Source organism: Protomyctophum parallelum (genome assembly GCF_964188405.1).
Source record: "Protomyctophum parallelum genome assembly, chromosome: 16".
In the NCBI taxonomy this organism is placed as follows: Eukaryota; Metazoa; Chordata; class Actinopteri; order Myctophiformes; family Myctophidae; genus Protomyctophum; species Protomyctophum parallelum.
Genome location: NC_139711.1, coordinates 37196794 through 37306793, shown reverse-complemented (window position 1 = coordinate 37306793; position 110000 = coordinate 37196794). Strand labels below are relative to the sequence as shown.

The window sequence follows — 110000 nt, the reverse complement described above, 5'->3', positions numbered from 1 at the left end:
ACTACGACCACAAATGTCCAAAGAAACTAGCTAGCCTAGCCACCGAGTTTGCTAGCGCTCTGGGAGAACAGAGCAGCTGAATTCTTTGTTTTGATTAGGTGGTGGTGTGTGCTGGTTAAACCACCGGCTAGAAGGCTGTTTCAACCAATCAGATTGCTTCCTCTTAACGACCTGTTGTAGAATTGAAGTTAATAGAGAGAAAAATAAAATCGAGAGGAAGTCTACAATAAGCATGAGTGGGTTGTCTTGTCATTTATGAGCAGAGCTCTTCACAGAGTATTTCATCACACTGTGTCCTTTATGAAGACACTTCCATTTTCCAAGATATGCTATCCAATTTACTCTAGCTAGCTAACCAAACAGACCAAACAAGGACGTGTGTGTTTTCATTCAATCTATAGCATGGTTAAAATGGAGTTTGAAGTTACAGCATGCAGGTTTACATAAGCGTGTTTGATAGAATGGATTTGTTTTTACGCCCGGATACCCCGTCCAGGACAGGCTTCAGACGCGCCTCCTCAGGAGACTTGGCTCAGACCTGAACCCATTAGATTTGGCGTTATAGGAACCCGTTGCGACCGCATGCCCTCGCTGACGTCGACCCCAGGCGGGGTTTGAACCCACAACTTTCCACATGAAAGGCATATATGCTCTAACCACTGCCAAATATCTAAATACTGAATCAAGCAACTTGAAAACTGTCTGGGGTGCTCACAAAAGCTAGAGTAGACGTTAGAATTACCCCAAACACGTTTGAAAGTGAAACGTAGAGAATTGAACTGAACTGAACAAGCCAAGCCAAACAGATTAGCCTAAATGAGCAACAAGGAAAAAAACGTTGAGCTACATTTAACAGAAACTCCTTTTGGTCCCACAGGGAAGATGTTCAAATCCTTGGACCTGTCCCTCATTGTGGAATTTATGCTTATGTTCTACAAAGACAAGCCCATTGATTGGCTGCTGGACCACATCATGTGGGTCAAGGTGTGCAATCCGGAGAAGGATGCGGTGAGTATAGCCATTTGATTGATTGATTGATCAATATGAATATATATGACCCTATCCCTAAACCTAACCGCCCCTCTAGACCAGAAATTGTTAACTAAATGTTTATATTTGGGTGTGTTGGCTGAGGTCCAGTGCTGCATGTGCTCATGTCATTAGGAATCACTGTCTCTGTTTCTGCTATAATTGTCGTCTCCACTCTACATTTGCTGACATTTACCCATTTTACTTTCTCTCTCCTTCCTTTGGTCTGTCTGTCTGTCTGTCTGTCTGTCTGTCTGTCTGTCTGTCTGTCTGTCTGTCTGTCTGTCTGTCTGTCTGTCTGTCTGTCTGTCTGTCTGTCTGTCTGTCTGTCTGTCTGTCTGTCTGTCTGTCTGTCTGTCTGTCTGTCTGTCTGTCTGTCTGTCTGTCTGTCTGTCTGTCTGTCTGTCTGTCTGTCTGTCTGTCTGTCTGTCTGTCTGTCTGTCTGTCTGTCTGTCTGTCTGTCTGTCTGTCTGTCTGTCTGTCTGTCTGTCTGTCACTCACTCACTGTCCGTCTGCCCATCTCCCTCTGCCACTATTTTCTCTCCTGTCTCTTGCTGTGTCTATTCCTCTGTGTATTAATATTGGTGTCGCCAACTCTCTCCGTCATTGTCTGCCTGTCTCTGTCTCCTAACAGAAACACTGCGACAGGCAGAAGGCCAACCTGAGGATCCGCTTCAAGCCGTCTCTGTTCCAGCATGTGGGCACCCACTCTTCTCTGGCCGGAAAGATCCAGAAACTCAAGGTAACGGGCCAAGAAAAAGAAACTGTGCGAGCGTGCGTCCGTGCGTGCGTGCCTGCGTGTGTGCGTGGAACATTTTAGATTAGGTTTTCTTCAGATATGTAGGACACTTACTTACTACAACACTATGGCATGCCGGTATTAGGAGTCCAACTAGTAGTGGTTTTTGCAAGGACCCCTGTCCAGTGACCATTAGAACATGAGTGTAAGTTGTACTGGGCATCTTTCAGGATTGACTATATGAACTGCAGTGCTAAAAAAAACAAAAACAAGAAAACATTTGTAGTCAGCAGAAGCCTTCTCTGAATAAATAAAAACACTGAAGTTGCCAGGCCAGGGCCACCCACCTACCTCACTACCTCCAGTCTTTTAAGCCATGCTGTGATCCAATGGATACAAATGGTGTGCTGCGGCAGTGCAGCATTTTTAACCACTTTGAATCTGGCATCCGTATTTTGGGCATGTTGTCATAGTAGGCAAACAAGGTGACACACAATGTGACACAGGCTATATCTGAAAATGCGTGAATGTTTAAATAGGGCTAAGTGGTTAAACTTTTTATTTGACATTAGTATGGTAAATACAAATACATGTTTACAGAGTAATAAGAGTGATAACTGTTCTCTTGACTTGCTCTTTGGTGTGACTTTGGGCACAAAAAGTGTTTAAAGCACTGCTGTGATGTAGTGGTACAGCACCACACAAGGCCATGGCAGCACACATTCCCATCTGGGACCCTCTGAACTGAAAAGGCATTGCTTAATTCCTCTGATTGCTGTGTTAAAAGCAATGGATATTAGCCCGGCTGACTGGTGCTGCAATCTAGCCCAATCAATTCAGCATTGATCCCACCGTCCTGCCCCAGTGCTTTCTCAATATAGAGCTTCCAGCAATAGACACTGGCTTCGTGGAGCGCTTATTTTGGTGTGGGCTAAATCCTGCCTCAACACCTCCCCCACACGCACGCTCTCCCAAACACTCAAACCAAGGTTTAATGAGGGAAGAAATTGGCAAATAAGCCATGAATTAGATATAGAATATATCGTGGGAGTGAAATTAAAAGAACCGCAGTGGCCATTAGAAAGGGTTGTTAAATGTTATGTGGCAGTGGATTTGAGAATTTGACAATAAATGCACATAACATGCATGGGCCTAAATTGGATTGGAAAAAGTCATAACTTTTGTTTTCCCTATACGTTTATTTAACCCGACATCTGTACATCTTTGTCCTTGTCTTTACCTTTAGCTGTAATCTTAACAGAAGCATATTGTGGCCACCAATGAATCACATTTGTAAAATAAGAATATATATATATATATATACAAACTAAAGTATGTTTATTGATTTTAAAATAAGAATCATTTGTGATTACTGTATGTGTACACTGTAAATGATGTGCCTTTGATTTAATGTTCTGAACTAGGAGCTACAAGCAATTTGTAATACATTTTTCAGCGTAGGTTTCTTTTAAATGTATTGTGTTGTTTACTATGATTACGCTTACACTGTGTCTGTTCTAAATTAAATTTCCATTGATTTTGAAACTATACACACAAATTATGTGCAGACTGATGACGCCTACCCAGAGACTACAGATGTAAATTAGTTAATAGCTATCTCTGGTGCAATACATTTACTGTGTTCATTGTCTCCGTTAAATAAACACAGAATACAGATATAGATATGTATTCATCCAAGACAGCTAATGAGGCTGGCAGCGCTTTACTCCAAAGAAAGGAAGGCTAAGGAATACACTGCAATAGGATGTAACCTTGATCTAAATATACAGTGAACTGTATATTACAGTGCTCATAACTGAGCTCACCCCACCATAGAGTTGTGTACACTGTACTGTACTGTATTTGAGCGTAACGGGTCACAGAACAACCCTACCGTTTGTTCCAGGACAAGGACTTTGGGAAGCAGACGTTGCACAAGGGCCACGCCAACCCGCTGGCTGAGGTGACCACCAGCCTGAAGACATACCAGCACTTCACGCTGGACAAAGCCTACCTGGGAGAGGACTTCTTCTGGGCTTTCACCCCCGTGGCCGGGGACTTTATACGGATCCGTTTTTTTACTCCGGTTCGAATCGAAAGGTAGGTATTCGAGGCAAATATAAAGTCTTGTACAGGCACTTGGAAACGGTTTGCACAGCTGTTTAGTTGTAGGTGAAGTAGCTTGTCGGCGTGGCAGGTCCAAAGTGGTCATGTCTGTCTGTGGATTTTATAAAAAATAAATAACCAATGAAGATTATTTAAAAAAAATGTGAAGTAGCCTACATTGAATCCATTGGAACTATTTTCCATTTCCTGAAAAGTAAAGTTTTGGAAATATATGTTTTCTGACCCGAAAGTGACAATATTCTGTAAGTGTGTGCTCACTCTGCTGAGCAATTGTGGGTCCTCATTAAGGCTGTAGTTTTGTTAACAGATGGCCAGTGTTGCTTCTTTGTCCAAGAGCATAGCTCACTAGATTCATTTAAAGAGTTCTCTGTAAGCGAGACTGAGTGGCACTGGCCCAGTTTTGGATGACGGCCCGCTGATTAGTGGTAGAGCATGGCTGAGGCTCCATATGGCAGATGGCCGGGACACATGTGAACGGAGCCCAACACTTTATCCGTCCATCCACCACGTCGGAGGACCAAAAACATTTGGCATGATCCAGTTTGGGTCCATCTCCGTTTTAGTTGAGGCTAATTGGATACCAGGCGGTATGAGTAAACTTCAGTTACAGGCTGTAACCTGTAACTGCTATAAAGTGACCACTCATTTGTTAATTAGGGTTTCTACATAGAGATTTATTTCACTACAGGTATTACTTTGTTGAAGTATTTTAAGCTGAAAAACATAATCTTACATTTGTAAAATATGGGATGTTTTGTGAGGTAATTGACATTTAAATTCTCTCTCTCTCTCTCTCTCTCTCTCTCTCTTTCTGTCTCTCTGCACACACACACACACACACACACACACACACACACACACACACACACACACACACACACACACACACACACACACACACCTGCTTCTCCATTTTGCTCTGCCTCTCTCTCCCTCTCTCCATCAGGTATTTCTTTCGGAGCGGGAACATTGAGCACCCCGGGGATAAGCTCTTTAATACCTCCATAGAGGTGCTGCCTTTTGACGTGAGTCTGCTTGCTGTTTTTACTTAGCCCAGTAATCATTAACATAATTGCCCTTTCACTCAGACATGCCTTCAAGCCAAGGTGGTAATTTTCTTGTGATTTTGAGGCACAAAATTATGCACACGACATCCTTTCACATCGTCCTCACTGTTTATTCAGAAATGAGCCAAATGGACATGTCATGCACATCAATGGCTGTGCAAGACTCTTGAGACAATAGGGCATAGCAGTGGCTGCCATTTTGTGGTTCCACAGATAAGAAGGTCAGTAGACCGAAAGCTTGCAAAATAAATACATTGATTGTGCACAGATCTGAGTGTGCTGAGCTTCCCTTTATTCTTTTCATTATCCCAGTGTGACTCCAGCACCTCACTTAAGTTTTTTCGGCAGATGAGCGGTGGTTTCTTTTACATTTTTGTGGTTCCACAGATAGAAAGCCAATTCATTTTTCCCATAGATATTTCAGACAAATATGTATACGGGTATACATTATTTTAAGCCGAGAACCAAGCCATCCACGCGTACCCTCGGTGATAGGGCCTTCTATGTGGCAGCCCCTGCCCTCTGGAACTCTCTCCCCTTAGAAATCCGCCAGACTCCTACATTGAACTCTTTCAAGTCTGCACTGAAGAGACATTTGTTCACAATGGCTTTTGGCAACTAGTTTGTTTTTTTGTTTTTTGTCTTGTAAAGCGTCCTTGGGTTTCTTGAAAGGCGCTATATAAATCCAAGTTATTATTATTATTATCCACACTGCTGGTGAATCATGACCATAAAACATTGTGTCAAAAAATATTTTAATATTAATGTATATATTATATGTAACCATGAGGAAGCTGCACAGCACGGAACAAGTTTGTAAGTTGTTTGCTAGCAGCACTGGACATAATACTTGTGGGAAAAGGTTGTGGCTATTAAACATCCATTTGAAATGTGGAGCTCATTCATGAAAATGGAATGTCTTCAATAATACACTTATTAGTGTTGTATTCAAGATCACGTAAAGTGGTCCAGACCAAGACAGGACAGAGTTTGAACATTATTTTATCAATTATGAATTTATATTATTATTATTATTATTAGTAGTAGTAGTAGTAGTATTAGTATTAGTATTATTATAATTTTTTGGTTATTCAATAATCGAAGAATGAACCTAACATAAATTGCACCCTTATTATATTGACATTAAGGCCTAGATTTTGAAGGTGCGTTTTACCTATGGTAATACATAAATTGCCCTCGCTCTGCGCACATTCGTATTATGAAAGGCATATCGGCCCGTGTTGAACGCACTCGGCCCGTGTTGAACGCACACACATTATGGCATACGGCGTTCCTGAATATTTTAGCATTGTGGGAGTGTCCATATGTTAATTATTTTCGCTTTGCGCAATTTGCTATTAACAGTTTCCGTGCCGCGAATGGATTACTCCAGGTTAATGTCGCTGCCGTATCGGACATACCCGCCTTTTGTTTTATGTGTTTAATCCGCCGTAATGTAATGAATCAAAAGAAAATCCGTCTTCGTCGCGGAGTATGAGACTGGATGGCTTCGCTTTGATGACGAAACCGGAAATCGTCACATGCTGTGGGCTGCTAGGGCTTCTGGGAAATTGAGGCCAATGGAAATGCATTGGTTGCAACGCCTCATTGAAACCAATCTTGTGTGCGTCTTCCGGGTGCACCAAGATGGTGGATGCTACACACAGATCATAACAAACCACGGGAGCTTTTTTTGATGGATTTTCGCGGATTAAAAGCCCAAATAATTCAGCGTATGCTCTAAAGGTAATACAACAATCTCGGCAGTGAAGGGGGGTTGATTAAAATGCGGGTTAATCGTAAAAAACAGTCAAACTGTTAAGCCCCTTGACCTAAAGACACTCAGCGCATAACGATTAGACGTGGGTCTGACCACCTCATAAACGCAACAAGCACTGTTTGATTTTACACTTGAGCGGCTCTGGGAGGCTGGTAGAGTGTTGCCATGTCTGTTTATTATAAGCGGCTTCTTTTTCTGTAAAGTTGCTTGTAAATATTGGTAGTTGTACTATTTTGTGGTTGCTTTTCTTGTTTCTAAAGTGGTTATTTGGGCTTTTCTCCTAATGTTGTTTAAACCAGTGATCCTCACACAGCACATTCCCATGTCAAGGATCCCCAGATGAATGCATTTGCCCAACTAAGGACGGCTAATCCAAAAATTAAATAAAAGAATTCCAAGATTACTTTTGAAAATAGCAGATCTATACCAGCTCACAATGCATCACATTCATTCATTAAAACTATTAACTCTGACTGCAGGGGGATATATATAATGATCATTATAACAATGTGCAAGAACATATTTAACATTATTTTAATGTGGTGTCATTAAAATTTTATCTGGATATGGCAGACTCACTATCATGGCACTTCATTTAAAATAGGTTTAGACCCCTGTTATATGCGCTTATTTTTATAGACCTATTTACTTGTTTCTATGAGACATGGCAACAGCCTCGTCTTTTTTTTTTATGTTGATATTAGAAACGGCCATAATTCTTTCATTTCTCAACCTTAAAAATAAATAAAAACATCTCCATAATCCGTGGGAAGTTTGCTTTCATATGCTGTATCACACCCGATTCAAGTCTTCTTCAATAAAATGCTACGAGCAAACTCAGCGAAGACCATACCATCGGGGCCACAGCATTACGCAGCACGCATTCAACTCATTCCTTCGTCGTGACTTGAATGAAATAAAATATAATAAACGTTATTTTACTGGTGTTTTTCAATAGAAACAAATAAAGAGCGTGTGTAGGCTACTGTGTGCAAGTGCAACAGTGCATGCATGCACTAGGCTATATTTCTTCCGTGTCGGGATGGTGATTGAACTCTTCAAGTTCACAGCCCGTTTGTCTTTCATAAAAAAACGTTGATATTAGCCTATAAACACTCATGGTTCTCTCATTTCTCAACCGTTTTATTAAATGTAAAAATCTCCATATTCCTTAGGAATCTTGCTTTCATTCGCTGTATGGTACATGGTTCTATCGTTATCGAATTAAACAATATCAAACGAACTTGCATGTTCGGGGGTTAGACGATTCTGGGAACATTACGCATGGATTGCCAATTTGCCAATATGCTGCTATCTACTCGCAGTTCCATTCCGATCTGAAAGGTATAGGTGGGTCTGTTCTTTTGAGGCATAAAGGTGATAGCATGCAGTGCAATAGGAATAATTAACCCAAATGTGACAAAGTCATGTCATGTCTTCTATGGTGCCAGCCTGAAGAAATGTAATACCACGATCCCCAAAGTGCGCATTCCGTATGTGACATCAGCTGACTGGTAAAGAGAATAGTACGGACATGTTGATTGGGTACGTCTCAAACACGCCTAATTCAAGGCCGTTTTGCGCACTCCACGGGGTGTCGAAAGCGCTTTTTTTTTTTTTTTTTTATATATATTTTTGCGGCTTACGCCTTTTATTGATTTTTGAAGGGACAGACAGTAGGCTGACAGGAAACGGGAGAGAGATGGGGGGGATGACATGCAGTAAAGGCCGTGTCGGGTCCGGGAGTCGAACCCGCGGCACACTGCGACTGGATTACCAGTCCGGTGCCCAGACCGTTACGCTACGGCCTGGGCCTCGAAAGCGCTTCTTAACATGCTTAAAATTGCTATATGACTTTCCACACGCCCCCAGCTCTAAAAACTGTAATATGATTAGTAATATAGAAGTAAGTAAAATAGAAGTCCTAAATGGCACCCTATGGGCTGTATTTTGCGTGTCTTAAGTACCAGGTCTTATTACTTAACTTAAGACCTGGAGGCGTGATCAATGCCATTTGGCTATTCTGAGTGGCCAAAAAGCATTGACCACGCCTCCAGGTCTTAAGTTAAGTAATAAGACTGGTACTTAAGACACGCAAAAATACAGCCCGATATCTCTTAAATCTGGCCAATTTCTAGAACGTCTCAGTCCAAGTAGGCTGTGGATGTCCCAGAGGCCTTTTGGTCCTAGACCTAGACCAAGGCAAGGCCAAGCTAAACTGCAGGTGAGACCATGAAAATATGGTCTTGAGACCCGACTGTAGTACTGCAGCCCAACCACTCGTCCCTCTGTATGCTAAAATGCTGCACACTCAGCAAAGTATAGAGAACATACAGTGCATCCTTTCAATTTAAAATAATGAGCAAAGAAAGCCAGTGCTGTCAAGAGAGATTCCCCATGGACACATACGGTCATATAGCCTGATCCCTACCCAGCCAGGAAATATGGATCCATGTTTGGTCGAAGGCGGATTCATTCAGCCTCCCCTCCAGAACTCTGTCTAGTGGAATAAGCAGCCTCTCTGTGCAGCAACTACAGGACATAATAAGCCTGGCCGAATGAGAAAAAGGCATGTGTTAAGCCTCACAACGGATCAACAGGGGGACATATTGTCGCTGTCAGGCAGAAACCTCTTGTCTCCACATTTGATTTGAAGTTTATACAGTATGTTTTGTCATACGTTAATGCCCTACTTGATGCTACAGTGTCATACAAAAGTAGCAAACATAGACAATCTACGTACAAGCTCAAAATGAATAGCATTGTGACTTTTGAGCTTGTGCAATTTAATGTTTTTCAAATTGAATCCTGAAAGTAACCGTCTTGGACACATGAGGTTTCCATTGGCAGCGACATGGAAAAGACATGGGAAGAAGGGATGAGGAGCAGAGGGGAGAAAGAGGATCAAAGAGGAATGGGGGAAAAACATTCAGGGATGACGGACAGCCGAAGAAAGGGATAACTGACAGCCCGAAAGAGACATTAAGAATAAGTGAGAATAGAGAGGATGGAAGCAGCTGCTGGGAGGTAATCGGATATGTCCTCTACTGCCAAAATCATCTGAATGGCCCTTTGGCCCTGTGGGGGGGTACTAGAGCGTAGACACAGAGTTTCATTTTTTACTGAAGTAAAAGTAGGGTAGAAATACTGTTATGAGCAAAGTTCCTGTATTCATAATTTTACTTGAGTAAAAGTACAAAGGTATTGGCATCAAAATAAGCCTAAAGTAACAAAAGTAAAAAGTACTCATTGTGCAGAATTTTCAGAATTGTTATTTCTTTCTTCTTTTTTTGGAGGGGGGGGGGGGTCTGCATGCAAAAAGAAAACAAGATATACGTTGTCCACCACTAAGAATAGATTGAACTACTCCTATTCACACAGTTCAACATTCAGAACAACATCCCTGCGAGCAAATCCACCACTCTTGAGGCACCGTGGTGGCGCAGGGTTTAGGTTCCCCTCCATCACCCCTCCACGGTAATTCAGCTCCAGCAAACATAATTGGCCATGTTCGCCAAGCAGGCAGTGTTCTCTGTCGCTGGTGAAATAGGCTTTCTCACCCCCTCACTCTCTTCTCGCTCTCCTCCCTCAGTACTGATGCCATAGCCAATATATGGGTGCATATTGCCCGAACACACAGACCTGACAGACAGACAGACAGACACCTTGAACTTATTGGCACAGGGAAACAAGGAAAGGGAGATTGGGAGTGACACGGTGAAAAGGCTGTCAGGATCGCTAGGTCAGCGGAGACCGCGCTGACAACGTGTTTGATCCGATCATCGGTACCCGTTCTCAAATGACTTGGTGGCGTACTAGTCTATTACCGGTATATGAAGTCTATGATGTCAGTACTATGATGTCACACCTGTGTGTGTCTGTCTATACCAAGCTTTGTATAGCATGATAGTTGGATGCCTCATGCCAGTCTATGTAAGTCAACTATATGACATCAGTACTGTGACATCACATGAGGCATGACCTCAGCACTGTGTGTGTCTGTCTTTATCGGTACCCGTTTTCCCCCAGGCGAGGCAAAATAGGCACAAAGTACTCGGAGGCCAGTCTATAGTATATATACATCAATACTATGATATTAATGTTTGTCATCTACTAGTACTGTGAGGCCACATGGGAATATTTGTCCAGACAGACGGACGGACGTTAAACTTTATAGAGTAGAAGATAGAAGTTGTAAGTTCTGAAGCAGGACATATCGGCCAGGGACAGGACAGGTGGGTGAGCCGGGTCCACTGCTAAATCCTGAGTTTAACTCTGAGTTAAATTGACACTCAGGAGTTGCATAAGGCTGCTTGTTTGTGTTGCCTTTTACACTGAGTATAGTGTAATGAACAGCCACCGCATGTATTATTCATCTGTGATGTGCACGTACACACACTGGATATTTGGCTTGGAAAGGGAAACTCGCATAATGGTGAGAGGGAGAGACATAAAGGACACATAATGGAAACATGAGAGGCAGAAAGAGAAGCGATATATAGATGAAAGTGTCTTTTGAGACAACAGAGGGCTTCAGTTCAGTTGAAAAGGAGAGGAGGAGATTGAGACATGGGAACAGGGATTGCTATTTCAAGGGCCCCCAGTTTGATGTGCAAAATAGGCCCATTTTACATGATTCCTCTGGGACCTCCTTTGGTGTTAATTTAACTGTACATAACCGTAAGAGTCCATTTGGTTCCTAACTGTCAATAATTTAGCAGGAGACCCCCTGGAACCACCTCATTGAGATCCAATGATTTTAAGCAAATGAAACAATAAATCAGTGCAATAAACATATGCCTGTATCAATACAAAATAGTAGTATTATGAAATGAACACTGTAGACTATACTATAGAAGCTGTTATTAGAAGTTTAGGTACATAAGTAAATATGAATTGATTTGTTATTACACACGATAACCCCTATTGCCCCACACACACACACACATTTGAATTATTTTATTTGGATCTGCACAAGAGGCGTAATACAATAGACCCAAACACTGATCAGAATTAGGTTATACATTATATGGTCCAACCAGATATAGCTGCTGCACATGCTTAACACACAGAGGGAAAAGCCACCTAGGGATAAATGAAACAACGCCTTCTCCAGACAGACAGACTGCCCATAGTAGCTGAGACAGAACACACACACACACACACACACACACACACACACACACACACACACACACACACACACACACTGTATACACATACACATGGTCCTATGAAGCCAATACGTTTGTACTTTTTACTCAAATACATTTTTAATTCCAGACTTTTATACTTTTAGTATTGATACACTGATACTTTTACTTAAGTATAACATGTGAGCACTTTTTTTTCCACCACTGCACACACACCACTCCTAACTCGGTCAGAAGTGAATTATACCCTAAGAGAGGAAATGTCATGTTGTGACCGCAGAGCAATCACTTGCATGAAGACTTGGACATCGATTTGGGGTTTTCAGAGAACAACAAAAGAGCTGAATTTACCCTTTGTAAGGTTAGAGACGGTGCTGCTTCCATCCTGGCATCCTTGACAGTCTTTTTTCTTAAGCGAGCCAGAGACACCGGACTGTTCTGCCCTCGCACACACAGATAGTGGCTGCTTGTGAACTTGTGACAATGCAACAACAACCAAACACTTGTCGCACACGCGCACGCACACACGCACGCACGCACGCACGCACACACACACACACACACACACACACACACACACACACACACACACACACACACACACACACACACACAATACTGTTTCAGTGTTTCTCAGCTACGATTTGTTCTGTTCAATGAGGTTGAAAGGTGTGTTGGTTAAACCTAGTGTCTAGTGGTGTTCAGTAGTTTAGTAGTATACTGTGATACTATAGTATACACTAGTATGTCGAATTTGTCTTGCTGCATACAGTCTTTTGGGACATGTTCTTACTAGGGATAAGATGCTAAGTATTTGGACCTTTTTTGGAGCGGTGCCTAACCGTTCCAATGACGGGCCGTGTGTACTGTATATGTCTGTATGTATGAACAGCTGCGATACCTCTGGCAACGCAAGCGGGTGAAATCACCCCTCAACGGCTTCTGACAGACATACTAGGGGGTGGAACATGCATCCAGCAAGCCCAACCCAGTAGTTTTCAGTGGCACCACACAGAGCCACAAACGGACCCCTCACCAACCTTCATCCAGTCATTTAAACATACATTAGGTCTATATCTCATTCTGTAAGGTTGCTTTGTTCTCTTCAAATGTTTTTGCCTTTATTAGGTATTGTAAAATATTGTATGAGGAACAATAATTATATTTACATGATTTGTTCCATTAATATTGTATTTATGTTATGTGACTTCATTTCAGTTATTATTATTATTATTACGTCCTAAACGGTTAGTGACACACATTCCGGTTAAACCGTTAACCTGTCCCTAGTTCTTTCGTTCACATAGCGTGCGTACGTGCATGCGTGTGTGTGTGTTCACGCAGGTATTTCTGTTCCTTTCAGAATATCCAGTCAGAGAAAGAGGCCTTGAAGGAGGGAAGGGAGAAGACTCCAAAATACCACCGTACAGAAGATGGTTTCATCAGAATAGGTGAGTCAGACTTATTGAATCTGTGGGTGAAAATAATTGATTGGCTTTACTAGCTTTAAAGATACACTTCCTCCGCAATAGTGGCCGCAGGTTTGTTCCCTTAATCAGCGAACCTTTGTCACCGCAAACTGCTCCCTCATTCTGATGCACCAAAATGCAGTCTGAAGTCATATTATTTCAAAGACAGGTCATCAGAATGATTGTATTTACCGGGTCTAACATACAGGGATTTGTTCAGGTGACCTGCAGAGGCATGTTGACATGACATCCTACAGAAACACAGCAAGCTGACCTTCATGGTACAGGAACCACAGGGCTTTGAGGGTTGTGCACATGAGACGGTAGTCCATGCACCTGACTACCAGGGGCAGTGCGAGGTCGTCTATTTTCAAATCAATTGCTTATTTCTTATATAATTTGTCAATTTGGCCAATGTTTGACCAGGTTTTATACCATAGTTTGTTGATGACTTTTGATGCAGCAATGGTCTTTTTTCTTCTTTTTGTTTAGGCATTAAAAAGGTCTCACAAGTCCTTAAATTGTCCCTTCACTGTCATCTGGGGACCCCCCCAAAATCATATGAGGACCCCCCCCTGGGGGTCCCGACCCACAGGTTGAGAACCACTGGTATAGACAGTACAAAGTAGCCTACATAAATGAAATGGACTACACATATCTCTCCATTGACACAGTAGTCCTTATACTTGCTCATATATGCTCTACATATAGACTGTATTGCATATTACTCTAATATACATTACACTGACTGTACTGTATGTATTTAATATCCAAATACATTCATATCAAGCACAGCCTCAAGCATGGCTATTTTGTACGATCTGCGCCTGTCCACTCCAGACAAGCAGCACCCAATGAGCTGACAGCCTCGACTAGTAATAGAAATGATGTCATGTGTTTTTAGCAGGGTGAATCATCCATGCCAGAATGTGCAGCCAACATTCTTTTCTTTTGTTTTCATCCACCCATTATTTAATCTTTAAGCGAGCCCACTGCCAGTTACAACTTAATGAGGACACAGTACTCCGACACGCACATACAAGGGAACAGACACAGGAGGACACACACATTCAAATGAACAGACACACAACCACAGACGTGCGTCGTGCGTGCTCTCGCATTGCGCAGGCACACGCTCAACAGTCATGCAGATGTGTGTACACGCACATAAACGTAATAGGATTAACTTAAGATATATTTTAACACCCAAACCTTTACCACTTCGGGAGGTAAAGGCTAAACACGATTAGACACATCGTGACCTTGTAGTTCTTTTGCTGTTCTGTTTTTTTCAGAATGGGGGATAATTATTTGAGTGCTTAACACACACACACACACACACACACACACGCACGCACGCACGCACGCACACACACACACACACACACACACACACACACACACACACACACACACACACACACACACACACACACACACACACACACACACACACACACACACACACACCTTTCAACAGAACACAGTAAACAACTGTGTAAGCAGTAGGCACTCAAAACAAGTATTGTTCATGGTGAAAACTGGGATAATTTGGTAGTGGACTCGGGACACCCAGCTTGAAATGGGGACGATTCCAGCCAAACCGGGACGTCTGGTCACTGTAACATAATATGCACCTCCACCTCCAGTGGTAATGGCCACTTAGGCAACGAATTAATGGATGGCCAGAGTAATTGGCTGTGGCATTGGCAGTCTGCAGTCTGGCATTTTAACATGTGATGTAGGTTTTAAGGGAGGAATAGTGAAGAATGGGAAGTTGTTTTCAAAATGTGAGCAGAGAAATGTAATGTGTCATTGATGTCTCCTTGCTGTAGCGGGAAGAATCTCTCTCCTTCGCTCTCCCACTTATCCCCTTGAAAAAGAAACTGACATCATAAATTCTGACAAGCGTTTTATCCCGTTCATAAATTCTTCAGGACGACCCATTGGAATCAATAGCAATCTGGCACAGCTTCAGATTGGGAAGCAATCTATTAATTTTACTGTATCACATTCGCTATCAAATGTTGGCCCGTGCATTGTTCTCTGTGCTGCGTCGTTGCATATTAGTTTTCAGTAACGTAAACACGGAACTCTCTCCATGTCTCCAAACATTGCAAAAGGAGATTAAAACCAGCTACAATTGTGTTGTCCTGGTGTGTTTCTGAACAGAAACACACACAGAGGGATTGGGAAAACGCTCTACCATGACAGCCCAATGAGTAGTCTGAAGTCTAATATTGATTCTTAATTTCATGTGCTAAACCCAAAGAACTGTTGAGTCTTAATTACGGTACAAATAAGCATTTGCATAGCTGAATGAAGACCTCTATACTGGTAGCTTTTCATGCGGTGCACAGCGACAGGTATCCATTTGACTTGATCATGTTTGCCTATTGTTTACTGAGCATGTCGATAGATTACAACAGGCTATTGATCCTATTGATCTGACGTCGGCATTCTTCTCTCTTCCAGGAACATTCCAGAATGGGATCGCGGAGGGGGAGGTGGACACCACCTTTGGCCCCTTGGAAGCCCTTCGTCTCTCTGTCATAACTGACTCCCCCGTCTGGGTTATCCTTAGTGAGGTGAGACCCCCGAGATGGTTAACCAGTGGCTTCTAACAAACAGCAGCGCTGGTTTAACGGGACCACAGATTTGTCTTTCATGCCATCTGAAGGAGACCATGGCACCAGTTATGCTTCTCTGGCTTCAGCCGCACTTATAAAATAAGATAACATAATATTGATCCTCGGACGGAAATGCAGGTGTCTCCTTAACAGTGAGAACGAATCAGGGTTGGGTGGTCAAACTCGTTTGGGGGGGGGGGGAAGAAACAGGTTCAACTCGTTTGCACGTTGTCATGTTTTAACGTGATTGGGTGATTGGGCTGGAAACTGTCCATCTGATGTGGCAACACTGCCAGCCGCCTACCCTCCAGTCCAGGCTGTCTTTGTAAGTGTCCTTGGCCGACCATAACTCCTTCTTCAGTTCCTATTATACAGCCTGCCAGGGCCCCCTCAATGTCCCTGCCTCCAAAGGCCTCTTCATCTGCTTCACTTTAGGACACAAGTCACACAACATTTTAGATTTTTCTCAATTCCATGTTGTTCATGTGTCTGCAACTACTTACTACTTGGATAAAGTAGCATCTATGCATAGATTCTAACGGAACTTCTGTTCACCGATAAGATTTGTTTTCTTCTATATCACGTCTTTCCCCATATGTTCCAAAAATGTTTTTTTATTTTTCAACTAATCTCACCTCAAGTTCCAATCCCATTCTTCTGATCATCTTTAAGCTGTCCCTTTCATCCTTTTTACTCATAGATATTCATCAAGAAAGCGGAGTGAACGTGACCCCCACCCCCGCCTCATCCCTAGTAGCAATACCTCAGACACCAACCGACCGTTCAGCAGAGCAGAACGGAGCCTTGGCAGCAGCCCTCCAGACCCTCCCTGGCATAGTGGCTTCCTGCTAATGAGTTTTCCCCCCCAGTGTGGCTCAAGGGCGCCACTCATGGGCTAGATCTTGCTACTGCAGGGTTGAACAGAAACAGAAACTGAGATGGAGGAGACAAGCCTGCTCATGGATGATTGAATGGCCGAGGACTTCTTCACAGGAGGGCCTGCAATGCACGACATGACACGCGAAAATGGATTCACAGTTGACGCTGTGTCTAGTGAAAAAGAAATCTGTATTTATATGTACATAAGGCGTTATGTTGAAAACACTGGTAATTGTCATTCAAACAGCTATGGCGAAATTGCCTTGCTCCCTTTGATGAGGTTCTGACAATGAAATCGCTGCTTTCAAATCAAAGACTTTGCCTTTTTTCTTTCTATTTTTTTCTGTTTTTAAAATTTTCAGTCAGACACAGATTTCTCCCCGGGCTGGTATTCATACTGGAACTGTCTGGATCATTTTACTCAAAACTGTCCCGCACATATACTAGAAATAACCCTGTATGTGGATATATGCATATAAATGTACACACAATCATATGAATGATCTCTCTAAGTGTGTTGATATGTATATACATGCAGTTTTTGTACCAAACAGACAGTCAGGAAGCCGCAGTAGGCTTTTAGTCTTGGGAAATGGACCGTAATAGCCAAGAATGTGCACAAAACATGTTGTGTGTTTCCACTATAAGTCTTACAGACAGGAGAAAAGTGGAGTCTATATAGTAAGAATACTGTTTTGGCTTGAGATTCGATGGATCATCTTTGCTAACATTGCCCCACCCGTCATTTGTTGGTTATCAATTTGCCTTAATGTGACATCATGAGCGAGCCAATTTTGCGAGATAAATCAATGTGTGCAAAGAGCAGACGCCACGGCTGTGATTGCATTAAGGAGACGGACCGAAAGATGGGCATCTTGATAGAGGAACAGGAAACATCAATCTTACAAATGTCTCGATCTGTTTTCTGTCTGGGCACAGCAAATGTAAACCTGCTGCCCCACTGAATGGACAGTAACTACCCTGAATCAGATGTAATCAAACAGAAAGATGCAGCAGCAACCAAAACGCAGAATCATATTCCCATACCCAGACCTCTGACCTTCTCAAAGAGTTACTCATCAATCTCCGTGGCTTGAAACTACTGATAACTGGTGTTTTGTTTTATTATTATTATTAATATTATTATTATTTAAATTCTTTGTTTTTGTTGGACAAATCAGTTAAAGTAATTTGTTGTCCCCTGGTGGCCACCTATACCACACACCCACTGTTGCTACAAGAGCAGGAGCCACACTCTACACTGACTGGTTGCAGTGGAGTGTTCCACTCGAGCACGGGACAGACACAGAACTCAATTCTCTGTGTTTCATTACATTTCTCTTCAATGACTCTTCCACACACTTGGTTAAATATATGATTTCAAATGCCATTGTTTTCAGACAGACACTGTGCACCACCTCCACCTAATTGCTGACCCCAATTCCAACGTAGTTTGGCTTAAGGCCTATTCATACTCCAGTTTCCGTTTCAGTGCATCAAGAAATTGAATTCATCACACTGTAAAATCCTGGGTGTTCATTTAACTCGCTGAGAGTGTACAAATTCAAAAAGAATATTTGTAAACTCTTGGGTTACAAATGGATAAATGAACACTTAGGATTTTTTCTGTACAATGTGGCAAACGATAGCTTCTGTTGAGTTGTGAGCACAGTCGGCACACATTGGTTAAGTACAGTAGAGTTTTACTTATGCTAGCGTTTTACTTTTGCTAGCCAAAACTGGGGGCTGTGCCAAACATACTTTGTCTCCAGATACTCATTTGAGGTGGTCAGTTTGTACAACATAGGTACATGGACATGTATGGGCAATAGTGCAACAATTGGGTGATCAAATGAACTGTGGGTGTACCCCATGATTCTCTAACCTGCCTATACCAAGATAAATACAGAGGTTTTTCTTGTAAGATGCACTGGAATGCATTGCTATTATCTTGTGTTGTATTTTGTATCATTTAGATAAACTATATTTAATGATGTTACCTTCTATCCAATCTGTGAATTGTAATAAAGACAGAATTTGAAATGGCCATTTGATAATGGAGTATTGTTTATTAAAGTACTCAGCATTTGGTTGCCCAATCTGCTATAACTACCTATCTTAATAGATAATTTAATAAAATGTATGATGTTATCTGTAAAGACCTGTAGGGAAACTTTGCTATTTCTCTGAAAATGGTTTTAGATCAGAGAACAAAATACAGCTATCATTCGAGAAATTGGTAGACTATAGAAACATTACAATACAGTAAATTGCTCTTTGATATGTATGTTTAATTTATATGTAAATAATAGCTTTATTGTGCATTCCCCTCCTCTAAATCAAAACATACTGTAGCCTGCCTGTAGAAAGTACTAATGAAGTACAAATAATTACTTCCACATCCTTTATGCTCACATTTTGCTCATCCAGTAGGCCTATGCAACTGTACTGTACATGAAGTGCTGATGCTGTATTACTATATAGTAGTCTAGTGTACTTTCCCCAGAGATTACTAAATCAGAATACAGCTTTTGTACTAAGTGTTGTTTAATGAAGCTTTTGTAAAATCCTAATGGGCAGATTAAGCCACATATAAGCGACAAATGTGTCAGCCACTTCATCTGGTGGCTCCTCTCTGTCACATGTCTGGGTCACATGGGGGTTCGCATTCCTCCAGGGTACAAAGTGGTTGTGTGATTACGGCTTTGCACTGACTTTACTGACTGGTGACTGCATGGCACACTCTGTGGCATCATGCAGTGATGGAAGAAGTGCTCACATGTTGTACTTAACGCATTCTGACCTGAGATCAGATTCATACGAGGTTTTCGCTGAACACACACTGGTCTGATTAAAACCCATTCTGACCTGAGATCAGATTCTAAAAATGTCAGTAGTTTTTTTAGATTTTTCAAAAATAGCAGACCTACAAGCTCGTATCGCGCCACTCGGTGGCGCGATATGAGCTTGTAGATCTGCTATTTTTAAATAGCTAAAGCACGACATGATGCTATAACACCAAAATGGGTGCCCGTTCAGAATGGGTTAAAGTAATAGTATCAATACCCTATTGTAGAAATCTGTTACGCAAATACAAGTTCGATATTCAAAGTGTACTTGAGTAAAAAAAGTACAAAAGTATTGGCATCACAATGTACTTAAAGTATACCCAAAGTAAAAGTACTCATTGTACATCGCCGATCTACAAAGCTCACAATTGCAGCACGATGCGGCACATTGTGAACCTGTAGATCTGCTATTTTCAAATGGCCGAATATATTTAGGGCTGAAGTGGTAAGTGTGTTTTGTAATAATAATCCAAATCCAACAAAATAACTAGTAACTAAAGTTTTCGTATAATGGATTAAAAGTGAGATGTAGTGCGGTAGAAGTATTTTGAAATACTCCAGTGGGCCTACCTCAAATGTGTACATTGGTACAGGGCGTTCTGTCCTGTCCTGTCCTGTACAGCTGCGTTCTGATCAGAGTGCAAAGAAAAGCCTACAGTTTTACCTGCTGAACTACAAATCCAGTTTCCCACGTCAACAAATTATTAGGACATTTGGGAGAACACCACGCATTGCCCTATAGAGCCTGGTGTCATGTTCACAGAGACTCTGTTTACCACTGAGAAATGAGATGTATTTGGGGAGCTAAATATGATACTCATAACTGTGCAATTTATGATATGGTTGGTTGGTCCTCTGACTTTACAGTGAATGTACTTAGTTACTTACAGTAACTTACTTTCCAACTCTGAAACCTTCATACTAGTACTGTAATAGAATTGAATGTTTTCATATTTCATGCTGTTGTCAGAATCAGGTACAGCAGTGGGCAGCTAACAGGAGGGCCAGTAAATTATTTACAGATATTTAAATATATAGGCAATATTTGTCCAAATAGAAATGTACCCCCACCTGAAGAATATGCTTATTATTAGGCTATACTTTTATTTTATTTGTTTTTAATTTTAAGACAAAAATCACAATAAGACACGTTAACAACATGAAAGACTCAAAGCAACAAAACACACATAAAACAACACACAACAGCAAAAGCAAGGAACACAAAAACAAAAACAAACAATCCCACCCACCCCCCCCCCCCCCCCGAGACCAAAGATGCCACATAATGTCATCACTCCTACCACTGTGCAATGGAAACAAAAAACAAATAAATAATGATAATAACAATAATAATGATCAAACCATGCCCCCAACCAAATCTGCAATACCAGACCAAATCTCAATGTTTTCCTCTTTTGCACCATGCAATCTTGCTGTAGACATCTCTAGATAAATGATATCCAGAAAGGTCAAAGCCCATTGGCGAAATGACAATGTATGAGGCGGTTTCCAGTGCGAAGCAACCATCTTCTTTGCGGCCGTTACGCCAGCAAAGAAGACACGAATACGGGTGTTATTTAATGGCAACTGGGATACATCATTTAATAAGAATAGAGATGGGGAGGGTGTGATGTTAACTTGTAGAATAGTCGAAAGGTTAGTAGCAACCAAATTCCAAAATGTGAGGACACTCGGACACTCCCACACCATATGAAAGAATGTACCTATGGTGTTTGAAGTGCAGAAAGTGCAGTTGTGATTATTTAAAATCCGCATAGCACACAATCTACGGGGGGTTAAGTATGTCCTATGAACAAAATGTAGATGAATTTGTTGATGATCAGGATTCCTAGAAGACAGGACAACATTAGACCACACTGTATCCCAGCTCCAGTCTGGATCTAGATTTGGTATGTCATTCCTCCATACAGTATCGACAAGCAAGGTCCCATAACTAGATTCTAATAAATAATCATACAATACGGAAACAAAACCTCTTGACCTAATATCACAGATAAGTCGATATGCAAAGGGTGCAGGCTATACTTTTATTGATGGTGAGTCTGACAGTGCATGGCAGGCAGGTGTCACAATGGGTTTGTATTGGAAGGGGGCGGGACAGCTAAAACGAATAGGCCTATCAAATATCTAAATACTGACTCAAGCACCTTAAAACTGTCCGGGACTCCGGGGTGTTCACATAAGCCTGAGTAGCCGATAAAATCACCCAAAATTAGTTTGAAATTGAAATATCCCTTTAAACTATAAAACAAAACACCAATTTGTTTGACCAAAAAAGATCACTTATAGGGCCTGCACATGATTACAAATCTGCACCCATAACATTTAGTCAGATCACACACAGTTCTGTCAGTGTGCATTTATATACCACACAAATCTTGTATAGTGGTTTGTCGGAGAGCGCTGCTCATAATTCCGACCTCCGATCATTCAGTTCCAATTCTTGAATTAGCCATTGACTGGCCCATCATCTTTATGGCTTTAGACAATAAATGGAATGGGCTAGGCTTAAATTATCATTCAATACATTAATGTCCCTGGGGTGATCTCTGGGGTATCTCGTATAACTAAACTGAACTTGCATAATATTTATGACATAGCAAATAAAGTATGTGGTGAGTGTTGTGATCTCTAAAAGGACCCTCTGTCTGGCTCTGACAGGCTGGCAGTGTGTGTAGGCTGGGTGGTGTGTGTGTGGAGAACTGGCGATCCAGTAGTACTTCTGTCGGTATGGCGACGGGCCCGGGAGAACCAATAATGAGATATGGCGGAGGCAGTATCACACCATAGGTTCACAAAGTTTATTAGAGAGACAGGGAATATTTATAGTGCTGGATCGTAGTGATGAGACAGCAAGATATGAAGATATGCGACATAGGAACGTGGCACGATGATGTGCAAGGCTGACCTCAAGATTTACATGGCTGACCTTACTGTCGGCATACCAGGCTGAATTTGAATATATATGGGCGCCATTTAAGTTTTAACAGATGCCTCACATCTCAAGAATACAATGGAGGCAGTGAAACATAATTGCTATAAAGTCAAATGCAAGCTGTAGGTCTACTGTCACATATCAAGTAGGCCTACACTGTATCTCAAGTTCAGTACACTACACAGACTACTTAGATGTACATGGACAATATCATAACAGTGAGTGAGTGGCAGTACATGCTCAAAAATAATAGTGGAATAAATTGGGTGGATTTCAATTTAAGATCTTAGTTCAGATCACAGTGGATTGTGGATGAGATGATTACGCCGAGCAATGTTATTGACTGGTTCGTTCATTTCTTGATGGGTTTTTAATTAACCTGATTAATCATGAATCTCAATCTAAGCCAAAAAAGGGAGATTTCAAGTTATCATCTTCTCCTCTGTCATTTTCAGTCTCTTACTACCGCCAGCCAATGAGCAGCCGCTTCCTCTTCCAGCTGGACAAATCATCGCCGTCCACGAGGTTCAGATTAGTGGGCGGAGACTTTTCATTTTGACGGACACGCCACGGAGCCAATGAACTCCTGCCAGTCGAGCAAAAACGTCACATTTCTGGCTTCATCGGCCAATCAACGACGCGGGGAGGCGGGCTCTTAGATCCGGAGTTGCTTCCCCACAGTTCCCACACGTGATCCCCCTCTGTCTGTGTAGTTTCAGGTGGTCTGGTCACAGTCACGTCGCCAAGCAGGAGGTAAGTAAATGACGGACAAAATGTCACTTCTAAATGATCGTTTTTGATCTCGTGTGGTTGAAATGCTACCCAGGCACAATAATAAGTCATTCGGTTTGACTATCTTGATCCTTTGCGTGTCCAGTAAAAAGCTCTTGAATGGTGTTGGCACTGAATGTCATGCTAGCGCTATTTAAGCATAGGCCAAGTAAGCTAGCTAGATTGCTATATGTGGCTAATTTATCCAATGTAATCCTAGTTAGCCCGTCACTATGGCCAATACTCGGCTAACGTGTTTTAGAATCGAATTAAGAGTCGACTCTCGGCCTAAAGGCAGATCAAATGCATTATAAATGGCGATCTCGCGAAAACAAGACTTTAGATCAAGCAATTAGATTTAAAATTGGATAGGCGTATTAAATTGCAGGAGCGTTATCTTATCTACGCTGGTTAATGTCTGCCCAATTAGTTCATATTTTGATGCTATACTTACTGTTGCTTGAGGGGGGGGGGGAGTGGTGAGGGAAAAAAACTGGAAGTCCATCACATTACGCACATCACAAGTCTATGACACATGTCATGCTGCTAATTTCAATGTTAAAGAAGGATATAAATGGACTCGGGCGATTAATCTGCTAAAACAACAATTACCACACAAGTATCCTTGTGTTTCTCGCTGCCTGGGTGTTTATGATTCTCTACCCGGGTGACATGATTAAACACAGCTTATTTGGCTCCTCATGAGACTCACAGGGGTAGTGTAATAATGCACATAGCTGATCTACAGGCTCACACGACGACACCATTTCAATATCACGTCCCCATATCAATATAGCTATTTGGACAAGAATATTGTGATATTTGATTTTATCATATTACCCAGCCCTAGTGTGAGCTTTATCTGGAACCTTCTATCTATGCTAACACAATCACTACTTGCCATGCTCTTCTAATTTAGGGATTACGTATAACAGGTATGTATGTAGTAGTCTGACCAGTTTCGCCTGCAGCTGCAGTGTCACCTAACTCAACCATAGCACCACTGTGTACTACTGACCTTTGAATGAGGTGTATTATGGATTTAAATGTCTTGACTTTTATTGCGTTAAAATAACCTCAGTCACAAGTGACACATTTATAGTGAAGATTATACAAGAACAACAGGATGTGGTAAACTAGTGTTTTATTTTTCAGTGAAGCGAGGTAATGATTGTTTACCAACTTTTAAATAGTAACCTGTCTACCTTTCCTGTTGGGTAACTTGAATTGCGGGCCTCCAGCACAGGACAGGACCACACTTGTGTCATTGGAAATCCCTATCCCCCCCCCCCCCTATGACTGCTAGCACATCATTGGAAGCTGTTTATCATGTCCTGTAGCCCAGAGTTTGCAACAGGCCAGAATAGATCCAATGTGTAGACATGTTGTCCTCCTCGAGTTGTTCCCAAGGCACATTGTGAGACAGCCGAGGTCAGTGTTTTAGCCTTTGCTTATAGAGTCACCCAAGGCCTATTATATTGTAGTTTTCTTGAAAGAAAGATGTAATTGAAGGACCAAGAAAACATGGGTTGAGGTTCTGACCTGTGGGGGAGGGCACATGCTGTTCCGCTTCTTTCTTCAACGGAGATGAATGTGCTATATGATTCTGTGCCCCCCGCGGTGCACTGGCTGAAATGTAGTTCTGTTGTTGTTGAAGCAGTACAATTGTATGGTTTCGCAGCTGTCTTGCATTACTCTTGTTTGTTGACTGGATATTGACTGTTTTGTGCACCACCCTGGCTTCTTCCATCCCCCGTTTGTGACCCATCTGTCACTTAAATATATTGACCCACTGAGGCAAATAATTGGGGGAGGTGGGTGTGTGTGCATGCATGGGTGTAAGACAAGTAAACACACATGAAGCACATATGTGAGATCCCCAGACCACTCCCTTCCTTCTCTTCAGACCACCACCACCACATACACAGAGACAAGAGGGCTGCTGCTGACCACAACCCTCAGGCAGCCTGCATCCACTCCCAAGAACACAGGCAAAGCCAGTTTGTGGATTCACTGACCCCCTCCCCCCACCCCCTAAAGCCCCCACCCATATGTCTCTGCAGCCCCCTCAGGCTTGCTGTGGTCAGTTGGTCCCTACTTATGATCATCATCATAGGTGACTTCCTTTATCAACTCCCTGTACTGGATATTTATTGTCTCATGTCTTGGTGCTGGCAGGGCCTACATTTAGGAAAGGAAGAATACTGTGGAAAAGCAACAGATGTCTAACAAAGGCTCAGTCTGTAGACTTATGCATGCTATCTGCTTCACTTGGTTAACTGAAGCAAAACTTCAACAACGAATGGGGATTTATTGCCAAGACGGCAGAGATAAGATTGAGCAACCTTATTTCCTTCAGGCATTTGTTGTGGTGTTGGTTAAGATAAGATGAACTGCGGTCATTGATCCCCAGAGGGGAATTCAGGTGTCAAAACAGCTTGGCTGAACGCTGATACACACCTTAAGAACTTAAACGACAGGTGCGTGGGAAAATGGGAAAATCCTATCCAAGCGTTAAATGGTGATCCCACACACTGTCTGGAATGTGCACATTTCGTTTTATTAATAAACAACATTTTGGTCCTTGAACCCTCATCAGGGGTTATCCTGTTGGACAAACCATAAGATTGAAACACAGGAGTCAAGAATAACTGAGAAGGAACGCGTCTGGCATGGCATGGCTTCCCTGTGAATCACTGATGTGATATTGATTGATTGATAATGGTTTTGCCCAAAGATGGAATTATTAGATACTAAAAATCCATAATCAATCATGTTACATTGTGTTTGTTCTCAATACACAATGTACTTAAAAGTAGATTGAAAACAGGGATACACAATGGAACTAATGGAAGTAATTATGGATTTGAACTGTGCAATGGCAATAAAGTGGATCTGATTAATGAGCGTAACATGTGTGAAGGGTATTCCAGGCGTTAAGGGTGGCGGAGGGGGCATTAAAAGAGTATTTGCCAAACTCTGTGTACGCCCTACGTATTTCAAGTAAAACAGTCATTAGATCTGGTACAGCTCTCATTTTTACGAGACAACATCTCTGACGGATACAATGGAGTTTTCCCAATGAGGCCTTTAAAAAATGTTTTTACCTCTGCAAGAGAGGAGTCAGAGGATCATATTTAGCTCTCGTAATTAATCTGATTGCTCTTATGTTGCGTTCAGTCACACAGGCAGATGAAACGATGCAGTCTACCATTCATTGTCAATGGAAGCCCGCAACGTGAAGCTGCCGCAAATTAGGCTGTGATGCGTTTTTGCATGGTCGTCTGAACGCACCTTTAGGGCCAAGTGTGGTGTTCTGAAATGTCCCAATATGTTCATGTGGGAACTCGGATTTGTAGTTCAGCAGGTAAACCTAGGCTTTTTTATTTCCGCACTCTGATCAGTACACACGCACAGCTGTATAGAACAGAACGCCCTGTACCGAATTATGAATGCATGCATTGTACCTTTAGTTTACAGCCCTAATTGACCCCCCTGAACATTATGTAGTTTTCAAGCAGCAGTATCTTCCACACGATACAGCAGCATCCTGTAACTTAATATTTGTTTTGTTTCATTTAGCCTTTAGATCTATAATTCACTACCAGTCTGTGACGTTGCCAAATGAAGACCTGTTGGTTGGCTATTTGAAGTTAGGCTGAGAGTAGAGTCGACAAGCTTATACTGGCTACAGCCAAAACGTAGCATGTTTCTGGTTGTAATTTTCTATGCCTAGTACCATTTGAAATGCAGTATGCATGAAATACAGTATATATAAATTGTGTATGTGTGTCCGACACAGCCGTTGTCCGGAAACAAGAATACGTGTGTGAGGGGTGCTCCGTGGATTGGTGTAATTTATCCAGATGTTCTGTCCTAGGTCCTGCTTTGATCTTGGCCTGTAGGTAGGACTAAATAATTTAAATGCGGACATTAGTTGTTGCTGGTCAAGCTGATTAATGTGGCTAAAGCTGACAGTTATTGCTGCTCCTCACTGTTGCTCTGCAGTGCAATAGTAGCCCTTTGGTCTAGCCTGCATTGCTAATCCTATTTTGGTTAATCTTATTAGGTGAACAGCGTGCATTTTTAGGGGGTATGATATCTGCACCAAGTTAATATAGGTGGTGTGGTTGCATCATGTTAAACTGTTGTTCAGTGGTGCATCTGCAAATTACTAAATTAGCTGTCTGTTTGGCCTAACAGCCAGCTAATTTCCCAGAAGGATGGATGAATTGCTTAGAGGAATGTCATGATATTCTAGGCTAGATTGTATGTCTGAACTATAGCCACTGCTGTCTCTAGTGTCATAACACTTTAAACCAATGTCAAGACCTGGGAAGGCTTCCAAAAACAAACTGTTGATAAACATTTCATTCAAAGGCAGGCCTGGCCATGTTTTTTCTGTGGAAATTTGTATTGGGTGTCTATAATGGGTAGTTTTGTTGTAACTGGTTAGACGACAGCATTATTTATTTAATAAAAATTTACTGTTACTAGCCTTAGGCTGAAATACAGGTATAATCCATAATACCCAACCCTGAAACGAATCTTTAAAAGCATGTGTGTAGAGAGAATGACGTGGGGAAACCTTAACTGGCCCATTTTCCTCTGACGTAATGCTGCGTAGCCACATCGCGCGTTCCACATTGACTGTGTAGTGGTGGAAGACCAGACCTGCTACCAGTCCAGAAAACTACTCTACTACTGCGCCTCCCTGAGTATCTTTAAAACCGGCTAACCACTGCTGTTAACCACCCCTAGTTGTTTGAATAATTATAATACATAATTTGTGTTTGTTACTTTGTTGGTGAGGTGTCATGATTAGGCACTAATCTTCACAGACAAATTAAGGGTGATGAGTAAATTGTCTGTGAATGGTGTGTTCTCCAGCCTTGCAGCAGTGTAATCTCTTTGGACCTAATCTCATTAAGGATAAAGGGGCTGAGGGTGCATGTCCCATGGGTGGTCATTCGTTGCCATGGCAATTGGTGCCAGGGAAACCCTGGGTAGGGGGCGACTGTGTGCCTGGCAGTGGCAATGGTTCACATACTGCACATCAATAGATTGCTGCTTTCACCAGTAACTTGTGTAAACCAGCAAAAAGTGTTTTTAGTTAAAGTATCGCCTATCTTGTATTGCCTATTTGCCTTGAAAGGTAAATTAAACAAATGAGTAAATCAGTGGTGTTACTACTGTATTGATCTGTAGCTCACTCCCACCCTCACCTCCCCCAGACACCAATAAAAGTCAATAGTCTCCATGGCACATAATTGTCTGGAAACTACTTTATTTTGTGGTATCCTAAGAGGCAGTGTTTTTTTTAAAACGTTCAATGGTTATCTGTGTACTTTTGTGATACTGATTAGGGAGACTGACTGAAGAGAGATGGCTCACTCCTCTGGCTTAGTTAAAGTAACACTGGAAAAACTATGGTTAAGTGGAAAAACGGCCACAATTAATTGCAAAATAAATTCGATTACATAATTAGTTGGCAACTAATTTAATCGATTAGATTGTGATTAATCGTTGCAACGTTAATACTGACTATTTTATGTCTTCAGTCTAATGAGAGCTTACTGTGCCATCTTCTTTTGGTCAATGGAAATACCGTGGAGCAATTTTCTTATCTATAGGCTTGAGTTGACTATTCCACCACCACCATGCAATAATTTAGCAACACACAGGATGTAATAATCCCTTCTTGTGCCTGTGTTATCTGGTACAATGTCACATCCCAATAGATCAGATAAGGGTTAGGTGACAGGTCTGTGGCAAAATAGCCAATACCAGATGGTGCTATCATACAACCAGGCCAGATGAAGAGCAGCTGAATACTGGGCTACATGCACACAGAATAACTCTTTGTAATTCCTACTTTCGTGGGCGCTTCCCTACTTCCTTCACAGGTGTTACCGATGATACTAATTAAGGCTTTGTTAGTCTGTTCCATTTAGTGTGCAGTGGTTCTCAAACAATTACATTTCAAGGACCCCGATAACTGAGTGTACAAATTTGACCAGAATGGAACAGTGCCTTTATTAGTATCAGCCCTAACACCTGTGAAGGAAGTGGCCCACGATCTTTCCAAAATGGTGTGCATAGAGCCCATTTGACCTTCTTCGTCACATCCCAATAGATCATAATGCTTATGTCCGTGGTGAAATAGCCTTTATACTAGTAACTAGAACCTAGTACCAGAAGGTGATGCCATACAACCAGGCCAGATGAAGGGAGCAGCTGACTAATTGCTCCTCTGTCCTCATCTTCTTCCACAGACTATGGAGCAGAAGGTGAGGTTATGTGTTGCCCTTCTCCTCGTCACGGCCCTGTGCTGTCTGAGCCTGGCTCCCGTGGCCCTGGCCCAACCCGATGAGGAAGTTGACATGGTCGAAGACCTCGGCGACGACATGGACATCGAAGACGAGCGGTATCTGGACGTCGGTGAGGAGGAAGAGGGGGAGTTGCCGGAGGGGGAGGTGGATGAGGAGCCCCCCGCCGCTCCTAAAACGCCAGCGGTACCCAAAGTAAGTCTGAGGGGCACTTCAAGACCACGGTTAAAAGTTTTATTTTATTTATTGTTGCATCTTGTGCACAAGTACATAAAAGTACAATTTGTTTTCCTGGTTCCTCAGACATTGTAATATCTATAATGGTAAACGTATATAAAACGACAAGAATGGCAAAATAGAAAAAGTTTGATTTGGTTTCAGGTGGTGTGAACGCCTCAATCAAATCACTATTGTGACGTTTTTAATCTCCAAATGGATACAGTTGCATCGTTTTGAGTGTCTGTGAGAACTAACTCATTAACTAACAGCTTGTGCATTATCCATTAACTAGTTATAACCAGATGGTTATTCTAAAGTGTTACCTGTCACCCCCCTGCTATATGTCCACATTTCCTTTCTCTACTGTCTATTTCAAAGGATAAAACTATCTTAACGAATACATTTTATTTGTTTCAATGAAATATATATTTTTTTTTTATTTGTCCATGTGTCTAATATCCTGACAAAGACGGGGTTAAGGGTGTTTTGGCTACATCTAGCTACATCCAAGATGGCCCTGGTGCACCTTGAAATGCGCTCAGTAGCTGCAAATTGCTGTGCGCCCTGATTTAATGGTCCTAAATTCCCCCGGGCGTTCGGGGTGTTAATAATATAACATATATTAAAACTATTCTCTAATATGTATAATATGGCATTAGGCTCTATAAATGCCCTTTCCAATAAACTCGACAATAGCCGATGCCAGCCCAGCATACTGCTCCTTTGTTCCGTAACTTTGTTATTCTATCGTGCTTCGCGATAAGAGACGGGTCATAGTATGTTTGAAGAGTGGCAAGTGAGTGAGAGAGACGCCCACTTGCTGGAATAATGCCAACAAAATCATTAGTTCTTGCGCTAGATTAATCAATTCCATTTTTAAACTTTGCCTTCTCTCTCTCCCACTATCTAGGTAACGTACAAAGCACCAGAGCCTATGGGAGAACATTTCTTTGCAGAGTCGTTTGACCGGGGGACATTGGACAGGTGAGCCACTATTTTAGTAGGTGGCCCTATATAAACTGTAAACTTAAATAATGAAATAAATAAACATAAATTGTTCAACCCACCTAAGACACGGGTGATAACACAAGATGCACTACTTGTGGATTAAAGTTCTGTCGCCACAACTCATTTCAGTCATGTGGATCCCATAGATTGCAGCATGTCTTTCTTGGCTTAACAGACTCTTCATTATACCTCAGTATTTGTTTTCTTTTCCATTGTTTTGTTTTTTGTGCCGTGTAGCTGGGTGATCTCCAGTGCAAAGAAGGACGGTGCTGATGAGGACATCGCCAAGTACGATGGTACGGACCCATCATTCAGATCCACATACTGTACATATAGAAAGATGCTCATTTAACCACTTTCAAATTTTGTCAGTGTCATTTGCAAAAATGTTCAAGAATAGTGAAAATCTAAATCTACAAGCGCACAGTGTGTCATGATACAACACATGTAGCCTGTAGAGCTGTTATTTATATTATGCCGCAACACCATCATATGATATACATAATAGGCATAGTGTATTTACCTTCGATGGTCATCTGTGTACTTTTTTGTAATGTCAATATTTCTTCAGTGTAATAAGAGCTTACTGCCATCTTCTTTTGGTCAAATGGCCAATGGAAATGCTGTGGAGCAATGTTCTTATCTACAGGCTTAAGTGGACAACGTCACACAGACCCCCTAATTTTGCAACACACAGGATGTGATGTAATGGTCCCTTGTGTCTGTGTTATCCGTTAAAACGCTCTACAAATCCGTTAACATTTTGCAGTGTTTGTGACCAAACAAAAGAGACAGTTGCTAGTAATACAAGGGGAGCGTCAATGGGTTTGTTTTACCTGGTTGGCTGTTGCAAGTAAAACCTCTGTCTTTCTTTTCTAGGTAAATGGGAAGTTGAGGAGATGAAGGACAGTAAGCTTCCAGGAGACAAAGGCCTGGTCCTCAAGTCTCGGGCCAAACACCACGCCATCTCTGCCCAGCTCCTTAGACCCTTCATCTTTGACACCACGCCCCTCATTGTCCAGTGAGTGTATTCACCGCAATCTAGATTCAGACACTGTCCTATGTGAGCTCATTTCTAAATTTGATTAAGAATCATCTAGCACTAGTTGGCTGTCCAATTAATTTTAGTTACTCTTGTGTTTTTGCTACAAGAGACAGAGAGGTTAAAGTTAAACACTTTGATGTCTGTTTAAAGCCACAGTAGTTGGCTCCAGGTGCCACATTTTGAATGTAGTAAATGTTCAGCAACTACAGAAATATTTTGGAAAACATGATAATTGTGATCTCAATTCTTGTGGGGGGGGGGGGGGGGGGGGAATCGAGATTCACATTTGAGCTAGAATTGTGCAGCACTAGAACACACTCAACAACACATGCTTCCATAACTGACATTAAATCAGTGGTTCTAAAACATTTTATTATTTATACATTTTCATGTCAAGTACCCCCAAATGTATGTATTTGGCCGTCATCTGAAAATGGTTTGTGCCAGGGACCCCCATAAGAGAAGTTTGTGTTCAAAAATGTTCAACAAAATCTTTCTGTTGTGAGCTTGTAGATCAGCTATTTTCAAAAGGCTAAAGTTTAAAGTAGGCTTCAACTGATTTTGATGCTGACATTTACCAAGGTACTAAAGAAAAGGTGCCAACAACGCATTGACACCATATTATTTTATATTTTAGATCTCCACTGCAGCTATTTTGGCTTCATGGTAAACTTAACTATTATTCAGTCTAAAGAAAATAAATTATCCTATGCATGACCTGGTCTAGACAGCGTTGTGGGTTAATAAGGAATACATATTTAATCAGTTCAACGTTATTGAGTATAAATAGTCATCATATTGATAATGGAAGGGGTCCTTGGGGCAAAAAGGTTTGGGACCCTGCCCTGAAGGCCCCTTGAGAATCCCCTTGAGAACCATTCCATTACATTATATTTGTTGTGAATTTAGTCATGTTTGCCATAGTAATACAGTAGATACATTTTGGTGCCATCTTGTAATTTCTGTCTGGATCTTTGTTTTGCTCTTAGGTATGAGGTTAACTTCCAGACGGGTATTGACTGTGGCGGTGCATACGTCAAACTGCTGACCCAGACCCCTGACCTTGACCTGGTAAGAAAACCTACAGGATTCAATTTGAGATGGAATAAAGCATCTGACTCTCGCACAGTAGTACACCTTTCCTCCGGGCACTCGATGGAATTAGGCTAGCAGCTAGCTGTTTGTGCTTTTTGGCTCTGCCAGTTTAAGTTATGACCTAACAGAAAGTGTTCAGACACAAAGATACATTTAACCCATTCTGACCGGGCACCCATTTTGGTGTTGGCATCATGTTATGCTTTATCTATTGAAAAATAGCAGATCTACAAGCTCATATCGCGCCACCGAGTGGCGCGATACGAGCTTGTAGGTCTGCTATTTTTGTAAAAATCGAAGAGCGACTGACATTTTTTTTAATCTGATCTCAGGTCAGAATGGGTTCATCAGACCAGTGTGTGTCCGGCGGAAACCTCGAATGAATCTGAGCTCAGGTCAGAATGGGTTAAGGACTATGGTCTTAGAAGAAGCAAGATGTCTGGATTGCGTTACCGTCTTGGTAACGTTGGGGATTATGGAGAGATCGGTGTGATTCTTGTGCCTATTTTGCCCGCATTCGTGTATATAGGCTGGCTGGGAAGCGTAGTGATGAAAATGTTGTTCCTAACTCAGGACCAGTTCCGGGACCAAACCCCCTACACCATCATGTTTGGACCAGATAAGTGTGGAGAGGACTACAAGCTACACTTCATCTTCAGACACAAGAATCTAAAGACGGGAGAGTTTGAGGAGAAACATGCTAAGAAACCCGATGCCGACCTCCGCTCATACTATACAGATAAAAAGACCCACTTGTACTCACTGGGTAAGGCAAACACACATGTTCTAACATTGAATCCCACTTGTACTTGATGAGACCTATGCCTATTTCTGCTGCAGAGGACAACCATTTCAATGTTGTTGTCTCTCCTCTGTTTTGCCCCTAGTGCTGAACCCAGACAACAGCTTTGAGATCTTGGTGGATAACACGGTGGTGAACAGTGGTAACCTGCTGACAGACATGTCGCCCCCGGTCAACCCCCAGGCAGAGATCGAAGACCCCGATGACCACAAGCCAGAGGACTGGGACGAGAGGGCCAAGATCCAGGACCCAGATGCTGCCAAGCCAGAGGATTGGTCAGTCTGGTCTTATCAATGGGCCTCGCAATCAGCAAATTAAACTTTCTTCTAATCTAACTGGCCACTCACTAGTGGATTGTATTCACAGTCTGACTAACTGCTCTTTACCAGGCGTTATGCCATGTCTTTTATGATGAGCAATAACTTTTGTTGTTTTAATTCTGCCTCCTTTTTCTTTTAATTCACGAACGCATTCATTTATGTTCTTGCATATAGCTACTTTCTCTGAAAACCTGTTCCCGTTCAAACAGGCCTCAGCCAATCCATTGCTATTAATAACTAAATTATCCGAGTACATTAAAAACCTGCAACTACAATGGTCGTTGTTTATAAGATGGCTAAAGGATGTTTGTTTGTTCAGGGATGAGGACGCCCCAGCTCAGATCCCTGATGAAGGTGCAGTGAAGCCTGACGGCTGGTTGGACGATGAGCCCGAGTACCATGGTGACCCTGATGCTGTCAAACCTGAGGACTGGTAAACATAGACGCACTCGGAAACACAAACCTCAACAGACACACAGCTCTTGGCCCGGGCCGGCCTAGCGGTCTGGGCACCTAGGCTGCTAATCCAGCCTGACAGCGTGTCGCCCTCTCAATCCCGACGGCCTTTGCTGCGTGTCACTCCCCATCTCTCTCCCCCACATTTCCTATCGACTTACTGTAAGATATCAAATTAAGGTAGAAAAATATGGCCCTTGACTCCGATGCACATACAGAGAAAGACAGACACATAGCAGAAGCACAGAATAATTCAAAAGAAGACGCACAAAATATGTCAGTTTTGCTTGGAAACATAAAACATTCAAAGATCTCTGTCTCGTCTCTGGTTGTCTAAACTTTGTCTCTCCTCTCTGTCCAGGGATGAGGATATGGATGGTGAATGGGAGGCCCCCCAGGTCCCTAACGCTGCCTGTGAGGCAGCCCCAGGCTGTGGTGCCTGGCAGCGACCAGTGATTGACAATCCCTCGTACAAGGGCAAGTGGAAGCCACCCATGATTGACAACCCTAACTATCAGGTAAACAGGAGGCCTACCTGTCCCACACAGCTGTTGGATGATAATATTTTAGTACACTTATTTAATTCCATGTATAAAATAACTACAAAATGTTTGGCAGAGAACCGCCAATGCGTAGACTTGGATGGAATAAAATATTTTTCTCCTACATGGACCTTGTGTATATACAAAGGATGAGACACTTTCGTGCATCCCCATTAATGTAATGGATATAATTCAAGTATTGCTAGGGTGATTTTGAAGGATCAATTTGGACACAATTGTCGATAAATACGGTTTGTTTATTTTCCAGTGTTCTTGTGAGAAAGTGGCTTTTGTTGTTTTATTGTTTCGTTTCATAATTAACAATTTGGCTGCCTTTGCACTTGCAGGGAGTGTGGAAACCAAGGAAGATCGCCAACCCAGACTTCTTCGAGGATCTTCACCCATTCAGGATGAGTCCATTCAGTGCCGTGGGATTGGAGCTATGGTCCATGTCTTCCGATATCTTCTTTGACAACTTCTTCATCACCAACGACCGTAACACGGCCGAGCGCTGGACCAGCGATGGCTTTGGGTTGAAGAAGGCTGCTGAGGGAGCCGCAGATGTAAGTTGACTTGACACCTCACACCTTGCGCACACACACACACGCCACACACCCCAAGCAGGGTACTGAACTAGTGGCTAAAATTGACTAAAATCGATTAGTCAATTAATCGCGATGCCATCATGGGCGATAATTCATCGATGCACAAATGTCAAACATCGATTATACAATGTATTTTCTTTACCGGAGCAAAAGGGCGGAACTAATCTGCGACTGCGCTGCGTCGTCGTCCCGGACCGTTTAGAGTGACGCACACAGCGCTCGCACACGCTTTAGCTTTCAACAACCAAAACAGAACGAGTTACCAACGCGGAGGGGAAGAGATAAAAGATGACAGAAAGGGAACATTTTGGATTGTATGAGGTTGAGGGGACACGAGAACTCTATAAAACTCACACCATCGACCGCCTGTGAAATGCCGAGATGGGACGATGTAGTGTGGCTCCAAAGTGCTAACATGGCCCGGAATCCGTCACTCCCCACGACCGAATGTGAACATAAATCCTTTGCAATAAAAGTGCCGATGGACTTCGTAATTCTAGTCGCCTTTTCTGAGTGCATGGGCAGCTGTCCGTGTGTTCGGGATCGGGGATGGTTGTCTTGACTGCATCTCTGGATGTCAGTGGGCAATATGGTCTTGTACACGTTGTGAGTTGTATCGAGTTCCCGTGTCCCCTCAACATCATAGAATCCAAAATGTTGCCATACACTTGTAAAATACTTTAAACCAAATGCTCCTTAATGTGTGCAAACAAACAGAAAGGTGCAACATAATAGTCTCAATAAATACCCCAAAGCTTCCTTAATGACACTTAAGTAACTGAAAATTTAATCCCTGAATAAGGAAACAAAGAAAAGCACCTTTTTTGTCCTAACAAAGAATAAAGGCAATTTGACTGAGTGCTGCTGACCTCAACCGAAATCCTGCCCATGTATTTCTATGACATGACATCTTTTGTCATTATTAATATATATTTATTGTATGCTTGTACTAACTAATTCTTTTTTTTTTAAGAAAGCTGCTTATTGCTGTTCTGTATTTGGCCACGGACACCCATCTGAAAATATTTTCTTCTATGGACCCCCCCCCAGAAGCAAAGATTTGAGTTAAAAACATGCACTGTGAAAGAATATATATATATTCATAATCATTAGCAAGCACTTTGTTTATTAGTCACACAGTGACTGAGTGATTAACAGTGAGTGATTAATCATGATTAATCGGGATTAATCGAATCGTAACATATCCCAATTAATCAGGATTAATCGAATCGTGACCCTCGGAAACGATGTGTAATCGCATCGCCAGGTACCTGGCGATATCCCAAATATTGTCCCCATCTGTCCGTTAGCAAGATATTATCTTGAGCGCAATTAAGAAAGAAGAAAATAATCAGTCCCTTCTGAACTGAGTGGTACTGTACTGTACAACATCAAGGTTATCAAGGGCCCACAGAATTCAGTAACTGGACAAAGTATTCCTCTTCGGGTTTATGAGCCAGTAGGGAGCGGCTGGTAATTTACGTCTTTATGTTGTAGTCATTACTTTGTAGTTACCAGGCAGGAAACCACGAAGTGGAATCGGAAGTACCAACATTTTTCTGTGATCAAGGCCATCATAATTTTAGGGCCTACCCAATAAAAGATGCAGCGTATGAATCCGACACGTTTCTTCAAGTACGTCTTTCGTTTGTTTTGCCAGTTGCTACAAGGTGGAATAAAGTATAGAGGTTTTACCGTCTGGTCTAGACCGGATCACATGGAGATTTAGAAACACAGACCAGGCTTTCCTCCGAGGTGGAAAGCCTGGTGACGCGAGGTTAGGAGTTAGGACACATGTAAAGGGGATGTGGAGCCTGAAGCACTGCAACGCCTTATAGACAAAATGCCACGTTGGTGGAGGTCTGTGCTCTATTGAGACCCGTTTCTAAATTATCCCGTAGTTTTCTTCTATACAGAGGGTTGTTAATCATGTTGGAGCCATTAATCTTTCCCCCAAAAGATTAAAATGTCCCCGCTGGCTGTCTTCATATACAGTATGTCTTTGGTCAACATCAACCACGCACACAGTATTCGTTTGAGGTTTCATGTTCGACGCCGACCGTGTGTCGTGGTAGATGAATGGCTCTTCTAATATGATTTAAATCCCTCCTGCATAGAAAACTGGAGTAATAAATCTAATGAGACCAGTTGGTGGACAGCTACCATGGAGAGTGAGAGTACTATGGGAAACTATATGATTAGTAGGGAGAAGTAGCTTGCTTAGACTGACGCTAAGGAATAAATGTAATATTTAGAATATATTGGTATAGTACCACTTTAAAACCAGTTTACCAGTTTAAAACAAAGGAGCATGTGTCCTACATAATAGTAATGCAGCTCTATTCCACTGATAGAGATCATGTTGCAGACTGCTGATGGTATTTGGATCCTGCAGTGTTTGTTTTGTACTATTTGTTAAACGATCAGCCCAGGGAACATGCAGCGACCCAATGAGCTAATGATGCAAGGCTCCAACAGGCCTTGGGACCATTCCCCAGAGGAGGACACAAATAGATGTGTCCAGAGACGACGCTGTGGTTAGCACTGTCTCCATAGCCAAATGAGCTGTTCTAACCATTGACTGACTGGAGCCGTTGCTATAAAAAGCTGTTTTTGGAGACATTTCGAGTTAATCAGATTACTGCTATAAACAGGCTTGATCCTTTTTTTGCACTGATTTACAAATCTTTAATGTCTGTTTAATACATTCTCAGACAAATGTACATTGTTGTCACCAGCCATGTTCATTCAAACTTCAGGCAGAAAGAATGGTTCAATGAAGAGTATGTTACTCTTGGACGTCACATCATGCAATCCAAGGCCTTTACATGATGTACTGTAAACGGGGTCGGGCCAACAAAGATAAACAGAATACCCCAAATGAGCAACATGAGTGATCGAAATGTGAACACAAGTTCTGGACTGGTACTTAAAACATTGTACATTTGTGCAGCAATACATGAGATGCAAAACGGGGGCAGTAGCTCGGGTAGAGTAGCCGGTAGATCCACTGAATGGGAATCGATCTCTGGCTCTCCCAGAGTCTGTGCTGAAGTGTCCTTGAGCAAGGCTCTGAACCCCTAATTGCTCCTAATGTGCAGGTTGGTGCCTATGTAAAGTACTTTGGATAAAAGTGCTATATTTATGCACCATTTACAACAGACAACCTCTCTTAAATACAGTTATTTTGCAAATGGGAGTGTGAAAGGAAAACTCATTTTAAATTCAATTGCAATTATGTGTAGAACACTAGAAAACAAGTTTGCTTAAAGCAATTACAGCTAGTCTATCTCACAGCGGTATTGAGTGACAACATTGTGCAGTTCTTTCTCACTAAAGCTAGACCTGTAACACACACTACACTGCATAAACACACATAGCCACTAGGTGGTGGTGTTCTTCTTTTGCTGCAGGGCCATTACATGGGGGGGGGGGGGGGTAGCTTATACTGACTTAGAGCTGTAGGGGGTTGGCTGGTATCCAGGGATTAGCAGTTAGTTGAGCCATCGCTCATCAAAATTCCTGCTGCCCTCATGATGGAGTTTTTTCCTAAAGGAGGATTCCTGGGATGCCTGGCATGTTGGCTGCAAAGCTCCCCTGCACTCAGGACGTGCGGCGCACTTAGAATGCTTGCTCTCACTCTTGCACACTCTCATTCCCTCTATCCGGGTAGTTCTCTAGTTCACTGATAATTGTCATTTCTTTCCTTCTCTCTTACTCTGTTTAGTGTTTACTTCTTTCCTCTGCCCACCTTACTCGCACTGTATTCTGTATACCTGTCCCTCTGTCACAGAGCACATCTTACACACACTGTTTGTTCTGTACATCATTAGTCTTTTGCCCTGGTTCCCAGTGTATGGCTGGCAGGCTGCCTCTCATAATGCCTCTCATAATCACCAACCACGCTCACACCTGTATGTGTAGCAAGCATTGGGCGCACGACGTGTGTGTGTGTAATGCTCATGCGTTCCCATGCACAGCATGTACAATATTTTGCTACATTTTTGTTATAGTGAAGCTTTTTGTCATGTAGGTAGGAGTCCTAGTTTTCCTTCTTTTTTTTTGGTGTTAACTTTAATTATTTTGTTGATTGCCTCTGTCTCCTTTCTAGCCCGGCCTGGCTACCCAGATGATGAGTGCAGCTGAGGAGCGTCCCTGGCTGTGGGTGGTGTATGTCCTGACCGTGGCCATACCCCTTGTGTTGATCATTGTCTTCTGCTGCACCGGCAAGGTCAGAGACTCTCTCTCTCACTCACAATTAGACAGTTTTATACACATAGACCTTCTCATTCACACACTGGATAACATTAATGTGGCAGTTAATTTATACTTGTATATTTTTTGTTTCCGTCTGTTTTTATTTATTTATTTTACTCATTTTCTTACTGGACACATCCTCATCCACCATAACACTCACTTACATGTGCATTCACATGCACTCAGATTAACCCTTAATGGGTGGATTGATGCAGTGCTTTGTCTGTTGCTGACTAGTGTAACTCGAGGGGTCTTGCTGACTCTCCACAGTGCTCTGCAAACCAAAGTCAATCTCAGTTCAGCCTCACAAGCTTACAAGAAGAGTTAAATGGACCGAGCAGCCAAAATACTTCGTCAGCTGGGACTGGCCTGGTGATTACTAGCATAGACTTTCCATGTGTTAGAATTGTAATGATTCTCTCCTGTCTTCTTAATCGTGCTGTTGTGAGTTATGGTTACACTCCCCTACAGTGTGTTATAGATAGTGTAAACCAATGTTTCTCAACTAGTGGACCCAAATGTTGATCATATGACGTCCTGACCGGATTACAACAATGAACAACTTCATTCAAAAGATTGTCTGGACATCGACGTCGAAATCCCGTCCCTTATACTCCTGTACTATTGTATAGAACTGGATCTTACACTCCCGTGGCCAGTCTAAAGTGTAAATTTAGTGTGCGTGTATATCCAGTTGAGAATCATTGGTGTATGCATCAGTTTTAGATTAACGTTATGGTGGTCATCTCTGTAGCAGCAGGTATGTGGATGTACAGTTGGAGAACAGATTGTTTTACAACAGGCATATTGGGCCTGAGGACACCTGCTCAGCCCATAAACACACCCAAAACGAGAGAATGCAGGGTTCCTGTGTGTCGGGAATGATTTGTAATGAACTGCAAAGCTCTTCTATTCTTGGCCAATTCCCAATTTGGTTATGCGATATGTGAAGCTATGTAACCGTAACACTGTCCACCTGTATATCCACTATGCATTCTGTAGTGGTTTACGTCGTAATGGGTGGCTAGCTTGGCATAATCTGAAATGCAAAACCTGCTACCAGTGTTCCCGTGGCGCTACAGTGATGTGTTTAACCCATTTTGGGCGGGAACCCCTTTTGGTGTTGGCATTATGTTATGCTTTAGCTATTTTTGAAAAATCGAAGAACGACAGCTTTTTCAGAAAACTGTCATTTTCAAACAGACACTTTGCAGAAACGCTGTTTTGTCTGACCAACGCCTCTTGTCTCTGTCCTTACAGAAGAAGACCCCGGCCACGCCCGCAGCCGAGTACAAGAAGACCGATGAGCCTCAGCCAGACATGAAGGAGGAGGAAGAGGAGGAGGCAGCGGCAGCAGCGGAGGAGGAGAAGGAGGAGGAGGAGGAGGAAGAGAAAGAAGAGAAGGCTGAGCAGGAAGCTGAGCAGGAAGAGGAGAGCAGTCCATGTAGGAACTACTCCTTCCTTGATCTTCATGCATTTTTAATTGTTCTTCAATTTGATGCCTAATCTTTGAGGTGTAATAAGCTAACGAACAGCATAACAACAGTGTGTTGCAGGCTTTTTTTTAAAGGAAATTGCATGAATTGAACTGTAATTGGTCATACATCTCCCATATAAATACCTATTGGGGAGACTATTTTTTAGCTCCCTCTTTTTTTGGCATCTCGGCGTTCCGCAGTTGAGGTCTAATTTCAGTATCATGACATTTTACTTGACAATTAATTCATATCGGTAATATCAATTATTGTGATTAATGATTTCATTGTGTTTTTAGCATTGAACATTAGTTTTTTTTTTTTCTTTTAGGCTTTGTAAACATATGTCACAGCCAGGGCAGATATGACAAGTACCTTTAACATACAAAGACAATACTGACATATTTATAACTTTATAGCCCATCACACACCGTCTGCGACCGCCGCGTGTCAAAACAGCCGCCTCCATTATTTTCAATGAACCTATCGCACACCGTCTGCGCCGATAGAACCAGTTCTATTTTCCAGGCGGCGCCACGAGGCAACACGTCGCGTCGGACGTCGCCGGTGTGTGGCTTAAGTGTGTTGTAGATTGGCTATTTCTGTGGTTATTTTAAAATGTGTAAATTGTCAACATTCATGACTGTTATGCAAATTAATTGTGATTGTGACAGGCCTGCACGTGTCTCATGGATTTAACTGTAATTTTAGCTACCGAAGAAAAGAAGAGTGAAGAAGCTGAGGAGGAAAGTCCTGCAGAAAAAGAGGAAGAGGAAGAGGAGGGGGATAAGGAGGAAGAGGCCGATGAGACGGAAGAGGTGAGAGTCCAGAAAAAGGATTCAAAATTCCCTGTTACCAGATTTTTATGATATTTGGCTTCGTAATGAAAGGCTCATGGTAACTTTATCTATTTACAGCGACAGTAACATTGCCGACAGTGTAATTGAGAGGTAATTAAACTCTTAAAAATGCTAAATTTCTTTACTGTTATCTCTGAAATTCTAGGAATGAATGTGGATCCTTCACCTTGCATTGCTATTTTCGGTGTCCCTGAAGAGGGAGCCAGACTGAACAATAGACAAAAAATATATAGTCTCATTTGCCTTTAATCGCTCGCCGCCGTATACTACTGCTATGGAAAAGAACCATCTACCTCCCTCAAACTCATCCTGGTTGTGGGACCTAATGTAATTTCTGAAACTAGAAAAGATTAAAATTTCTGTCCGCGGCTCTATTGAAAACTCTTATAAACATTGGCAGCCTCTCATCTCTCACTTTGATTCACTTCAAGCTCTCTCATTGGACTAGATAAGTGTATAATTCACCCGAGGGTGCAGACTTTGCTCTATCATTGTCACAATTCACAAGGAGCATAATATGCCATCTGAGGCTGAGTCAACATGCTGTCTTTCCCTTGTCTCTCTCTTCCTCTTTTTTTTTTTAAATTCTTCTTTAGTCTTTAGTTCTCTTTTTCGGTTACTCTTCTTTCTATGGGTGGGAGGGGGTACTTGGGAGTAGGGGGAATACTGGTGGGGTTTTCTTTCTTTTTTTTTTTTTAAGTCCACAAACATGCAATGACTATTGACTACCATGAAACACACCTACTGGTAATTGTATGTATTATGCAATGTGTCACTGCAGAATATGTGGAACTTAACCTACCTTTTGTGTAGGTCTTAATCAGGTTGAAGCCCTACCCAGAGCGAAACGTTCATTGTCAATGGGATTTTTATGTTTGTGTAGGACAAAGTTTGTGCACACATACATCAAAAGCTATACATAGAATGTGCTGTTTGTGCACATACACCAAAAGCTGGACATAGGACAAGGGCTATTTCCCCTAAACAATAAAAAAAATCACACTCGTACAGTGAGGGGTGCTCTTATCGTCTTAAATCATATTCCGTGCTCCTCAGCCAATCAAATCATCTCAAATTTGGTACACCAAACACACAAAGCTGACCAATCAAATCATCTCAAATGTGGTACACACAAAGCTGGCATAGAAGGGGCTATACTCTAAGGCTGGGGCCCCTCAAAAAGATGAGAGCACATTCCCTTTTTCTTCATTAGAATAATACATGGGACATAAAGTATGCCAAGAAGTAAAGAACGAAAAAACGTGCGCTTCCTACTTTTTAGTCTGCTCTGAAGAAGGCTTAGCCGAAACGCGTCGGCGTTCGCAAATGAACATGAGCCAGCCTTGCATCTTTTATTTTGGAGTGCCGCTTTTTCCATTAAGTTGGTTTATGAGTTATACCAAGAAGTACTTGCTGGATTCATAAGATCTGAAGCACACTGACCTTCATGTTTTATGGACAAAGGAATATTTGTTGCTATTCTGATCCTTACATCATTGTGCTTGTAATGTCACTAATTAGGGAAAAGGAGCTTATTGATTGTACTAAGATTAAAGGTAGTTGGCTACAGTAAAAGCCTACATGTAAATACAACCTGCCTCTTAAAGGTCCACACCCTGTCCAGGAATGTCTGAGACTAATCTTATCTGGTTGCGTGGGGTGCCGTCGGCTTGAACAGAAGTCTCACTATGTGGTGTTGAACTCTTGTGTCCTGCTTTCCAGAACCTGGAAGACGACGTGCTGAGAAGATCTCCCAGAAACAGGAAAGTGAGAAAGGACTGAGGCCATGTGAGGTCTGCGTTCTACAACCAACAGCCCTGACCTCAGCCCCACCTCCCCTTTATACCTCTCTTATCCTCCACTCCCAAAAACCTCACTCTCCTGGCCCCACCCTCCATGTTCCTTCCTATCAAAATCCTCCTCCTGAGGTTACGAAGTGAAAAGAGAAAAAGATAACGTCGTAGCGGAAAAGCCATCTCATCAGGACCGACGAGGGGGTAAAAAAAATGAAAATAAATTATCCTGACCTCCAACATGGACGCTGGATGAGTATGAGGAGGAGGATGATGATGATGATTCCAGTTGGATGAAGACTGACTTAGTCTAGTGAAAGGGCTCAAAATATTAACTAAACTTCCCGCAATCATTCCGTAGCATGTGTGAGCGGGCTGTAACCTGCGGGACCTTGTTGTCCTGTCTGCCCCCTCCACCACCTAAAACCAAACCAACTGCTCTAGTCCATACATACCAACCCACCCACCCACACCCAGTCTGTTACTTCCCCAATTCACAGACAGCCCTGCTGGTCAGCCCACCTCCATCCTCCACAGGTCCAATCAGTATTTAACATCAAGAAAATTAGCAGGGCAACACTACAGCTAGTAGATTTAGCCACATGCATTTTAGATGCTCTCTTTCTCTGTCTCTGTGTGAGTCTTTCTATCCTCCAGTTTCCACTTCTGCAGTGCGTGTATATGACAGGTTTATAGCCATGCATACAAGCATAGTAACTTTGAGGACATTTTAAGGAAGATTGACTATAACAAATCATGTGTAATTATCAGTGTAAAATCTACTCTTGTTGTTTTTTGGTTTTTTAAATACTGTATAGTCTTCCTGTTCATGAGTGCTGTCACGTCATGATGTTTTGGGTGGTATTGGGCAGTCACAACCCCTCAATTGCCATATATAGTACAGAGTAAAATCCTCAGTGTTCATTTAAAGTTTAATTGACACTCAAGATTTACAGTGTACAGTTGTGTACTTTGTTCTTTTACACACACAAATAAGTTGAGATGAACAGGGGGAGAAAGTCTAGCTAGCTGCAGGCTTTCCACTAAATTAGATTATGCTGCCTTACTTGATCTTAGAAAGCAAGGTTTTAACTTTTTTGTTTGTAAATTTCTTTTTTTAATACTATTTACATGTTTCTTGTTTTTTCTAAAAGTTAATTCCATTAATAAGTTTGCCTCTGGTTTTGTACTGTGTAGGAATTGAATGCCTGCCTATATTGGCATTTCATCCCTACTTGAGTGTATGGGACATAAGAGAAGCATTTCCTGGTTGTGTTGTTGGAATGGGAGGCAGACAGGCAGTCCAATCCTTGAAGCTCAGTGACGGTTATTGCTGGCAGGTTTGTGGGTGAAAAGTCAAGGTTGTTAGACCGGCGTCCTCGGTCCGTGCTGACTCATGAGTTTAAAATTGGGGAGGAGGGGGAAAAAACGCTCCACCTCCTCGCAGATGAATAATCAGTCTCCCTGTTGCTAAATATGATGAGCAAGCATATCTTGCAGTCATATCTCTGAAGTGTGCAGTACAGTCCAGAAATGTGGCAGGTTGTCTCTTGTCAATGTCTAACTTTGCATCCTCACTACTTTCTCCTAGTCTAAAATACCCCATATAAAATGAAAAAATTGCACTATGGGAGAAATGCTAGCGCTTAACTTGTTGTACCCATCTACAACTTAAGAGTCTTACATTCCTTGTTTAAACTTAAAACGTTTTTGTGACCCTGTTCACCTTGTGAGTGGCTAGAATAGTGACATCAGGAGCCAATTTCAGTGTGACAAAAAAAAGAGTTGGCACTTGTCAAGGTAATTGAGACTCTTAATTTAACACGTCTGCTGTATGCAGAGTGGGGAACAGCATTTTCTCTTGATTTAACATGAAAGTTTTGAAATACGTTGGGAGGTTAAGTTGACAAGCCAAGCCAAATACACCTGAAGCCTAGTCACAAGTGGTGAGCAAGTAGTCTACCCTGTTAGCCACTCTGTGCCGTACTGACATTTCACTTGGCCGGCAAACTATTGAATATCACTGAGGAATGTGGGAGGAATCTGCAACTACTGTGCAGACTAGTTTGTTTTTGTTTTTCCCCCTCTCATGCATTTCTGCTGTTGACTGTATTTGTCACAACTTTGTAATACATGTGGGGATGCCTGCTTCAGTTGTACACCATGATGAAGCTAAGCAATGATTGGGTGATATGGGTGATAACTGTCCAGTGAGGTTTAGTAGATAATTATGGTAACTGGTTGGTGGGGGAACTGCAAGAACTTGAAAATGATGTTACTAAAAAAACGAAAAATGAAAAAAATATAAAGAAATAAAGGAGATTTTGACCAAGAGATGGTCAGTTGGAGATGTGTTCTTCTCTACTGGTGCCATGGTTTACCATGACCATAAATGTCTTTGTAACTTGAGAGGGTGCAGATTTTAAGTGTCATGAGGGGAAACAAATCTATTTCAGGTGACCTTTCCCACAAAAGCTAGTTCCTTTTCTGTAGAAAAGTATAATTTTCTCTTAATTTGGATGCTTTAGTAGCCCCCCCCCCCCCCCCCCATTGATTCCCCCTTCTACAGCAAGCCACAATACTTAACATTTTGTTCCCTTAAAAGAATGTAAAAAATCAGACTAAACTATCAATCATTCTTATATTTTTCCCCATTTGTTTTTAATATATTTTCTTTTGTTTTTTTAAAACTAGTTTTGTTTTAGTTGTCTGCCTAAAGCTGCCTAGATAAGAGATTTCTAGACTGAACACTGCACTGTATCAGAGGGCAGAACGTTGCATGACTACATTATGGGTTTGTTTTGAACTAAAAAAAAAGTTTACACAGACAGGATTCTGCTTTAACCTCATACACTAGAACTAGTTCTGATGTTATGGAAATACCTAATTTGATAGTGGCTTTTGAGGAAATACTGTGATGACCATGAGGAGTTGTACTCTGCAACAATGGATCAAAAGACACTGCTCCTGTGACAGATGTGTATTGTTATACAGTAAACTATGAATGGACATGCCATTTGTTTTGATGAATAAAAAACTCCTAATGGAAACTTAATGGAAATTGGAAGTTGTTTTCCCCTCTTTGTCTGTCTCAATCTGATATTGGTTAAACTCATGGCCATAATTGGCAATGCTGACCCATGAACATTCCAATAACAATCTTATTCATTCACAGTATTCAAGTAGTGTTGACCATCCCATGCATGTCCTGTGCCTGTTTATGTCCAAAGCTAAGCCTACTATAGCAGTGATTTTAATATACTTTTAGATATATATCTTTATCATCCCGCGGGGGAAATAAATTGCCCAGAGTGAGTTGGCACAGCAGTTAAGGTTACAACTTACATTGTAAGTATAAGAAAGTACTGTAGTATACAGTAGAAACAAGGCTTTTAATTTCAATGGTCACTTGTTTGATATGCATTCGGCCATGAACCCCCATTTAATATGATTTTATATTAAAAATGTACCACAATCTACAATGTAAAAATACTCAATTCATTTAACTGTAGGCCTATAGTCCTGTAAGGCTCCAATTGGTTCCTGTCTATCAAATATCAATCACTTAGCTGAGGACCCTGTAACCCCCTCAAGGACCCCTGGGTGTCCCCAGACCCCAAATAGAGAACCAGTCTAATAGATTCCTATGTTGCTGTCTGTCGTCGAGTCCATTACAGATCATTCCAGTGGAGAGATTAACCGTTTAATGCATTCAAACAAACTTCAACATATACCTTCTATGTGATTAGGCTGGATAACAGGGTAGGAAAATCGAATGCGTGAAGAAAATAAATAAATAATAATCATCACATCCTTTGCACGTTAACTAAGGGTTTATTCATAATATGTAGTCCTACATTCATTTCACAAGAGAAGAAGATGAGTAATATTGATTACTTTTATTGGGAAATTGGGAGGGCAAAAACTCGGAAAGACACTCGTCAACTATATGAACAACCAAGCATAGATGGACAATTTCCCAGGCATATTCATTACTTGGCTGTGAGCTGTCTCAAAGGGAGATCCCAGACCCAGTTCTTTTACACGTTCTGCAAACGTGTAAAAGACAAGAAAGTAATAATACTGTTTTAAAACAGGTCCTCTGTTCCCAGTCCCACACACAACACAATTAACACATTATGACAGTCAGTGGGGAAGGGAATCAATCTACTCAATGGGGGAAACAAGATGAGACTCCAGAACACACCATTCACAGATATGTGGTCTCCTTGGCTGGAGGCAATAGAGGAGAGAATGTTTATTATTAGGAGTGGGAATGGGGGTAATTTACATACTTTGACACTCCTTTACCCAATATTATATTTAATCGGCTGCAAAGTATAGGCCTATATATTTTTTGAGGGTGTCCCTCAAAATATATAATAAATGGATGGTAGTTTCTTTGGTAGAAGTGTATTGAGTTAATTGATTTTCTCCCCATCTAGGGTGTCACACACACACACACACACACACACACACACGCGTTTGTAGTAGTCAAACGCGCGCGTACAGATGGGTAAATGGGTCAGAGGAAAAAAAGGTGAGATGACGACGTGAGTGACCATAGAGTTAAAAAAAAAAGTAATGTACACAATTCAGTAAAAAAATTACAAATAAATAAATAAAGGTACTCCGTTTCAGATGTAACTACAAAACTACAACCCATACTCATTAAAACAAATGAGTGTGTATGAAGTGTCGTTATAGTTTATTCAAAACGAGTGTAGGTGTGGTTTATGTTGTCACACGCCTGCTTATAATGTTGTCATTCTTTAATGAGGTGGGACAGTGCCATGACGCTAGTAATAATTCCAAGGATTCTTCAGTGATGTCACAACTAGACTGAGTCATGGGCACACCAGGGCTGTGGAAAAAAGAAAGAAAAGAAAAACAGGGCACCTGAATGTGAAACGCAAAACCGCGTCGTTTTTAAACTTCATTGCACGAACCTTTTGTCTGACAGAAAATAAAATAAAACCAATAATTATTATTAGTAAATAATTTTATATTTCGTGAAACAACGAAATATTAAACGCCCCCAGGAAACACACACTTCCGCTTGTATATGACGTCGCCACCGGTCCTTGGTATCTTCCATTCCCGTTGGTGATGAGAAAGGGGGAAAAAACGTACTCCAAAATGGCGATGAAGACCTGCTTGTCCACTGGAAAACAATAGAAACAGCAGAAAAGGGGACAGACAGAGTTGCCTCGGCTGTTTTTGTCTCGGACTGGGTTTCATTTTTTACCAACAAAGGAAAAACGCCCACGCCTCTCCACACGGACACCTCGGTCGGTCGGCCCGTTGCTTTCACACAGAGAGAGGGAGATAACTATTTGACGAGAACTAATTTGGTCAAAGTGTGTGAGGCAGCATCATCATCATGCTTTGTTTAAATGCTGTCAAGCTAGCTAGCTAGCCCAGAGCTAGCGTGTGATGCTACATCCGTAGCTTCAGTGCAGCAGCAGCAGTGTACCTGTTTATTAGCAGGGTTAGCAGAGCTAGCTTAGCCGAAACCTAAAGCTAGCTCCGCCGAGGAGAGGAGGATCAGCTGTTTGCTAGACAGATGCAGTAAGAAAAGAAACATCTGATTTTAAAGTAAGTGAACTCGCAACGTAATGCTTGTCTTTTTAGGCGAACCGAGCTCGCACTGAGCTTTGTCGCATGTTGAAATGTTGACCGTAGGTTGAAATTGTTTTATTTAGCGGATGGTTTTGTGGTTATATATATTTTTTTGTACACTTGTCAAGTTTGTGAGGAGCAGAAGGCAAGAGGAGCAGTTAACAGTTAGCTCTCTCCGGGCTAGCGCACAGCAGGCAAGCTAATCCGGCTAATGCGTTAGCAAAATAAACTTTGGAACAAGTAAAGCGATGTGATCTATATATTTACATGATGTGTATCAGCACGATGTGTTCGCCCGTGGCATCTGGAGGAGGGAAGTTAGCTTTACGAGGAAACTAAAAGGAAAAACAGCAAAAGTTATCTTTGAGTTATAGGTTGTTTTCGACGCTTGGCTCTCCAACTTTGATTTGTTGAGTGTAGGAATGTGAGAGTTTAAACCCAACAAGCTCATTGATGGAAATGTAGATGTAGATCTGCTACACGTCCACTGGCAAAGTGTTGCCTTGTTTGCATTCAAAACAGGACGAATGTCTGTTTTGTTGTTGGGCTTTTTTATTTTATTTGTTGTGTTACTTGACAAACAAGACCTTACGATGACTCTTGCCTTTACTAGTTTGATAACGAGTGATGGTGAAATGTTACGCAGAGAATGGGGGCAAATGCAGTTCACTAACGTTAAATTGATTTCTAATTGACGAAACTGGAGGAGGTTGAGTGAAATTGTTGGAGAAAACAACCCTTTCCGTTTAAAAAATCTTCTGCTCCTGTGACTAAAAGGCCATTAGCAAGACAAAGGTTGACTCTATGGAGCCAGTAGTGGATTCTTTGTAAAGGGGCAGGAGGGGGGGTGTATACACGCCCTTTACTGAATAGAAGCAAATTCAGCGTTTTTCTGGACGAAACCTGAGTCCGGATTGACGAAAAAGAACGAAAAAAAGGAGAATTGATTGATGATGGCGGATTTTGTTGTACCGCGACACAGCGCGGTGATGGAGAGGCTCCGCCGGCGAATCGAACTGTTCCGGAGGCACCACAGCAGCTGCGAGAAGCGCTACGACAACACGGCGCTGGATCGGCTCGACCTGGAGCGACAGCAGACCTTCGCACTGCACCAGCGCTGCTTGCAGACCAAAGCCAAGAGGTCCAACAAGCACCGGCAACCGCAGCCGAGCGGCGGCGGAGACCAGGCAGGCGGCGTGCAGAGAGGAGGAGGCCCCGGGGCCGGCGGCGGCAACAACACGGACCTAGGAGACAGTGGAGCGCCCGGGGAGCAGAGCAGGAACAGCACTCTGATTGCGGTAAGTGACCACCAGCGACCACAGCTGTACTAGGAGCGTGTTAAACCCACAGTAGGTCATACACTTTAAACATTATGCTCAAAGAGAGAGAGAGAGAGAGTACAACTTACGGGTCCACTTCATATCAGAATTGGCTTTATTGTCACAACTCTCTTTACAGGTTTACAGGTGTAAACCTGGCCTCTTGGCCAGTTCACACTTGTAACAGAGACTTCAATGTGCTTTACTGGTTACAAAAATAACCAGAAATAATGTACCAGCTCCATCGTTTTGGTGTTCAAGAAAGGGAAAACGAAATGAAGAGTGTTGCATAATGTAGACTTCCAGTGTTACAAATGGATAAATCAAGACTGAGAATTTCACTGTGTACATACTACAGACATCACACTAAGCATAACAGCCCAAGGGGGATTTCATCTAAAAGTGTGCCATTGATGTGGTCTCTCTTCAACGAGCAGAATGAAGGGAGCATGTTCAGATTAGTCTATGCTTCAGTCTCCGGACAGTGTGAGTGAAACCACAGTATTCAAAGAAGTGTGCAGCTGCAATGATTTGAAGAAGGAAAGTTGTGGCCATGCTGGCTGGTTGCTGTCACATGATCTCATTGTTGTCCTTTGCTATGTTATCTGGAAGTGTGTGGGGATACTATGCTGCTTAGCTTCCATCTTTCAAAATCAAAACACATGGCTCTCTCTAGGGATGTTGGCATAGAATTTGACTTGAAATTTGTTCAGCGCAATGTCTGAAATATATATGAAGTACGAGAAAATGAGCTGGATACTGGATTCCTTAGCTGTTATCAGCATGTTATTTTGTAATGGGGAAAGGTGGAGGCAGGGTGAGATTCTGTTTCCTATTCATGTGTGACTTTGTCACTTGTATCAAGGCAAGAACTTTACCATATTAGTCTTCGGTGTTGTTAGCACCTTTTTACAGCCAGACGTATTCTCAGTGGTCACGTGTTAATTAACTGTTGACACGGCGTTATGGAAGCTGTGGATTGGAGTCGGAGCTAATATCTCCACTGTAACTCCACTTGTTTTTAGCAATGACTCTGAAGCCCATATAATTAGCAATTATAAAGATTAAAAATATAAAGATTATAGACTAGAGATGGTGGTAGTACGCTACTCTAGAGAGGGTAGTTGGGCATAAAGTGTCTTCTTGGAATCTAACCTGGGACCTTCTGGCTGGCCCCCTCCTGTTTAAATGTCTTGGCACATCTATCAACAATACATACATACAATCACACATTGTGAATGATTACTTTATTAAAAAGTTTGTCATGCTAAAATGATAACACAAAATACTTGTTTCCACTGTACTCAATTCACCAGTGGCAGTAATGCATGAAACAATACAATATATATTGGAATAAAGCTTACACAGAGAAAGGAGGGATGGTGCAGGGTGTAGGATTCTACTATGGGTGTTCAAGGAGTTAAACTACTGTATGCTCAATTGTATTTTAAGGTCTTCCATTCTTTTAAGCTAGTTTTGAGTCTGGATAGGGAGTCGAGAACCTTAATGTATTTTAGTAGGTCATTCCACATTTTGGTGAAAGCATAGTTTGAGCTGAATTGAGGCACGTGGTCAGTTGAGCTCCTTCTGCTGCTGTTATACCCGTGGGCATCACTCATTCTAAAGAAGTAGTTCGACAGGTATCTGTGAGCTTGTAGATGGGCTATTTCTGCCGAATGTTCCCCCCAGAATAGGGACAGAATACGTACGACTACGGTTCGCGTGGTTGATGTTGTGCTTTCCATCTTTTGCGTTGTTCAAATGATGAGTAAAACTGGTCTAAACCGTATCTTTAATGCAGCATGCCCTAGGCCAGTGGTTCAAACTTTTCAGGTCAAGACCCAAAAGAGAGATTAGACGTTTGCCTGGGACCCAAACTAGTGAAAATAACGAGGCGTTGCAAGCTTGTAGATCGGCTATTCACTATTATTATTTACTTATTATATATATTTTTTTTATTCATGGACTTACTTAGATTTTTTTTAATGTATAAAATATATGTTGATAAAAAAAAATTGACACGCAAATGGGTCCCGAACCAGTGCTTTAGGCCATTCAGATTCCATCATTTAGAGTGTTAATTAAACCCATATTGAGTGTTCACGGGCAATTTCCTCTCGTGCTGCTATGCCGTGGCTGATCATGCTCCTCGTAGCCTGTAGCTCCTCGTAGGGAGCTACAGAAAGGTGCAGAGTAATGAACATTGACTGAGTTCTTTTTTTTATGCTACTATATAGTTTAGAGCCATTACAATAAACATTAGAAACCTGAGTGGAAATGTTGGCTACCAGGTGGACCCTGTTCCCTCCTTTTTCAGAATTTCTGTCTGTCAAACTGATGGTAGTTGAAATTAAACGGGTTGAGAATCACTGCTAGAGCCTTAAAAATCTTCTCCCTGGCATAACTCTTCAAATGGGGGTCTGCGGACCAATTTCTGTCAATTTGGGGGTCCTTGATGTAAAAAGTGTTTTGGATCTGCTATTTCTGGCGAAGTGATTTAGTGTAGAAGGAAAACAAGCAGTGTGACAGAACCAACTCAGATCTGTTTCACTAATTATAGAGGGTCTAAGTGGTTAAAGGTATTATGACATAATTTTTTAGGTAGCTGTCATTGTATTTCTCTTTTGCCCGTAGGCTTAGGGAAAGGGGGTGGGGGAAGAGTGTGATGAAGTAGTCAAAATGTTTATTTTGGGGTCCAGTGAGATTTTTGTATTGCCCTTTTCTTTTGAATATTTATGTCTCACCCCCATTTATATAAACTCTATGGCCCGATTGGGGCGCTTATGATGCTCTTAACTATGCGACAGCAGCAACACCAACGAGGCAGTGGAGGCACGCACATAAACCACTCCTCAGACAGGTTGCACACGCAGATCTGACACACATCTGCTTTCATCCACGCTTCCATGATCGGATAGCCTTTTAAATCTTATTTCCCATCCACAGGGACAAGCAAAGTGATATCACCGGCTTCCACCCGATCTATGTGGTGGTGTCTGACGAGGGTAGCTAGCATGGGAGCTAACGATAGTCTAGCTCATAACGTTATGGTGCGTTCACACAGGCAGTTGAAACGATGCAAAGACGCGTTGAGTTGATTTGGAGCAGCTACATGCATCGTTGCGCCTTTGCAACGTCATGTCGCTGGCTTCCTTTGACAATGAATGGAGGACTGCATCTTTTAATCTGCCCGTGTGAATGCAACATTCCCATTATGGTGCTTTCCATCCTTTCCCCAACCCCTCACACCCAATGCAGACGCAAAGACGAATATAATTTGGAGCAGCTACATGTCTTTGCATCGTCATGTTGCTGGCTTCCCTTAACAATAAATGGTAGACTGTATCCTTGCGTCTGCCCGTGTTTAATGGTACCGAACGGCCAGGTTCCGCCTCTTGGACTTCCATCATGCCAAGTGGCAACTAACTCAGTCCAAATGTCCTGCAAATCATTTTAATATTGACGACATTAACGCATTCATACTATTACTAGCCAACTTACCTCTGACAAGGAAGGATATTATATACTGTATGAGTGTATGGTTGAAATTTGAAATAGCCGAACAAATCCATTCCCCAGGCATTCAGACAGACGACAGTGATATGATAGTAATCCAAAAGACGGACTTCCCCTCATTAATCAATGCAGCTTGAAATAATATATCATATTTTGGTAACACTTTACAATAACGACCTGTTATAAAGCATTTATAAACATTTGTAGATGAGTAATAATCATGAACAATCATTGTTGACATCTGTAAATGTTTACCTAAACATTTATAACTGTTTAAACATCATTTATACGTTATTAGTAAGGTATTAGTAAGTAGTAAACCATTCACATAGTGCTTTATAAAAGGTCGTTATTGTAAAGTGTAATAAATAAATTAACTAGAGTTGCATTATAAGTGAGATTATACTTAACATTTAACTTATAACATTGAGTCAGTTGACATTGCGAGAGACTCACTTGCCCAAATAAGCTGATCTTCAAGTTCATGGTGGTGCGATGCATCACAGCACCGCATTCACCGTTGTAACTGTGAGCTTGGAGATCTGTGCATTTTGCAGGTTGTGATGTAACGTTTTTCACCTGAGGTTAGATATTTCCTGTTGCCTTATATGGTGTGAAATGGGCGTGGATGTTCTATTACACGAGGCGACACTGCGAAACGCTTGAGAAAGAGGCGAAATGAGCTGCAGCCGCGATACGCACAGAGGAAGGCAGGTACGCCATGTTTGAATGGCATGTGAGATTGAGGGTACCGAAAATACACCCTCCTTTAGTCACTTCATTTACACCTGGTTGTAAATGTCCTTGGGGTATTGGGCCCGGCCCCTATATCTATGGAAACATCAACCCCCTCCATCTACCAGAGAGAAGGCATTCTCTCCCGGACCGCCATCCCCCCGCACCGTACCCAAACCAGGAAATAGACCTTTACTTCATGGTTCACTCTTTAGCTGTATATAAAATGTGCTGTATTTCTCTTAGTTACACCAACATTGTTCTTGTGCAGTTTGTTTTCTACTTGTATATATATTAAGATGAAATATAGCTAAGCTCTGTGCTGAGCAAGTCTTTTGTTTTTGTTTTCTGGCCAGGAAAAGAGCTTGACACAGTAGACAGTTGGCTGGCTCACTGTACGTGGACTGATGGACTCACAGTACACCGCTTGAAATGGACGGATACAAACTGTTTGAATGTAGCATAGTTGTAAACTAGCAGTTGTACACAGACAGACGGGACAACGAAACGACATGCATAAACAATCCCTAGTGTTGTAGCATGGACCGGGTCACAGACCTGTGCTATTCCTCCTCTGTCATGCAGCTGTCTGCTCTGCTGACGAGCTGACACGGGCAGCGGAGAAGAAATGGAGAACCCGTTGTGGCCGGGTCTCTCGCAGCTTGTTTGTAAACGTCCTTTTTTTATTTCAGCTGATGAATGGGTAATGTAGTTTAGTTGCACAGTATTAATTCCTCATGTGCAGCTCCTAGTTTACATTTTTGTTTTCAAAATGCTATTTCATGCCGTCTTGTTTCTTCACGTCGACAGCAGACACAAACATTGACACCGCTTCACAGGCTGTCACTCATCATAACCTTGTACTGTCGTGTATGGTAAATGCCAATCGATATCCCTGACATGTCCCTTCCTAGCTTGCTATTTTTACAGGAACCATGCAATATGGCCATGTCATCGTCCATGGGGACTTTAATTGAGCTGGTCTCAGTCAGGACCAGGCTGTTTGTATTTTAAGCTACAAATGTTTCAGAAACCCTGCGATAGTGCTATAGTATTCATCCGGTTAGCTTATAGAACTGTTTACACACCCCACACTGTTTGGGCACTGTTGACAATATGACTGTAGCCCTGAGGGATGACTCAGGAGTATTAGCAGAAACCTCCACCCCCTGGAGACTAGCTGCCCACACACAGCTGACTCATCACTTTATCTGAGTGTAGGCTCTTTCTCCCTCTCCCTGACAATGGGCCCCATATACAACTTTTCAGCAAACTTTACTTTAATCTAAACCACTGATTTAAATATTTTGGTTTTGGATTGATGTCTAGGTTTAATGCAATGTTATACTTGAGGGGAGCATTTTTAAATTCTATTTGCTTTGAGGAAGAGAAACTGAGTACACTGTTTTTCAACCTCAGCTCCATGCCTTTATCAGTGGGAGTAATGGGTTGCAGAGTCTGTCGGTGTACTTGGTTCTAGTACACTGTCATAGTGAATGTGATATGGTTGTGCGGGAATGAAAAGCTACATGCATCCTCCCCTCTGCCACTAGGGCCAGAGGGGTTTTCTCAGCCGGGATTGCTTACATTGTTCAACATCACACAGTGGCAAATTGACATTTTGAATACAGACAGTCAGACAGACAGACACATACACATTTATTTGTGTTATAAACATTTTGACAGTGAATTATTACTTTAAATGCATAATAAACACTAATACAGATCTTACAAAACATCAAATAAGAGGACAAGCCCTTCCGTTTGTTACCAGGCTCTACTACAGCCAAGATGACCAGTTGATGGTGTCTGTAACTTCTTTCTATTCGACATGCAGGGAAAGTGGACTTTAATGAGCTGAACTAGAAACTAGCATTAAAAGATTAGATGTTTGATCGACTGGCTTTAGCTGTACATGCAGGGCGAGCGGGGGGGGGGGGGGGGGGGGGCAATGTAAATTATACCGTTGGTACCGTTGCACTCTCTCCTGTGAGAGTATAGGATGTCTTGACACGTTGGTGTGGGGATGAGAGCTGTTGCTGACTGCTGTATTATATTGTGACAATGAAGGCCTTGAAATTGAAGTGACCTTAATAATGCATAACAAAAATACTTTGCTGAAGCCATTTCTAAACATTGGAGGTCTTCAGAGTATAATGGAATGGACGCAAGATAAGTTATATGAAAACAAAGTCATAAATATCTTCTCGCAGTGTCCTCTTGCTGCCATCGCATAAGATCTAATCAGATCATTAGAGTGAAGCCTGTCTGCTCTGCTCTTGAATGCAAGCACCAAATTGTAGTATAAACGGAGCTGTGTTCGTTTAATCAGGCCTTTATTGCTTGTACTCTCTACTATCTTTCACTATATGGAAGCTGGTAAGACAGGGGCATGCGCAAAATCCGCAAAATGATTGCACATTGTGGTCAGCTCATAAAATGACGATGAGGCAATTATGTAATGATTGCATCAGTGTGCTGTAGCCCATTTGTTAGGATGCAGGTGAACAAAATAGTTTACACTAGTCAACATACCCAGCGTCCTGCCCTGAGGTGGTACTAGTCGACATACCCAGCGTCCTGCCCTGAGGTGGTACTTTGTATGTTGATGTGATATGAAGGGAAACAAACAAAATCCCTGCTCCATGTCAAACTGCTCTAGAAAATACTTTTCAGTAGGCCAAGTGCAGATGACAGAACCCAAAACCTGAAAATATTATTGCTAAATGAAGTCTCACCCTCTAGTGACATTGTGACAGATGATACTGAACATGGCCTTGTTGTTGTTTATGTGAGCGTTGACTGCTGCCTGTTTTATTCCTTAGAGTTAACATAACAAGTCCCGCAGTTCACACTACTGGTGAAATATAACGTCTTCATTACATATTTATTGTCACATCACATCACAGGTTTACAGAGGTGTAAATCTGTAAAACACCTGGGGAATTTGTTTTTGTGCAAGCTCCATCGTTTTGATAGTTTCCAGAAAGAGAAAGAAAGTTATATTTACACATGGTATTTCCACAGAAACATAATGTACATGATGTAGAAATAGGTGATGGTATACTAGCAGCATAGCAGTTGGTATAGAGGGTCGCAGTCCCTCACCTTTCAGAACAACGAGTGGCCCAGGACATAAATCCCAATGCATTTGTCCCATAGGCATTTCTTAAAGTATTTATTTAAAGACGGTTACGCCGCGGTAAAAGCCAACTTGGATCGTGACAAATCATGACAATGAACACAATGTTTTGGGCCGATCAAATAATTTATAAGAAGAAAAACAAAACGAATAGTGTTGTCTCCTGCATTTATTTTCTTCTTTCTAATCGGCCCAAAATATTGTGTTCATTGTCATGATTTGTCACGATCCGAGTTGGCTTTGTCCGAGGCGTAACCGTCTTTAAATAAATACTTTAAGAAATGCCTATGAGGAAAATGAACGGCGATTTATTTTCCGGGTCTCTCGAGGGGGCGGGACTGCGACGCTCTATACTGTTCATGACATAGACATTAGAGCAAGAAGAGTATCTGTGCGTTGTACATGAGATTAAAGGAGAATTCCATGCTAGCAGGCTTTCTTACTTTTCTTACCTTTCTTTGTAGTTGTTATGTCCCCACCAAAGAGGTCCAGGTGTTTTTTTGGGTGCAAAAACTCCTTATTGGCTATTTCTCTACCATAAGCCCTCAATGAATTGCATTAAATTGAATGGGAATTGAATGGGGCTATGGGGTGTTGTGCTAATTTGCTTATTTCCATCGAAATAAGTATTAAAGTGTGCCGCTTGGGATATTATTTACATTATGAAGAGAGGATATATACAAAAAATGGATGGAAATAAGCAAATTAGCACAACACCCCATAGCCCCATTCAATTCCCATTCAATGAAATTAATTTAGGGCTTATGGTAGGGGAAATAGCCAATAAGGAGCTTTTGCACAAAATAACACCTGGACCTCTTTGGTGGGGACGTAACAACTACAAAGAAAGGTAAGAAAGCCTTTTAGTATGGAATTCTCCTTTAAGGTGCAGTGTACCGGTGGGTGTCAAGTTCAACACCACAGTCCACAAAAGGTTGCTTTACTGGTCTAATCCACAGTCTATGAGGAAAGCAAAGTTCAACAGCAGCACACGGGTGCAATGGCGCCGCCCTGGGGGAGGGTTGAGAAAACGTATATGTCTTACAAAGTCTTATGCACACAGACGTAAAAATTGCAACAAAAAGGGAAAATGTGAGTGAAATGCTCTCCCTTCCCAACAACAATCTCTGCCGCCGATTCAAAATACTGAATCATGTGATCTGGCCCGACTGATGCCTGATTTGTGGACACACTACCCAAAATACGGCCGGTTATAGGGTACAGATGCTTCTTAATTAATGACCCGATTGCCTGACAACCTTGATCTGTCCAAGCCTTTATTGTGTGTTCCCTTCCTTGTCTTAGTTATTCCCTCCCTTGTCTTAGTTATAACGACAGGTTGAAAGTTGAAACATGGGAATAAGCCACTAAGGCATTATCAGTCCCAGTGTTGTGGGACGTTGTCAGTGCAGAGCCCAACCGGCCCCATGGCATCTAATCGGTACATTCTGCAGTGGCCTGCTGAGGATGTGCGTTCATCTTCCCAAGGCTGTCCCAACCCGTCCGACGTTTAAAGCAGCTTCAAAGAGGAGCTGATTTTTTTTCCTTTTTTTTTTTTTTTTGCATCTCCCCTCCTTTGGGTCTCGGGAAGGAATTCGGCACGCTCCCTGCTCCCCCTCCCCATCCACGGCCCTGGTGCTTGGTCTTTTGTTGTGGGGTGCTCCACCGCTCCCCCTTCGAACTATACACATGGTAATTAGATTCATGTGGCCCAGAGTCTGTGGTAGTCAGGAGGAGCACTGGTGGTTGGAAGTGGGGGGAGGGGGGGCGGGGGTGTTGGTTGTTGGAGGATTTCAGACCAGTTTTTCAGGTTGTGTGGAGTGAGTCAACAGAGTTTTCTTTTCCCGAGGAGGAGAGCAGAGGTTAGACACAGGGACCCAGTAAAGAGACGGTGTGGCTGCTGCTCTTTCTTTCCTCTATGTTCGTCTGTCTTTGTCGTCTCCACCAGGCCGAAGGCATGATGAGAGAGTATGTTTTGCACTCTGTTCGTCAAACTGTACACACACTCCCTGGATGCCACAGCTGAACTTCTGCCCCAATGCTTTCACATGGGCCTGTTATAGCGCCACCAGGAGACAGATCTTTGCAAAACACATTTTTTGACAGTACACCTTAGGTGTACCTACCTACAGATTTTGTCCAAACATCACACAAATCAGTACAGTCTCTATACTTTAGCAGTATAGCCATTAAACGAAACTGGTCTTTCAGCTCTGTTTTGAACAAAATGCCTCAAATCATGAAAACAGCATGTGATTTCCACGAAAGTTTGTATGCACATTCCCACTAGGCAGAGGAAGAAATGCCACTTAAAACTGTTCAAATCAGCCTCATGGTGGCGCTATAACTGGCAAATTGGTGTTTTTACCTAAACTGCCTATACCTATATAACAGTTCCACTGATTGCACTGTGCATGCATATTCCCACTAGGCTGAAGAAGAAATGCCACTTGCCATTTTTTCAAATCAGCCCATGGTGGCGCTATAACAGCCTTTACCTATAACCGATCTGCATAAAACTTTGTATGCACACTCCCTAGAGGCCAAGGAAAAACGTCTGGTCTGCATTTTTCAAATCTGCCTTTTATGTCACCAGGAGGTGAAATTCTGTGAAACATTTTATTTTTCTTTGTGATCCTGTTATAATTAACACACTACAAGTTCCAGCTACTGCAAGTCTTTGTCTATTGGCTATTAACTGCTACTTCTATGATCACTCAATACCAAACGATGCACGCCCACAACAAACTTTCCTGACCTGGTGGAGACCTGTTCTCCGAGGAGTCTATTTTTCTCCTCACTCTCTCTCTCTCTCTCTCTCTCTCTCTCTCTCTCTCACTCACTCACTCACTCACTCACTCACAAACTGCAGATCAAACAAACTGCGCTCAGTGCACATGTACGTTGGTGTCATTGTTCTGTGAAGATACCGGTACACGCATACCAGGCAAGCACAATCAAACGGTCCACACATGGATCGCTTCAGTGCATCGGAGCAAAGAGTCCCACAGGGGACCACAGACTCCTACCCAGAGGAATATAAGTTGGGGAAGTGAGGCCAGTTAGGTTCCCTCTCTGAGAATTCGATCTGACATGGCTGAAGCCAAACAACTTCAGCTCATTAGAAGTTCTGCTTCAGTGTTGGGTCCTATCATCCAGTCAAAAGAGAGATCAGGTGCAGTGGTTGAGGTTCTTGGGTCACCCCAAGTAACTACAGATTTAGCTCAATGGAATGAGATGTGTTCTGGATGCTATAGTTTGTGATCAGAGCTGATCTGATAAAAGGCGTCCGATGGCTAGCTGTTGGAGCTGGTAGGCAGCCGCTCCGGCCTGGATGATCTGCTGACATCACAAGATTCTAATATGTGCCCCCCCCCCCCATCCTTGAGTCTGGGATCTAGCCGGAGGATCTCAACTTGTCTCAGGAAGCTCTTTGTCTGTGTAACCCTGCCTCAGACAAATGGATGTTTTAGGCAGTGGTACAAATGCCCTAAAGGTGTTAGTATCCTGGGACTCTGTGTCCCAGCAAGTGTCTCTTGCTGTTATTTAGACATTTTAGCTTATACTCTTATCTCTTTCAGCAAATCATGAAAATGACCGGCTGGGCCTGCTAGGGACACTTCAGTCATGACAAATGTATGTGTGTCTCATGGACAGAAGTGGGTGTGGTATGTGTCTCTCATGGACAGAAGTGGGTGTGGTATGTGTCTCTCATGGACAGAAGTGGGTGTCACAGTGTCTGACTGGGTCCACATCCACAAGGCCACCGTGCTTTCTCCCCCTCCTGTGATGACCCTAACATACCTGTAAAGCTGTGGGCATGTCTCCAACACTGTGATGACAAGGGGCAGCATATCAGGCTACTAGGTTCCCTCTCAAGTTTCTGTTCCCAATTAATCACTTGATAAAACATGTGACAGTTGAAGCTCATAGCTTTCCCTCTGCCAACAAATGGCCAAATGTTACATGGTAGAGGTGTAATGGCATGCCCATGTGTCTGAGATGAGTAGTGCCCTTTTAGTTTTATTTTATTATAGCTGTGTATTTTTACCCCAATTTGAAGATGTGTATGTAATTCATCTGATGTGTTTTCTCCATTATTTCCATTTACCATTGAGAAAAACATGCAGGTGAGCAAAATAAAATTACTATTTCTAACAACTGGCTTGTCTTGTCCTTCCAGCTCCAGGAAACTGTAAAAAGGAAGTTGGAGAGTGCAAGTTCCCCGCTGAGCAGAGACCAGGTCAATGGCTTCAGCGACGGCTACCCTCCCTCTAAAAAGACCTGTCTGGACAATGGCACAGCCAACGGTGGCCTCCCGCCACACTCTCCCATGGACACCAAGCATGGCATTTGCAGTGGCGGTGGCATCAGGGACACGATGGTGTCCAATGGGAACCATGGTCGGGGAGGAGACTCTGGGGACATATGCAGTGCAGAGCAGGAGTTCAGGCTGAAGGAGATGAAGCAGGAGCCAGACGACATCCTACCATGCATGCTTCCGTCGGGAGGAGGGGCCGCCAACAGCCTGTTCCCTGATCTCAACTTGAACGAGCAGGAGTGGACAGAGCTGATGGAGGAGCTGAACCGCTCGGTGGCTTACGAGGACATCCAGGACATCCTCAACGACGGCTTTGAGGACCGCAAGGACCCACCAGACCTAGCGTCGCCCCCGGGCAGCGGAGTGGGTGCTGGGGCGCCTGGCGCCTCTGGAGGAGGTGTGGGAGCAGGTGGGTTAGGAGGGAGCCAGGTGTCGTCCGGCCAACCGTCCCAGAGCCTCATGCCACCAGATCTAGTTAGCGTCAAGGTGGAATACTCCCCAGCCTCGGCCTTTGAACAGGACCGCACTGGGTCTCCGCAGATCCGACCCACCTCGTCCGGACCGCCAACAATCCCTACCAACTCTCCCGTCACCAACTCCAGTGCCTCGTCCCCAGCTATGTCTCAACCACAGCAGCCCCAGCAGGCACCTCCCTCTAGGCAGCACCAGCCTCCAAACCACCTCCTAAACTCGGGACCCCAGGTGTCCAAAGACCTGTCCCCAGCGCAGCAGCTTCAGCAGCTTGCGGCGCAGCAGAGAGCCCAGCAGATGCACAACCAGCTCCAGCAGCAGCAGAAACAGCATCAGGTCCAAAAGCAGCAGCAGCAGCAGCAACAAGCAGCAAAGTTCCACCCCCAGGGATCGCACCCCCATCCGCCATCTTGGCCTCAGACTGTCAACCCCTCCCAGAGTCCACTTGGGGGGAACTTTGGGATGGAGAAGCCAAGTAGTCCATCCCTATTTCCACAGGACTTCAACCCAAATGCCCCCAAGCAACTCCTGATGCCTGGCCAGGCGAACAAGGTCTCGCCCAAGGCTGGTGCTGGCGGTTATATGCCAGGGCCTGGGGGCCACCCCAACATGCTCGGCCACCCGGGTTCAGGGGCCCCTCTCAGCCACCCAACGCCGACCGGAGGCCAGCCTCCTTCCTCTATGCTCAACTACAGCAATACCAAGCCACTGTCCCACTTTGAGGCGGGGGCCTCGGGTCCTGGACCGCCCCGTGGCCCCCCCAATGCACAGAACCAGCCCAAGGCAGCACTCCTGTCGCTGCTCAGACAGCAGCAGCAGATGAAGCAGAAGGCGGCTGGCATGCCCTTCAGACCCCACCTACCACCCCATGCACAGGTAAGAGCCTGATGTCTAAATGACTCTATAAACCCCATCTGAGTTTTTGTGTAACAGTACATTCTTTGTAAAGCTTTTTAGTTTTGCCTGGCACATGCCTGGCACTTTGCTGCAACACAACTGTGAGGGACTTAACATGTGCAACAATAGATGACAAAAATTGCACATCCGTACGGAGTATAAACTGAGCTTTAGGTTTATGTACTCCTAAGTTGCACTTAGTCTTGATTTACTGTCGGCTAAATATGAGTGCTGCGAATGTAAGTGTGGAGGTTAAAATTGTCTTAACACTTTTTCTGCCCGCTAGGTGGCATTGACTCCCATTGTAACAAGCCTCCGTTTCATTTCCGGCTTATCGGAGAGGAGGGGGCTGTTGTTGTGAGGAGTGATCATTAGCATTAGCACATAGCCTTTACCTCTCGTCAGAAACGGTTACATGTCCGGAGCGTTGAGAGACAAAGTCACAAATTAAATCCGATCATCGGATGTGCGACGGCTCACCATGGACAGTGCTCGCTTTAGAGATACAGGGCTTTAAAAATCCTGCTTTTAATGGAGATAAACGGAGCCTGGATGTAAAAATCCCATAGCTGGTGAGGACGGAGGTGTTGAATAGCAACCGAAGCAATGATAAAAGGTAAATTGACGGTCGCCGCTTTCATATATGTGGGTATATGGGGGGTTACGAACATGTACGTAGTTGGGACCTGCCGTACCCTAGCCTAGGGGGTATGGCTAATCTGTCAGTCTAAAACATGGCACTGGATAAAACATTTAAGGACCAGCCAAGGAGTTTCACTGGCATCAGCAAACAACCCGGCTTTCATAACTAGGCCTGCAGCACATTCCATGGCCATTTTGTGTCCACACACACACGCACACACACATGCACACAAAAACACAGCCCCTCCAGTGTACTGTTGGTGTATGATGGAGTATGGTGACCGTGCTACAATAGTGAACAATAAGGGCTTGTTAAAAATGAGCCATAGTCGTTCTGCTGGCATATCCAGTTCGAAAGAGTGGATTTCTTTTTGTACTTTTAAGATTGAAAGGCTAGTGTTGGCGAGAATCCTTAAAAATAAGTAGTTTTTTCTTCTTTTCTTTTAGTGCTCAACATAATAGGACATCACATGTTTATTATATATGCCTTAGCCTGTATACATATATTAGCCATACATATATTCAGGCAAATCAAGGTGCACCCAACATGAATGCCAGTCATTTTGTGAGATACCTGAAGCATATTAAGCCTGAGAGTTACTGACACTGCTCCACTTCCTATTCCGGCGTGCTTCGCATTGATTTGCTACCAAAATGAGGGACCTTGCGGTTAAATAGGTTAAATCGCGGTGAAGTCAATTAAATTTGTGTCGCAAAGTGACTAAACTAAAGGCATGCACATCCTGTCTTGAGACTTTATCGATTAAAAAATATATAATAAATAAATAAGGGAGCAGCATTCTGGTGTGTGGATTTCTTTTCTCACGAAGTCATGAGGGGGACCTGAAATTAGTCATCCCTTTAAGAGTCCTAGCTGCTTAGTTAGTTAGACACCCTTCTAAGAGCACCAGACGGAAGTCCATGCATCCGAAGTGCTCTCTGACAAAAAGTCATGTCGATTTGTCTAATGTGAACCATTTATCGTTGTCCAAAGCAACCACCAATCAACCAACGGATAGATATGGTGTTTGGCTTAAAAACATGGCTTGATTCTGGATCCCCATCTTGCAATTAGTTATTAAATTCTGGGGAATTACGTGACTGTGAGGGGGATAGGCGCTGCTTTATGGAGGCCTTTTGTGTTTTTTGTGTGCCAGTTGACTGTCTTTTTAAAGCTTTTTTTTCCTTTCGTCCTACATGTCTGGCACGGGCCCCATGCTTTGAGGGAACTGTGTGTGTGTGTGTGTGTGTGTGTGTGTGTGTGTGTGTGTGTGTGTCTAGGTCAAGCAGCTGGTTGCTAAGGAGTTGGCGTGCAGGCTAACACGGGGGGTTGGGGGTTGTATGTGTGGGGGAAAGTGACAAAGCAGCCTTTCATTCAACCATGTCTTTCCCCTCTCTCTTCTCTCTCCTTCTCTTTCCCCATATCTCTCTGCCTGTCCTCCCTCTGTCTCCCTCCCCTTTAATAGCTTTCTTGCTCTCTCACTATGTCCGTCTCAACTTTTTCCCTGTCCATCTCTTTCTGTCCCTCTCCTTCCTCTGCCTCTGACCTCCCCCCACCTCTCAGCTGTCCTGGTCAGTGTATTTTCGGTGCAGACCCCCCCCCCCCCCCCCCCCCCCCTCCTGTTCTTTATTTAAATATAGCTGCTCTGGCTTTGAACCCATTGAATTCTTCCTTGCGCGAGTGGGGAAACTTTTAGTTTCTCTTTACTTTCTCCCTCCTTACTCCCCTATCTCTCTTTCTCCTTCTCCTTTCACTCTTATCTCTCTCCTCCCTCTACATCGTTGTCTATCCTCTCATCCCTTGTCTGTGTCTCTCTGTCTCTATCGTGTTCACCCCACCCCCTGTGTCGTTCTCTATCCCCCACTGTCCTCCTCTGCTCTCCCCTCCCTCCCTACCTCTCCCTGACTCAACTCTTGTCCTGTGGCGTGTGGATGGCAGCCGTGCAGTGCTCCTTCAGGCCAGCCTTGTCAACTCTAGCCAACTTTCCGGATCTTTTCCACGGTGCAGCGTTTTTTTTAGCAGGCCCCGGCTGGCATGCTGTGCTCCAGACGATTGGTGAATAGTGCATGTGTTGAGTAAAGGTTTTTGAAAGACGTCGTAACGAGAGCAGCAGCAGCTCTACTGTAGCCATAAGCTTTTCCCCTAAGCCTAGCTATAGGACGTTAGGGGAGCCTTATAAATGACAGTGTGGTTCATACTTGTGGTAGCTCCCAGGGGGCATGCCGTCCAAGTGTCTGTGGCTAATAGTAATCACATAAACCACTAGACTGATGCGCACGCTGTCAGTAGGACAAGTAAAGTGAGTGGATCTCTTCATTTGTCTAAAATGATGGACCAAAATGGTAATGGACCCGTGAAGTTCGTTCCGAGGTCTGATTGCTTTCGACATTTTCTTGGACCCAAACCCTAAATGAACCTGTGCGTGCAATTTGTTCAGAGATCTGAATTGATATAACAGAATCTAGGCTAATCGAAATCCATTGTGGAATAGCAGCTGTATGTGCTATGCACTGCAATAATCTGATCCTTGGCCGGGAGTGAATGTGCAATATTGTGAGAATATATATCTATATATATCTTTTGTTTTGTTTTGTGTGAATATCTATCTTTCACATTTTGTCAATTAATTCCCGCCGATTAACCGATTTGTCTGGTAAATGGTGCATTCATATAGCGCCTTTATCCAATGCGCTTTACAATGCATTGTGCATTACATTCACCCATTCACACACACACACACACATTCATACGCCAATGGCGACGGAAACCATGCAGGGCACCAACCAGCACATCAGGAGCAATTAGGGGTTCAGTGTCTTGCTCAAGGACACCTCGACACTAAGGCCCAATTCGTTTTTTAACCCTACCCCTCAGCCCTTGCCCCTTCCCCTTGTCCCTACATAATGAGTGTCAAGGGGTAGGGAGATAAATCATCCCCCTAGGAATTGGAACGTCCCTAAATATTGAACATCCCTTGTAGATATTGATATACAACCTGTTCTCAGAAAATAGCTGATCTATTCTGCAAGCTCACTACAGGCCAGTGGTCCCCAAACTTTGATGGCATTTCTGTCTCTAGGACCCCCAATTTATATTGTAATATCAATGTTAATTAACTCTGAGAGTGTACAAACTATCATTTAGCCCATAACCCACTTTGGAAACTACTTTCCATTTGATTTAAGCTGTAGAGATGGAACGTAAATATAACATTGCTGTGGTTATGATGAAATAAATATATTGTAATTTTGTCTCATGTTGGTAGCCCACCATGCAGAATGTAATAAAGCTAGATATAGCTCATTCTGACACCTGCTCAACAGTTGTACCTGATTAATTGATTATTGTATTAACAGTTTGTATAGCATGGGTACAGATATAGGGTTAGAAAAAGGAAAAACAATTTACAGTATAGAAAGAAGGGGCTGTGGTCACTGGTCATTGTTTTTAATATCATTAAGAACAGAGTAACTTTCTATCAATGAAAATGCCATCGTGATTCATCTCCATCCAATGTACAGTCTGCACAGCAGCTTGCAATCTGTTTCCATAGCTGGTTTGCCTGGGGGAAAAAACACCATTGCTAATTAGTTCTGTAAGTTTTGCAACTTGTGGGGATTAACTTAACATTGGTCATGATAAAACCATAGCTATCACTGCAGCGACAGCGTTATGTAGGTACAGTAGGCTATTTCACGGCTTTTAAGAGCTCCAAAACTGCAGAATGTTGACATATCGTGGTCTGGGGGGTCGGACTGATGCCTGCTAATAAGCTAGCTTGCATCCGAGTTGTATCACCGGCGCACCGGCGATAAATAAAAAAGAATAAAGCGCCGATGCGGCGCCAAATGAATGGGTAACGTTGTATGAATGCAACGCCGTATCATATCGTTAGTTCACGTGAGGTAACGTTAACCTTTGCTAGAGATTGCGATATTTTTGGCGATGCAGATTGTTAATACATTCAAATAATATTGGTTATTATAATATTTTTCCATAATAAAGGACATAAAAGGCTTCTTACCTCGTCCGCCTTTCAGCCCTCAGTGATGTTGCTCCGTTTGAAGTCCCGTCGAGATATCCCTTCAAACGAAGGGGATTCTACCCCTCGCCCTCGGCCCTACCCCTCGATCCAAAGACAATCGAGATAACCCTTCCCCCTCACGTGAACGCGCATAAGCAAGGGCAAGGGCTAAGGCCCAGGGAGGAATTGGGATTGAGCCTATCTCTGGGTTCGAACTGGCACCCTTGCGGTTACCATCCGGCCTCTCTACCCCTGAGCCTCCGCCACCCCTGGCCAAAATGAATTCCACCCTGGTGTCATTAATATGACATCAGTATGATGGCAGAGATCCATTATTAGACCCCATCTTGTGAATGAATGACAACTGATGAGTGTTTGTGGTAATTTACCCTTTTCTGTGACATTGTATCTGTGGGGGATTTGATTACCACAGAAGAGGTGTGTCGCGCTGCCTTCTTTTCTATCTCTCTCTCTCTCTCTCAAATGGTGTCATCTATGTTGAAGTCTTGGATCTATTAATACTGCCCTAAAGATAAACTGCATATTGTATGCTTAAAGGACCTCTTCACCACTTTTCAACCTGTCCTCATGTAATTGGTCCTCACTAATTTTCATGATAAATATATGACCAGTTCTTTTCCTACTCGGTCTGTGTGTCATAGGATTGCTGTGGGCAGTTCAGAAAGCCATCTACCAGTGACATCGATGGGGAATCCCAGCTAATATAAACTATTATTAACTATTCCTGAAAATGCTATAATGGAAGACATCGTTCTCCCGATAATAAAAATCTAGAAATCTAATTTAAAAAACGAAATCAACTGTGTGTATTGTATGACCATTAGACTGGCTTTTTCTCTTTTAACCCTGCTCCAGTCAAAAACTCAAAATCTGCCTGCACTTTTACTATAATAACTCTGCATGTACACAATATTGACCAATTAGATGATGGCTCATGGACAGAACAACACTGCATTACAGGAATATATTCATTTATTTATTCTTCTGTTGTCCGTCTGTAAGCAGGACCAGAGCACGTACCCTACCGGACCCCACGGGCCAGGCTCGGCAAACCCCATGGCCAACCAGCCAGGGGGCAACGCCATGGCGGGTAATCACGGCAACGCAGCCTACCTGGCGGCGGCGCTGAAACAGCAACAACATCAACAGCAGCAGCAGCAGCAACAACATCAGCAGCAACAGATGCAGTTGTTGGAACAGCAGAAGCAGTACCTAATGGGACAGAGGCAGCAGCAGATGATGGCGGAACAGGTACGGCGCAACCACTCCATACATTTTCACTTGTACAACCTAGCATTGCATCCGATCGCTATTCTGATGGGGAATGTCATTTGCAGTAAATGGCGACTACAATCCCATCTACAACAAGCTCCCATCGCAATGCAACACGTGAGCCTGTAGATGGATCAGCTATTTTCAGCACATTTGGTATCGAGGGGAAACGAGAGCAGACCAAGTACAGAACCGACCGAATTTTGTAAGAATATAGGGGGTTTCATGATTCTGAATTAACCCATTCTGACCGGGCACCCATTTTGGTGTCAGCATCATGTTATGCTTTAGCTATTGAAAAATAGCAGATCTACAAGCTCATATCGCGCCACCGAGTGGCGCGATACGAGCTTGTAGGTCTGCTATTTTTTGAAAAATCGAAGAACGACTGACATTTTTTAGAATCTGATCTCAGGTCAGAATGGGTTCATCAGGACCAGTGTGTGTCCGGCGGAAACCTCGTATGAATCTGATCTCAGGTCAGAATGGGTTAATTCCAAGCATTAGTTTTGCACGAAAAACATGTGATGTGCCCGAGGTCGGTACATTTGTGCAAGTTCCTATGGCCGAATTTAGCCGAAGGAGTGTTTTTTTTTCGTGCAAAACTAAGGCTTGCAATGGATTCAGAATCATGAAAAACATCAATCAAGACATTTTCGAAATGTTGCCTTTATATAGGTTGTTAATGGAACCCCCTTATTATGCTAATTGCCCAAACTATGCAAGTTGGCATCCAGCAGTTTCTAAATGCTGGGGTGGGGACCAATCCTCAACATTTCTAACATAAGACTTTAGGGTACTCAAAATGTCCAGGTTCACATTCTGGCAGATAACAGTGGAGAGTGAAAGTGAATAGTCATACCCCTGAATGTTCTCAGATCTCACTTTGAGAACCACTGGCTGACCTACAGTATATAAACCATGGTTGTAGTGTGCGTCTACACATTACTACATTACACTCACGCCTGACTGCAAGGACTTAACTGAGTTCTCATAGTATGACTTCAGTTGTAAGTGCGTGCCTGGACCTGCATGTTCCCTGAGTCTGCACTATTTTGCATATGGCTTGATTCATTCATTCTTCTGCCTGTTCCTCCCCTTTCCATTTCTACTTATTCACTTTTGACACTAGAGGGAGCCACTTGTGCATAGAACCAAGTTTCACATATTTGTATTGTATTTTTTCTTCTTTTTAAGCTGCAGGCTTTCTAGTAAAAAAAGAAAATCTGCACAATTTACAATTTTCATATAATTAATCAGTTTTCTGTACAAATAAATGTGTGCGTTTTGTGTGTCCATCTCCTTCTCCAGGAGAAGCAGCGACAGCAACAAGAGCAGCAGCTCCAGCGACATCTGACCCGACCACCTCCACAGTACCAGGACCAAGCGGGCCAGGCAGCCAACCAGAACCCATTCCAACAGCAACAGGTCAACCAGTTCACCGGTAAGTGTATTGTCCATTGCAGTGGTTCCCAAACGTTTTCATGCCAAGGACCCCCAAATTGACACTAATTAGCCCGCGGACGCCAAATACATATAATAGTTGTGAACCACTGACATAGAAACATAGGTTTTTCAGAAAACTGTCATGATTTAGAAGACATTTGTAGAATCGTCGTCAGTTCTAAATGCATAACGTAAAATTAAGAATACATAACAAACATAGATCAGTATTTCATTTCTGTTTGGCTTTTAGGCTTCGTAAACAAAAATCGCACTGGGTAGATATGACCAATAACTTATACCTAAGATAAACAAATATTATGTATGCAAGGCACATAACACGTTATGTAATAACTAGGGCTGTTAAATGATTAAAAAAAATTATCAGATTAATCACAGCTTCAAAATGAATTTAATCATGATTAATCACCATTCGAACTATGTCCAAAATATGCCATGTTTTCCTGTATATTGTTGTGGAAATGGAAAGATAAATGACAGAAAGCCGATATGCATTTTTTAACATACCCATCTAGTATTCTGTTTATTTAACAAATCAACAAATAACAATGTTATTCTTCTTATAACACAGAGAGGAACAGAACTTGAACTGTTTGCATGGGGGTTTGTAACAGTACTCAATCAACTGTCTCTGAATCTAGCCTACACTAGGCACTGTGGTTCATCCATATAACATTTTCTTAAATAATAAACTATATGCTCTCAGGCAGACAAAAAAGAGGAGCTCCCTTACTTTGACGCATGAGCATCAATATAAATAAGATTAAGGCAAACATTGGAACATTCTTTCTGTAACAGTACAGTATTTTAACTTTTTTTTTAAATCAAACCAAAAGAACATGGCCATCACAACATGGCCTACTCATGCTTCAGCCAGTTGCTCAGGCACACCAACTTGTCCACATCTTCTGAGAGCAAGGCTGCCCTTTTCTTGTTCACAATGTGACCTGCAACCGAGAAGAGCCTCTCACATGGGACTGAGGTTGCAGGAGTGGCTAGATATTTGCGAGCCAGCGGGGCCAGCTTGGCATGAGCTCCTGCATGAGATGCCCACCACTGCAAGGGGCATTTCTCCGTGCTAATGTTTATTTCGAATATGCCAATAAAACAGAAACAATTCTAAGCATATCCGGAAAGTAGATTAACGTTTAATATTCATTTGATAAAATTAATTTCAGGCTACAATGAATGGGCACATTATGATGAGTGAAGACAGGCTTACCGGCAGGGCTCCAGAACGGTCTCCAGTTTCTTGAGTTTGTCCCATTCTGCGTCCGTCAGCATAGCAAGTTTATGGTTCTGTTGATCCAGGGTTGCGATTACAGGTGCTTTGTTGCGGACGAGGCACGTGACCATTTCCAACGTGGAATTCCAACGCGTTGATACGTCCTGGACAAGGGCCTCCTCCTTCGATCCGAGTGACAGTTGCTCTTTAGTTAGCTCTGCTGCGTTTGCTGGGCTGTGCTTGAAGTGGCCAACAATTTTGCGACACTTGGCTAACGTGCCGACAAATGCGCTGTCAGCGAGACTCACGGTGATGCTTCTCTGTATGATGTGAGCGGTACAGGGAATGTGATCGTACGGTAGAATGCGAGCCGCAGCAATCGTATTGCGTGAACTGTCAGTCCCTATGGTTGTAACCTTTTTTTTCAATTTCCCACTTGCGTGCTACAGTTTGGAACTGCTCTGCACATGCCTCCGCAAAGTGACGTTCTTCTGTTTTCATTATAGTTAGTGCAAAAGACTGCAAATTTTTTTTATGTGCAGTTACTCCCAGGTAATTTGTATTACTCACTGACGTCCAGTGGTCTCCTGTCAGGGCGACAGATTCCGCTTGAGCTGTACCCTCTTTTTTCTTTTTTTCGGTTGCATACAGCTCGTGGACTCTAGTCATTATTGTGGCTCTTGCTGGTGGTGTGTAGGATGTGTCGAGGGTCGCAACTTTCAAAACATTAGCGAGGCCCTTGTCTTCAACAATGCTAATCGGTCTACAGTCCATTGCAACCCATTTTACAATTGTGTTGGTTAATTTATCGGAGGTGGACTTGCTTAGTGCCCTGTATTCATTCAGGTTGGTCTGACGCAAGCCATCCGAAGCTGCCCCAACAAATGCATGTTTAGCGTTGATATGGTACTTTAAGCTTGAACAGCTTCGGTGAAAAATCATCTGCTTAGAGCAATGCGTGCAAATGACTGCTTGCTTATTTATTGTTCCATCTTTGTTCTTTGCAAACACAACCATCCATAGGCCCGACCTTTTCTTCTTGCTCCATGTTGTTGTGTTTACTGTTTAGACCACCCGCCTTCCACTGCAGAACTAGTGACGCGGTGGGTTGAGTCAGTGAATGGAATTATGGGATTTTAGCGCGTCAAGACTGCGCATGCGTTAATTGCGTTAAATATTTTAACGCAATTGATTAATGCCATTAACGCGTTATTTTTGACAGCCTTAGTAATAACTGACGGAATAGTGGAAATGGCAGATCTACAAGCTCACAATGTGTTGTGAACTTGTAGATCTGTTATTCCACTATGTTGTTCTTGTGATGCTCAGGACAGCCGTTTCATTGTTGGTCTGAATAAATATAGCGTTGCTACACCACTGTACATTTTGCTTACCACTAATTTGAATGGCAAATTAGTGCTAATGTCATAAGGGGCCTCTGGTTTCAGTGAACCTGTTAATTTGTGCTTGAGGCCTCTCTCTCTGCACCATAGGAACGTAATAATTTTCATTTTATGTAAGACCATTGCACAGAGCATTTTAGACTTGGCTAGTCACCCCTTTTGGAGAGAAATGTACCTGCGTGCATATTTCAGGTTGTAGGTTCTGACTACAGGCCAAAACTTAACTTTACTTGTGTCATCTAGTTTCTTTGTCAACAATTTTTATGTTTTCAGTGCATTTCTTCTGGTAAATTTATATAGCACTTTTTATCCAAAGCGCTTTACATAGATTGTGCATTACATTCATCCATTCACTCACACACACATTCATACACCGATGGCGGAGGAAACCATGCAAGGCACCAACCTGCACATCGGGAGCAATTAGGTGTTCAGAGTCTTGCTTAAGGACACTAACTCTGGGGGACCTGGGATCGAACTGGGAACCTCAAGGAACTTCCGTCTGCTCTACCGGCCACTCTGAGCCAGTAATGGTCTTGTAGCATATCAACTTGTCTTAAAGGCGCAGTGAAATGAAAAAGACGTTTTTCACACTTTTAGACCATATCCGTGGTCATCATATGGGCATACCTAACAATGGATGCCAAAAAAATGTGAAAATTCTCATTTCTGTGTGTTTTTATATCAAAGGTCCATAAAAACGATTGTATTATTTATTTATTAAAACGAAAACGTGCTGCGTGATGACGTGTAGAGATACACATCGATAAAAGCCAATAACAATGAAGCTCACCCGTTTAATTCCCCATATTTGCGCATCCGTCCAACACGGCTGCCACTGATTACAGAATACTCCGTTTTTATTTCCATTCAAGATAACATCCAGACAGTCTATTACTCGGTTTAAACTCAATCATCACGCTAAAATATGTATCTGAAAACATTATAGGGTAGAAATAAGCCACATAACAGTAAACTGGTACAGCTGGCCAACCATCTGATTTATAAACAAACACATACCACGCTGTTGCGCATAGCATAGCTACCGTCCCATCGCCTGAAGGGATGCGACGCTCTGATTGGTTCAGAAACTTCAGACCGGTGTTTCATGTTGAAACACCATTTTCATGTTGTTCACCATTTCCGTTTCACTACACCTTTAACCTTCTCTTTAATTTCCCAGGCTCTTCTCAAGCAATGGGTAACGTCGGCTCCATGGGAGGCTCCGCGCCTGGAGGCCAGCGTATGTTCCCTCAGAACCAGGGCATGATGGGAATGAACATGGGCCAGAGTGGGGGGCCGGCGAGCGGCGTTGCCCCGCCTCCAGCCGCCAGCCAATCCGATATGAGCCTTCCACCCTGCGGAGGTGGTGGCGGTATGGACGTTCAGCAGGTCCTCTACAGCAACATGAACATGCACCCCTCTCACCCAAACCACCCCTCGCATCCCTCCCAGCAGGGTGGCATGCAGAGGCAGCCTGTGGGCCCCATGAGTGCCAGCTACAGACAGAACCTCCTGGCTCAGCAACAGCAGCACCTCAAAAACCAACCCAATGCTGCTCTCTTGAAGCAACAGCAGCTTGCCGCAGCCGCTCGGCTCCCTGGCTCCATGCCAAACTCTATAGGAGCTAACATGCCCAACTCCATGTCTAGTGCAATGTCTGGTAGCATGCAGAACCCACAGAGCCAAGCCTGGCAGCAACAGCATCAAGGCATTCAGCAGGCCCATGGTGCCCAGCCCCCCTCCAGTAATGGAGGCATGCCCCCTAACGCCTTCGCCAACCCCAATGCCTTCCACATGCAGCAACAGTCACAGACCCGCATGCCCAAGCTTCCGTCAGGCGGTGGTGCCCCCTTTGGTGCCAACCCCAACCTCCGTCCCATGGCCGCTATGAACCAGCAGATGATGCAAGCCAACATGGCTGCTGCCCAGCAGAGAGCGCCACCTAACCCACAGTCCCTGGGCCAGCCGTTGCCCAACCAGCAGCAACAGGCTCAGCCGCAGCAAGCCGCCCAGAATCAGGCTGTTCTACCTGACCTCGGGACATTTGGACAGCTACAGGGCAACAGTCGCCAGGGGCTACAGTGTAACCAAGGTTACCAGCTCAGTCGGACTGCCAGTCAGCCGCAGCAGCAGTTATCGTTCGGCTACAACCCGTCACCAGGGGCTGGCGCTCTGGCTAACTTCCCCGGAGAGAGCGACCTGGACTCTTTACTAAAGGGCCAGAGCACTCAGGAATGGATGGACGATCTGGATGAGCTGCTAGCCAGCCACCACTGAACAGTCTCAACTGGGTGTGTAACTGTTACCTGCTCTGTTTAAACCCTATTGGGTTGGGAATGCACGCATGAGTGGAAAGGGTGCGTCTCAGATTTGGAGGTGTTGGAAGTGGTCCACACTCTGGTTTATTATAAAAGCAGTGATATTGAAAACTTGGATTTGGGCTTTGTCTTAGCCCAGAACAGCCTTGGATTTCAGGCACTGTTTCAGCTCTGTTAATATTGTTTATAAAATACAGAGAGATGACCTTACGTAGAAACATTAGAGAAGCATCTAATGTATAAATGAAAGTTTATAATGAGATACTCCAAACCAATTCCCAATCCATTGCAATGCAATGACGGAATAATGAGGGCCATGATGAGATGACACACTGGCACCAATCAAAGACAGTCCAGTCACTGTTGGAGCTTTATATAGAAGTATATATACAAGCCTGTGTGATGATGAGACAGAAGCTAGACTTAAGACTACTACTGAATCTGTGTCTCAGTTCGAAACCACTGTTTCCTGCTCTGCAACCCTGCCCAGGGCTGGATACCGCAAACCTACACCCCCTATCAGGAACACATCCATTTTGGGCATTTCTGTCAATTATAAATTGTCCCCCCCTGATACCCTGCCCTAAAGAGAGGGGTGGAAGAGAAAAGGCACGCAGACACTATAAGAACCCTCCCAATCTAATCCACTAAAATATTACTCTAAAGTCTCATATCTCAATTTCCCCAGACCTTATTCTCTGTCTTATTGTAGGGATAACACACTACTTGAGTCCCCCAGACGGGTCCACCTATAGACGGGGGGTGCTAATGTAAAACCAAACGGTTACTTTCCCCAGTCTGCTTTGTCTGGCGTTAAAAAAGACTAAGTGAGCAGCGTTGTCTGAGCGAGGTGGCAGGGCTCTGCATTCCGCTGCTTTTACTAATGGGTGGTGATACAGTAGGAGCACAATGAAGGTATTGTAAGCACTCTCCAAACAAACTGTCATCTCAACAAGCCAGTGACACGCACATGCACGCACACACATACACACAGAGGGAACTTGTCCACGAACATGGCCACTGTTTACTGTTCATATGTTAATGATAGACACTGTAAAACAGTTTAAAACACTGGCAGCATAATGTCAGTTTTTAAATTATTATTTTATTTTTTGTCAACGGTTATGGTTGTGTGGGTCCATCCAGCAGTTAAACCAGGGTGGCGTTATCTTTGGCATATCTTTCTTTTAATACAGAACCACAGTGACAAATCATCAATCAAGGCATAATAAGAATTCATCATGGGTTTCTTTAATAGTTTTTGCCACACAGGGAACATTGCAAATATGTTCCTCTGTTCCTGTTGGCTTTCATTGTTTAAAGGTAAAGATTATCACCAGATTATTTACTGGTGAAGAGAGGAATTGTCTACTGTGCTTTAATTTGTTCATACAATAATGTATGCATTTATTTTGTGCTGAATTAATAATGCACATGTGCTATTGCTGAGACCACACGGCAGTCATCGTGTCCCAATATCAAAACACAGGATGAGTAGTTTCACATTACTCTGCTCCTGTTAGGCTCATTTGAAGGTGAAGATTATAACCAGATTATATCTGGTGAAGAGAAATTATGTCTACTGTACCTTAATTTGTTTAATCAATAATGTATGCATTTGTTTTTACAAAAGTTGTAATGATGCATAACTGCTATTGCTAAGACAGTTTTGGGCTGGTTTAATTATTTTTTTTTCTTTTTTTGCAATCCATTTATGCCATTCTGCTGCCATAACCATTCTGTTGCCATAGCTTCGAGCATACAGCCAAACACGAAGATTGGGGACTTTTTTGTGTGTTCTTATAGGGGGATCTGTGTAAATTTATATAAATATATTTTTTTGTATGTATGCCTTTCCTAATGTTGTGGAGGAGATAGATCTTATTTTTATATATTGCATTGGATTTTTGTAAGTATTTTATACTTTTGATATCGTTCTCTGTAAAACAAGAGTATTATGTAAATATAGTTCCGTAGAAACTGTTTTTGTCTCCATTTGTCTCTGTTTGGGGTAATTCTTCGAAAGTGTGTGTGTCTCTATCAGGTCAACTTACACACGTTCCCATTTAACTGACGGACACTGTAGGATTAGTCCAGACTTCGCCAAGTAGTCCGCATGGACTCCAAATGTAGTCGGATGACCGAATATAAATCAAGATAACATTAAGTATCCAAGAAAGAAGCAACCTGTTTGCCTAGTGTCTATGCTTTCTGTGCCCCAGTTTGCACCAACCAGATGGTGCATGATTTATACTTAAAGAGTGACATCACTGTATCTGATATAGTTTTACGTGCTACCACATGGTGTGTATAATAGAACTCCATTTGCGGTGTTGTGCATACATATCGAAATGGTCAGCCCTACCAGTTTGCTGGTCTTCCTGAAGACCAGACCGAGAAGCAGGGGTGACTTTGTGCTGGAAGAGCCTGCCACTTATTATTCGAACTGCCTTGGACCAGACAGTGGCCTTGTGGTCAGTGTCTGCCCTGCAACTGGGAGGTCAGGGGTTCGATCCCCGGTCGGGTCATAGCAAAGACTAAAAATGGTACCCAATGCCTCCCTGCTTGGCACTCTGCATCAATGGGTTGGATTGGGGGTCAAATCAACTAATGTTTCCTGAGCACGGCGCAAGCTGCATGTCTGTATGTGACAAGAGATTTGTCTTGGTTAAGAGTTATTTTGTCACCCCACAATCTGTGCATCGTGTTGACCACTAGCCTCGGTACCCAGGCTTTTGTTGACGTGGCATAAAGTAACTTGTAGCTACCAAGTTACTTTATGCAAACGTACAACAGGGCCAGTCATCATTGGGCTTCATATTCCCACGTAGTGGAAAGGGGAAACAAAATGTGTATTAGAAAGGAAGGTATCAGGAAGTATCATGTTAAAGGATTTTTTGCACAAGCAGAGTAGTGTTGCATGTTGTACAGACAACGGAGAGATGCACCTTGAACACATTGTGTGTTTGGCAGCTGTGTCTGTCTTGGGAGTTTTGGAGCAAGGTAAGACTGTTTACTAATGACTAAACCTGTATAGTAGTGCATTGGTTTATTGTTTTATTTGCAATGTAGTGGATGATACAGAGACAACCTGCATAACTAAATTTGTAAGACGAAATCCCTCAATGTCATACATTGATGATATCATTGGATCAAGACTATCATAATGTATTTGATAGATTTTTGCATATAATATGATAGGTAAAAGTCAGACTCGATAGAATTAATCTATATTAATCTATGTTCCAAGGCTAGCATTGACAGTTCAATATTTAGAACCAACCCAGAGAAAGATTCTGGATATTGTGTACTGTAAATGATTGACTCTGAAGATGCTGGAACATTTGCAGTGTCATGCTTGCTGTTTTCATTTAATGATTATGTGCTCCAGTGCTTTTCTCTGGAATAGTACTCCTACTGGTTGAAGTGTGTGTTGATAACGTATTTGTACTATTATGTAGTAGCTACTTAATCATGTGCATCTGTGTGCTATGCAAAGTAAACTAACTTTGTTTTTAGCCTATTTTTCCTTGCAGGTCATCTATGCCAGGAGAAAGTATTCTGTATTTCCACCTTCCACTTCAGGATGTCCTGATTTTGAGAGGGTCTTCAGAGCCCAGTTAGTATTCTAGTCTGCCATCCTGTAAATGTACACAATCCATTTTTTGATAATCTATTTTCTAAATCTTTGTTCTTATATTCTTTGCCAATGTTTGACCAGTTGTTATAGTTGTTAATTTTCAAATGTGTGTGTTTTTTTGCAGGTGTTTGTCCACCTTACTAAATCAATATATTTCTGTCTTCAGAGCTAACTGTTCCGAATACTTCCCCATCTTCATCACTGTTCTATGGATGTCTGGTCTGTTTTTCCATCAAGGTAATGTGCCACAGAGTCCTTTCTTTTAATAACACTGACCATTTACTGTCACTATATAACTCTATGTAACTATATACTCAACCTTACTCCACCCATTTCCTTTAAAAAATATATATATTTTATATATATTAAAAAAAAAATATATATATATATATATATATATATATCTTTATTGATAGAGTAAGTGGAGACAGACGAGAGAGATGGGGAGTGACATACAGCAACGTTTGTCAGGAATGCATTAAGAGCCTAGCTGCCTTTAACCTACCTTCATATAGCTCATCCTCGATAACACGCATTATAAGCCATTTCTGTGTCTCAAAGGAGGTCTGTGGACAAGTTCTGAAACCTGCCTACTAGTGACCTCATCAGATTTCAATAATATTTTGTGTTAATGCAAGAACAATGGCTTCTATTTTAGCATGCCAACAGAGAAAGACTGTTGGCACAGGCAGAGAAATTCCACCTGTGTCAGAGTGAAGATTTCTTCACTCTGACACAGGTGGAATTTGAATCCAATTGGCTGATAACAGGATCAAAGGGAAAACACTAAATGCGTGGTCCACAGTATCACCCTTAACAGTTAATCAATATTAACCCTAGAACACTAAACACGGTCACCCAGACAGTTCTATCTTTGTAATTTTCATGTTGCTGAGGTGGGTGGGTCTTACTCTTTCAGTACCTTCATGATGCTCAGTGACATCATAAAAGGTAGGTTTGTTTCCCTGCCCACATCCCTGTCCGGGTGAATTTCATCCGTGTTTAGTGATAATCCGGCAGCCACGCTTGTGGGGTGGGAAATTTTGGTATATTATTTTTTATTGGCCTAAAATATTGTCTATATATATACATTGATGAATCCACTTGCAGACCGGCTGTTAGTATTGAGCTCTTTTTTTGTATAGGGGTTTCTTGTGACCCTACCATTAACAGCCAATATAAGGCAAAAATGTCAAACTTTCCTTATCCTTTAAGTAGCTATGTGACATGTCAAATTAGGGGGTTTTCATGATTCTGAATTCATTCCAAGCATTAGTTTTGCACAAACACTCCCTGTGCTAAAAATGGCCATCGTTTAGCCATCGTGATAAATGTGATGAGGTCAGCACATTTTTTGCACATTTGGGCAAGTGGCTATGGCTGTTTTGAGCCCAAGGAGTGTACCTCAAGTTGCCATGTATACATGTGTACATCAATATATTTTGATGAGAAATATTTGTATGGAATATTTTACATTGGGTAAAACAGTTTAGTAATGGTGTGACAAAAAGGATGTTTAGTGTTCTAGGGTTAAACCATGCTGTTGTTTGCTTCAATTCCAGGCATCTCCTCCTTCTTTGGACTTCTGTATTTATATGGACGGCTCCTTTACTTCAATGGTTATTCTCAGTCTGCACATGGCCGGTACGGGTCTATCTGTGTGTATTCTGATGTGATGGATGCTAGACTTGCCCTTCTGGTAAAGAAGGATGTGGTCATGTATATGTCTGATCTGTGAAACTAATATCTACATGCTATGACCGATTCACAAACAGCCTGGCATGAGATGGATAGAGTCCCCACCACACTCACAAACTTTTGCCCCAGCTCGGTTTATTCTTAACAAACTAACTTATTTTTCCTTTGCACTGTCAAAGTCTACACAGTATGTTGGAGTGTAGGTATCAGTGGCTTAGCCCAGGGAAAACGCCTTGCACCTTGGGCTCTATTGATCATAGCTGCACACCCTTATCACTCATTTGTCCTCTATTAGTAGTATGTACAGAAGGGAGTTCCAACCGCGCCTCTAGCCTATGGCAGGCCAGTCTGGTGCAGCTCAGAGGCAGGACAGGTTACATGAGAAAAGAAGGCACTGGAGCAGCTCAGACAATTTATTAACGGGGTACAAGTAATAAGTTACATCTTCGTCAGGTCAGGGAAATATTGTACTTTTGACTCCACTACATTTCTAGGAAGGGAAAAGGTATTATAATATAATATATATAATAATAATATATAATATTTCAATTTTTACTCATGCAAGTGTGTAGCCTTGATTGTGTACGTTCACTCCATTCCTCTAATTCTTCATGCCGATAATTATCATAAAAAGTTGTATATATTGTATATGACAAATCTAACGAAAGACGATCCAGAGCATCCCTAGTTTTTGTATATCTATTTGCTATCACTGCAAGCTGTTGTTTATGTGTGTGTTTATGCTGTTATCTTGCAGGTGGCTTTTGAGGTTCAACTGCTTGCTTCTTGTGTAGATGACTTGAAATAACTTAAGCTTTGGTAGCCTACAACAAAGAACAAACCACACCAACCACATACGTGCAACTATGCTGCCGTATTAACACAGCAATAAGACCATGATTTAATCTGCTATATCTATCTATCTGACTCTCTCTCTCAATACGTGTCCCTCCCTGCAGTCTAGCCCCTCTGTATCTCAGTGCCAAGGTGTTGTGGACTCTGGTGGGGTTCTCCTCTCTGGGTGTTGTGTGCTCCCTGTGTCGCCTATACCTGGATCTGGACCTCATCCCGCTGCTCTGCAACTCCATGGGCCTAGTTGAGTCCTGATCTTTAAGGGCAGATTCACACTGAGTCCCTTTTTATTAGTGTGGTTGCCCGAATGGGCAACCAGACTCTTGTAACTGTGACACTTTATTATTTCACTGGAGTAGTCTTTATTTTGACGCTTTATACCTCCCACACTGTACGCTGTACGCACTTGAGCCATATGTCAAATTGACCGAAAAAATCGGGAATCGTGTGCTTGTATTTTGTTAAGAGAAATGTTGTATAGTTTAATTGATATGAATTTATTAGTGAATTAAATTTCCCTATTGACATGAATGGGAAAAGGCAAAAATTCACATTCAAGTATTCGTTCCTCGGAGACTGTAATCACTATAGTTACAAAACTTTTAGGGATAATTCAACATTATCCCTAAAATTATTTAACCCTAAAATGTTATCGGTCGGCCTCATGGTGGCGCTATAACAGCCCACTTTACCTTTTGGCTTATAACTCTTGAACCGTAGGTCGTAAAATCAAAATTCAAAACTGCAATGTGAAAGCATTGAATACAGTTGAATGAAGTGTACTCGGAAGAATCAAGGCCAATGTGAATCATGGCCAGCAGGGACCAGGCAATCGTAATCGGAAACAGTTTGAACTTTGAATTTTGTCCAAAACACACTTTTTGCTTTTCCTCCTACAGATTTTGTCCAAATCTCACAGAAATCGGCACACGTGATCTCTGGACCCATCCAATTAAAACTGAACTGCAGAATTTTTAAAGTGCGTATCGTTCGGCCGTAATCGTCTTCCGAAGTTAGTAGGAGGGGCCTATATCACAAAAAATGCCATAAATCACGAACGGAATGTCCAATCCAGACCACATTTCAATCGCATGTCCGGGGTGGTTCAATCAACCAAGTTCTAAAAGCATCCATAGGGGGCGCCGCAAATGCGAGAAATGTAACCGTTTGTCGCAAAAACATGAATTTCGGGGGTTAAATCCCCTCCGAATTACTTACGCATGATCTAAGGCGTGACTTGAAATTGTAATTGGCTGGCAATACTAGTGGGAGGGGCATATGTAAGCCACTGCGGCAACCACACACACACACAAACACTCTAGTTTGTGATGCCTTTGACAGATGTTTGTAGAAGTCGTTCAGTTATTGTTACATCATTTTGTAATTAACCTCTTAAGTCCTACATAATATATACACTTAGTCGCACAACAATGTTCAATTGTAAAAATGGCTGATCTACAAACTCACAACACAGCATTGTGAGGCTGTTTTTGAACATTTGTAAAGGATAATTTCACATGTTTCAAGTGATTAAAGGATGGATGGCTTTGCCGGCATTTAATGTGAATCACCACCAGCCCAGGTGAAATGTAGGCTATGCATAGTTCTTGTGAGGCTGGAATCTATTTTACAGTATGGCTCTAGATGCGGAACATAGAAATGTTATGTCAGATTTTCACATTCAGAACCGTGTTAATCAGACCAGTGTGTGTCCATGTGGAAACCTCGTATGAATCTGATCTCAGGTCAGAATGGGTTAATCAGACCAGTGTGTGTCCATGTGGAAACCTCGTATGAATCTGATCTCAGGTCAGAATGGGTTAAATACTACTGAAGTTTCACTTGTAAGTTTGGGTAAGAAACTGTTTTTTTTTTTGCAGAGACTTTTTGTCTAATCACGTGGTCTGGTTCTTTATTTTCTTTACTTTATACGATAAAGCGTCCAGTACAGGAGTTATGTACAATTTGTCAATTTGCAGGTATTTAGAACAAAATTATAGACTCAAAATCTATACATGCTGCAAGTGCTCCGTCTTCCAATAAATAAGGTTTATCAAGTAGAAATACATGTTTGGTTATGGTGACATACATTTTGTGCGTTGTACATTTACATGACATTGGCAGTTATAAATAAAATTGATATAAATTAACATGTTTTGAGTACTGAGTTATTTCACCGAGCTGGTCAGTTCAGGTGAAGAAGTTTAAATGGTTTAATGTTTGAAATTATGTTAATTAATTTATTATTAGCCAAATTTGTTTGATACATATCAAGTAGTGTCTAATGGGGGTCTAATGGGGGCTCAACAAATGTGGATTTGGGAACAACTGCAGACTGCAGTACAGTATTAAGTTATTAACAGATCCCTGATTGATCTAAAACGAATCCACAAATCACCAACAACACAGCAATAAGGCATTAAAACGTTTCCTTTGGAAAGTCAGAAAGTGACGTGCAAAATAAAAAATAAAATCTGCCAATTTATACACACTATGTTACACGTATACCGACGGTAGGATACCGTGTCTTTTAGGGGCGTTTCTGTGGTCAAGATAGGGCTTTTTTTGGTACTGTAGCCTACCTGTCAGTTCTGCTGCTGGAGTCGGGTCTTCATGTAGGCTATAGCCTATGTGGTCTTCAATGTATAGCCTATGTGGCGTGAACACTAAATCCAGGCTAAAATCGCGAGATAGTCAGCAAGTCATTAATTACAGAAGTATTTCACACACCTTTGATTCGCTGTAATAAAGGAACTAAAAGGTGATCATGAAGCAGAGGGAAACACAAAAGTCAGTTGGCAGCGCCACAGCCCAGCGACACCCACGTTGTGGCCAGAAATGTCACTCCGTTTGTAAGCTAAAGGATCCCACATAATGTAGGTTTGTAATAATGTTGTTTTTTGATGAATTGAACAATGTGGACTTTTGATGAATTGAACAATGTGGACCCTCTAAAACAAGTGTAATGCTTAATTGGGTCGTCCACTCACAGTTAACAGTCTTTGTATTGAGTTTGTGCTTGAAATGTACTGTAATTCTACAAACTATTAATAAAATATTTAAATCAATCAATCAAACCAGAGCTAGACTACACCATGATATATTATTAGGAGTACAATAACTTGGCATTGTGAATAAAAAGGTATTAGCCACAGTGGGGTTGCAGTGTAATGTAATGCTGAAGGTTTAATCACAGGGCTGTCTGCTTTATGTATTATGATTAAACGTGCATTCTGGTATATTGTGAATCAATGATTGAGAAAAACATCAAAGGGGTTTGAACCCGTGAAGTTCTATAAAGTTGTATTAAGAAGTCGGGCGTCTAGACCGCTAGACCACTGAGGACACTGTCAGGAAAGGGACTCATGTCTGTATTGACTATTTAAGCCGTGACGTGACGCTAATTGGAGATAAAGGCGTTTGAAAGAAACGGATCCGAAATTCAAGATGTTGCACTCCATTGTTGTTGACATCATCAGCTAGCAACCCAATGCTAATGTGAGTAGCATCTCGATCAAAAGCACTAAAAAAGACCATTGCGCCGTGAATCTACGCCAATGGCGTTGGGCCAGACTAACGCCAATGACGCAAATTCACGCTAATGGCGGGCCTGAGTTAAAATACTGACTAGATATTAGATACAGTAATAGTGATCAAATCAGACTATATCATTCATTTCACTTCATATTTTATACAAAACCGTAATTCAAAACACACTTTAAGTACCGTGCTGAGGATAGTTTGTTAATGTAATCCAACACATTAATTATTACTTGATGCAAGTAGATCATAATTGTGAAAGCAACTTTTCTAACCGTATTCACTCTCAACAGCAAAGATATATTTTGAGGTAGACTTACCTTTCTCAGGTAACAGTTGACATATACCGTATTACTCTATTGTTATGTACATTGAAACACTGAATACACTTGGAATAATTCTATACAGTGTTACAGCAGGAATATTGATCTTAAAGTGTATACTGTATATGTGTACTTTTCATGCTAATTTTAAGAATGTCGAAATATATTTTCCACAATTTTGCACATTCCATTTGTAGCTCATTCTTTACTAGCTAATGTTAAACACGTTTTACGTCCTGCAATATCCTCTGAGAGATAACAATAATTTGGAATGAGACAACAAAGTATAAAGGTATAATAATTACTAGAAATGTTTACTGCTGTATTTAAATTATGAGTGTATTGTTTTCAGGACAATAACACCTTTTACTTATTCAGAATTTACCATGTCAATCTTGAGCTGTCAAAACAAATGGAATATGGTACAATAATGGTACATTTAGTTAAATATATTATACTGTGCGGTTTTATTATACAGTATGTAACAATGCAATCATTTTATAAGCTATCTTGATACTTCAAAGTGTTGTGTGACTGAGTGAACAATTAATTTCACTTTAAAACAGGACCGATGTGACCAAATACTTCTGGGTTAAAAAAAGAAGAAAAGCTGTATATGCATATGAACATTTTGACTGTAACCGCCACTGTAGCCATTTATAGAAAGGTTGTTGTTAATTTGATCAACTGATAAGATTTTATTTTAAATAAATATATATTTTTAATCGTGGTTAGTGGTTACCACCACAGTCTTTTGATGAGGACAGGAGAAAAATTGGTGGCCGTGACCCATAATGTAATCTGAATTTAAAAGTAGACCAAAATGATTCTTTCAATGTATTTTAAAATTTTTAAAAATACATAAAAATAGGTTGACTTGGGGTCTCAAGGGCTCTAATTCTCCTTTTTTTTAATCAGCTTGCAGAGCTGATAAAAATCTCTAGTAGCCATGTAGTAGCGAGATTTTCATGATTGGCTAGCCTATAAGCCAATGGGAGACTAGCCCTATACGACCAATGGGATAGATGGCTAATTTCACCCTTCTGCTAGGCTCTCCTCTTCCCCACTCCCCCCCCACCGTACCATAACTAGAGACTGTCTCCTCTTCCCCACTCCCCCCCCACCGTACCATAACTAGAGACTGTCTCCTCTTCCCCACTCCCCCCCCACCGTACCATAACTAGAGACTGTCTCCTCTTCCCCACTCCCCCCCCCCCACCGTACCATAACTAGAGACTGCAAACGCAACTACAGAAAGCCCCACTACGGTACAATATGCAAGAAATCTACCCCAAATCTCTTCACCGAAAATAGCACAATGTTTATCCCAGAATATTATACCAGATTTCATACGGTTAAACTGACAGATTTTAGTATGAATTTTGACATAATGATCTTTTCTTATAAAGAGAACAGCTCTCATCATAGCCAAGAATGAACTTGTCTCTGAAGGCCCCATCTGGTTTGTAGCCCCTTGAAAGTCCTCCCACTAGCAGTAACCCTGCTAGCTGATCAATAATTCTGTCTGTTATTAATAACTACTGAATCTGATTGTACATTTACTTTGGTAGAATGTTTGTGATGGCTGCACTTTCACAACGGCACTAATCAATGTAAAATGAATCTGTTACCAGCCTAGCTGAATCTGCTAGAAGAAATGTTACAAACTGAGAAAGGAGTTCATGCTGTACACTTTATACCTGATGTATGTATCTCTTTTGAGAGTGCATCAATCTTTTTTGTATTTTGTATCTGGAAACCTGGAAGCTGATATGGAAAATAAAGTATGTTACTTTGTGTCTTTGTTTTATTGTATTGACAAATGTCAGATTCAGTGTATAGCATATTTTCTGTGCTGGCCTTCAAAACCACAAGTCAAAATTCAAATATAAAAATGTGTATATCCCATTGCATTTAGAAAGGCGATAAAAGCAAAAAATACCATACATACATACCATATACTATATGGTATGTTGTCTTTCATGGTTTAAAAAAGTGTGCCCTGGGACAAAAAAGTTGGGAAACACTGCCATATAGTATGTTGTTTTTCATGGCTTTCGACCATAAAAATAAATGATGAAAAACAACATTGTTTTTCATAGTTTTAGAGTAGACGATAAACTACGAGATAAATGGTTTTCGATAACATACTATGTTGTTTGTATGTCATTTTTCATGGTTGTCATTTCTATTATCCTTTTTGAGTGATGCAACCACTATATCTTACAGAGGTATTTGTGTAGGGTGACCAGATCAAAAACTGTCCATTTGAGGGACAGAAGTATCACTTGTGTGGGACAAGTGGGATGGGACGGTGTTAGCAACATATTACTTCAATGCTTTGATGTCATATTCTACCATAGGCCTATTATCTATCATTTTGTTATTAAACCCCCCTAGTGTAATTTTGTTTAAAAATGATCATTTCGGTCATGGGTGGTATGGCGGACTTGGTACTGTAGCCTAGATAAACAATGACGTTTGCCTGAAAAGGAATCTTTTAAATGTTTCATAGTTTCAGAAATATAAGGCTTTCAAATTTGAGACATTTATAAATATAAGCCTTATATTTCTAAAATTATGAAACATTTCAAAGATTCCTTATCAGGCAAACATGTATATAGGTTGGAATGGGGTTTCTAGGTGTAAGTATGTAAACCTACCAACCCCATTCTAGCCTACTTAGGTTCATCACGGTGGACATGTTTGCCTGAAAAGGAATCTTTGAAATGTTTCATAGTTTTAGAAATATAGTGTGAATATAGTGCATTTTTGATTTTTTTTCAAATCCTCAAAAATGATGAAAAACGGCGTGCTATAGTATGCCGTACGATATGTTTATTACCTCTCTGTCAGCAGTATGAGAATGAAACAACAAGCCCGCGCTCTGTCTTCCACCCTGAGCATGCAGTAAGTACCTACCAGTGTATAATATGGTACAGCATGCAGTAAGTACCTACCAGTGTATAATATGGTACAACATGCAGTAATACCTACCAGTGTATAATATGGTACAACATGCAGTAAGTACCTACCAGTGTATAATATGGTACAACATGCAGTAAGTACCTACCAGTGTATAATATGGTACAACATGCAGTAAGTACCTAACGGCTGATTCGGTCTGGTTTATTAACCAGGCTAGTAAGTAGGGGAGGATGGGGGAAGATGAACCACTTTTTACTTAAGTTGTCCTGGAAGCAAGGCAAAATGAGATGGCAGTCAAATCTAATGATCTACACATATTTCAGGATGTCCTCTATCAATTGAAATGATGAGTAAGCAGCTATGACAAAGGGCCATGAAAATATGACCTTTTCAAAACAAAAACAAAAAGTGGCTCAATTTGCCCCAGGTAAGGGGTAAGTTGATCCAAAATTTAACCACATGATATTTTAATGTAAAGAGCTTAAACTTGAACAGATAATGTATTCACGTATTGAAAATAATTTAATAACAGTTTTCCCTTTTGCAAATAGTCTTATTTATCTGTTTATTTATTATTTAAACAATATAAAGACAATTAAATAAAGTTTGTTATTCAGAACCTTATAATATTTGCAATATTGTTAATACAATATAGCAAATTTGCAAACATTTGCAAACATCCAAATTAAAGGTCATTCAGTATAATTTGAGTAGCTAATACTTAATACAAAAATATGAATGGTGATTCACATTAAGAAAATTGGCTCAATTTACCCCAAGGAATTGGTTCAACTTGCCCCATGGCCACTTTTTGACAAAACATGGCTAGCTTAATGCTCCAGGATAATGTTTAGCTAAATGATTCACATGGGTTTTATACATTGGTATATCACCAACATGCATGATATATAAGTTTAGACCTGGGTGCTTTTGCTTTAATATAAAAAGGATTATTCCAGAAAAGTTTATTTTTTTACTTTGACCAGCAAAAAACACTTTTTTGTGTATAAATGTACTTTCCACTTTGTCCATGTGTCTCTCATCTTCCCAGTCAGGTTGAAATGGTGGGTGTGTCCTGATTTTGAGGTCACATGACAACTCATGTGTGTAGTTTTAAAGATACAGGGGGTGGTTCAACTTACCCGACGGTTCATCTTCCCCCATCCTCCCCTACCTACCAGTGCTTTTTTGCCTCTGCAACACCATGCCTTTACTTGCATGTGAATTATTTTGTTTTGACGGTAGGCCTACTTCTACATTTTTTTTATAAAATATTAATTTAATCAATCAATCAAACCCATTCATTATAACACAGATATGCTAAGCTATTCATGTCAACATGCTCTCTGAGTCTCAATAATAAGTATAACTGCTGTTTATTGTAGCAGAAGAGGCAATTAATTGAACACAGTTTGGCACAATTTTAACATCCCAGATCGATTGAAATATGAATCTACTGTGCTGACTGCTACAGCAGGTCCATATATAGTTCTAATGCCCATTAGAGCTATGGACCACCGCCCCCCCCCCCCCCTTTCCCCTCACTGTATCTTTTCCCTTTTTGCTTCCTATATGATGAATTCCTGTTCTGTTCTTTAAACTACATAGAAGTGTCTATTTGTATGTCTCTAAATGTTTTGATGAATTGAACAATGTGGACCCTGTTGTAAACAAGTGTAATGCTTAATTGGGTCGTCCACTCACAGTTAAGTCTTTGTATTGAGTTTGTGCTTGAAATGTACTGTAATTCTACAAACTGTTAATAAATATTTCAATCAATCAATCAAACCAGAGCTAGACTACACCATGATATATTATTAGGAGTACAATAACTTTGCATTGTGAATAAAAAGGTATAGCCACAGTGGGGTTGCAGTGTAATGCTGAAGGTTTAATCACAGGGCTGTCTGCTTTATGTACTATGATTAAACGTGCATTCTGGTATTGTGAATCAATGATTGAGAAAAACATCAGAGGGGTTTGAACCCGTGAAGTTATATAAAGTTTAATTCAAAGTCGGGTGTCTAAACCGCTAGACCACTGAGGACGCTGCCAGGAAGGGGACTCATGTCTGTATTGACTATTTATAAGCCGTGACTTAACCCGCTTCCGGGTCTTACTCAAGAAAGCTCCACGTCCTCGCGGGCGTGGCCTCACGTCATACCCGGAAGGAAGTGCCGCCCCCCCTCAAATCAAGAAAGCTCCACGTCCTCGCGGGCGTGGCCTCACGTCATACCCGGAAGGAAGTGCCACCCCCCCTCAAATCAAGAAAGCTCCACGTCCTCGCGGGCGTGGCCTCACGTCATACCCGGAAGGAAGTGCCGCCCCCCCTCAAATACGGAAGAGACGCGTGGAGGGGGTTTTGCTCAGTGTTGTTTTGCCACGTCACCATGTCGGTCGTCGTCGTGTCCGCCGCAGCAGCAGGTACGTTCAATGTTATTTAATACTTAACGTTGTTGTTGTTCAAACATCTGTGATCACTTTATATGTTAACTTGTTGTGATGTTTATATATTATGTTCGTGCCACTCTGTAAAACCGTGTTCCAGTAGCCCAATGGTTACTCTCGGCGCCTAGTAGACAACAGGGCCCGGGTTCGAGTCCCCATCGAGGACTGAGAGTTAGCTTCATTCTTACCAAACTAGCACAATTGTTTTAGCTTTTCTCGTCGAGGTCCATTATTCATTCAGTATTTGAGCCTAAAAATGGTGGTCCCGTGGCTCAGATACGGAATGAATAAAGGACCTCGACTTGATGCAAACAAACAGTGTTGTGTTGTTAAGAAGAAAATAAACTCGGTCATCGACTGGGAAGTGAACCCGGGCCCGGATGTTCACATACCATCGGCTTAACCATTCGGCTACTGGATCATGGTTTTATAAAGTAGTAGTAGTAACATATATGAACACAACACAGTAGGAACAGAGCATTCTGGGATGCACGCTAGTTCGTTAGCTAGCTAGCGTGCTGCCGTCGTGAACGTGCACAATGATAGTCAACGGACCAGCGCGTTCATGTGTTTGGGGCCAGGCTGCAATACCTTCATTCGGCCACTATGTCCATTTCGCCTCAGGGTTTCCTCTGGGTGCCTTCTCTATTCATAATATACTCTATGCTCACAATGGTGGTCCGTGGCTGAATAAATAATCGAATAGAGGTGAACAGAGTAGTGTTTAGATGGTTCTGTTATGACTGCATGCTGTAGTGTTTAGATGGTTCTGTTATGACTGAATGTTGTAGTATTTAGATGGTTCTGTTATGACTTCCCCTCTGCATGTTGTAGTGTTTAGATGGTTCTGTTATGACTTCTCCTCTGCATGCTGTAGTGTTTAGATGGTTCTGTTATGACTGCATGTCGTAGTATTACTATTTAGATGGTTCTGTTATGACTTCCCCTCTGCATGTTGTAGTATTTAGATGGTTCTGTTATGACTGCATGTCGTAGTATTTAGATGGTTCTGTTATGACTTCCCCTCTGCATGTTGTAGTGTTTAGATGGTTCTGTTATGACTTCTCCTCTGCATGCTGTAGTATTTAGATGGTTCTGTTATGACTTCTCCTCTGCATGCTGTAGTATTTAGATGGTTCTGTTATGACTTCCCCTCTGCATGCTGTAGTGTTTAGATTGTTCTGTTATGACTTCTCCTCTGCATGCTGTAGTATTTAGATGGTTCTGTTATGACTTCTCTGCATGTTGTAGTATTTAGATGGTTCTGTTATGACTTCTCCTCTGCATGCTGTAGTGTTTAGATGGTTCTGTTATGACTTCTCCTCTGCATGCTGTAGTGTTTAGATGGTTCTGCTATGACTTCTCCTCTGCATGTTGTAGTGTTTAGATGGTTCTGTTATGACTTCTCCTCTGCATGCTGTAGTGTTTAGATGGTTCTGTTATGACTTCTCCTCTGCATGCTGTAGTGTTTAGATGGTTCTGTTATGACTTCTCCTCTGCATGTTGTAGTGTTTAGATGGTTCTGTTATGACTTCTCCTCTGCATGTTGTAGTGTTTAGATGGTTCTGTTATGACTTCTCCTCTGCATGCTGTAGTGTTTAGATGGTTCTGTTATGACTTCTCCTCTGCATGTTGTAGTGTTTAGATGGTTCTGTTATGACTTCTCCTCTGCATGTTGTAGTGTTTAGATGGTTCTGTTATGACTTCTCCTCTGCATGTTGTAGTGTTTAGAATGGGGGTGGGCAACTTTGACGATAGAGACTATGGGCTGTATTTTGCGTGTCTTAAGTACCAGGTCTTATTCCCTAACTTGAGTAAACTAAAGACCTGGAGGCGTGATCAATGCCATTTGGCTATTCTGAGTGGCCAAAGAGCATTGATCACGCCTCCAGGTCTTTAGTTTACTCAAGTTAGGGAATAAGACCTGGTACTTAAGACACGCAAAATACAGCCCCTCATTTCCACAGTCCACTATATTTCCACTCTCACTCCAGAGGGCCACGTTGCATATTACTGTTGTAGCAAAAATAGCCGATGTACAAGCTCAAAACGCGTCGCAGTGCAACGCGTTTGGGGCTTATTGATCAGCTATTTTTTCCCCAAGACGGTGGATTGTGGCCCATGCCTTCCTGCTGTTATTTGTCATGTTGGTGTTCTCTATATCTTTTCGTCCTGGGCATGACGTTAAACTGTTCCGTTCGAGAGGACCGGCGACCCTCGAATGTAAACAGCCACGAAAGGAAACTATGTGTGTGTGTGAGGTGTTCTCTATCATTTCATTCCAGTACTACTACTTTGGGTAGTGGCTGGACGTTTGTGTAGATATTGAAAAGGAGGGGGCGAGCAGGCTACCTTGTGGTAGGCCGTTCTTTTGGGCTTTCCATTTACTCCTCTGGTCATTTAACTGGACATAGAAGCGCCTGTTGTTGAGGAGGCTTTTCCTGACCATTGTGCGGTGTTGGACAGTGTCGTAGGCAGCAGAGAGATCTCTGAATGCTGCTCCAGTTATTTGTTTTCCCTCAAACCCATCCTCAATGTGTTGGTTGAGGTTGAGCTCTGTCCAGCACAGGAGCGGCCAGGACGGAAACCACCTTGGTCTTTAGTCAGCTTGGTGTCTATGAGTGGCATGAGGCGTTGGAGTAGCAGCCTCTCTTCTAGGTGATGCAGAGGGAAATGGGTCGGTAGCTCTTTGTGGATAATGGGTCTTTGCCAGGTTTAAGGATTGCAACCACTTTGGCCTTTTCCCAGACAGAAGGGATGGTTTTCTGTGCTATGCATGTGTTCAGCATCCCCACAAGCCAGGTCTTTGTGTTGGGTCCCAGGTACTGTAACATTTCTGCCAGTAGGTCATCAATCTCTGCTGCTTTTCCGGGTTTCAACTTTCCCATTGCAGTTTCAAGTTCTTCTAGGTCGAAGGGTTTGGTTTGAGGGCTGGCTGATTGTGCTTGGTCTGATACCACTGTGCAATGGTATTCTCCTGTGGGTCGGTGGCGGTCTTGGTCACAACTGGTGGCCAACAGTTGTAACCAACACCGCCACCGACTCACATAGAATACCATCGCACAGTGGTATCAGACCAACCACAATCAGCCAGCCCTCAAACCAAACCCTTCGACTTAGAAGAACGTGAAACTGCAATGGGAAAGTTGAAACCCGGAAAAGCAGCAGGGATTGATGGCATACTGGCAGAAATGATACAGCACCTGGGACCTAACGCAAGGACCTGGCTTGTGGGGATGCTGAACACATGCATAGCACAGAAAACCATCCCTTCTGTTTGGAAAAAGGCTGAAGTGGTTGCAATCCCTAAACCTGGCAAAGACCCATTATCCCCGAAGAGCTACCGACCCATTTCCCTCCTGCATCACCTACAAGCTCTATGAGAGGCACTAACATTTCTGAACAGACTATATTTACATCAATATGTCTGGGTCCCCACCTACTCACTCAGGGTTGACGTGTCACACCTGCAGTGATGGGAGGGGCACCAAAATGTGGTGTTTTGATTGGTTGATGGGGGCACTCCCTTAGTATAAAAGTGTATGTTTTGTGTACACATGACCTGATGAAGATCAAATAGATCGAAACGTTGTCAGTATTTCAATACAGAACGTTTTTTTTATACCTGTGAAGTGCGGGCTCCATCCAATACCTACACCAGTTGTGATGCAACAGAGTTTGCTGTGACCGTTGTGAATTATGGGTGGTGTGGTTTTTGCCAAGACGGTGGATTGTGGCTCATGCCTTCCTGCTGTTATTTGTCATGTTGGTGTTCTCTATATCTTTTCGTCCTGGGCATGACGTTAAACTGTTCCGTTCGAGAGTACCAGCGACCCTCGAATGTAAACAGCCACGAAAGGAAATTATGTGTGTGTGAGGTGTTCTCTATGGGTTGGGTTTCAGGTGGTTGTATTGTAGTAGCTTGACATTTCTTGGAGGGCACTTTCAAGGACAGACTCAATCTTCTGGAAGTCTGCTTGTTGGGTCGTAATGCAGAGGTTGTCGGCGTAGATGAAATGCTGGCATTAGGCATTGGGTAGTGGCTGGTCGTTTGTGTAGATATTGAAAAGGAGGGGGGCGAGCACGCTACCTTGTGGGAGGCCGTTCTTTTGGGCTTTCCATTTACTCCTCTGGTCATTTAACTGGACATAGAAGCGCCTGTTGTTGAGGAGGCTTTTCCTGACCATTGTGCGGTGTTGGACAGTGTCGTAGGCAGCAGAGAGATCTCTGAATGCTGCTCCAGTTATTTGTTTCCCCTCAAACCCATCCTCAATGTGTTGGGTGAGGTTGAGCTCTGTCCAGCACAGGAGCGGCTGGGACGGAAACCAGCTTGGTCTTTAGTCAGCTTGGTATCTATGAGTGGCAACGAGGCGTTGGAGTAGCAGCTTCTCATATAGCCTTGTAGGTGATGCAGAGGGAAATGGGTCGGTAGCTCTTTGTGGATAATGGGTCTTTGCCAGGTTTAAGGATTGCAACCACTTTGGCCTTTTCCCAGACAGAAGGGATGGTTTTCTGTGCTATGCATGTGTTCAGCATCCCCACAAGCCAGGTCTTTGTGTTGGGTCCCAGGTGCTGTAACATTTCTGCCAGTAGGTCATCAATCTCTGCTGCTTTTCCGGGTTTCAACTTTCCCATTGCAGTTTCAAGTTCTTCTAGGTCGAAGGGTTTGGTTTGAGGGCTGGCTGATTGTGCTTGGTCTGATACCACTGTGCAATGGTATTCTCCTGTGGGTCGGTGGCGGTCTTGGTCACAACTGGTGGCCAACAGTTGTAACCAACACCGCCACCGACTCACATAGAATACCATCGCACAGTGGTATCAGACCAACCACAATCAGCCAGCCCTCAAACCAAACCCTTCGACTTAGAAGAACGTGAAACTGCAATGGGAAAGTTGAAACCCGGAAAAGCAGCAGGGATTGATGGCATACTGGCAGAAATGATACAGCACCTGGGACCTAACGCAAGGACCTGGCTTGTGGGGATGCTGAACACATGCATAGCACAGAAAACCATCCCTTCTGTTTGGAAAAAGGCCGAAGTGGTTGCAATCCCTAAACCTGGCAAAGACCCATCACCCCGAAGAGCTACCGACCCATTTCCCTCCTGCATCACCTACAAGCTCTATGAGAGGCACTAACATTTCTGAACAGACTATATTTACATCAATATGTCTGGGTCCCCACCTACTCACTCAGGGTTGACGTGTCACACCTGCAGTGATGGGAGGGGCACCAAAATGTGGTGTTTTGATTGGTTGATGGGGGCACTCCCTTAGTATAAAAGTGTATGTTTTGTGTACACATGACCTGATGAAGATCAAATAGATCGAAACGTTGTCAGTATTTCAATACAGAACGTTTTTTTTATACCTGTGATGTGCGGGCTCCATCCAATACCTACACCAGTTGTGTTGCAACATAGTTTGCTGTGACTGTTGTGAATTATGGGTGGTGTGGTCTTTGCCAAGACGGTGGATTGTGGCTCATGCCTTCCTGCTGTTATTTGTCATGTTGGTGTTCTCTATATCTTTTCGTCCTGGGCATGACGTTAAACTGTTCCGTTCGAGAGGACCGGCGACCCTCGAATGTAAACAGGAGTAGCAGCCTCTCTTGTAGGTGATGCAGAGGAGGGAAATGGGTCGGTAGCTCTTTGGGGATGATGGGTCTTTGCCAGGTTTGGGGATTGCAACCACTTTGGCCTTTCTCCAGACAGAAGGGATGGTTTTCTGTGCCATGCATGTATTCAGCATCCCTACGAGCCAGGTGTTTGCGTTAGGTTCCAGGTGCTGTATAATTTCTGCCAGTATGTCATCAATCCCTGCTGCTTTTCCGGGTTTCAACTTTCCCATTGCGGTTTCGAGTTCTTCTAGGTCGAAGGGTTTGGTTTGAGGGCTGGCTGATTGTGGTTGGTCTGATGCCACTGTGCAATGGTAATCTCCTGTGTGTCGGCGGCGGTGTTGGTTACGACTGTTGGCCACCAGTTGTGATGCAACAGAGTTCGCTGTGACCGTTGTGAATTATGGGTGGCTCCCTGAGGTCCTTGATCCCCATGGGGTCCAACAGTGGCCATTGAAGCGTGCACACACACATGCACACATGGACCTTTAAATGAACAACAACACAAAAACTAAGGCGCTGGTGTCGGACTTCTGGTTTACCGGAACGGGGTTCAACTCCCTGCAGTGCCCTGCTCAATGTGTTGTATTTCATTCATTGGTCCATGGTCTCAGGTCATTGAGCGGCGCGCTATAGTGCGCGATTCTTCATCTCCATCCAATAACTACACCAGTTGTGACGCAATAGAGTTTGCTGTGACCGTTGTGAATTATGGGTGGTGTGGTCTTTGCCAAGACGGTGGATTGTGGCCCATGCCTTCCTGCTGTTATTTGTCATGTTGGTGTTCTCTATATCTTTTCGTCCTGGGCATGACGTTAAACTGTTCCGTTCGAGAGGACCGGCGACCCTCGAATGTAAACAGCCACAAAAGGAAACTATGTGTGTGTGAGGTGTTCTCTATCATTTCATTCCAGACTTTCCTTCGTTCATTCCCAACTTCACTGTCTATCTCCTGTGTTCTCCATTCATCTTGAGCGATACACAGTCGTCTGATGTGCGGGGGGAGGTGCCGGCTAGCGCATAAAGGCACGGGACAGGTGTTGTCTTGACGCATCCCGTGTTGATGCGACAGGTGTCATTTAGGGCTGTGTCGACCAATTTGGTGTGACGTGATCGGCTCCAGCTTGAGCAGGCATACTCTGCTGTAGAGAAAGACAGGGCCATGGCAGTTGCACAGATTGTTTGTGGGTCTGCGCCCCTCTTGGATTTCACTAGTTTTCACAGGATGTTATTGTGGGTGTTGACCGTGGCTTTTGTGTTCTCCAGGTGTTTTTTGAAGAAGAGTGTCCTGTCCAGTGTAACTCCAAGATACATGGGGTGGGTATGGTTGGAGAGTTTGTGACCATCCCAAGTGACGCTCAGTTCTTTTTTCGCGTCTCGGTTCCTCAGGTGGAAGCTGCATAGTTGGGTTTGTGTGTGTCTTTCTTTTTCTGTCTTTCTTTCTTAGGACGGAGATCAAGGTAGACGCCGTTGGAAGGCTCAACACAAGCCGGTGCCCCTAGAGATCCATCCCAAAGCTTCCCTCAGGGAGCCCAGCAAGCCAGCTAGCCAGCAAGCCTGCCCAGTCAGCGAACGCAGCCAGTCAGCTCCGCCAGTCAGCCAGTGTAGATAGTCAGGCTGCCAAGCCAGAGCATATCAGCCCTTGCAGTCAGCCACTGCAGCCATGCCAGCCTTGCTCAGTCAGCTCAGCCAGGCCTCTCTCGAGGCCTGGCTCTCTGTCTGCCTGGCCCGGTCTGCCCCGCCCTGCCTTGCAGCAACAGAACCAGCCTTTCTGGCAAGCCAGCCAGCTCAGAATGCGAGCTGAGCAAGCCAGTGCAGCAACAAGCCCAGACTAGGTTACTGCAGCCTTACTGTGCAGCCACAGCCACTCAGCGGAGATCAGCAGGAGCTGGCCAGGCTCCAACCCTTGCAGCGCAGCCTTAGGCCGGATAGTCCCCCTGCCTGCACTTTGTTGCCTTCCTGGCCTGTCTGCCTGCCTAGGCGCCTCGGTCTTCCTGTCTGTCTGCCTTGGCCTGCCTGTCTGAAACTGGTTAAGACTAACTGCGTGCTTGCCAGCTGCGCTGGCTTGCTGAGCTCGTATTCTGAGCTGGCTGGCTTGCTAGCAAGGCTGGTTCTGTTGCTGCAAGGCAGGGCAGGGCAGACCGGGCCAGGCAGACAGAGAGCCAGGCCTCGAGAGAGGCCTGGCTGAGCTGACTGAGCAAGGCTGGTATGCCTGCAAAGGCGGACTGCAAGGGCTGATATGCTCTGGCTTGTCAGCCTGACTTTCTACACTGGCTGACTGGCGGAGCTGGCTGGCTGCGTTGGCTGACTGGGCGGGCTTGCTGGCTAGCTGGCTTGCTGGACTCCCTGAGGGAAGCTTTGGGATGGATCTCTAGGGGCATCGGCTTGTGTTGAGCCTTCCAACGGCGTCTACCTTGATCTTCATCCTAAGAAAGACAGACAGAAAAAGAAAGACACACACAAAGTCAACTATGCAGCTTCCACATGAGGAAGGCAGGCAGGAAGGCAGGCACGCAGGCACAAGCTGCCTGCGTGCTTGCTTCGCCCTCCAGTTGCTGCTCCAGTTATTTGTTTTCCCTCAAACCCATCCTCAATGTGTTGGGTGAGGTTGAGCTCTGTCCAGCACAGGACGGGACGGAAACCACCTTGGTCTTTAGTCAGCTTGGTGTCTATGAGTGGTATGAGGCGTTGGAGTAGCAGCCTCTCTTGTAGGTGATGCAGAGGAGGGAAATGGGTCGGTAGCTCTTTGAGGATGATGGGTCTTTGCCAGGTTTGGGGATTGCAACCACTTTGGCCTTTCTCCAGACAGAAGGGATGGTTTTCTGTGCCATGCATGTGTTCAGCATCCCCACGAGCCAGGTCTTTGCGTTAGGTTCCAGGTGCTGTATCATTTCTGCCAGTATGTCATCAATCCCTGCTGCTTTTCCGGGTTTCAACTTTCCCATTGCAGTTTCGAGTTCTTCTAGGTCGAAGGGTTTGGTTTGAGAGCTGGCTGATTGTGGTTGGTCTGATACCACTGTGCGATTGTATTCTCCTTTGGGTCGGCGGCGGTGTTGGTTACGACTGTTGGCCACCAGTTGTGATGCAACAGAGTTCGCTGTGACCGTTGTGAATTATGGGTGGCTCCCTGAGGTCCTTGATCCCCATGGGGTCCAACAGTGGTGAAGCGTGCACACACACATGCACACATGCACCTACACACGCACAGGCGCACATGCGTATGCACACCTGGACCTTTAAATGAACAACAACACAAAAACTAAGGCACTGGTGTCGGACCTCTGGTTTACCGGAACGGGGTTCAACTCCCTGCAGTGCCCTGCTCAAATGTGTTGTATTTCATTCATTGGTCCATGGTCTCAGGTCATTGAGCGGCGCGCTATTGTGCGCGATTCTTCATCATTTTTGAGGATTTTTTAAAGGTGAAAATCAAGGAAAAGCAAAAGGCTATAGTCCATGGTCACGGACCGCATACTGGTCAAGGTCATTTATACTGGGGAAGATCATTTACTAGTCTTATAAAGGTCATTTACACTGGTCAAGGTCATTTACTAGTCATCATGAAGGTAATTTATACTGGTCACAGTCATATACTGGTCACGGTCATTTATACTGGTGAAGGTCATTTATACTGGTCAAGGTCATTTGTACTTGTCAAGGTCATTTATACTGGTCAAGGTCATTTACTAGCCTTATTGAAGGTAATTTATACTGCTCAAGGTCATTGATATTGGTCAAGGTCATTAAGTGGCACGCTATAGTGCGCGATTCTTCATCATTGTTGAGGATTTGAAAAAAGGTTAAATCGCAGAAAAGCGAAAGGCTAAAGTCCATGGTCACGGAGGGCATACTATAGTATGTTGTTTTTAATTTTTTGGTGGTGTGCGGGCTCCATCCAATAACTACACTAGTTGTGATGCAATAGAGTTTGCTGTGACCGTTGTGAATTATGGGTGGTGTGGTCTTTGCCAAGACGGTGGATTGTGGCCCATGCCTTCCTGCTGTTATTTGTCATGTTGGTGTTCTCTATATCTTTTCGTCCTGGGCATGACGTTAAACTGTTCCGTTCGAGAGGACCGGCGACCCTCGAATGTAAACAGCCACAAAAGGAAACTATGTGTGTGTGAGGTGTTCTCTATCATTTCATTCCAGACTTTCCTTCGTTCATTCCCAACTTCACTGTCTATCTCCTGTGTTCTCCATTCATCTTGAGCGATACACAGTCGTCTGATGTGCGGGGGGAGGTGCCGGCTAGCGCATAAAGGCACGGGACAGGTGTTGTCTTGACGCATCCCGTGTTGATGCGACAGGTGTCATTTAGGGCTGTGTCGACCAATTTGGTGTGACGTGATCGGCTCCAGCTTGAGCAGGCATACTCTGCTGTAGAGAAAGACAGGGCCATGGCAGTTGCACAGATTGTTTGTGGGTCTGCGCCCCTCTTGGAGTTCACTAGTTTTCACAGGATGTTATTGTGGGTGTTGACCGTGGCTTTTGTGTTCTCCAGGTGTTTTTTGAAGAAGAGTGTCCTGTCCAGTGTAACTCCAAGATACATGGGGTGGGTATGGTTGGAGAGTTTGTGACCATCCCAAGTGACGCTCAGTTCTTTTTTCGCGTCTCGGTTCCTCAGGTGGAAGCTGCATAGTTGTGTTTGTGTGTGTCTTTCTTTTTCTGTCTTTCTTTCTTAGGACGGAGATCAAGGTAGACGCCGTTGGAAGGCTCAACACAAGCCGATGCCCCTAGAGATCCATCCCAAAGCTTCCCTCAGGGAGCCCAGCAAGCCAGCTAGCCAGCAAGCCTGCCCAGTCAGCGAACGCAGCCAGTCAGCTCCGCCAGTCAGCCAGTGTAGAAAGGCAGGCTGCCAAGCCAGAGCATATCAGCCCTTGCAGTCAGCCACTGCAGCCATGCCAGCCTTGCTCAGTCAGCTCAGCCAGGCCTCTCTCGAGGCCTGGCTCTCTGTCTGCCTGGCCCGGTCTGCCCCGCCCTGCCTTGCAGCAACAGAACCAGCCTTTCTGGCAAGCCAGCCAGCTCAGAATGCGAGCTGAGCAAGCCAGTGCAGCAACAAGCCCAGACTAGGTTACTGCAGCCTTACTGTGCAGCCACAGCCACTCAGCGGAGATCAGCAGGAGCTGGCCAGGCTCCAACCCTTGCAGCGCAGCCTTAGGCCGGATAGTCCCCCTGCCTGCACTTTGTTGCCTTCCTGGCCTGTCTGCCTGCCTAGGCGCCTCGGTCTTCCTGTCTGTCTGCCTTGGCCTGCCTGTCTGAAACTGGTTAAGACTAACTGCGTGCTTGCCAGCTGCGCTGGCTTGCTGAGCTCGTATTCTGAGCTGGCTGGCTTGCTAGCAAGGCTGGTTCTGTTGCTGCAAGGCAGGGCAGGGCAGACCGGGCCAGGCAGACAGAGAGCCAGGCCTCGAGAGAGGCCTGGCTGAGCTGACTGAGCAAGGCTGGTATGGCTGCAATGGCGGACTGCAAGGGCTGATATGCTCTGGCTTGTCAGCCTGACTTTCTACACTGGCTGACTGGCGGAGCTGGCTGGCTGCGTTGGCTGACTGGGCGGGCTTGCTGGCTAGCTGGCTTGCTGGACTCCCTGAGGGAAGCTTTGGGATGGATCTCTAGGGGCATCGGCTTGTGTTGAGCCTTCCAACGGCGTCTACCTTGATCTTCATCCTAAGAAAGACAGACAGAAAAAGAAAGACACACACAAAGTCAACTATGCAGCTTCCACATGAGGAAGGCAGGCAGGAAGGCAGGCAGGCACGCAGGCAGGCACAAGCTGCCTGCGTGCTTGCTTCGCCCTCCAGTTGCTGCTCCAGTTATTTGTTTTCCCTCAAACCCATCCTCAATGTGTTGGGTGAGGTTGAGCTCTGTCCAGCACAGGACGGGACGGAAACCAGCTTGGTCTTTAGTCAGCTTGGTGTCTGAGTGGTATGAGGCGTTGGAGTAGCAGCCTCTCTTGTAGGTGATGCAGAGGAGGGAAATGGGTCGGTAGCTCTTTGAGGATGATGGGTCTTTGCCAGGTTTGGGGATTGCAACCACTTTGGCCTTTCTCCAGACAGAAGGGATGGTTTTCTGTGCCATGCATGTGTTCAGCATCCCCACGAGCCAGGTCTTTGCGTTAGGTTCCAGGTGCTGTATCATTTCTGCCAGTATGTCATCAATCCCTGCTGCTTTTCCGGGTTTCGAGTTCTTCTAGGTCGAATGGTTTGGTTTGAGGGCTGGCTGATTGTGGTTGGTCTGATACCACTGTGCGATGGTATTCTCCTGTGGGTCGGCGGCGGTGTTGGTTACGACTTTTGGCCACCAGTTGTGATGCAACAGAGTTTGCTGTGACCGTTGTGAATTATGGGTGGCTCCCTGAGGTCCTTGATCGCCATTGGGTCCAACAGTGGTCATTGAAGCGTGCACACACACATGCACACATGCACCTACACACGCACAGGCGCACATGCGTATGCACACCTGGACCTTTAAATGAACAACAACACAAAAACTAAGGCACTGGTGTCGGACTTCTGGTTTACCGGAACGGGGTTCAACTCCCTGCAGTGCCCTGCTCAATGTGTTGTATTTCATTCATTGGTCCATGGTCTCAGGTCATTGAGCGGCGCGCTATAGTGCGCGATTCTTCATCATTGTTGAGGATTTTTTAAAGGTGAAAATCAAGGAAAAGCAAAAGGCTATAGTCCATGGTCACGGACCGCATACTGGTCAAGGTCATTTATACTGGTGAAGATCATTTACTAGTCTTATAAAGGTCATTTATACTGGTCAAGGTCATTAACTAGTCTCATGAAGGTCATGTATACTGGTCACAGTCATATACTGGTCACGGTCATTTCTACTGGTGAAGGTCATTTATACTGGTCAAGGTCATTTGTACTTGTCAAGGTCATTTATACTGGTCAAGGTCATTTACTAGTCTTATTGAAGGTAATTTATACTGCTCAAGGTCATTGATATTGGTCAAGGTCATTAAGTGGCACGCTATAGTGCACGATTCTTCATCATTGTTGAGGATTTGAAAAAAGGTTAAATCGCAGAAAAGCGAAAGGCTAAAGTCCATTGTCACGGAGGGCATACTATAGTATGTTGTTTTTCTATTTTTGGTGGTGTGCGGGCTCCATCCAATAACTACACCAGTTGTGATGCAATAGAGTTTGCTGTGACCGTTGTGAATTATGGGTGGTGTGGTCTTTGCCAAGACGGTGGATTGTGGCCCATGCCTTCCTGCTGTTATTTGTCATGTTGGTGTTCTCTATATCTTTTCGTCCTGGGCATGACGTTAAACTGTTCCGTTCGAGAGGACCGGCAACCCTCGAATGTAAACAGCCACGAAAGGAAACTATGTGTGTGTGAGGTGTTCTCTATCATTTAATTCCAGACTTTCCTTCGTTCATTCCCAACTTCACTGTCTATCTCCTGTGTTCTCCATTCATCTTGAGCGATACACAGTTGTCTGATGTGCGGGGGGAGGTGCCGGCTAGTGCATAAAGGCACGGGACAGGTGTTGTCTTGACGCATCCCGTGTTGATGCGACAGGTGTCATTTAGGGCTGTGTCGACCAATTTGGTGTGACGTGATCGGCTCCAGCTTGAGCAGGCATACTCTGCTGTAGAGAAAGACAGGGCCATGGCAGTTGCACGGATTGTTTGTGGGTCTGCGCCCCTCTTGGAGTTCACTAGTTTTCACAGGATGTTATTGTGGGTGTTGACCGTGGCTTTTGTGTTCTCCAGGTGTTTTTTGAAGAAGAGGGTCCTGTCCAGTGTAACTCCAAGATACATGGGGTGGGTATGGTTGGAGAGTTTGTGACCATCCCAAGTGACGCTCAGTTCTTTTTTTGCGTCTCGGTTCCTCAGGTGGAAGCTGCATAGTTGGGTTTGTGTCTTTGTGAAAACCGTGTCTTTCTTTTTCTGTCTTTCTTTCTTAGGACGGAGATCAAGGTAGACGCCGTTGGAAGGCTCAACACAAGCCGATGCCCCTAGAGATCCATCCCAAAGCTTCCCTCAGGGAGCTCAGCAAGCCAGCTAGCCAGCAAGCCTGCCCAGTCAGCGAACGCAGCCAGTCAGCTCCGCCAGTCAGCCAGTGTAGAAAGTCAGGCTGCCAAGCCAGAGCATATCAGCCCTTGCAGTCAGCCACTGCAGCCATACTAGCCTTGCTCAGTCAGCTCAGCCAGGCCTCTCTCGAGGCCTGGCTCTCTGTCTGCCTGGCCCAGTCTGCTCCGCCCTGCCTTGCAGCAACAGAACCAGCCTTTCTGGCAAGCCAGCCAGCTCAGAATGCGAGCTGAGCAAGCCAGAGGTTGGGTGAGGTTGAGCTCTGTCCAGCACAGGAGCGGCCGGGACGGAAACCAGCTTGGTCTTTAGTCAGCTTGGTGTCTATGAGTGGCATGAGGCGTTGGAGTAGCAGCCTCTCTTGTAGGTGATGCAGAGGAGGGAAATGGGTCGGTAGCTCTTTGGGGATGATGGGTCTTTGCCAGGTTTGGGGATTGCAACCACTTTGGCCTTTCTCCAGACAGAAGGGATGGTTTTCTGTGCCATGCATTTATTCAGTATCCCCACGAGCCAGGTCTTTGCGTTAGGTCCCAGGTGCTCAACTTTCCCATTGCAGTTTCGAGTTCTTCTAGGTCGAAGGGTTTGGTTTGAGGGCTGGCTGATTGTGGTTGGTCTGATACCACTGTGCGATGGTATTCTCCTGTGGGTCGGCGGCGGTGTTGGTTATGACTGTTGGCCACCAGTTGTGACGCAACAGAGTTCGCTGTGATCGTTGTGAATTATGGGTGGCTCCCTGAGGTCCTTGATCCCCATGGGGTCCAACAGTGGTCATTGAAGCGTGCACACACGCACGCACACACACATGCACCTACACACGCACGGGCGCACATGTGCATGCCCACGCTAAACAAATGTAACTCTGAGAGTGTAACACATGTAACCAAATGGACCCTTACAGCTCTAACTCTGAGAGTATATATGGTGGCCGACGGGCACGTACAGGTCTAGTGTAACCAAATGGACCATTTGGTCCATGTCTGTAAGTCTGAGAGTGTAACACATGTAACCAAATGGACCCTTACAGGTCTGTCATTCTGAGAGTGTAACACATGTAACCAAATAGACCCTTACAGGTCTTTAACTCTGAGAGTGTAACACATGTAACCAAATTGACCCTTACAGGTCCAACACTGGTTATCGAAGCATGTACACACGCACGCACGTGTAACCAAATGGATCCTTACAGATCCAACACTGTTTTTTGTTAATCATCGAATGAAATGTGGGAGGTCGGCAAAAGAGAAAGTTTAAAAAATCAAAGCAAAGGTAATTCGAAAATGTTATTTTTGTGCTTTTGTGTTTCTCTTCTTTATACATTACTTTACTGTTTGAAATGTAAAATTTACATTTCAACGAAAGGACCTGTAAAGGACAACACAAAACACTAAGGCACTGGTGTCGTACTTCTGGTTTACCGGAACGGGGTTCAACTCCCTGCAATGCCCTGCTCAATGTGTTGTATTTACATGGTTCATTGAACGGGGTTCAACTCCCTGCAGTGCCCTGCTCAATGTGTTGTATTTACATGGTTCATTGAACGGGGTTCAACTCCCTGCAGTGCCCTGCTCAATGTGTTGTATTTACATGGTTCATTGAACGGGGTTCAACTCCCTGCAGTGCCCTGCTCAATGTGTTGTATTTACATGGTTCATTGGTCCATGGTCTCAGAGGTCATTAGAGCGGCGCGCTATAGTGCGCGATTCTTCATCATTGTTGAGGATTTTAAAAAAGGTGAAAATCGCGGAAAAGTGAAGGGCTATAGTCTATGGTGTCGGACTGCATACTGGTCAAGGTAATTTATACTGGTCAAGGTAATTTACACTGATCAAGGTCATTTATACTGGTCAAGGTCATTTATACTGATCAAGGTCATTTATACTGGTGAAGGTCATTTATACTGATCAAGGTCATTTATACTGGTGAAGGTCATTTATACATGTCAAGGTCATTAATCCATGGTCTCGGAGGTCATACAATAGTATGTCGTTTTTTTTCGATTTCGGAGGATTTGAAAAAAAAAAGGTGAAAATCGCGGAAAAGAGAAAGGCTATAGTCCATGGTCACGGACCGCATACTGGTCAAGGTCATTTATACTGGTCAAGGTCATTTATACTGGTCAAGGTCATATATACTGGTGAAGGTCATTTACTAATCTTATGAAGGTCATTTATACTGCTCAAGGTCAGTGATTGATTGATTGATTGTCGAATTACAGTACATTTCAAGCACAAACTCAATACTAAAAAGTTCCAGCATGTGTCTCCACAGTAAGCTGAATAACAAAGTGTGAATGTAGTTTCTAGGTGAAAGTGATTTTTAAATTTCCCCATTGACATGAATGGGAAAAGGCAAAAATTCACATTCAAGTATTTGTTCCTCGGAGACTGTAATCACTATAGTTACAAAACTTTTAGGGATAATTCAACATTATACCTAAAATTATTTAACCCTAAAATTTTATCGGTCGGCCTCATGGTGGCGCTATAACAGCCCACTTTACCTTTTGGCTTATAACTCTTGAACCGTAGGTCGTAAAACAAAAAATATTTTTTCCCTGGATTCCTTGGGTCATGACGCATCTCCCCATATAGGCCACGCCCATTTCCGCCATGATAGATTTTCCGCCATTTTGAATTTTGTCCAAAACACACTTTTTGCTTTTCCTCCTACAGATTTTGTCCAAATCTCACAGAATTCGGCACACGTGATCTCTGGACCCATCCAATTAAAACTGAACTGCAGAATTCCATTTTCATCCATAGGGGGCGCCGCAAATGCGAGAAATGTAACCGTTTGTCGCAAAAACATGAATTTCGGGGGTTAAATCCCCTCCGAATTACTTACGCATGATCTAAGGCGTGACTTGAAATTGTAATTGGCTGGCAATACTAGTGGGAGGGGCATATGTAAGCCACTGCGGCAACCACACTCTGCAATTTTTTTAAATTGCGAATTTTCTAGTTCAAACTGTTTCCGATTACGATTGCCTGGTCCCTGCTGGCCATGATTCACATTGGCCTTGATTCTTCCGAGTACACTTCATTCAACTGTATTCAATGCTTTCACATTGCAGTGATCCGTATTCAAGCAGCCTATACTTCACATACTCGGTCCCGAGACTACCTCCATGTGGTCCCGGGAACGGTTGGGTGATCCGCTCCGGGGATCACCCAATTTTCACACTACCACAACATCTGCCAAGTGGTCCAGATTTCCAAGTGCGCACCCGGGACCATAGTGTCCCGGGTGGTCCGTGAGGAGGATACTGCAAGTGGGCTTCCAACTAATCCACGCAACAAGATTTTAATAATAATATAACATTAATATATACAAATGCAATAAATGAATGTCACTGTATTTTTCCTTTGAAACCATGAACAATTAGTTTTCCAATGTTATACCGATAAATGGGAACTTTGCTATTGATCCAAGCTGGAACACAATCCATTTTAAAATTATACTTTTTCAGCCACTAGCATGTTGAAAGTTATATAATATTAAACAGCAGGTGGTGCCATTGTATAATGTTAAACAATGACCAGATAGATATATCAATATCTGACACTATGATCTCCACATAATACCTGTGGTCTGATTTGCATTATCCTGAGGGTGATTACAATGTCATCAGTTTTTAAATAATAGTAATTTAAGGCCTATAGGCTATGTTACTATTTAGTTTGCGTTATAATTTATTTTTTTATAAAAATGCAAGCCACTAAATATATTCTCCACTACATGCAAATAACAAAGTATTAAAAAATACATGACAGCATTGAGCCATACTGTAGTCTACCCCTTAACATACACTCAACAGGACACCGCAATGCAATGTACACACACACATGGGAAGATCTTAAGTAGTTTTATTTGTTTGTTTTTGTCATCAAATGATCGTCTCAGGAAAGAAATCTCCTGCATTTAAGGCTTCGTGAGGTGTGTATAATTGATTGAATTCTTTTTTTGGGGGGGGGGGGGGGGGGGTGAACTAAGTCTTGTTGTGAAAGATGATACAATTGTTTAGATTTAGATTCAGACCCCCAGTTTTAAGTCAACAAGATACATTTATTTTGGCGGGGCCGTGATGGCGTCTCAATGTTTGATTTTTACACTAGGCTACCTGCGTGTCGAATATAGCAGATCTACAAGCTTGTAAATCAGCTATGTTCAGACCTCTAATATACTGACTTGACTTATAGTATTTAATTGGGATAAACAACAGAATGGACCATGGATAAAGGACATGCGTAATATGCTC

General features: G+C 43.1%; 4 protein-coding genes across 6 annotated transcripts in view; all 4 read left to right on the top strand.

Annotated features, from left to right (window-relative positions):
• Positions 1-18920, top strand: part of mgat4b (alpha-1,3-mannosyl-glycoprotein 4-beta-N-acetylglucosaminyltransferase B) — a 171317-nt gene extending 152397 nt beyond the window's left edge. The window contains exons 9-15 of the mRNA XM_083785167.1: positions 878-1008; positions 1664-1771; positions 3675-3868; positions 4842-4920; positions 13259-13346; positions 15840-15952; positions 16695-18920. Of these exons, the coding sequence (XP_083641293.1) occupies positions 878-1008; positions 1664-1771; positions 3675-3868; positions 4842-4920; positions 13259-13346; positions 15840-15952; positions 16695-16718 (737 nt within the window). The 3' untranslated portion in view covers positions 16719-18920. The remainder of the gene's footprint in view (positions 1-877; positions 1009-1663; positions 1772-3674; positions 3869-4841; positions 4921-13258; positions 13347-15839; positions 15953-16694) is intronic.
• A 4438-nt stretch (positions 18921-23358) lies between these two features.
• canx (calnexin) lies at positions 23359-47316 on the top strand. The gene is made up of 15 exons (XM_083786050.1): positions 23359-23431; positions 29725-29973; positions 30908-30981; positions 31243-31301; positions 31885-32026; positions 33040-33121; positions 33719-33911; positions 34033-34222; positions 34587-34700; positions 35085-35241; positions 35613-35828; positions 39982-40101; positions 41388-41571; positions 42314-42420; positions 44185-47316. Exons 2-15 carry the CDS (start codon positions 29728-29730, stop codon positions 44242-44244), a joined length of 1944 nt encoding a protein of 647 aa, XP_083642176.1. The 5' UTR covers positions 23359-23431; positions 29725-29727; the 3' UTR covers positions 44245-47316.
• Positions 47317-49379: 2063 nt separating this feature from the next.
• maml1 (mastermind-like transcriptional coactivator 1) lies at positions 49380-78634 on the top strand. 3 transcript variants are annotated; one of them, XM_083786058.1, is made up of 6 exons: positions 49380-49853; positions 50860-51175; positions 62773-64257; positions 69969-70217; positions 71550-71682; positions 75514-78634. In XM_083786058.1, the coding sequence occupies exons 2-6, from the start codon at positions 50867-50869 to the stop codon at positions 76608-76610; spliced, it is 3273 nt and encodes a 1090-aa protein (XP_083642184.1). In that variant the 5' UTR covers positions 49380-49853; positions 50860-50866; the 3' UTR covers positions 76611-78634. The 3 variants fall into 3 exon arrangements, with proteins under 3 accessions (XP_083642184.1, XP_083642183.1, XP_083642182.1); XM_083786057.1 differs by having other exon boundaries at positions 49380-51175; positions 69972-70217; XM_083786056.1 differs by having other exon boundaries at positions 49380-51175.
• Positions 78635-79574: 940 nt separating this feature from the next.
• ltc4s (leukotriene C4 synthase) lies at positions 79575-83096 on the top strand (the record flags this gene model as incomplete). The annotated part of the gene is made up of 5 exons (XM_083786325.1): positions 79575-79654; positions 80171-80270; positions 80458-80528; positions 81854-81935; positions 82949-83096. The coding sequence occupies exons 1-5, from the start codon at positions 79594-79596 to the stop codon at positions 83094-83096; spliced, it is 462 nt and encodes a 153-aa protein (XP_083642451.1). The 5' UTR covers positions 79575-79593.
• Between the last annotated feature and the right edge of the window lie 26904 nt (positions 83097-110000).

What these genes read in the sequence shown, in the direction of transcription:
- canx (XM_083786050.1), top strand. Translation starts at nt 29,728, where the DNA reads ATGGAGCAGAAGGTGAGGTTATGTGTTGCCCTTCTCCTCGTCACGGCC. An exon ending in AAACGCCAGCGGTACCCAAA is followed by an intron (nt 29,974 to 30,907) that starts GTAAGTCTGAGG and finishes CCCACTATCTAG; the next exon opens with GTAACGTACAAAGCACCAGA. An exon ending in AGACCCCTGACCTTGACCTG is followed by an intron (nt 33,122 to 33,718) that starts GTAAGAAAACCT and finishes TTCCTAACTCAG; the next exon opens with GACCAGTTCCGGGACCAAAC.
- maml1 (XM_083786056.1), top strand. Translation starts at nt 50,828, where the DNA reads ATGATGGCGGATTTTGTTGTACCGCGACACAGCGCGGTGATGGAGAGG. An exon ending in GGAACAGCACTCTGATTGCG is followed by an intron (nt 51,176 to 62,772) that starts GTAAGTGACCAC and finishes TTGTCCTTCCAG; the next exon opens with CTCCAGGAAACTGTAAAAAG. An exon ending in AGCAGATGATGGCGGAACAG is followed by an intron (nt 70,218 to 71,549) that starts GTACGGCGCAAC and finishes CTCCTTCTCCAG; the next exon opens with GAGAAGCAGCGACAGCAACA.